The sequence below is a fragment of the Peromyscus maniculatus genome, chromosome 21 (genome assembly GCF_049852395.1).
Source record: "Peromyscus maniculatus bairdii isolate BWxNUB_F1_BW_parent chromosome 21, HU_Pman_BW_mat_3.1, whole genome shotgun sequence".
NCBI lineage: Eukaryota > Metazoa > Chordata > Mammalia > Rodentia > Cricetidae > Peromyscus > Peromyscus maniculatus.
Window position 1 is genome coordinate 38,702,669 of NC_134872.1, and position 121,414 is coordinate 38,824,082.

At 39.1% G+C, this 121,414-nt stretch overlaps 2 protein-coding genes across 21 annotated transcripts; one reads left to right on the plus strand and one right to left on the minus strand.

Annotated features, from left to right (window-relative positions):
* Nucleotides 1–3,033: 3,033 nt before the first annotated feature.
* C21H2orf15 (chromosome 21 C2orf15 homolog) lies at nucleotides 3,034–10,037 on the minus strand. The gene is made up of 2 exons (XM_042265597.2): nucleotides 9,897–10,037; nucleotides 3,034–3,505 (listed from the first exon to the last, which is right to left on the minus strand). Exon 2 carries the CDS (start codon nucleotides 3,428–3,430, stop codon nucleotides 3,173–3,175), a length of 258 nt encoding a protein of 85 aa, XP_042121531.1. The 5' UTR covers nucleotides 3,431–3,505; nucleotides 9,897–10,037; the 3' UTR covers nucleotides 3,034–3,172.
* Nucleotides 9,459–120,875, plus strand: Tsga10 (testis specific 10). Of its 20 annotated transcripts, none has more exons than XM_076557454.1 (21): nucleotides 9,716–10,032; nucleotides 20,718–20,846; nucleotides 39,827–40,042; nucleotides 45,329–45,409; nucleotides 47,206–47,271; nucleotides 48,494–48,661; nucleotides 49,234–49,392; nucleotides 51,216–51,386; nucleotides 51,473–51,550; nucleotides 52,499–52,650; nucleotides 76,514–76,629; nucleotides 80,449–80,603; nucleotides 83,848–83,903; nucleotides 88,103–88,271; nucleotides 91,033–91,143; nucleotides 93,458–93,643; nucleotides 103,600–103,809; nucleotides 112,654–112,856; nucleotides 114,529–114,633; nucleotides 114,970–115,116; nucleotides 120,547–120,875. In XM_076557454.1, exons 6-21 carry the CDS (start codon nucleotides 48,611–48,613, stop codon nucleotides 120,569–120,571), a joined length of 2,094 nt encoding a protein of 697 aa, XP_076413569.1. In that variant the 5' UTR covers nucleotides 9,716–10,032; nucleotides 20,718–20,846; nucleotides 39,827–40,042; nucleotides 45,329–45,409; nucleotides 47,206–47,271; nucleotides 48,494–48,610; the 3' UTR covers nucleotides 120,572–120,875. The 20 variants fall into 20 exon arrangements, with proteins under 20 accessions (XP_076413572.1, XP_076413569.1, XP_076413576.1 ...); XM_076557461.1 differs by lacking the exon at nucleotides 9,716–10,032 and adding an exon at nucleotides 10,090–10,310 and having other exon boundaries at nucleotides 114,970–115,144; XM_076557453.1 differs by lacking the exon at nucleotides 9,716–10,032 and adding an exon at nucleotides 10,096–10,310.
* The last annotated feature ends 539 nt before the right edge of the window (nucleotides 120,876–121,414 follow it).

Sequence of the window (121,414 nt, forward strand, 5' to 3'; positions counted from 1 at the left end):
ACAAAGCAGAGCTGAAGCCCCTGGGAAAGCTGGGAGTTGTCAGATTACCGGTTAGTGGGGCCCTCACAATCCCAGTTATAGGTCTCTGCCTCCTCATGAGGTCCAAGGGAGAGAGCTGATCTATTTTGTATGTGTGTATGCTATGGAGGTCAGAGGAAAACATGCTCTCTTCTTCCACCAAATGGGTTCTGGGGATCAAACTCAAGTTGTCAGGCTTTGGTGGCATGTGCCTTACCTGCTGAGCCAATCTGACAGTCCTGATATGATTTTAATACACCCATGTGCTCATGTAGTACCAATTCACCTTGATACACTTATGGAGTAGCTCCCTGTCTATGCCCAAGAATAAGTCATGTATTAGTCTGTGCTTCGTGAGGGTGCGAGGCAGATGGTGATAATTATATGTTCACCCAAGTACACAGTCACCCTCCATCTTCAAAATGGAGTCAAAGCTGCTTGTAAAATGGACTCTCTCAGGACAAATCAGTCTTGAGGAAAAAACCAACAACACAGTTTTACATAACATGGTGTAATGCAGGGCATAAGAGCATCTAAATAAAAAAAAATAGCTCCATTTTATAGTTCCATACTTTGAAAGCTTGATCTATCCAGAATCTGCAGTCCCGAGTTCCCTCATTCCTCCACGAAACCTCACTGCATCTGCCCCCACCTCTCTTCCTTGGTCACATCTCACTCCACCCCATAACTATATCCTGCTACACTTTACCTGGATTACCACTGCCATCATCCATTTGGATAACCACTTAACTCTAAGTTACGTTGCCTTCAGAGAGGTCTTCCTAGTTGCTACAATCAAGTTTATGTTATAGCTGTTGTTGTGGCTTTCTGAATGCTTTGCTTTTTTCATGGCAAAACACACTTTGTACTTAATATAATTGCGGTATAACAAGTCTTCTCTGGCATCACTATGAAGGCAGTAGCTATTTTGCTCTATCTCCAGCACCAAGAATGATCTTAGATAAGATGAATTCATTATTTGTTGCTTTGACAAAATATCTGACGAAAGCAACGTAATTCAAAAGGAACTGTTTATTGGGGGTTATAGTTTGAGGGCATAAGGTACAGCAGAGTACGAGGCAGCTGGTCATGTTGCATTAGCAGTCAGGAAGCAGAAAACAATGAGTGCTAGCTCTTACAGTCTTGTTCATTCAGTCTAGGATCCCAGCACATGGGATGATGCCACATTCAGAATGGATCTTCCCACCTCAAGTCAATTAGCCCTCTCTAGAAGCTTCCTTATAGACATACTCAGAATTTGTCTCCTTGGTGATCCTAGATCCTGCCCAGTGACCTATTTCTGCAATTTTTTTCTTTCTTAAAGAATTATATATTCTGGGGGCTGGAGAGATGGATTAGCGGTTAAGAGCAACTCTTCCAGAGGAACCAAGTTCAATTTCCAACACTCACGTGGAAGTTCACAACTGTAACTCCACTCTGAGAGTATCTGATGCACTCTTCTGGCACATAGGCCAAAGGTATAAATACAGGCAAAACAGAATCCACACACATAATAAAATTAAAAATAAGAGAAGAAAAAAGAGAATTATGCTTTGTGAAGAATAAAAAGAAGTATGTTCCATTTAACTATGTTTTTAACATTAAGCTTGATTCCTATTTTTTTTTTGAGACAGGGTTTCTCTGTGTAGCTTTGCGCCTTTCCTGGAACTCACTTGATAGTCCAGGCTGGCCTCGAATTCACAGAGATCAGCCTGCCTCTGCCTCCCCAGTGCTGGGATTAAAGGCGTCAATTCATTTCTTTAGAATTGGCCTGCCTCATAAAATACTGTTCTCCTCCCATCCCAAGATGCCTTCTATCTTTTAATAATATTAAAGAGATAATGCAATTAAACAATAGATAGTTATTAAGTATTAGCATACAAGAACATGTTCAAAACATGGGGTAGAACTCAGTAGCAGAGTTGCATGTTTACCATGTTCAACACCTTAAATTCAATACCCAGCATCAAACCAAAACCAAAGCCAAAACCAAACAACAAACCAATAAACCAACAAAACAATAAACCAACCAAGCAAACAAACAAAAAACCCCATATACAATATAAATAACTACAATTCACCATATATCTAGATACAAAATAGTTTTCATTTCATCTACCATTACTTGGGACAGTACTATTGTTTCAGAGTACATATATCTTAACAACAGATATAAAAGAAGTTTTTGCTTTTATTATATGACATATTGTTATAAAATGGTAGTTACTGCAAGACAAACACATTTAATTTGGAAAGAAGTAAGTCCTAACGCTGAAATGAAGACAGCATGGCAGAAACAGACAGAAGAGTGTGAACTGCTTCTGAAGAGAGATGGGTCACTGTTCTTTTCTAAGGGGCCATCAACCATGCTATCTCACAGAGCAGAAAGACTCCCTGATTTGTAGCTAGAGTTTTCCTGCCTTGCCCACAGTCAGGACAAATCTTTGTCACCCGCCAGTCCCACAGCCGCTCAGACCCAACCAAGTAAACACAGACTTATATTGCATACAAACTGTATGGCCATGGCAGGCTTCTTGCTAACTGTTCTTATAGCTTAAATTAATCCATTTCCATAAATCTATACCTTGCCATGTGGCTGGTGGCTAACCGGCGTCTTCACATGCTGCTGGTCATGGAGTGGCTGGCAGTGTCTCTCTGCCTCAGCTTTCCGCTTCCCAGAATTCTCCTCTCTCCTTGTCCCACCTACTTCCTGCCTGGCCACTGGCCAATCAGTGTTTTATTTATTGACCAATCAGAGCAATTTGACATACAGACCATCCCACAGCACCCTGAACATTTAAAAAGGTAAAGGACTCCAAAGCAAACCCTTGAACTGGAAGTGCAGCATATAAAAGTAACTTCACCAGAACAGATGTGAAATAGTCATGTTTTGCTTAGATCCACTTTTTATACTACTTGCTATAATGTTTATTATAATTACAGTAAAGTGCATTAGTACCAAATACTCTTAGTAAAAATAAGTGTGGTGTTTGACAGAGATAGGATATACCCTGCAGACATCTGCCTTGGATTTAGGAGGATCTTTTAGCCATTTCTTCATTTTGTTACACTTCCTAATGGACTTCAGCTACATTGAATACATCTTCTAATCAAAAGCAATTTTTGATTTCTTTGGCAATATGTCCAGGTGTCTTCATTCCAAATCTGTTATTACTAGGCCATCGTTTTCCTTCACGTAGCCCATGCCATTCCATCCTCTGTCAATCCCTTCCTTCCTCGTGAAGTTTTCTTGGTTTGTGTCTTCTAACTTTATTTTCTTGGTGTTTTGAAATAACCGAGTTACTGGTTCCAATCCACGCTTCTCAGCTCCTTGCATTAAGTGATGGTTCACTTCTGAATCCGCCAGCAGAGCAGATGGATGAGTGGCAGCTTTACTTAGCAAAAATCCCATTGGGACAGCTGGTCAACCATCAAGGGAGTGTGAGGGCCCCTTGTAAGTGGTGGAAACGTTTCTTCAGTTTGATGACTGAAAAGAAAACCAGGTAGTAAGTGAATGCAATAGGAACATCAACCACTTCATGGCAATCTTTCTGTAAGTGGAATGCTCTACTGGTGATGAAAACACAAAACCACCTTCTCCTTCCAGTTCTTATTTATTTATTTATTTATTTTTAGGAAAAGATTTTATTTTTAATTATGTGCCTATGTGTGGGTTTATGCATGCAGGTGCAGTGCCTAGGGAGACCAGAAGGGGTGCTAGATCCCCCTAAAGATAGTTACAGATTGTAAACCATCCTATGTGGATCCTCTGCAAGGGCAGTACTTACAAGATGAGTCATCTCTTCAGCCTCCATTTATATTTATTTACATTTTCTTTTGGGGAAGATATGTAGGGCCTATTGATTTTCTTGAAGGTCTTCTAAAAATTACATTTATTTGTGTGTGTGTGTGTGTGTGTGTGTGTGTGTGTGTGTGTGTGTGTAAGTCAGAGAACAATGTAGAACAACTTGTGAATGTCAGTTCTCACCTTCCACCATGTGGGTCCTGGGATTGAACTCAGATTCCCAGGCTTAGTGACAAGTGCCTTTACCTGCTCTGCCATCTTGTCCGCCTTCTTTAAAGTGTTACTTTAAGTTAATTAATTTGTTTTATTTGGTGTATATGTGATGCTTTTCCTACATGTATATATGTATACAATGTGCATATCTAGTGCCCGTGGAGACCAGAAGAGGGCATTGGTTCCCCTGGAACTGGAGTTACAGATGTTTGTGGACCACCATGTTGGTGCTAGAAACCAAAGCCAGGTCCTCTTAAAAGAGCAACAAGTGCTCTTAACTGCTGAACTCAGTCCCTGAAGGGTTTTAAAAAAAAAGATTTTTTTGATTTTATGTTTATTCCTTTTCAAAAAAAGTAATAGAACTTCTCAATTTCTCTCAGTCCTATCTATCATTCTTGCTAATAAAAACTTTTAATTCATTACTAATGTGTTACATATATAATCACCAAACATCCTTAGCTATGAGGAAAATTCAAATTCAAATTGCATTGTGATCTATCTTGCCCCAGTCTATTGTCAAGAAAACAAATAGCAACAAATGAGGTAGAAGAGGAGAGGACAGGAAGAATCCTTATTCACTGCTGGTTGTAATGAAAACTGGAGCAGACACTATGGAAAGCAGTATAGACGGTCCTCAAAAAACCAAAGATCGAAACACAACAGGATCCAGTTACATCACTTTTGTGTATATTTCCAAAGGAATATACATCATCACTCTAGAGAGATACTTGCACATCTCTACACCATTCATAACAACCAAGGTAGAGATCCAGCTTGGATGCCTAACAACAGTTGAATGTATACAGGAAAAGTGGTATATGTCCACAACTGGGTTTTCTTCAGACATAAAAAATGGAGTTCTGTCACTTTCAGGAAAATGGATGGAACTGTAGAACATTATGTTAAGCAAAATAAGCGAGGCTCAGAAAGAGAGACACAACACTTTCTTTCATATGCATGACATAGATTTAAAAAAATACACATATGACTTATGGAGATGGTTCAGTGTATAAAGCACTTGTCATCAAGTATGAGGACCAGAATTTAAATTCACAGAAAAGTCAGGCAGACATGACGGCTGTCAGCAATTCCAGCGTCTGGGAGACAGAGACAGAGCATCCTTGAGGCAGGCTGGCTAGTTAGACTAGCTAGAATTAGACAGCTCCAGGACCTTGGAGAGATCCTGCCTCACTAAAAGTTAGTTATCAAGGACACCATCAATTTCAGGACACCCATGCCTACACACATATGTGAATGTGATCCCATACCCATGTAGACACATGCACACATAAACCACACATACAAGCAAAAAATAATAATAAAAAACCCCTATATGACATGAAAGTAGAAGGGGGAGTCTTGGGGAGAGAGGGAAAGGAACAAGTGGGGTAGTGTGGGGGCAAATGTGAGGAAAAATGCAAAATAGGATTTTGCAATTTTATCTATCTAAATATATATGTGTGTAAATGTCATATAAACCTATTATTTTGCATGCTAACTAAATTAATCTGAAAACTGAAAATGAACTTTTTAGGCATGAAAACAAGCAGGAAAAATTATAACCTATAACCAAGAGCCCAAAGAAGCTAATAGAAACAAACCTAGAAATGTCATGAATTAAAGAATTTAGTATGCAAGCACTTTAACACAGTTATTTAAACTATTTTTAGATTCCCAAGACATTGGTAGAGCAAAGTACACACAGGATATGTTTTTCTTAATTTTTGGTTTGTTTGCTTGTTTTTCAAGACAGGGCTGTCCTGGAACTCGCTTTGTAGACTAGGCTGGCTTCGAACTCACAGAGATCTGCCTGCCTCTTCCTCCCTAGCCCTGGGATGAAAGGCGTGTGACACCACATCTGTCTCCTTTTGGTTTTTTGAGACAGGGTTTTTCTGTGTAGCTCTAGATGTCTTGGAGCTTGCTCTGTAGACCAGGCTGGGCTTGAATTCAAAGATCTGTTTGCCTCTGCCTCCTGAGTGCTGAGATTAAAGGCGTGCACCACCAAAGTCCAACTGAGATAGGGTGTGTCTAATAATGAAAGATTTCTTTAAAAAAAAAATCAGCCGGGCGGTGGTGGCGCACGCCTTTAATCCCAGCACTTGGGAGGCAGAGCCAGGCGGATCTCTGTGAGTTCGAGGCCAGCCTGGTCTACCAAGTGAGCTCCAGGAAAGGTGCAAAGCTACACAGAGAAACCCTGTCTCGAAAAACCAAAAAAAAAAAAAAAAAAAAAAATGTAAAAAAAAAAATCAAACTTTCAGCCGGGCGGTGGTGGTGGTGCACGCCTTTTATCCCAGCACTCGGGAGGCAGAGTCAGGCGGATCTCTGTGAGTTCGAGGCCAGCCTGGACTACCAAGTGAGTTCCGGGAAAAGGTGCAAAGCTACACAGAGAAACCCTGTCTCGGAAAAAAAAAAAAAAAAAAAAAAGAAATCAAACTTTCAACAATGAAAATATAACTTTATTGTAGAAATTTGTTTTTATGTGTATGGGTGTTGTGCCTGCATTTATGTGTGCACCATGTGCCTATAGTGCCTGTGGGGACCAAAAGAGGACATCACATCCTGGAACTGGAGTTACAGATGGTTATGAGTCACCTTGTGGATGGTGGGAATTGAACCTGGGTCCTCTAGAAGCAGCCAGTGTTCTTAACCACTGGTCCACCCTTTCCAGCTCCATACATTTTTATTTTTTGAAACTGGATCTCATGTAGCCCAGGCTGGCCTTGAACTCACTGGAGGTAATACTGGCTTTAATTCCTTACCCATCTGCTTCTACCTCCCAAGTGCCAGGATCACAAACATGCACACAAATCTTGGCACCAGAAAACAGTTTTCAGTTGAAAAGAGTTGTGGCTGAGGTTAGCATGACCAATGGAAAGAATGGAAACTCTCTGGAAGGAAGGGAATCTTGATTGTGGAACTGCCTGTAACAGACGAGCCTGTAGGTGAGCCTGTGGGGGCATTTCCTCGATTAAAGATGAATGTGGGAGGGCCCAGTCTGCTGTGGCGGTGCCATTTCTGGGCAGATAGTTCTGAGTTGTATAAGAAAGTGGGCTGAGCAAGCCAGTAGGTGGCTAAGGTTCCTGCCTCTGCTCCTGTTTGAGTTCCTGCCTTGACTTCCCCTCATGCTTGACTGTGATCAGGATGTATAAGCCAAAGAAGCCCTTTCCTTTCCAGGTTGCTTTTGGTCACAGTGTTTATCATAGCAATAGAATGCAAACTGTGGCACCTGGGGAATTATGCTTCTACCTCTGTCTACTATTAATAATCTTCATTCTTGTCCTCAAATCTTCAGCTCCGAACAAGAGTTGTATGAGAGGATCGAAGCAGGCTCTCCTTAAGTGTGTGTTCTATCACTGAGATGCACTCCCAGCTCAACTGGTAAGTTTTGAAATTGGTACATTCTTTCTTATTTGTTTTCAATAATCCTATTCCAGATTCTTGAATTCAATTTACAGATTACATATTATCCCCCCCCCCCAACTTTTCAGGATGGTCTTTGAGAGCCCATGCTTCTACATTACTTTTATTTATTTTTTAACCAATTACTATTATTTCAGAAAAAAACATGCTCCCTAGGGTCTTCTGTCCATTTTATCTAAAATAATTAGGACACTAAAATTAATTTTATAACATCTATTATGCTTACAAAGAATAAATAATAATTTATAAAAATAAATGGTATAAATATATTAAGTAAAGACAAAAATACTTTATGAAAAATATAGATACTGAAAAATAAGACAGTTATATTTAAGTGCACTTCCCTGAAAAAAATTAACAAATTTGCTTGCTTGTGATTCCTGAGTACTCATGTAGGAGAAACAATTTTTTTTTTTTTTAAGACAGGGTTTCTCTGTGTAGCTTTGGAGCCTGTCCTGGAACTCACTCTGTAGACCAGGCTGGCCTTGAACTCACAGAGATCCGCCTGGCTCTGTCTCCTGAGTGCTGGGATTAAAGGTGTCACCACCACCACCTGGCAAAATAATTCTTATGTCTCCTCCAACATGACTTTACTTTCCAAAAGCACAAGTTTAAACTATAGCATCAGAAGACAGATGCAAAAATCTTATACAGTTATTTGTAGAAAAAGACAGGAAGATGGGATCACAGATACTCTCAGATTCATCATGTAAATTTTAAAAGTTTCTGAACAGTAAAGAAAGGAAATTAGCAGCCTAGTGAATAGGCATGGTCACTACAGTGTGTGTGTATGTGTGTGTGCAATATTTGCTAGCTGTACTTCAGACAGCAGGCTAAAAGCTAAAATTTACAGCCTGGAGAGATGGCTCAGTGGTAAAGATCAGTAGCTGCTCTTCCAGAGAACACTGATTCAATTCCTAGTATCCACACGGTGGTTCACAACCACCTGTAACTCCAGTTCCAGGAGATCCAACTCCCTCTTCTGGCCTCTGTACGCACTAGGCATGTATGTGGTGCACAGACATACATGCAGACAAAACACCAGTACACATAAAATAATAATTAAAAAAATTAAACCTAAACTTTACAAAGACCTGAAAAAAATTAAACCCCCAAAAGATAAAGATGTCCATCAATAAACGGGCTAATGAAATGGGCCATTCTCAAAAGAAAAAAACATACATGACTAACAGATGTTTTAAAAAGTGTTCAACAGCGTCAGAGAAATGCAAATTAAAACTACTTTGAGAGTCTACCTCACCCCAATCAGAATAGCTAGCTATTATCGAGGAAACAATGTATGGCAAGGATGTGGAGAAGGGGAGTTCCCATAGAGTGTTGGTGGGAGTGCAAACTCAACACCCTGGAAATCAGTGTGAAGACTTCTCAAAAAACCTAAAACCAGAGTCTTAGGACTCAGCTACACTGCTTCCGGCACATGCCCAAAGGTCTCCATATCCAACCACAGGGACACCTGCACATCCATGTTTCCGGCTGTTCTATTCACAATAGCCAGGGAATGGATCCACCCTAGATGTCCCGAAGAGATAAGTCAATATGGGAAACACGATACATATACAATAGAATTTCACTTAATTATAAAGAAAAATGAAGTCATGCAATTGGCAGGAAAATAGATGGATTTGGAAGTTATTTTAAATGAGATAACCCAGACTTGCAAAGTCGGATACCACATGCTCTTTCTTGCATGCAGAGGCCAGCTTTAGATACATAAGTAGGGGGTATTGAAGGGTGTGAGTGCGGGTATAAGTCATGAAACTGCAAGGTGAGGAACAAGAAAGTGGTTTAGGGAGTCAGAGAACACTTGCGACGTGAGGGCAGATGGGCAAGGGACCACTGGGGTAGAAAGGCAAAAAAAGTCGGGGAGGGGATGGGGAGAAAAAGGGCAGAAGGATCAGCAGGAACACATGCCGCAATGAAACCCATTTCCTTTGTATTCTAATACATGTAAGTAAAAACAGAGGGAGTAAAGCAAGCTTCTGAGTTAGCAGGATAGACGCTAAACTTTAAAAATCGGCAGCATACACCAGCGCTCATTTCTTCCCACTTTTTGATTTCAAGATGCAATTTTAACGCAGCTGGACAGCCACAATTACCACACCGGTAAAGCCAAAAGAAGGCCGAAGTCTGCCCACTGATAGAAGCCAAACTTGGGGTGAAAACTTAAGGGACAGTATTTAACATCTCGCGAGGTTTTATATATCCTTTCTTGTCTTCCTAAAGAGGGAAACTTGGAGGAGGGCTGGCAGAAGAAGAAGAAGAAACGCCAGCCTGGAGTGTGAGTTTTATTGCTGGGTCTGGCACTTCCCAGTTCCATCTTGACTGGGTGGGCAGACGCCAGGCCGAGGGGTGGCCCTGAGCTGCCACGCTCACCAGGACAGACCAGCGCCCTCCGGGAGGCTGCCACAGGGAACCCCACCTGAAGGCTAACACGGAACAGCCTCCTGACCGTGTGGCAGGAGCTGCGCACCGGAGCAGCTGCTAGGAAGTAACCGTTTCCCTCTGCCAGGAACACCTCGGGCTCCAGGGACCGGCTGGGAGCCTCGAAGCATCAGGTGTGTTCTAGCGCGGAGGGGGCGGCGGCCACCGCGCATGCGCCGTCTGGCGGCTTCGGTGAAGGCGCCGGCTGGAGGATGGTTACTAGGAGACAGGACGCTCGGGTCGGCCATCTAGGCGCTGCGTGGGCGTGCGCCTGCGCGGCGCGGATGGGCCAGGAAAAGGCCTCTCTGGTCGCAGCCCGGACAGGCGGGCCGGCGGCTGGCCACGTCGCTACGTGCTCGGGTGCGCGCGCACGATTGGTGGTAGTCCCCCGCGAGAGGGCGTGTCGAGCCAGGTACGCGTGCGCACGGGGGCTGGGGGCGCGCCGGACGGAAGTGGAGCGGAGGCGCCGGGGAGGTGGAAGGAGAGCCCCCTTCAGGTACAGAGCGTGCGGGCGGGGCGTCGGCCAGCCGGGGAGCTAACCGCTCCCGCCCTCTTCCCGCTGCGACCTACCGAGTCTCCGCCTCCGCCGGGGCGGGGCCCACGGGATGGGAAGGAGGAGACAGGGGCGGGGGATGGAGGCCGGGGGGCCGGGCCTGGATCTCCCGCACGGCGGGAGGCCCGTCAGTAGCCGGGATGAGCTCCGGGGAGGACGATGGCCCGGGAGGCCGGGGGAGGGCTCCAGAGCTCCAGGTAGAAGGCACGGAGGTGCGCCGGGCTCGAGGAGAGCCACTCCGGGGCGGCTGCAAGAGGGTGGGGAGAGGTGTTGGGGTCTGACGGCGGCCCCCGGGGTGGGCATGCCGGGTGGGACGGCTTCCAGGAGCAAACCTTACTCCAGTTTCTGGGGAGCTGAGGATCGGAGCCCAGTTCCTATGGTGACCGCTTCGCTTCCTGCCTCAGCTGGGTTGTTGGGAGACTGTTTGGCTTGGAGACACTGTGGAGGGAAGCCGAGGCACTTGGAAGCTCGACCTGGCTTTTCCTGACCCTCTGGTTTCCTCAGTCTCTTTATAGCCTGGGAGGCAGGGGAAGGCAGAGATGGAGGTTTTTGCATGGAAATCTCAGAATTTCTTTTAGAGCTTTGTTTAGAGGAAAGGCAGGGCCTTTGTTTGAACAGCTTTTTAAGTCTCAAATAGGCGGCTGTTGTGCACTTGATACCTAAGAACGCCGAAGTATATGTAAATAAATATGTATTTGTAAATATCCTGCAGTCAAGGATTTAGACTTTAAGAAAAGTTTGCACAAGTGACAGTGTTCTGTGTTTTCTTACTACCCCCCCCCATCGCAGTTCTGCGTGTCACGATATTCGTCGTTTTAAATTTATTCTAGTTTTCAGGATTTCGAGTACATTTTGTTCACTTTCAGGAAATAAAGTCACAGTAATTTCAAAGTAGAAGAGGTTATTTGCTAGTATAAAGGGAAGTTATCGCATTTAACTCTGCTTCAGGAACAAAACATAATTGTTTGATTTTAGTTGAGCAATGAATTAAATCCTTCCATCTTAATTATTGAGAAAGAGATACGGAGATAAATATTACATCAATCAATATTCCTTTCAACCCTAAACCTTGATATTATTTAATGGCAGTTTCAAAAACTGGTTTGTTTGTTGTTTTTTTTTTTAACTTTCCAAAGAAGAATCACTGTTGTAGTCCAGAATATAACCAGGCAAAGAAAGTCTCTGGATTCTGTTTTCTGTCTTCTGCCTTAGTTTGTTTGAAAATAATTTGATTTTAAGGTCCTCCACAAGTAGAGGCCATTAGAACAGGTGTTATTTAGTCCCTCACGGATCACATGCTCTTCATTTTCCAGTTTGACAATGTTAGCCATTCCCTTGCTTTTCCTAATAGTTTCATCATCGTCTTATGCAAACACACGCCTTACAGTCTGCTTGTTATGGGACTTTATATAAAGGGAATTGGAACAGGTATTCTTTACTCAACACTTAAAAATTTATCCTTATTGCTTCTGGTTAGTTTGCTGGTTAGTAACCAGTTGTAAAAGTATACCACAATTTACTGTTGGTGGATAGTAGAGTTTTAAAATTGTTTCTGGCAATACTCTTTGATGGGGTTATGGTTACTAAAATATATGCATCTCATGTTTTGAAGGGAGGCAGTTTGAAAGGTAGTTCTTTTTGTTTTAGTTACACTGTTAGTCTAAGTCTTATATTACTAAACCCCTTTGGTCCAGAAAGGCCTTCAGAAAACAACCAACCCCTTTCTTGTGTTTCTAAGAGGTCTGATAAACACTCCCTCTCCTAAGGCCATTGTTTCATGCTCATTGAAGAGATAAGTTGTTTCTTTACTTTAGAGACTGCATTGTAGAAAGGAGATGAGCTTAGAGGTTCGATTGGAATGACTGAAAAGTTTTGTTTTTCTTTTTCTTTTTTTTAACCTTAAGAAAAGTTTGTGGCTTTAATATTTTGTTTGAAGTAAATTCTTGAAACATACTCATTTATTTTTGTCATAAATAGAAACACAACATTCATAATATTTTTGTACAGTTACCACATCTTCTGCTAGGTAATTCAAGCCTACCTTGAAGAGTGTGTAAATCTAAACTTCTGGAGAGAATCGTAATAAAAGAAAGCAAAAACTTAACTCTAGCTTAGCTTTTGCAGAAGCAGTTTTCAGAATTGAATAGAAAACATTCCAGTATTTTCAATTATTGTATACTTATAATAAATAGACATTTGCAAAATGCATAGTATGTACCTCAGTTTGCTTAAGAGTATTGATACTTTGTGTGTTATGTGTGTGCTTGTGTGTTTGTAATATGCATGTATATACATGTGTGTGGAGGTCACAGTTGACAAGGGTTTTTTTCCCTAATCCCTCTCTACCCAGTTGTTGAGGTAATGCCTTTCACTGCGCCTGGAGCTGGTCAATTTAGTGGTCTGGCTGAACAGCAAGTCCCAGTGAGCCTCTTGTCCATTGCTTCTCCAGTACTAGGATTGCAGACACTGCTGTGCCTAGTCTTTTTTATATGACTTCTATGATCTGAACTCTGGCCCTCATACTTGTAAGTACTTTTTTGACCCTGATGAATCATTTTTAACTAATTTTTTAAAGTTAGATACAAAATAGTCTGTCTCATGATGACATTTCACACACATACCTTGTTGTGTCTTGATCCTATATGTCTCCTTTTCCTTGCCAACCATTTGATGATACATTTTTTCTAAAGGTTTATTTGTTTATTATGTATACAGTGTTCTGCTTGCATGTATGCCTGCATGCCAGAAGAGGGCCAGATCTCATTAGAGATGGTTGTGAGCCACCATGTGGTTGCTGGGACTTGAACTCGGGACCTCTGGAAGATCAGCCAGTGTTCTTAACCTCTGAGCCATCTCTCCAGCCCCCATTTGATGATATTTTTAAACATAATGTTAACTTCTATTTCACTGAAAAAAATTCAAGTCCCACTAGATATGAAATTTCTCAGATTTTTTTACCCCTTGTTTAAAATTTCACTTATTTTTGCTTTCCTTACTCTTGTGTCAGAGTATAGAACATATTCTTTACCTGGATCTCATGTTCTTCACCCTTTTCCCCCTTCACTAGTCAACATTAATTTACATCTTAATTTTTTCTTTTTCTATAAGGCATCATCACTTGCAAAGACTTTAGGGAATTCCTTTTCTTAAAAAAAAAATCATTTTGTGTGTGTGTGTGTGTGTGTGTGTGTGTGTGCGTGTGCGTGTGCGTGTGCATGTGCGCGCGCCCGCCTGTCTACTTGCTTGCTAGGGCATGCACATGCCACAGTGCACATGTGGGAGCCAGAGGACAACTTGTGAGAGCTGGTTCTGTCCTTTCACTATATGAGTTCTGGGGATCAAACTCAGTCATCAGGCTCAGGCACACATGCCTTTATCAGTTAAGTCTTCTTACTGGCCCTGGCTTTTAGGCAAATATTGAAGTGGTTTGTGTATGCAGGTTAGGCATCACTCATCAGGAATGCTTAAGATCAGAAGTGTTGCCATTTCAGAGTTTGAGGACTTAGGATATTGCATGTACATGATACACCCCAGGGATGGGAGACAAATATAAACAGGAAATGCGTTTGTGTTTCATATGAACCTTAAGTACAAAGCTTGAAGGTCATTTTATGTAACTTTTGGGGCACTGGGTTTTTACTTTGGCCACTCTAGTGAGGTCAGGAATGGAATTTTCCATTTGGATCATCGTGTTGTTTCTCAGAAAATTTTGGAATCGGGAGGATTTCAATTTTGAATTTTTAGATTAAGGATGCTCAGCTATTACTTGCATTTCTTGAGAGACCCAGTATTTGTTTGATTCTGAAAGGAGTCTCTTCAAAAGAATGAAGTATGCTTTTTTCCTTTTGGCAGTGTACTGGCTACAACCTTAGTCTTCCTCTTTTATTCTGCCTCTTTGACTCTTGCAATTATGATGACTAAAAGCTTACATTTTATATTTTGATTTTTAATACTTATTCATTTTTTTAGTTCTCTTCAGAATTGCTTTCACCTCACTACAGAAACAGCTTTGTTTAATCAAAATTCATTATTTTGAAAGTGTTTTATTAACTAAATATTTTATTGGGTAAATACAAATGTTTCATAAAGCAACTTTGTGGCAGACATTTTTCAAACATAGCAACCAGACACCAGCCTAGACATGTTGGAATTTATATTCCCATGGAAGGAAATAGACAGTAGACAGATGAACAAATAAAGAATATGATTTCAAGAAGTGACAAGTGCAGCTAGCCTAAGTGGAGAGTGACCAAGAGAGAAGTAATTAAGAGAGAAAGTAGTTAAGGAAGTTGGGGAAGGAAAGACTTTCGTCATCCAAAACAAAGAGCTGAGGTTGAGAAGATGTCAGCCAGGTTTTTAAAAAGCTGAGGAGAGAATGTGCCTGGTAGGGAAAATGGGAAGAAAGCATGAAGTCAAATGGGAATGGAACACACTTTAGTTCATTTGCTTTGCTGTAACAAAACGCTGTATGCTGGGTAGATTGTGAACAACAAATATTTAATCCTAATAGCTCTGGAGGCTGGGAATTCTAAGATCATGGCAATAAAAGATTTCATATCTGGTGGGGTTAATAGCTAATAGATGAAGAAGCCATCTCCAGAGAAATAGTGTGCTTAAGGTTATACAATTAAGATGTAATGGGCTGGGAGGTGGTGGTGCACCCCTTTAATCCCAGCACTTAGGCAGAGGCGGGTGGATCTCTATGAGTTCAAGTCCAGCCTGGTCTACAGATCAAGGTCCAGGACAGACAAGGCTACTCTTAGAAACCCTCTCTTGAAAAACCATAAATAAATAAATAAAAAATAAATGTGGAACTAGGAGGAAGTCTCATATTAAAATGCTCTTACTGTGTGTGTTGTGTTACTTCCCAATTGAGAATGAAAATTTCATGTGTATTCTCTGAGGTCTGTACAAACATCAAATGCCATTCTGATGGATATTGATATTAGAGATCACTGGAATGTGGAAAGTACTCATATGGTATTGGAGTGGAAGCTAGCAGGCCAGAAACTGAAGTTTTGGATATACAGCTCTCTTCACTACCCACAGTGTTGCCTTGAAAGCTAGGGGAGGGACGGTAGCAACTCTGGCATGAAGTGCCAGACAGGCTTTTCCTAGTTATTTAGACTAGCCTAATATCTAATTTCGTAGAATCCACACTTGACTAGTCGTTTTACTAAGAAGAATAAAGAAAAGTTTAGTTTGTTTAGCACACTGCTCTAAGACACCTTCCTGTTATATAAAGAACTCTAGAGGCTGGAGAGATGGCTCAGTGGATATGATAAGGACTTGAATTTTGATCCTCAGAACTCATGTTTTCTATTGCTGTGATAAAATACCATGACCAAAAGGAACTTGGGGAGAAAAGGGCTTATTTCTGCTTACAGCTTGTATTAGTTACTTTTCTGTTGCTGTGGTAAAATACCACAAGATCATGATGGGGAACAAGAGACAGCTGACCCGAGCTAGTGGGAGCTCATGAGCTCTGGACTGACAGCTGAGAAGCCGGTATGGGACTGAACTAGGCCCTCTGAACGTGGGTGACAAAGTCTGTTTGTGGGTCCCCTGGCAGTGGGATCAGGATTTATCCCTGGTGCATGAACTGGCTTTTTGGAGCCCATTCCCTATGGCGGGATACATTGCTCAGCTCTGATGCAGGAGGGAATGGCTTGGTTGTGCCTCAATTTGATATGCCAGGCTTTGTTGACTCCCCACAGGAGGCCTTACCCTCTTTGAGGGGATGGTTTGGTGGGGAGGTGCGAGGGAGCGGGAGGAGGGAAGGGAGAACTGTACTTGGCATGTAAAGTGAAAAAAAAAAATTAAAAAGGAGACTTCCAAATCAACTCCTGCTGTACATCTTTCTTAATATTAATTCTATATTCCAAACTGTTTCCTAAATATTTTCTCTTTTCTCCTTGTAAATAAAAACCACAATGTACAAATAAATTAATTATGCCCCCCCCCCAAAAAAAACCCACAACCAAGGCAACTTATAGAAAAAAGGGTGTATTTGGGGCTTGAAGTTCCAGAGGGTTAGAGTGGATGACCACCATGGTGGGAAGCATGGCTGCAGACAAGCATGAAGCATCTGATAGCTCATATCCTGATCCATAAGCAGGAAACAGAGAGTGCATGGCAGAGGCCTGGAAACCTTAAGCCCACCCCCAGTGACACATCTCCTTTAACAAGGCCACCCTTCCTAATGTCAAATAGCTACCAACTGGGAACCTAGTATTCAAATGCCTGAGACTTATGGGGGACATCTCATTCAAACCACCACACAGTTGTAGTCTTGAAGAGAAATTGGGGTAGGAACTCAGAGCAGCAACCTGGAGGCAGAAACTGATGCAGAGACCATGGAGCATGTTGCTTACTGGCTTGCTCCTCAGGGCTTACTCAGGCCACTTTCTTATACCACCTAAGATTTCCTGCCCAAGGGTAGTACCACCCACATGGTCTGGGTCCTCCCATGTCAACCATTAATCCAGAAAATGCTCTACAGACTTGCCTACAAGCCAGTCTGATGGAAGCATTTTCTCAATTGAAGTCCCCTCTTCTCAGTATGACCTTGGTTTGCGTCAAGTTGGACAAAAACTAACCAGCATGCCATGTAAAGCCAGATGGTAGCAAGCATCTGTAATTGCAGAGGTCCTGTGCAAGGATGGGTGGTGGAGACAGGAGAACCCCGGAAGCTTATGGGCCAGCTAGCCTGGCATATGCAGCAACAGACAATAGACCTAGTCTAAAGATGAAAATGAAAAGGCTAGTGCTGACACTTGAGATTGTCCTCTGCCCTACACACACACACACACACACACACACACACACACACACACACACACACACACACACACGGTGGTGGCAGGGAGGAGACTGACTCTCGGAAGACTGGTGGAGACAGCTTTTAGATATTGCTTATTTTTAAGGTTGAAGTAAATGTGTAAGGAAGACATCTAGAAAACATGACTACTTACCTAAATTGTGTATAATCAGTATATGTACATGTATATATATATATATCTCGTTGATGACATCATCCTTATAGCATAAAAAACAGAATTGATCTTGAGAATATGGAGTTCAAACTGAGCCTTAAAATGTTTGTGAAGAAGAGTGTTTCTAGGTGTATGTATTAAGAATTTGTAGAATAGTTCTTGGAGGTGTTAATTAGGTGATAAAGTTGTCAAAGTGGAAGGGACCAAATTATGAAGAACTTTGCATGTTGGGCAAAAATAGATCTTGGCAATCTGAAGTGTGGTGGGAAGCCAATAAGGACTGCAGGGAAGCTTTTTCGAATTGCAGGATCTCAGGTGTACTGCAAATGAGATTCTGCATGTAAACAACACTCCTTTGTGATTCATATGTTCACCAAAATTTAAAAATTAATTGCCCAAATGAGAAGTTATTTATTCTGCTTTCCTGAGTCAAATGTTTGTAACTAGGAGCACACTTCTCAATAGAAACTGTGTGAGAAGTGGTAGGATTTTTATATAGCTCCTAAAGTTTTAAGTAGTCTGTGAGATTTATGCTGACATTCCAGGTGGGCATAGAAATGCACTCTCTATCTTATTTAGGGAAGGAAAAGGAATTAGATTCACCAACCTACTTCGATGCCAGGCTGCACAGGGTATACTCAAGCTAGTCAGTGGGGATATCTTGATTTTATAATTTCCTGAGAGTGATGTTGGAGAACAGCAGCTGTGTTGAAGGAAAGGTCTAGGATGTTCTTAGAAAATTCTCACTTATAACACGATGATTGACTTGATTCAGGAAGAGAATACTACTTTTCTAAATGACATAATTTCTTAGATATATTGATTGCTAAGTAAAAACACAGTGGAGTAGTGGGGCTACTATGCTAACCTGGAAAACTTAGAACATTGGTTCTAAGTTAGATGTACATTAGATGTACACTAATTAATATACACTTGTACATTAGATGTACAAGTACATCTGTATGATAAATTCCTAGAAATGAAACTATTTGGATAGAAGCTATATGTATATTTTAGTGTTAATACATTTTGCATAATTGCTTTCCATAAATAATCATCTTATACTACCACAAATGATGTATAGGTATAATAAGTTAGATATTTAACATTTGAGTCTGGGGAGATGGATCAGTGGATAAGAGTACTTGCTGTGCATGCATGAGGGCTAGAGTTTGAATCCCTAGTGCAATGCCAGAAACCAGGCATGAATGCACATGCCGGAACCCTGCCATAGGAGAATGGAGACAAGTGATCTCAGTGGTTCTCTGACCAGACCAATCTAGCTGAAATGTTGGCTTCCAGTTCAGCGAGAGACCCCTGTCTCAAGATAATAAGGTGGAGAGTGATCTCAATATCTTGCTCTGGTCTCTGCATTTATACACTTATGTATATAACACACACACACACACACACACACACACACACACACATATCCAACTTATTGGCTTTTGTCAAGGTGGTGGTTAAAAGTGGGTCCTCAGTATTATTTTAATTCATGTCACATTTCACTAAAGCAGTGGTTTTCAACCTTCCTAATGCTGCAACCATTTAATCCTCTTCCACATGTTGTGGTGATCCCCAAGCACAAAATTGTTTTGTTACTGCTTCATAACCATAATTTTGCTACTGTTATGAATCATAATGTAAATGTCTGATATGCAGGTTGAGAACCACTGCTCTAAAAGGTATTGTTGAATGTTTCTGTAAATATTCATATTCTTTTTCTAATTTTTCTGTTAGAATATTTCTTTTGCCTTTTTACTTATAGAAATTGTAAATGTTTTAGAGAAAGTATCCCCTTATGGATGGCTAGCAAACTGTGTTACGATACCATGGCAATAGCTAACATGTGACTAACGGCCACCATATTTGACAGAGGTTTGGAGGTAGACTCTCATGCATCTTTAAAAAGCATACTCACTATCATCGTTTTATTTGGAAAACATAGATAAATTTCTTTTCTTTTCCTTTTTTAATTTTTGGGATTGTATTTAAATCACGATCCTTACCTTTCCTCCCTCCAAAATCTCCCTATTTCCTGCCCAGCTCTCCTTCAAATTCATAGTCTCTTTTTTCATCAATTGCTATTATATATGTATATATATATGTATATATATGTATATTCCTAACTATAACCTGTTGAGTCCATATAATGTTACTTGTATATATTTCTTCAGGGCTGACAGTTTGGCACTGGACAACTATTGTTGGCACTTCTCTAGGGAATACCACCTCTCCTGCTCCCAGCTTTACTCAGTTGCCTATAGTCCTGTGTAGGGTTGAGACCGCATGGGCTTTTCCCTGTCCAATTTGACATGTTTGTTGGTGTCATCCTTGTTCAGCTCACACTTGGGTGGTCATGTTGGTGAGACTTTATGGGTGTGACTTCTGATGTTACTAGGAGACACAATCTCAGCAAACTGCTGATCCTCTGGCTCTTACAGTCTTTCTGTCCCTCTGCAATGTGTGGGAGTGTTTTGAAGATGTATCCATTGGGACTGGGCTCCACAACTCTGCATATTGATTGGTTGTGGTTTTCTGTAGTATCTCCATCTGCTGTAAAGAGAAGTTTCCCTGATGAGGGGTAAGGACTACACATATCTGTAGCTATAGGGAGAAATATTTACAGATTGTTGTGAGGGTTTATGTTGGTTTAGTAAATTAGTAGTAGATTAGTAGAATGAACAGATTCTCCTCCAATAAACATGATTTCACTAGCATAGATTAGTTATCTAGGTTTCCAGTATCAGGGATGTAGGGATGGTATCTCTCTTGTTGACCAGGTTTTTTGTTTTGTTTTTAAAGGTGTGTGTGTGTGTGTGTGTGTGTGTGTGTGTGTGTGTGTGTGTGTGTGTGTGAGAGAGAGAGAGAGAGAGAGAGAGAGAGAGAGAGAGAGAGAGAGAGAGAGAGAGAGAGCATGAGTACATGTATGCATGGGTACACACAGAAGCTAGAAGGAGACATCAGATCAGATCCCTTGGAGCTGGAGGCATCTGTGAGCTTCTCCCCTCAATGTGAATGCTGGGATCTGAGCTCCAGTCCTCTGATTAAGCACTCTTAACTGCTGAACATCTCACTAGCCCTAGGCTTTATACTATAGATTCTTAAGAAACATAGCTTGGTATCCTCTGCTTTACTGATGGGAAGTTAAAAACAATAGAAAATGTGAATGAAATAGAATGTCAGTAAATTTCAAAGCTTACTGATGTAAAAAGTCACAGCTCTGTTTTAAATGGAATGCCTCTCCATTATTTTTCATACTTCCTACTAGGTTACCACCAAAGAACATCAGTTTGGTCTCGGGGCTCCAGTTTCTGAAGCTGGAAAAAACCAGAATACTCTCCAACTAGAACAAGAAGTGAGAACCCAAGATAGATTCATCTCTACACTGAAATTACAGGTTAGTCCTAGTTTATGTATTAATAAATACTTCTATTAATTAATTTTGGATGTGGATGTATTTTAAAATAAGAAAATTGAGGGCAAATAATTACTAATTCAGAGCTTGCTTAAATCTAAAGATTCTAAAATTCAGTTTTTATTACCACTTTGATATAATAGATTCAGAGTTAGTGAGAAAACTATGTGGTATTGTTTTTTTGTTGTTTGTTTATTTTTTATTTTTTTGTTTTTCGAGACAGGGTTTCTCTGTGTAGCTTTGTGCCTTTCCTGGAACTCACTCTGTAGTCCAGGCTGGCCTCGAACTCAGAGAGATCCGCCTGCCTCTGCCTCCCGAATGCTGGGATTAAAGGCGTGTGCCACCACCGCCAGGCTTGTTTGTTTATTTTAAGACAGGCTCTTGCTATGGAGACCAGATTGGCTTCCAACTCAGCAATACTTTTGTGTCAGCCCTGCAAATTCTGGGGTTACAGGTATGAGGCCATGCCAGGCAGATCAGCTATTTTTTAATGCAAAATCTTACTTAGCTATTTCCAACCATGTGAAATAGCATTTCCATTGCTGTTAAAATAACAAGTGGTTAAATAATTATGACACTTAGCTAGCACATGACAATTAGGATTTCTCTGAACTTCAAGTTAGCAGGGATTTGAATATAGTACTCTGCACTGCAGGTTTGAGATCATCTGTTCTCATGGTACCTGGCACATGGTTCAATAAAGGCTCTTAAAACAGACCTTCTAGGGGCTGGAGATGTAGTCCAGTTGGTAGAGTACTTGCCTAACATGCACAAAGCTCTGGATTTGATCCCCAGCATGACATAAACTGGGCACAGAGAACATATCTGTTATCTTAGCACTCAGGAGGTAGAGGCAGGAGGATCAGACATTCAAGGTAATCCTCAGGCTTCACAGTGAGTTTGAGGCCAGCCAGGGCTACATGAGAATCTGTCTGGGGTTAGGAAAGCAGGGACTTTAGGGGAAGATAAAGTAGACTTAACATTTCGTTTCCTTTTTCCTTCTATTAGATACAGTTTCAAACTGTGAACATTAGATATAAAACAGTATAACATTTTTTTCTTTTATTAAACATAGATTCTTTTCTCATACAATATAATCTACATATAGTTTCCCCTCCCTCTACTCATCCCAGTACCTCCCCACCTCCTCTCCCATCCAGATCTACCCCCTTTCTGTCTCATTAGAAAAGAACAAACTTCTAAGAGGTAACAACAAAACATAACAAAATAAAATATAATAAGATAAAACAAAAACCATCTTTATCTTGTTGGATAAGACAAACTAACAGAAAAATAAAAGAGCTCCAAGAGCAGGTACAAGAATCAGAGACCTATTCATTCACACATACAGGAATCCCCTAGAAGTGCTAACCTGAAAGCTACAGTATATGTGCAGGGGACCTGGTGAAGACCCATGCAGGCAGGCCCTGTGACTGCTGCTTCAGTCTCTGTGAGCTCATAGGAGCTTTACTCAGTTTTTTTTTGTTTTGTTTTTTGTTTTTTGTTTTTTTTAAGAGGGCCTTTTTCTCCTGGTGTCCTCCATCCCCGTTGTCTTCCCTACTTATTCTGCCTCCTCCTCTTCTTTGGGGTTCCTGAGTTCTGAGGGGAGGGATTTGATGGAGACATCTTGTTTAGAGCTGTGTGTTTCAAGGTCTCTCTCTGTGTGTGTAATGTCTGGCTATGGGTCTATGTATTTGTTCCCATCTGCTACAGGAACCATAGGAAGCCTCTCTGATGATAGTTGAATAAGATACCAATCTGAGTATAGCAGAATATCATTTGAAGTCATTTTATTGTGACTTTCCACTGTACTAGGTTTCCATACCACCCCTCAAATGCCCTTCAGTTCTAGCTATCTCTCCCCTCATTCACTCCCTCAATCTCGTCTCTCCTCTTCCTCCTCACCAGATCCTCCTGTTCTCATGCTCTTCTCCCATATCCCCCTTTCCTGCTTCCATTCCACCCATAAAATCTGTTCTATTTCTCCTTCCCAGGGAGATCCATGTGTCCCCCCAGTCCCTTCCTTTATGCCTATCCTTTCTGGTTCTGTGGATTATAGCTTAATTATTATTTGTTTAATGGCTAATATTTAGATATAAGCAAATATGTAAAGTATAGAGACAAGAATAAAGACTGGTAAAAGAACCTCAACATACAAAGAACATCATGTTGTAGTTCTTATATTTTCTCTTCCTCAGTATAGTCCAGAAAGACTTGTAGGCTAGCAACTTGAAGTGACAGTAGGAACATGCAAAAAAGGATCCCAGAAAAGCACAAGGCAGACGACTTTAAGATAGTGACTGCCTGCTCCAAAACAAGCAGATTAAAAGAAAACTACAGACCTTCCCTGCGAGCATAAACCAGAAATAGTCTAGACTATAATCCTTGCCAGGCTGTGACAGGGAGCCTCAGTTCTGCCTCTTCTTGACCTCATTTCCTACCTCTGCCCCTAACAAGAGTAGTATCGAAGAAAACTGAGTAGGGAACCAAGACTTTACTCCCCATCAGGTAGTAGGGAGGTACATAGTCTTCTGATGTCAATAGAGACCACAATGGGCACACAGACATCTGCTCTTACCCTACAGTAAGAAGCACCCTTAATGCTAGTGGAGTATCAGAGGAGACAGAGCAGAGTCAGGACTTTACTTCTGCTAACAAGGCCTCTCTTCTGATTTGAGTCTGAATTGTTCCCCACGGGCTCTTTTTTTAGTGGTCAGTCTTCAGCTTGTGGTGCTGTTTTAGGAGGTGGAGACTTTAGGAGGTGGGGCTTGGCTAGTGGAAGTAGCTCACTGGGGACTGGCCTTTGAAGGATCTGCCGGCCCATGGTTCCAGTCTGCACGCTGCTTCCTGGTCCACCAATATGTGAACCAGCCCATTCTGCTTGTGTCAGAACAATTGAGTAAGACTGAATTAAAAGGTAATGAACTAATCTATTTGGTGGAGGAGATTCCAAAGGTTCTTGTTTTTGTGGTGGTGGGAATCAAACCAGGGCCTTGCACAGGTAGGCAAGCACTCTGTTCCTTAAGCCATAGTTCCAGATCTTAGAAGAGGAAATTTCAAGACTGCATAATAACCAGGCTATGGTATTACTATGCTCAGATAGCTTTTTTGTTTTTTCTCTTCAGTTTTAGTTTTTTGAGACAGGGTTTCTTTCTTCTCTATGTAACTGCCCTGGCTGTCCTGGAATTCCCTCTGTAGACCAGCTAGCCTCAACTCACAGAGATCTGCCTGCCTCTACCTCACGAGTTTTGGGGTTAAAGGCGTGCACTACCACCACCAGGCTGCACTCAGGCTGCTTTGTAGAGATGCCCAGGAAGTAGAACAGAAAGATGTAGAAAACATGCCGTTTGGGGGCATGCAATGTGATTAAAGCTGCAGCAAGAGCAAGGGTGGACCATGTGGCTGTGATTGTGAAAGAGAGTAGCATGATTGAGGAGAACCCTTCCACATTGCCCTGGGACAATGGGAAAGGTGCCTTGAGGGCGAGACCCAACTCATGAAAGGCTGCGGGACGTCAGACTGAGAGAATTTTCTTGAACAGAGTCTCAGGGTGCCCTTTTAAACGAGGCAACCTGGGGAGGGTTTTCAGTGCACAAGCACTCAAAGGCTACTCAAGCTGTGGTCCATTGGGTGCCAGTTCTTGAGCTTTCGACAGAACATGACATCATCTACATAATACTAATTTTGCAGGCATGCAGAATGAAGGAGTTCTAGTTAACTTGGAGGCTTGCACCAATATTTTTAACAAAAGCCTAGGAAGCCAGGCAGTGTAGAGCAGGATCAGATTCCCCACAGGGAGTCCTTCAGTGGACTTTGCACAAAGCTTTAAGGATAAAACCAAGCTGTGGTAGAGAACTCAGGATGTTGGAGATGTGAAGACATGTGATACCTGCTGAGGAAAGCTGCAGCACCAAGTAGATTTTGCCCAAAGAGAGTCCTTGTGCACTACAGGCAGCAGGGCATAGGAGCAGAGCTACCTAAGCCCATTGGAGCTTGCAGCGTGTTACACATATACCAGATTCCAGGCATGGAGGACCCTAACCTTCCTCTTCTAAAGTACTTATATCATGAATTGAGTAAAAGCAGAGTTTCCTATTGGGCAAGCAGGGTATTCACGTATTTATTGGTGATCCATTCGTTTTACTTCCACTTAACAATAAATTGAACACTATGTACAGAATACACAATTCATGATGCATAAAGGAGTTCTTTATGTTGCTTAGAAATCAATGGAAAGGACAAGTAAATAAATTATTTTTGTGCATTTTATAAAATACTAAGATAGGGCTGAGAAGTTAACTCAGTCAATGAATTGCTTATACAAAAAACTGATTTTAAACCACAGGACCTGTGTTAAAAAAAAAGCCAGGTATGGTAAGGTTTGCTTGTAATTCCAGCTCTAAGGAGGTGGGCACAGGCATATCCTTGGGTTTCTCTGGCCATTGAGAGACCCTGTCTTTAAAAAGCTAAAGTGTCAGGGCCCTGGTGGTGCACACCTTTAATCCCATCACTCAGGAGGCATAGGCAGATGAATCTCTGAGTTTGAGGCCAGCCTGGTCTATGATTGAGTTCCAGGAAGGCCAGGGCTACACAGAGAAACCCTGTCCTGAAAAACCTAAAAAGAAAAAAGCCAAAGGGTATAGTGCCTAAGGAATGACACTTGAGGTTGTCTTCAGCCTGCACACACGTGAACACATGCACAGCACACATACTCACAGCCTGAAGGGGGATTGCTGAGGAGATAGCTTGGTAGGCAGAGGGTTTGCTGTTCAAGTGTGAGAAATGAAATTCAGATTCCCAGCACTCATGTAAATCCTGGGTAGGCTGGCTGCTTTCCAGCAGCTGTGGTACTCAGGAGGGACAGACAGGATCTCAGGAGTCAGCTAACTAGCTAGATGAGGCAGATCTGGGAGCACTGAGTTAAATTGAAGGACCCAGCCTCAATATATAAGGTGGGGAGCGATCAAAGAAAACACTCTTTATTAACGCCTGTCCTGTCCTTCACAGGCATACACATGTGCACATTTACCCTTCCACTCCTGTCAGTCTATACACGTGAACATGTACACACACACACACACACACACACACACACACACACACACACACACACACGCCAGAAAACCCACACAACACAACTGTGAAGACAGACGAATCCTCTGGTTTATTTCAAAATGGCATACTGTTGATCAAAGTAGCTGAGAGAAGAAAGGTAGGGAAAATAAAGAAATTTGGTATGGCAATTTGAATGTGAAATGTCTTCCACAGGCTGGAAGTATTTGGGCACCTGGTCCCTAGCTGGTGGCCTTGTTTGGGAAGTTGTGAAACCTTTGAGAGATGGGATTGGGTTTTGAAAGTGAGTGACTAGGGTTAAACCCACCTGAGTGCTCTGCTTCTTGGGATGGCCTTAATGTGAAGAACTCTGCCACACCCTTCCTAGATCCTCAGAAACTGTGGTCCAAATCTTCGTTTCCACCCTTAAGTTGCTTCTCTCAGGTATTTTGTCAGTGACCGGAAAACCTGGTATGAGAATGATGAACAACAGATAGTTTAGCACAAGATTTATGTTCAGGTTGCTGCAAGGTGGACTGCACATTTGCTTTAAAGAAAGCAGAAAGAAAGTGTTAACTACTCTTTGGCTAGTGGGCCAAGAACAAACCAGCTTACCAAAGGAAAAGTATGTTTTCCTACAGTTGAGGCCTAAGGAATCTTTCTGAGGAGGATTTTGTGACACACAAAATATAACACTGCAACAGTTCCCCTAAAATGTTCTAAAGCAGTCCTGGAAGAGTCTTCTAGTGTGTCTGCAGCAGGGGTGCATACACTGGTGATGTGGAAACCAGGCGGGACAGAGAGAAGGGCTGGCATCACAAATGACACCTTGGCATCACATTCTCAGTGACATGAGTGACTTTCACTTTACATTTTCAGAGAATTTCTTTTGAAATTAAAATAACTCAATTTTTATAGCTATAAGCACTATTTTAAAGCAACTTAATATATTCTAATTTCATATGTACACTCAGACATTCAGAGAACTTTCTTTAATTGGTGTATGGTAGTAGGCAAAAGAAAAGAATAGGAGATACTTCTGAAATTCAGGCCAGTCATGATAAAAGATTGAACTAGGGAAATATTTTGTACATTTATAGATTCCTTTCCTTTTTGTTAAAAAATTCATTGTTGTTTGTTTCCTGCTTTTGTTTTGTTTTGTTTTTGTTTTTTTGATACAGGGTTTCTCTGTGTAGCTTTGAGCCTTTCCTGGAACTCGCTTTGGAGACCAGGCTGGCCTGGAACTCACAGAGATCTGCCTGCCTGTGCCTCCTGAATGCTGGGATTAAAGGCATGTGCCACCACTGCCCGGCTGTTTCCTGGTTTTGATAATTCAGATTTTATTTTATTTATTTATTTTTTTAGATTTATTTATTTATTATGTATACAGAAGAGGGTGCCAGATCTCATTACAGATGGTTGTAAGCCACCATGTGGGTGCTGGGAATTGAACTCAGGACCTCTGGAAGAGCAGTTGGTGCTCTTAACCTCTGAGCCATCTCTCCAGCCCGATAATTCAGATTTTAAATCTTACAAGTTAGTATGCTTTACAAAGTGCCACAGCAAAAGTTGGATTACTATAACCATAATGACTTCTTATGCTTCTTAATGTGATCTATTAAAAATAATAAATGGCATTGTAACATATTTAGTTAAAATAATTCATTGTTGGCTGGGCAGTGATGGTGAACACCTTTAACCCCAGCATTTGGGAGGCAGAGGTAGGCAGATCTATGTGAGTTTGAGGCCAGTCTGGTCTACAGAGCGAGTTATAGGACAGCCAGGGCTACAAGGAGAAACCCTGTCTCAAAAATAATAATAATAATAATAATAAATAAAAACAAAAACAAATTGTTCGGTATGGTGATGCATACCTTTAATCCCAGCATTCAGGAGATAGGGCAGATGATCTCTGAGTTTGAGGCTAGCCAAAGTTATCTAGTTAGACTGTGTCTCAAAAACAACAAAACAAAACAAATAACAACAGAAAAAAAAAAACCAGAAAAAAATCAACTCATGACTTATAGGATATTCTTCAAAGAGGGACACACACAATTTATATTTTTAAAGTAAACTGTCAATTTTGAAAGAAGTTACCTCTGTAGTTACTTGACCAAGATTAAGACAGGACTGACTAAGAATTATGATTAGGCATTTAGCAATTTTAGCTACTTCTTTTTTTTTTTTTTTTTTTTTTTTTTTTTTTTTTTTTTGGTTTTTCGAGACAGGGTTTCTCTGTGTAGCTTTGCGCCTTTCCTGGAGCTCACTTGGTAGCCCAGGCTGGCCTCGAACTCACAGAGATCCGCCTGGCTCTGCCTCCCGAGTGCTGGGATTAAAGGCATGCGCCACCACCGCCCGGCAATTTTAGCTACTTCTTAAAGGCTTAGACTGGGTTTGGGAAGGTTGGGGGAGGTAAGGGTTGATTGTATTTTTTTTAAAGGTGACTTAATTGTCTGAAGAAGACCAGTGTAATATCTTGAATATAGTATGTACTCTATAGATAATTAGTTAAATATGTTTAACTCACAAGTATCCTTATTATTGCACTTAACATGATGTGCCTCTTCAAGTGAACAAAAATTCCCTGAAAGTAGATACCTAGTATGTTCTTGGGATTTAATGTACTTTCTGATATTATTGTTGTTTAGTTGAGTCAGTCTCTCTCTCTCTCTCTCTCTCTCTCTCTCTCTCTCTCTCTCTCTCTCTCTCTCTCTCGTGTGTGTGTGTGTGTGTGTGTGTGTGTGTGTGTGTGTGTGTGTGTGTCTTTTAAAGCACAGATACAGCAGGGCTGTGGTGGCGCACGCCTTTAATCCCAGCACTCTGGAGGCAGAACCAGGTGGATCTCTGTGAGTTTGAGGCCAGCCTGGGCTACAGAGTGAGTTCCAGCACAGGCACCAAAACTACACAGGAAACCCTGTCTCTAAAAACAAACAAACAAACAAACATAAATAAATAAATAAACAAACAAATAAATAAAGCATAGATACAGACTTTTACACCCATTGATAGCTTGATGCTGGGTTGGCAAGGAAAGGTATTGTCCTCCATATTATTAGTCAGCAGACACTTGATTGATGTGACATTTGGTTTAGGCAAGTAAGTTATTGTATTCAAAAGGCTTTTCTAAAGAGCTGGCAGATTTTTTTAAACAGCAAGTAGAAATTTAATTCGTGCAAAGTAAATGTCATTAATTATTCAAATTAATTTTAATTTCTTTATTGCAGGTAAATATTTGGCTTTCTTCCTCCTCCTCCTTTTCCTTCTTTGAGACAAGGTCTCACCATGTAGTTCAGGTTCAGGTAGTCCTTGAACTCATCCTCTTACCTTAGCCTTCTGCGTGCTAAGATTATGTGCATATGCCACCATGCCCGGCTGTTTGGCTTTTTAAAAAATGGTTTGATTTTACAGTAGTAGTGTAGATGTAACCAATCGTATTATTAAAATAAGAAACACAGAGCCAAGGTAAAAGAGAAAAGCCGAGAGGTCAGAGCTCAGAGATAAAATCTTACCTCCTGCAGTGCTCCTAGCTTCCCCGAGAGAGGGAGGTACTTCCTGTGTCCCTGTTTAAATAATCTTTCTGTTCTGCCTTCTCATTGGTTGTAAACCCAACCACATGACTGCCTCATCACTGCCTGTAAGTACTGCCCTCCAGGTCTTAAAGGCGTATGTCTCCAATACTGGCTGTATCCCTGAACACACAGAAATCTACCTAGCTTATCTAACCACCACGCTCTTACTATGGCTCTAATAGCTCTGACCCCAGGGCAACTTTATTTATTAACATAAAATTAAAATAACATTTCAGTACAAATAAAATATCACCACATTTCCCCTTTTCTATTTTAATAAAAAGAAAAAAGGCAAAAGGTTATAACTAACAAAAGAAAAACTATATACAAAAGTACAATAACTATATACAATATATACAAGTAACAAATACCTAAACGATGTCTAGTCCATTTGTATTTGACAAATCAGAGAAAATAATTCCCTTATCTATCCTATTTTAGTAAGTCCAAAATGTATCTAATTCACTTTCTATCCTAATTAATCTTCAACTATAACTAACTAATCTTCAACTCCCTCAGAGACCCAAGAAGGAAATAATATTAGCTAACAAAAATAAAAACAGGAAGTGCACAAAAGCAACTTCCAAAAATTTTGTGAGTTGACAGAAACAGCCAGCTGCCTGGACAGTCACCTGAGGTTTCTCCACAGTGTTGGGGCATCATCTTCAGCCTATAGGCTTATGGTATCTGACAGACTCATTTGTGAAGTAGGTTGTACACAAGGTCAACAGTTCAACCTCACATTGGGTGAGAGCAGTCCATGTACCAGAAACACCTGAATTCCACTAGTGTCATGTCATGATTCAGGATTTTAAATTCTGGAAATTTTTGATGGTTTTTTAATTCAGCTGTCCATTCTTCTTGGCTGTGTATATATGGCTTCATCTAAGCATCCCCTTCTCCACATCCCTCTATTAAATGCCAGTCTACTATTGAGAGGCGTGAGCTTTCAGTTGCTGTTCCATTGCACAACAGAAGCCATCGGCCCACTGCCTGTTCAGCTGCCTTCAAAGAAAAGGGCACTGTACCTTTTCCAGATTGTGAAGGCCACTTCAGGGATGGTGCCATATTGTCCTGGCCTCAGAAGATGCCTTTTGATAAAGCCATAACCACACTTGTTTTGGCAGGAATTGGTAGTCCTTTGTTTCATGTTCTGTCTGTCCATTTTTTCTGTTGATTTGAGGATACTTTGTTGTCCAGTGGCTAACTTTTGCCACAATGAAAATTAACTCCATATGCAGTTTCTTCAATGCCCATATTTTCTCTGAAGTAGATTGGTACTGCCAGGAGCCGACATGTCTCAAAAAAGAAAAATTTCTAAGTTATTAAAACATTTTAAATGCCATATTCTGTAGATCTCTGAAGGGTTTGAAGATGACCTGTCTAAAATATATCTGCTCAATTTTTTAAAACATATCTAATATGACTACAATTTCTATTGTAATGTCTAACTACTTTCATTTCTTTATATCCTAATAGTTGGTAATAATGTAAAGTATTTAAAACTAGTAATTGTCTTTTTCTTTTCTTTTCTTTCTTTTTTTTTTTTTTTTTTGGTTTTATTATTATTATTATTATTTTATAACACCATTCAGTTCAACATAATAGCCACAGAATCCCCTGTTCTCCCCCTCTCGCCCACCCCTCCCCCCAGCCCACCCCCCATTCCCACCTCCTCCAGATCAAGGTCTCCCCCGAGGACCGGGGTTGACCTGGTAGACTCAGTCCAGGCAGGTCCATTCCCCCCTCCCAGACCGAGCCAAGTGTCCCTGCATAAGTCCCAGGATTCAAACAGCCAACTCATGCAACGAGCCCAGGACCTGGCACCAATGCACAGCTGCCTCCCAAACAGATCAAGCCAAATGACTGTCTCACCCGTTCAGGTGGCCTGATCCAGTTGGGGGCCCCTCAGCCTTTGGTTCATAGATCCTGTGCTTCCATTCATTTGGTTATTTGTCCTGGTGCTTTATCCAACCTTGGCTTCAACAATTCTCGCTCATATAAATCCTCTTCTTACTCACTAATTAGACTCCCAGTGCTCCACCAGGGGACCAGCCGTGGATGTCTGCCTTCAGATTCCTCAGTCCTTGGATGGGGTTTATGGCACCACTATTTGGGTGTCTGGCCATCCCATCACCAGAGTAGGTCAGTTCCTGCCGTCTCGCGACCATTGCCAGCAGTCTTTTGAGGGGGTATCTTTGTGGATCTTCGTGGGCCTCCCTAGCTCTCTGCTTCCTCCCCTTCTCACCTTCTCATGTGGTCTTCATTTACCATGGTCTCCTATTCCTTGTTCTCCCTCTCTTTTCTTGATCCAGCTAGGATCTCCCACTCTTTCCCTCGACTGTCGCCCTTCATTGTTCCCACTCATGACCAGGCTATTCATGTAGATCTTGTCCATTTCTCCGTGTCTTTTTTTGGGGTCCCGTTTTCCAGGTAGCCTCACTGGTGATGTGAGTAGCAGTCTAGTCATCCTTGTTCCACATCTAGCATCTTCCTATGAGTGAGTACATACCATATTTTTTTTTTTTTTTAACAAGAACCTTAAATCTAATCTCCTTTGCTTAGCCTTTTTCCTAACCCTTGACAACAACTTGTAACCAACCCCCCTAAACGATTGAAAATTATCCCAGACCCAAAACCCATTAAAAGAACCAAAAAAAAAAAAAAAACCACCCGCCCCACACCACCTCTTTGGGAATGTGGGCGTCATTCTTAAAATTGCTTCCTGCTGGGTATGGGCGAAGTTATCTTTATCCTGAAAGAAAAATTTAGGTTACTTGTCAAATTCTAGGAAAGGTAACTATATCCTTCATTATTATCCAGTCTGTGTATAAAGCCAAAGTTCAGGGTTTATCTCAAGTCCTTATTTAAGTAGTCTTTGAGACTGGATCATCTCAGCTAGTCATCTCAAAATTACTCTGAGCACCTTGTAGTTCAAAGCTGATCTGTAGATGATGTTTGTCAGTTCAGTGATATTATTATTGTCCACGTGGAATTGTTGTTGTTGTTGTTGTTGTGGGGCCCCATCTTCTTTCCGGAGACTTCAGTTGATGTTAGGCCTGGCCGTGATTTCCTGCAGAAAACTGATAAGAGACTCGAACACAAAGACATATATATGCAGCTAATTGAAGCCTTTTTTCTAGAATTAGTTAGTACTCTATATGACCATTCATATCTTAACAAAGTTTAAAATGTATCAGAATAGAATCAAAGAGTTGAGATTAGTAATAGAATAGTCCCTTAATTAATTTGGCTTTTGTCCTGTCCCATAGCAGAAAATGGCTCTTTCTGGCATGATACAGGGAGTTTGCATTTTCCTTTTAACAACATGCTTGAGTTTGAAGAAGGAGAGAGCCATTCTCCAACTCCAAAGTCAGCTTTAAATTTTAATTGAACTGGGACTATTAGAAAACCAATAGTGTTAAATCTTTAGAGAAAAGCAGAAACAAACATTTAAGAAGACATAAAATTTTTTAGATAATATATACCCATATGCCATATACTCCCATATACTCTGTTTCCTGGGATAGATGATTTGTCCCTTTTCTTCAGTTGTCTCATTTGTCTTGTGTTCTTCAGATTCCTTAACCTTCATCCTCCTAAAAGACAAAAACAAAAACCTTTCCCCAAGACTAATTTTGGGGATGTTCCTTTTTGGCAAGTTATTATCTGATTAAATGAAAAGGCATGTGTTACTGTACAAGTTAGTTTAAATTGGATGTTCATGCTGGTTGATGAACTATCATCTCCTCTAATTAAGAGGTTTCTCTTGTTCAAATCGAACCTTTATCAATTTTGATGGTATCCACAGCTTATCTTCTCCTGTAGAAACAAAAGCAAAACCTCGTCCCCAACGTAATACATACCCTGGTTTCCATTCTGAGGTCAGCACATCCTTAAAGTATATAGGCTGATTTAATTCTGTAGTTTTTTCTATTACCCAATGTCTCTCTGCAGCTGTTGTTCCTTTCTCATTGGCATTCAGAAAATTCAAAGTTAATAGAGCATTATGCAGTCTATTTCTGGGGGTTTTTGTTACTCCTTTCTGTTTATTTAGCATATCCTTTAGAGTTCTGTTTGACCTTTCTATAACTGCTTGACCTGTAGGATTATGTGGTATACCTGTAATATGCTTTATATTGTAATAAGCAAAAAACTGTTTCATTTTAACAGAGACATATGATGGAGCATTGTCAGTTTTAATTTGTGCAGGTATACCCATGATGGCCATAACTTCTAGCAAATGAGTGATTACAGAATCAGCTTTTTCAGAACTCAAAGCAGTTGCCCATTGAAATCCTGAATAAGTATCAATGGTGTGGTGTACATATTTCAATTTTCCAAATTCTGCAAAGTGAAACACATCCATCTGCCAAATTTCATTCCTCTGAGTACCCTTTGGGTTACATCCTGCTGGTAATGGCGTTTGATTATAGAAAGAACAAGTAGGACATTTCTTTACTATTTCTTTGGCTTGTTGCCAGGTTATGGAAAAATCCTTTTTTAAACCTTTACTATTGACATGATGTTTTTTATGAAAGTCTGAGGCCTCCAGCACATTTCCTATCAATAATTTATCAATCTCGTCATTGCCTTGTGCTAAAGGGCCTGGCAGACCAGTATGAGATCGGATGTGAGTTATATATAAAGGATGACTCCTTTTCCTGATTGTATCTTGTAATTGAATAAATAGTGAAGTTAATTCTGAAGCATCAGGGATAAATTCTGCAGTCTCAATATGTAACACCACTCTTTCAGCATACTGAGAGTCAGTTACTATGTTGAGAGGTTCTGAAAAATCCATTAATACCAACAGAATAGCATACAATTCTGATTTTTGCACTGAATTATAAGGACTTTGTACCACTTTACTTAAATTTTCTGATTTGTAACCTGCCTTTCCTTGTTTGTTGGCATCTGTATAAAATGTACGAACTCCAGATATGGGTTTTTGCCGTACAATTCGAGGCAAGATCCAATCAGCTCTCTTTATAAAATCAATTCTGTTGCTTTTGGGATATTTGCTGTTAATTTCTCCCAAAAAATTACTGCAAGCTCTTTGCCAAGGTTCACTTTCTGTCCATAATTTTTCAATGTCCTCCTTAGTTAAAGGTACGACAATTTCTGCTGGGTCTATTCCTGCTAATTGACGAAGTCTCAATTTTCCTTTCCAAATCAAGTCAGAGATTTTTTCCCCATAAGTTTTTAATTTTTTATTTGGTTTATTTGGTAAAAATATCCATTCCAATATAATATCTTCCCTCTGCATTAATATTCCAGTAGGGGAATGCCTAGAAGGTAAAATAACCAAAATGCAATCCAGCTTTGGATCAATACGATCCACGTGCCCTTCATGTACTTTCTTTTCTACCAAGGCCAATTCTTTCTCAGCTTCAGGTGATAATTCTCTTGGACTATTTAAGTCCTTGTCACCTTCTAAGGTTTTGAACAAATTAGTCAGTTCATCATTTTTTACCCCAACAATAGTTCGTAGATGAGAAATATCTCCAAATAATCTTTGAAAGTCATTAAGAGTCTGTAGTCTATTTCTCCGAATTTGCACCTTTTGGGGTCTAATTTTTTGTAGCTCTATTTTATATCCTAAATAATTAATAGAATCCCCTCTTTGTATTTTTTCAGGAGCAATTTGTAATCCCCAGCAAGGCAAAATTTTCTTTACTTCTTCAAACATTCTTTCTAAAGTATCTGCATTTGAGTCAGCTAATAAAATATCATCCATATAATGATAAATTATAGATTTAGGAAATTTTTTACGTATCACTTCCAATGGCTGTTGTACAAAATATTGGCACAGAGTTGGGCTATTTAACATTCCCTGTGGGAGGACCCTCCATTGAAATCTTTTAACGGGTTGAGAATTATTATAAGTAGGCACTGTGAAAGCAAATCTTTCTTTGTCTTTTTCTTGTAAGGGTATTGAAAAGAAACAGTCTTTTAAATCAATAACTATGAGAGGCCATCCTTTTGGTAACAGAGTAGGCAAAGGAATTCCAGATTGTAGAGAGCCCATCGGCTGAATTACTTTGTTAATTGCTCTAAGGTCTGTTACCATTCTCCATTTACCAGATTTCTTTTTAATAACAAATACAGGAGAATTCCAAGGGCTGGTTGACTGTTCAATATGCTGAGCATTTAGCTGTTCTTCTACCAGCTCTTCTAAAGCCTGGAGTTTCTCTGTTGTTAAAGGCCATTGCTGAACCCACACAGGCTTGTCTGTTAACCATTTTAAAGGTAGAGCTGTTGGTATTTTTGGAGGATTATCAGTTGTTGTGCCCTGTTACTGTATAATATGGATGGCTGGTGACCACTCAAAATAATGCCTTCTAATATTTCTCTCAGAAACATGTGCTAGTTTATGATTTGTTTCTGAGATTGGAGGGATTTTAATCTGAGTATTCCATTGTTGCAACAAGTCTCGACCCCACAGGTTCATAGCTATGTTAGCGACATATGGTTTTAATTTTCCTCTCTGTCCTTCTGGACCTATACATTCCAGCCATCTTGCACTCTGTTTCACTCCAGATAATGTCCCAATTCCTAACAGTTGAACGTTTACCTCTTGAAGAGGCCAAGCTGGATGCCAAAATTCTGGTGCAATTATGGTAATGTCCGCACCTGTGTCTACCAGACCAGACAACAAAACACCATTTATTTTTATCGTTAATTTTGGTCTCTGTTCATTAATAGAAGTTTGCCAAAAAATTTTCTTTATGTTTTCTCCTGAATTTTCTATTCTCTCTTTTTCATTATCCTGACCAGCATGATTTATTCCAATAGTCATTTGGTTACTTAATCGCTCAGAGCAGGGATTTCCTCTACAGCTGCAGGAAAGGTTTGAACTGGTTTTGCTATTGGGGCCTGCATGAGGCCCCTCCGGGAGTTTCCCGAAAACTGAGGCAAAGGATTACCCTGTCTGTCCTTTGTTGATCTACATTCGTTGGTCCAGTGTTTTCCCTTACCACACCTTCTGCATACTCCAGAAGGAAGGGGCCTTCTGTTGCCATTGTTCCTTGAAGAAACATCGCTTCTAGGAATGACCTGTTTACAGTCCCTTTTAAAATGTCCTTGCTTTCCACACCCAAAACATCTAACACTCCTCAAACCTTTTGAAATTACTTCTCCTACCCACGTATCATTATGCTCATCAACCTCAACATTAATTGTTTCTCTAATCCAATCTTCCAAAGGTGCAGATCTTGCCCTTAACGGCCTGATTATTCTTTTGCATGCTGCATTCGCATTCTCAAATGCCAAAGCTTCAATTATTGCCTTACTAGCTTCTGATCTTGAGACCATTCTGTTTACTGCTGAAGCCAGTCTTTCTAAAAAATCTGTGAAAGATTCTTTAGGGCCTTGCATAACCTTTGTGAATGACTCATGTTTTTTTCCTGGTTCATCAACTCTGTCCCATGCATTCAAGGCTGCCATTCGACATAAAATTACGGTTTGAACATCATATAAACATTGTGTTTGTATTGAAGCATATTGGCCTTCTCCAATAAGCTGATCCTGACAAACTTGTATTCCTTTATCCCTCCATTGTGTTTCTACGTTTCTAGCTTCCTCCTTAAACCAAGTCAGAAATTGAATTCTCTGGCTGGGTTCCAGAACAGCTTGTGCAAGGTCCCGCCAGTCCTGTGGTATAATCCTATTATATGTTGACCAAGAGTTTAACATTTGCTTTACATATGGGGAATGCATGCCATAAGATACTATTGCCTCCTTAAACCTTTTAAAATCCATCAGTTCAATTGGAGCCCAGATATTTTGTGTAGCCATTTGATCAGGCATCTGCTGTACGGTTACAGGATAAATTAAGGATGATTGTGTGAAAACAGGCTTTCTTTCTGTAACCTTATGATCCAAACTTGAACCAACTTCACTGTTAAAATTAACAGGTTTTTCTAAAGCTGTTATCCTGGCACTTAAATCGACTATCTTTTTAAATAGTAAAATGAGAATAAGCATGGTGATAAACTGCATAATTCCCATAATACTAATCTTTTCATATAGTTGTTCCATCGTCAGACTGCCTAAAATTTCAAAAACCCAATTTTCTTCCAATGTACACAGGAAACCCATTTTTTTTAAATGTGGAAAAAATTTGTCTTTTAAATAGTTTCCTTTATGACTTACCAAATCTGCGTAGAACAGTAGAAATCCGAGCGAATTTCAAAACAGCCACCTAGAGTCCTAGGTGTAAATCCAGAGAGAGAGAGAGAGAGAGAGAGAGAGAGAGAGAGAGAGAGAGAGAGAGAGAGAGAGAGAAACAGAGAGAAAGCAAGAGAGAAAGCGAAAGCGAAAGTGAAAGTGAAAGTGAAAGCGAAGGGGTAGCCGGCTAAAGCTTAAAGCCAGCCACTTGTTCCCTCTGAGCCCAGTCAAGGCTTGGCTTTACAGCCAGGGGCCCTGTTTAGCAGGGCAGGCCTGAGCTGTTTGTAGCACTGGCTTTAAGCAAGCAGCTCACAGTCCAGCCTGAGCCCAAGCAGACCTGGGCCGGGGCTAGGGAGCTGGCTGCTCCGGCTAGGGAGCCGGCTGCTCGGGCTAGGGAGCCGGCCCCAAGCAGTTTTTAATGGATTCTTGTCACGTTGGGCGCCAGATGTAGATGTAACCAATCGTATTATTAAAATAAGAAACACAGAGCCAAGGTAAAAGAGAAAAGCCGAGAGGTCAGAGCTCAGAGATAAAATCTTACCTCCTGCAGTGCTCCTAGCTTCCCCGAGAGAGGGAGGTACTTCCTGTGTCCCTGTTTAAATAATCTTTCTGTTCTGCCTTCTCATTGGTTGTAAACCCAACCACATGACTGCCTCATCACTGCCTGTAAGTACCGCCCTCCAGGTCTTAAAGGCGTATGTCTCCAATACTGGCTGTATCCCTGAACACACAGAAATCTACCTAGCTTATCTAACCACCACGCTCTTACTATGGCTCTAATAGCTCTGACCCCAGGGCAACTTTATTTATTAACATAAAATTAAAATAACATTTCAGTACAAATAAAATATCACCACATAGTAGTAAGGGTTAAATGTGGGAATAGAGTCCAGGAGGAGCTGGGAGAAGGTGAGTATGCTTGGAATGTATTGTGTGCTTGTATGAAATTCTCAAAGAATAAATTACAAATTTAAAAAAAGCAGTAGCATTTTTATTTTTAAAAAATCCTGAAATTTGACATGAAAGATGCAGTTATAAAAAAATTAATTTGGTGCCTGGGAATGTGGCTTAGAAGTAGGCTGCTTAAGCTGGGTGGTGGTGGTGCACGCCTTTAGTCCTACCACTTGGGGAGGCAGAGACCATTGGATCTCTATGAGTTCAAGGCCAGCCTAGTCTACAGAGTGAGTTTTAGGACATCCAGGGCTGTAACACAGAGAAACCCTGTTTCAAACCATCCTCCCCTCCACCCCAAAAAGTAGGCTTTTTAACTGGCATGCATAGTAGCCACATTGTTATTTTAATTAATATTTTCATTTAGGGTTCTTTTCCAGATTGGTAGCACTCACATGTTACAAAATGAAGAAGACACAGAAAGTTGTACAATTAGGTGTTTTTGCCAATGAAGCAAATGTGCCTTTCTTATTCCAACACCTAGTTGCTTTTCTCAGAAGGAAGCTAAGGGACGCTTATTTATTTATTTATTTATTTATTTATTTATTTATTTATTTATTTATTTATTGTTTTTGCATCCCAATCAAAAGTTTCCCCTCCTTCCCTTCTTCACAGTCCCCTGCTCCCACTTCTCCTCCACTATTTCTCTTCAGATGGAGGCAGGCCTCCCAAGGCTCTCAGCCAGCCATGGTATATCAAGTTGTAGTGAGCTAGGTGCCTCCTCCTCTATTAAGGCTGATGAGGCAATCTGGTAGGAGGAATGGGTCCCAAAAGCTGGCAACTCAGTCAGAGACAGCCTCTGTTCTCACTGTTAGGAGTCTCACATGAAGACTATTAAGTTATACAACTGGAACATATATGTGGAGGACCTAAGTCAGCCCTGGTTGTCAGTTCAGGCTCCCTGGTTGTCAGTTCAGTCTCTGTGAGCCTCTGTGAGCCCAGGTCAGTTGATTCTGTGTGTTTGCTTGTGTTCTTGATACCAAAGGTCCTACAGTCCTTTCAACCCCTCTTGTGTAGGAATCCCCTAGATCTGCCTAATGTTTGGCTGTGGGTCTGCATCTGTTTCCATCAGTTGCTGGATGAAGCCTCTCTGATGACAGTTGGGCTAGGCACAGTTTCTCTGGGTTTGTGAGTTGTAGTATGTTTCTTCTTATAGCTGATATTCACTTATGAGCTAAGAGACCCTTTTAATGTTATTTTTTTTTCTGATTAAAACAGATTGAAGATCTCAAACAGACAAATCATGACTTGGAAGAATATGTTAGGAAACTCTTGGATAGTAAGGAGGTGGTAAGCAGTCAAGTAGACGATTTAACCAACCACAATGAGCATCTTTGTAAAGAATTGATAAAAATTGATCAACTAGCAGAGCAATTAGAAAAAGAGAAAAATTTTGTGGTGGACACTGCCGACAAGGAACTTGAAGAAGCAAAGGTACTAAATTTACCATTGATAGTATTTCAATTGTACTTTTAAGCATGTGATTATGAAATTAAGTTGGAAAAGTGAAATTTTCATATCATTTGGAAGCTTTTTAGTTTGGCATATTTTAAGTCTGTTGTAAGGATTAAATTGTATTTTTCTCACACTTCATTTCATTACAATTTTTTGTTCATATTTTCCCCTAAGTTTTATCAGCCTATTATGAAAATTTCAAAGCAACACAAATAGTCTGTGGATACAAAATTGCTCTGCTTCCCCCATTCTTCTCTGTATATATCTGTAAACAAATAAAATCCCTACCCTTTTTAGAAAGGGTCTTGCTCTCCAGCCCAGGCTTATCTTGAATTGTGGTTCTTCTTGCTCAGTGTTCTGAGTACAGAATTACAGGTGTCATGCCTGACTCTATAGTTTTACAAACAATGGTTTATCTTCTACTTTGTACCAAAATGAGAAACTTTTTATGTTGTTAAATTTGTTCATCCTGGTTGACATGAGAGTTTTGGTTCTTGTTTAGGAAGATGTTCTTACATCAAGAGCTATAAACATATCTTCTGAAGTTTGCCTTTATATTTTTCAACACATACAGTTTATTACTTTCATTTGAGGACACTTATCTGTAAGTAATTTCCTGGAGAAGGCCCTTAGAACTTCCTGTGAAAGTAGATAGAGTGGCTTGTTTTCAGCTTGTAATAATTTACCTTCACATGGTTGCTACAAAAGTATTTAAAGGGCACTTCAAAGTAGCTTGTATGTCTTCAGTATTTCTCAATAAATGTGTCAGTTCACTTTAACCTTTCATGCATGGTTTAGTGGTTAGTTGAGTACAGTCTTCATCTTGGCTATGAAAACTGTCAAATTGAAGAGTTTTACTGTCCTTCTCTCTTCATATTAAAAATTAACTCTCTCCTTCCCAGACTGAAGAGGAAACATGATTGGCTGAATTCCAGCTCTTGAGTGTGTCCTTTGTAGACAGTATCTATTTTCAAGATTTGTTTAAGGGCCTATTGACCAGATTGGAATAGGGAGTAGGTAGGTGTCAGGGTGAATTCTCTGGTATTAAAAGGAAGAACTCCAGGGATGGAAAGCATCTGAATTATATGAGCTAGGTTTTACCTAAAAACAAAAATACTAAATTCATAGGTTGAAATTTTGCTTGGCTCAGAAAAGCATATTTCTAGAAAAAATGATATTCATATATGATGTGGAATGTCTGCTACACTGGAGAATTGGAAAGCTATTTGAGCTTTTGAGGATGAGGTTGGCAGCATCTTTGGGATACCATTGTTGGAAAGGAAACCTGGGAACCATCGTAAATCAAGGACAAAAGAGGAATGGTTGCTTAGGATTGGTGCCTTGAAATAAGGAAAGCAGCAACTTTAGTGATGTTGTAGGGCAGAAAGGGCAAGACCAATTTGGAGATGTGGACACCAACTCGTGTTTTCAAAATCCTTTGCATTAGGTGTGCATTGTAGGTTTATAATTATCAGTGATACATTTCTTGTATAACTTTTGGGATAGAACTTGAAATAGTTTCTAATTTGATTGCTGAAAAAGAATGCTTGTGAGCTGGGTAATGGGGGCACACGCCTTTAATCCCAGCACTCGGAGGCAGAGATAGGCAGATCTCTGTATGTTTGAGGCCAGCCTGGTCTACAGAGAGAGTTCCAGAATAGGCCCCCAAAACTACAGAGAAGCCCTGTTAAAAAACAAACAAAACAAAACAAAGCAAAACAAAAATGATTGTGTTCTTACAGTATTTTGACATATTCTAAATATGTAGAAGTAGAGTCTGAGGCTAAAGATAGTATTAAATTTATTTACTGAGAAGAATTTACTTTTGGTTAGTCATTTTTAATATTCATAAAGTAACATCTTTTATTAAACTGTTTTTGAGTATTTACTATTGTGTTTTTTTATTTTTTTATTTTTTTTAATTTTTTTTATTTTTTTTTTTTTTGGTTTTTCGAGACAGGGTTTCTCTGTGTAGCTTTGCGCCTTTCCTGGAACTCACTTGGTAGCCCAGGCTGGCCTCGAACTCACAGAGATCCGCCTGCCTCTGCCTCCCGAGTGCTGGGATTAAAGGCGTGCGCCACCGCCGCCCGGCTGTTTTTTTATTTTTTTAAAGATTTATTTATTTATTTATTATACAGTGTAATGTCTGCATGTATTCTTGCAGGCCAGAAGAGGGCACCAGATCTCACATGGTTGTGAGCCACCATGTGGTTGCTGGGAATTGAACTCAGATCCTCTGGAAGAACAGCCAGTGTTCTTAACCGCTGAGCCATCTCTCCAGTGTTTTTTTATTTTTATGTAACAAGTTACTCTTGAAGCCGAGTGATTTCAAACAACAAACTCTGACTTACATTTCAGATTAGGGAGTGGTTCTGGTTCAGTTTCTCAGGAAAATGAAATAAAAGTGATAGTCAGATTGCAGTCATACCTTGATACTAGAACAATTGCTTCTAAGATGGCTTCCTACAGATAGAGACTGACTGTCAGCAGAAGTCTTCAGTGCAATGCCAGGTTGACCACATTCTAGATGACAGTTGCCCTCTACTCTCTGAGCCAGTGATTTGGGAGTCGTAACAAATTAGAATCTTGCAATGTGTATTATAAGCTAATCCAAGCTATATTCCAGCATTTCCACCATCTCTGCTTTTTAAAATGACTCACTAAGCCAGGCATGGTGGCACATACCTGTCATTTTAGCTCTGGAGGGGCTAAGACAAGAAGATTGTGAGTTCATGGCAGGACAGGATTGCATAGAAAGACTGTCTGGAGGAAAAACAAAGGGACTATTATATAGAACTCACACTCAAGGAGTGGTCTGCATCTTCTAAAGCAGGCAGTATTAGAGTTGGAGCACATATTAAATTGGCAACTTTTGCCTTTGTTTGTCTTCACATCTCCAGTTACCATTTGTGCTTTAATACAGTATTTTCCAGACAGTTGGATATGATTTTCTGTAATGTGAAGAGCAGAATTGCAATTTTACTATTGTTAGTTTCTTAGACCATATATGTTAGTTTATATATATCTTTTTGAAACACAACTCATCAGTAGTAATGTTAAGGAAAAGTAACCTAAACCATAACTCACTAGCTATTATGCTAAGTGATATTTGCAATTAAATACAACTAAATTATGACTTTAATTAAAAGACATTTTCTAAGATGGCACCCGCATGTTTAAAATTTAATACATTCTATATGAGATATTGGAGTTATTTAACATAGGAGCTCCTTTCTGCAGCATGTGCACTCTTAATTTTATTTTACAATTATTTATTTTATAAGTATTTTGCCTGCGTATATGTATGTACCACATATGTACCACCCAGTGCCTGCTGAGTACAGAAGAGGGTATCAAATCTCCAGGAATTGGAATTAAGTATGGCTGTGAACCACTATGGAGGTGCTGAGACCTGAATCCAGGTCATTTGCAAGAGCAGTGGATGCTGTTAACCCCTGACCCATCATCTCTCAAGCCTCAGCATGTGTACTTTAAAATTTTTTAGTTTATTTTAGAATACCATATATGTGTACTATATTTATATCATTTCCCCCTTCCTTTTCCTCCCTCCAACTCTTTTCATATGTCTGTCTCTCCATCCGACTCCCTTTCAAACTCATGTCCTCTTTTTATTTAATTAGTAGTCTTACATATACACATACACACATACAGGAATAAATATATAACTTACTGAGTCCATTTAGTGTTGCTTGTTTATGTATATCAGGGCTGAACATTTGGTATTAGATAACCAATTAGGAGGCTCCTCTCTGGGGGAAACTGATTTTCCCTAATTGACATGAGACCATTATTGAACTAGATCTCTGATATCCCTTTCATTATTATTACCTTTGTATATGATTCAATCAGCCAAGATAGTTGAATCTACTATATAGAAAACATGTAAAACTTAATATTAAGTTTGTAAAATCCTTTTGGATATATGGATATCCTTATTCTGCTTTTTAAGAAATATATTTTAAAACTATTTATTTTATTTCATGTATATGAGTGTTTTGCCTGAATGTATGTCTGTGTATCATGTGTGTTCCTTATACATATGGAGGCTAGAACAAGGCATCAGATCCCCTGGAACTGGAGTTACTGATGGTTATGAGCCATCATGTGGGTGCAGGAAATTGAAACCCTATAAGAGCAAAACATGCTCTTAACTGCTGAGCAATCTCTCCAGCCCCTTGCCTTATTTTTTGAGGTAGCTCTTTTCACACTGTCCTTCCTCCTCTCCTCTGCCTCAGCAACACTGGCCACCTTACCGGTCCTGGGAACTAGCTAGTTATTCTTTTGAGCTTGGACATTTGCTGTAACAGTACTTTCTTCCTGGATATTCACACAGATTTTCCTGGGCCCTCTTCAAACCTTGCTCAAAGGATGCCTTTCCATGGAGATTCCCTGATAGCTCTGTTTCAAATTTCAGTCTTGTTTTCCATAAATGCAGTACGCTTAGCTCTGCTTTTCTTTGTCAGTATAGTATACAACTTGTTATTTAACTAACTTATTTTAACTTAAGAAAAAAGCATCTGTCGTAGCCACTTTTGCCTGTCTTAGTTCTATTGCTGCGAAAAGACACCATGACCAAGGCAACTGTTAGAAAACAAAGTGTTTAACTGGGTTCTTGCTTACAGTTTCAGTGGCTTAGTCCATTATCGTCATGATGGGGAGCATTTGAGAGCTACATTTTGATGTGCAGAAGGAGGGGAGAGGGGAGACTGACTGGGTATGGAATGGGCTTTTGAAACCTCAAAGCTCTCCCTCAGTGACACACTTGTTCCAACAAGGCCGCATCTCCTAATGTTTTCCAACAGTTCCTCTCCCTGGTGACTGAGCATTCAAATATATGAGCCTGTAGGATCCATTCTTACTCCACCATGATCGTCTCTCCTAGCTGCAATGTTATGCCCCTAAAGACAAAAATCTTAGCTGGGCAATGGTGGCGCACGCCTTTAATCCCAGCACTCGGGAGGCAGAGCCAGGTGGATCTCTGTGAGTTCGAGGCCAGCCTGGGCTACCAAGTGAATTCCAGGAAAGGCGCAAAGCTACACAGAGAAACCCTGTCTCGAAAAAACCAAAAAAACCAAAAAACAAAAAACAAAAACAAAAACAAAAAAACAGAAATCTTTACCTGTTATGTTCACTTAAAGAAAAAAATCTCAAGGGCCTTAGAATTCGAGTGGTTATTGTGTATTTTTTGAGTGTCATATTTGATATATATTTTGACTATTTTCTTTTCTTTCTCTTTTTGACTAGATTGTAAACTCTCCAGGGCAGAAATTTGTGTTTTGTTGTATTCATTGTGTTTTCCAGCATGAATAGTTATTACATTGTCAGGTACGCAATAAGCATCAATTAACCAGTTGTTAGGAAGGTGAAAAACACTGGATTAACACTTGTTCCTTTGGGATGGGTACAATTATTTTCTGGGTAGGATTATCACTTTTGTCACCATAAAGGTTATATATGTTTATTGTAAAAATTTCAAATTCATGGTTATATATCAGTGGTAGAGTGCTTTCCTAGAAAGGTTCAATCTCCAACACCCCTACCCTGTCCCCACAAACAACAAGAGTTCAGTTCACTTAGAAAACTATAGTGAAGGAAATAATATTCACCACTATTATATCTGGACTCACTCTTCAGTTTATATGCTATTGGTTATGTTTCATCTGTTATCTATGATATATACATACACTTTTTTTGAGGAAGTATCATACTGGGTATCCTGTTTTTCTGAGATTTTATACTTAACAAAGAACAAAAATCTTTACACATCTTTATACGAGGCTTATATCTGTTTAGTGTCTGCATAGTAGCTGCATTAGTCAGGGTTCTCTAGAGGAACAGACCCGATAGGATGGACCTATATATAGAAAGGGAGTTTATTAGAGTCGTTTATAGGTTGTGGTCCAGTTAGTCCATCAGTGGCTGTCTTTCAGTGCAAAGTCCAAGAATCCAGTAGCTGTTCAGTCCACCATGCTGGATGCCTCTGCTGGTCTTCAGTATATGCCAGAATCCTGAAGAAGTAGGGATGAACTCTCCAGTGAGAGTGGGGGCAAGCAGGCAGAGAGCAAACACTGTTTCTTCCGTGTCCTTTATACAGGCTGCCTCTTGAAGGTATGGACCAGATTAAAGGTGTATCTTCCCATCTCCAAAGATCTGGATCTAGGGCTGGTTTCCCACTTCAAATGATTTAATTAAGAAAGATCCTTCACAGGTGTGCCCATCTGCTTGGGTTTTAGTTAATTCCAGAGGTAGTTAAGTTGACAACCAGGGATAGCCATCACAGTAACATAAAATAAAACAATGAAAATTAATGATTCAGAGTTGTACATAAGTTTATATACAACTATAAGTTATGTCCCAAACATTAAGACCCCTTAATATTTTATAAATTTCAGTATGACTTCTAGAGGAATCTTAGAAGGATAATTAAGAAAAATGGGACTGGGATTGTATTGAATTTTACTCGTAACTAGTATTTTATGAGACCCTGGGCTTGATTCCTAGCAAAAGTAATTGTTCCAGAAAATTCAAATTTAAAATGTAGCACATGTATTTTAGTTTAGGATAATGAGAGGATGTTAATGAATTATAAGTGTATTCTTTGAACTTATTTACTGACTTTTAGCAGAGCTTTATCTGTCATAAAAACAGTCACTTGTTTTGAAACATATGACATGGATGTGTTACATTTATAGCTACAGATGACAACTGTACGGTAAAACTGAGTAAATGTTCAGTGTCATAAAATTGATGCAAAGTGTTTTGGGGGTTGGGTGGAATGAAGGCATAAAATAGTTGAGAAGAGAAAGGAGCCTGAATGGGCAATTTGAGAACATGTTACTCCAGTCTTATTGCTTTCCTGTTATAATCTTCAGGATTGTAATTAATGCCAACATCTTGACCCAGTTAATGGAGAATAATTTGGTACAATATAGTAAGTTAATATTTTATGAAAAATATTGGGTCAAGGAACCACTTTTTTCATCTGGGTTCTTTTACCATTGAAGGTCCTTAAAATATTGTCTGTATGCCTTTATTTTTAAATGGCTTCGTTTTTAATACTCTTTCCAATTAAATCAGTTTAGCCATCTTCAGTATAAATAATAGAATTTCTAATTTTTCAGATTGAACTCATTTGCCAGCAAAATAATATAACAGTACTGGAAGATACAATTAAAAGGCTTAAATCTGTGAGTATGTTTTTCATAAATACATGGTAAGCAGTCATTTTTTACTTAGTAAGCTACTAAAAGAATTAAATATACTCTTTACTCATGCCTTTGTGGAAAATTAAGGCATTTTTGTTTTCTAACGTTAACATCCACTGGCAGGTTTATAGGCAGCCTCACCGTAAGAGCGTGCCTTTTTGCCTCCCTTTCATCAGCGTTCCATTCTCCTAGAGCAGTGCTTCTCAGCCTTCCCAGTGCTGCGACCCTGTATCGCAGTTAATCATGCTGTGCTGACCCCCAACCATAACAGTATTTTCGTTGCTACTCCATAACTGTACTTTTACTATTCCTATGAATCATAATGTAAATATCTGTGTTTTTTGATGGTCTTAAGCGACCCTGTGAAAGAGTCATTCAACCTCAAAGAGATCATCACTACCCACAGGTTGAGAACTGCTGTCCTAGAGGTTGAGAATAACTTTTGGTTCATTTTAGCTGTTACTAGGTTTACAATGGTGCCTCCCTAATTTTTAATTTTCAATATATAACGTACAGTTTTCTATACTTTAAAATTTATGCCTTTCATAATATTTTTAAGTTTTAAATTGTTACCTAGTACCTTTGATGTTTTATTTCTCTAACTAACTCTATGAAATGAAAAGTTTTCTGTTCAAACATTTTAATCTTCCATTTAAAATACATAAAACACTATCTGGAACATGTCAACTTTTTCTCAGTATTCATAAACCAAATATAAAAACACATTTTAAAAGAAGCGTTTCTAAATATATCCATGTGAATGGGAGTTCATGGGAAGCATCTGAGTGCCCAGGACTCATTAGCATATCCATTCATTGAATGAGCGTTGCACAAGTGCAGACACTGGAGTGTGCTTTAAAAGTAGCATGTAAAGATTTCCAAACTCAGGCATTCTGTTTATAAGATTTGCTTCAGGTCTGGATGTTCAGGTCTGAAATTCCTAGTATATATACACACATCTCTATTTTCTTCTCAAAATGTTTAAGTAAATGTAATATTTTATTCAAATAAAGCGCACCAAAATGGTGAAATTGCTTTTAAAATGGTATATTGCTTTTTAAAAATAATTAATGAATAAGTTTTTAGATGTTCTATTTTTTTGATGCCAAATTTAATATTTTGAAGACTCCTTTGTATTTTTATTTAGAAAATTGTGCTATAATTTAGCTTGAAATAATTGCTTAATTTTTCCCTCCTTGACAAGATAATTTTAGAGACTGAAAAAGCACAAAATAAATCTCCTTCTAGACTTGATTCCTTTGTCAAGACTTTAGAAGCAGACAGAGATTATTATAAAACTGAAGCTCAGAATTTGAGAAAAATGATCAGAAATAGATCTAAGAGTCCAAGACGCCCATCTCCAACTTCTCGGGTAGGTTTGGAGGAAATTTTTTAATCCTTTAGTTTGTTTCTCAAGTACTGAATTTTATTCTTTGATTTATCTTATTTGGAAATAATTAATTTGATTTTTGTATAAATTACAGTATCAGAGAGGTTGGGAGACAGATCTCTTTGATGGTACAGTGAACAATAAAGTTAGTTCCTTATTCCCAGAATAAGTTGTGGTTGGGAGATAATTAGACCAATTTAGTGCAATTTGAGATAAAGCTGTAAAAGAGGTAATTTTGTTGTTGATATTATTTTCTCTTATTCTGTAGTCAGGCTTCCTTAAGTAGAGATTGTGCACTGCCACTACCGTAGTGTTTCACTAGGAGCATAAGTGAAAGGGGTCCAAGCCAGGAGTGCTGATGCACACCTTTATTCTCAGCGCTTGGGAGGCAGAGGCAGGAGGATCAGGAATTTAAGGCTAGTCCTGGCTTCATAGTGAGTTCAAGGCCAGCTTCGACCACATTAGACTGTCTTAAAAAAAAAAAAAAAGAAAAAGAAAAAGAAAGAAAGAAATAAAACAAGAAGAAATTCAGATATCTTAAATAATAATTCTAGGGTGCAAACTGTGATGTAGAGCTTTTGAAGTCAACAACAAGAGACCGTGAAGAACTGAAATGTATGCTGGAAAAATATGAACGTCATTTGGCAGAAATCCAGGGCAATGTCAAGGTTCTTACATCTGAGAGAGACAAGACCTTCCTTCTTTATGAGCAGGTAAGCGTGTAAGTACAAAGATTGTATAAGTAATAGTAGTCACTTTTAGAGCTTTGCAATTCTTCTGTAAGTTTTATGACCCTAATTAAACATGTCAATCAAATTAATCTAACACTTGGAAATTACCTTTTTTCCTAAGAAACTCTTTTTTCCTTTTCTTTCATTATGGTACTGGGACTTGTACATTCTAGGCAAGTACTCTACCACTAAGCTATATCCACAGCTCTGTTCTCAAGATATTCATAATGAAAGGTATCATATTTCTAGTAAAAAAAAAGTACGAGCACACCTATATGTCATCCTTATATCTCATAAAAGAGTATATACATGCATAAAAAGTTTAATTTTTGGAATAAGAAATGAGGTCAGGGCTGAAGTTGTAGCTCACTGATGGAGTGCTTGCTAGCATGCACAGACCCTAGGTTTTGATCCTTAACATGTCACAAAACAATAAAAGTGAAACATATTAATGACAAAAACCATATCATTTGAGACTCTCATTTCTCTTTATTTATGTTCAAGATAAAAGCCTGTAGAATCTGGTGGGGGGAAGGTTCAGGAAGGTGGAATAAGATGGTATACATTCAGATAGTAGCTGCTACCTGGCAGCAAGACATTTGGAACTGGATTAGGGAGAGAGGCAGGTACTGAATATGCAGCTTTAGAAGTCATCTACTTAGAGGTGAGTCTTGAGCCTTCAGAATGAATGAGTTCTGTAAATGAGAAGGCATTTACAGAGCAGAGAAGTCAAGATATAATCTTCAAGAGGCAGGGAAGAACCTTTGAAAGATAGAGAACAAGGACACAAAGGGAGAACAGGGGCCTAAGAAGAAAGGTCCTGGACCAGTGTGGATGCTGCCAGAAAATTATGGGGAACAGGAACTAAGAAAAGTTCGTTCCAGTTGGTGAGCTCCTCAGCTCAGGTTTTGCAGTGTTGGTGGCTAAAGGGAGAGGGGCGGGTTACCCTGGGGCGACTGTGTGAATGTAATTGGCAGTGTGTAGAGATTGCCCTTAAAAAAAAAAAGCCTGACAAAGGAGAGAAGACAGCATGGTAGATGGGCGTAGTAGGGCGAGATGACAGATGGTCAAGCTAAGGGAAAACTATACATGATGAAGGTGAGGGGGGCTTGCTGGGAACGAGAGTAGAAAGAGCCGGGGAAGGGACACTACACAGCATGAGAGACTATAGTTATCATTGAGTTAGGAAGATTTTAGAAAACACTGAGAAATGTGGTGAAGGCTAAGCTGTAGGTATTGAGAAACTGTATCTTTTTCTGAACCTGGCAGACCCCTGAGTAGATAATGATCAAAACTGTGAGTCAGGAAGCAAAGTGGGATATGAAATCATTTGTAGATGTGCAACAGGTCTGGGGCCTCAGTACTGTTTAACAAGTGTTCAGAGACTATGTTGGGCTGTGAGTAAGGACTGTTGGAACTTTCTGTCAGAGTAAATGTAGCCAAGACAATAGCATATATAGAGATATAGCAAATATAGAGAAAGATAAGCACTGTGGAATTTTCATTAGACAAGTATTCCACCTGAGCTGTGCTGAATTCAAATTTATATCTCAAAGTGGGCAAGTGGAATATATCAAATCTATTTCTTAGCTAGACACACACACACACACACACACAAATGCATACATACATATAGATTTGCTTGCACTTATTTGTGAACTCTTGAAAATAAAAGCTCTGCCATTTCTTTGTTTTATTGCTGCTTACATATTATTTCAGGTTTCTATTTTACCTGACTGGATATAAGATACTGCACGTGTCATTTAAAGTATTCTTTTTTAAATTCTGTGTATTTTTTATCATAGGCACAGGAAGAAATTGCTCGACTTCGAAGAGAAATGATGAAAAGCTGTAAGTCTCCTAAATCAACTACAGCACATGCTATTCTTCGTCGGGTAGAGACGGAAAGAGATGTAGCCTTCACTGACTTACGAAGAATGACCACAGAGCGAGACAGTCTGAGAGAAAGGCTAAAGGTGTGCAATGAGTTTGTCTGTTTCACAGGCACAGCACAAGTGCGGTGACACTGAAAGTCCTTTGTTGTGCTTTGTGTTTTATACAGATTGCTCAGGAGACAGCATTTAATGAGAAGGCTCACTTGGAACAAAGGATAGAGGAGCTGGAGTGTACAGTTCATAACGTAAAACAAAACCTCTTTGGCTCTACTCCCCATAGTTTCCCCTTTTCTCTTTTGCTGTCTTAGCAAGAATTCTCTTATTTTTCTAAGGTTGTGTTTGTAGTCCTAAAATACTTACAGTGGTGTGTATGATGTGTTATTTTCATAATCCTATGTTACCTTTTCATTTAGTTATTTCCCTCTAGAAACATGAGTGAGGCTTTTTATTTTTGTTGTGTTTGGTTGCAAAGCATTTTTTGTTTTTATTGCTAGAATGTAGTCTCAGGATTTTTAATTCATTAATTGCCTCTTATTTTGGGAGGGTGGGGGGTACAAGGTCTCACTGTGTAGCCCAGGTTGGCTCTGAATCCGTGATTCTGCTGCTCCAGCCTCCTAAGTGTTGGCATTATGTACCACTACACTTGTCTAAAATTTCAGTTTTTCTCATCTCCCTGTTCTGTTAAAGATAATCTTGCCAAATATGAGTATATCAAGCATTCGAGATGCTCCAGATACATGTTAGCAGTGTTCCAGGTACATAAACAGTTAAGGTTTGAGTGTACAGATAAATACTTCATTTGAGGTATTTTGTTATAATAAGTAAAAAACAGACAAGAGAAAAAGGATTTTATTTTCATAATCCTACTCTATATGTAATGTATTAATCTTGGATAACAAAATATTTTTGCAAATTTAGTATGTAAATAGTCCAATTGAACCAGATTGAGAAAGGTAGACTGATAATACTGAGATAGACGGGCCTTGTAGAAAAGCTATGCAGTGACTTGCTGTTATTCCTGTTCTATAATACTTTATCTAGAAAGCCTTCTACAGTGTTCCAGTCTGCCCTGCTTGATTGTCTAGTTGTGCAGATTCTGCCATAAGCTGCAGTTTGTAGGAGTCTGTCTCCGCTGCTAAGACCAATGAGGCTACTTAGTGATCCTAGTTAACTTTGCCATTCTGCTTGTGTAGCTTGATGATGAACGCATGGAACAAATGTCAAATATGACTTTGATGAAGGAAACCATAACCACTGTGGAAAAAGAAATGAAATCATTAGCAAGAAAGGCAATGGATACCGAAAGTGAACTTGGCAGACAAAAAGCAGAGAATAATTCCTTGAGGTAAAAACTACATTGCCGTTAGACAACCAACAGTTTGCTGTACTTAATTGCTCTGCTTTATAGTACATTTAATAATGAAAATTTAATTATCTGTTATCTTCAGTTTATGAAAAGAACTCATAGGAAGCAGTTGTAGAAACCTCAGCAGCATGTAATGGTGCCCCCCAAATCACTCAGCCAGGAAACAAGCTTATACTCATTTTAACCTTAAGTTTGCAACACGTCAAGTTTAATCAAGCAGTTTTTATACAGCCCTCTGAGAACTGAGGCATTGAACCTCAGTATTTTATTGTTTAATTTACTTTTATAACTTTGAGTTCTATTCTGAGGTCTGAACAATTTAACAAAGCCCATACTTGAAAACTTAGGGAAAGGAGGGTTTCCAGCATAGGAGTAAATTGATTGGCTCTTCCATTTCAATGGTATAGTGGCAGAGGCCACTAAAGCAGTGTGTGGGCAGGAAGAAACCTCTGCATTTGAGGTTCTCCATTACTGTTTGTTGATGTGAAACAAAGCTACTCAAGTTTTAGTAGAGTTGAATTTCTCTTTATCTATAAACATGAAAAATGTTAGTTGGTGTGAATGTGAAACATTATTATCTAATCTACAGATGATAATTGGGCCACATATGGGTTCCCAGACTCTCCCCTTCATCTTCCTAGGACTAGTGGTGCAGAGTTGGAATCACTTGTCAGGACAGATAATTACTCAAACTCCCTTCTTTTCCTTAGAAAACTTTCTTCCTTATAAGATTACTATAAACGCACACACACACACACACACACACACACACACACACACACACACACACAAATGAAAGTAATACCAAAACAAAAAAACAAGAAAGCAAACCTGGGGAGGTAAAAATAGGTAATAAAAGGTTAAAATCACCTATAACTCTATGACCCATGGAAAAAGATTAGTGTAGAACTGCTTCCAGCAAGAAATCAGTCCATGTGTAGCATGGAAGTGTCCTGTGTAACTGAGTTCAGCCTGTGGCCTTTCTATCTGGCCTTTTCAATTTTGTCACATAGAATTTCTGTGTTGTTAGAAAACATTTGTCTTAGAAAACGTTTTAGTGTCTTATAATATTCTAGTGGAGAGATGTATAATAATCTGGAGTAGAGTGGGTGTGTTTTGTTCCTTTTGATGTAGGATCTTGCTGTGTGGTTCTGCTTTGCAGTACCCTCCTTCTGTAGGGTAGCATTGTGCACCCTCCCAGCAGTTTTAGGGGATTTTTTTTCTGATGTATGCTGATTTGGAAACTTTTATTGATGTATAAGTGAAACATCTACACTAAAATGTCAATATTTTATATATTAAGGTTGGAAAATTTTGACCTTTAAAACCATTACCACAGTCAAGATTCTGGCCTTATTCTGCATTTCTAAGTCTCCTCTTGCCCCTCTGTAATTTCCCACACATGCTGCTGATTCCTAGTTGACCATTGATTTTTATTTCAGGCATAGAGGTATTTGGATTGTCTAAACATTTAAACCAATGAAATTGTATTGTATATGTTGTTAATCAGGCTCCTTTCCTTCAGCGTAGTTACTTTGAGGTTTGGTCTTCATGTATTCATGTTGTGTGTAATTTATACTCTTTGACTGCTGACTTGTATTCTTTGTGTGGGTGTGCACATTGATAGTTGCACTGTTTCCACTTTGGGGCTATCATAAATAAAGCCACTAAGCTCTTCCCTATATAAGTCTTTGTGTGGACATATGTTTTTATTTCTTGGATCAATATCTAGGAATAAATGCCTGAGTCATATGATGCATTTTCCTTTCTGGGAAACCATTAAAGTCTTTTTTCAGTGTGGCTGTAGTACTGTGCATGTACTCCAGCAGTGTTGAGTTTTTCAGTATTTACATATCCTCACTGACATTTGGTATGCAGCTCATTTTTAACACCAGCTATTATTTTGTTGTATAGTTCTATTTTAAAGTTTTACAAAGACTTTTTAAGCTTTATTGTAGAATAATTGTTGACTAAAATTATACTTAAAGAATACAGTATAATGTTTTTGATACATAGACATTGTGAAACGATACTTTGGTGAACTTAGCTGATGTATTATATCACTGCTTCACAGTTCCTGTTTATGCAGGTAAGTACTTAATGTTGGCGTTTTGGCAATTCTCTTCTGGCTCTTTGTTCCTTGTTGTCTTTGTGAGTTAGTGGTTTTCTATATTGAGGCTACAATTCCATTATCTTTTGTGTATTACGTTTGGTTCTTTGTGGTTATCATGAGGTTTACTACCACATTTTATAGTTCTGGCAGTCTTTTAAACTGATAACAATATCATTGACATGGAAGTGCAGATATCTATTGGAGATAAATATACTTCAGGTGCATATGCATGTAAGTGGCTTTGTTATATCATTTTGGTAGCTGTATCTTTCAGTGTTTGAAGCACTTAACAAAAATAGTATACTCATAGATCAGTGCCTTGCTCAGCCATCTTCAGAGAAACTTCCTCCTGCAGCAGATGGGAACAAATACAGAAACCCACAGCCAGACATTATGTAGAAAGTGAGAGAGACCTTGGAGCACTCAGCCCTAAATGGATGTCTCCATCAAACTTCCCCTCAGAGCTCAGGGAACCCCAAGAAGAGGAGGTGGAGAGAATTTAAGAGCCAGAGGGGATGGAGGACACCAAAGAAAACAAGGCCCTCTAAACCAACATAAGCAAAGCTCATATGAACGCAACAGAGACTGAAGCAGCATGCACAGGGCCTGCATGGATCTGTACCAGGTCCTCTGTGTGTATATTATGGCTTCTGGTTTAGTCTTTTTATGGGATTCCTGAGTGTGTGAATCAGTGGGTCTCTGATTCTTGTGCCTTCTCTTGGGCTTTTTTCCTTCTGTTGGTTTGCCTTGTCCAACTTTGATGTGATAGTTTTTGTTTTATCTTATATTTTATTTTGTCATATTTTTAATATTATCTCTTAGAAGCCTGTTATTTTCTAATGAGAGACAAAAAGAGAGTGGGTCTGGATGGGGAGGGAAGGGGGGAACTGGGAAAAGTAGAGGGAAGAGTTCAAAAACAAGAAATAAAAAAATACAAAATTAATACATACATAAAATAAAATGGTAGCTCTTCTTATCAGGGTGAAGTGGTATTGCAGTTTTGATCTGCAGAGTTCCTATCTCGATGTTTATATTCTCCCCAGAAGTGGGGAGTTTTAGTCAGTGTTTCTTGAGTGTTTGCCTCTTCTCTCACCCCTGCAGAGTGAATGTTAGTTCTCCGGAGGGGCCTGCAGCCCTCCATTCCTCCTCACTTTTTTCTTCTCTAACAGTAGTTCTAAATGCCTGTCTTTGAGTTCACTGTTAATTTCTTCTGACTTGTCACATTGGCTGCTAGTGCTGTTTCATTTTTAATCTTGATTATTTCTATTTTTAAGCCCAGAATTTCTGTTGGGTTCCTGTTAATAATTTTTTTTTTTTTGGTTTTTCGAGACAGGGTTTCTCTGTGTAGCTTTGCGCTTTTCCTGGAGCTCACTTGGTAGCCCAGGCTGGCCTCAAACTCACAGAGATCCACCTGCCTCTGCCTCCCGAGTGCTGGGATTAAAGTCGTGCGCCACCAACGCCCGGCTTCCTGTTAATAATTTTAATCCATCTGTTGAATATTTTATTTGTACATTATTTTCCTAATTTCATTAACATGTCTATTTATGTTCTCTTATAACTTGATTAACTGCCTTAATCATTTATTTTAAAATTTTGGTCATACACCTAGATTTATATTTTCTGAGGGATTGTATCAAGTTTCTGTGGCTTTTCATGGTTCTTGCTTTATGTTGATGGCTGTATATCTGACAGCCAAGGTTCAATAGGGAAGCATCTTCATATAGTGATGGGTCCAGTATCCAGTTCACACTCTGGTGAAGGCTCAGCAGCTCAATCTCCATGCAGTGTGTCAGTTGGGGTCGGTGTCAGCACAGCCTGTGAGTGTCCTCAGCAGCCATGGCTGTGGGTGTCTGAGGGATGGTGAGGGCTGTTTCAGTTCTGTTTGGTTTCCTTTTTCTCCAAGGAGAGAATATGAATGAGAGCATCTGTCTTGACTCTAGTGCAGTATATGAGGACACTCATGGACTAGCCCCAGAGCCCAGGTCTAGAGCATCACTGTGCTTGGGCGCTTTCGCTCCAGGAATGGATTCACGGATGTTTGCTGCAGCAATGGTAGTGATCTTTGTGGGGTGGCTGGGGGACCTGGTGTAGACGTCAGACATGTGGAGTGACAGTGACTCTAGAACTCAGGGCATCAGCTAGCTCACTTTGGTGGTATACAAGATGTCTGGGCTGGGGGTTTGTGGAGCAGTGGTAGAGCTGTAGCACACAGTGTAGGCATGTGCACAGCACATGGTGACAGGCCCAGGGCAGTGTTAGCCTGTGCAAGTGCTGTTTCTAGTGCCAGAGCTGCAAGCATGCCCAGATCACTTACGGCTCTGTGATTTGGAGCACATGTGGATTTTGGAGGAGTGGTCACAGTCCAAGAGCAGCAGCACAACAGTGGCTCCTTTTCGAGGGTAAGGCCAAAGCAGCTTCTCCCCAGTTAGCTGGCCTGTGGTGGGATTGATGGTGGTTACCTTCATGGGGAAAGTTGCCAGTGTCTCATGCAGAGTAGGTCACAGGGCACCAAGGTAGCAGCCACCAGAAGGCCAATACTTGTTCTTGTTACCTCCAGATGTCCTAGGCATGCTGTTCTTCCCCAGAAACCCTTCCAAACAGTCACTTTCGTGTGTGTGTGTGTGTGTGTGTGTGTGTGTGTGTGTGTGTGTCTGTTAGAAAGATGAAGAAGGTTGGGATCTTCTCTGCCATGTTGCCTTTGTTTTTGTTTTTGTTTTGTTTTCTGCCTCCTTCTGAATTCTGGGATCATAGACCTAGGCCATCACCCTGACCTGCCATGTTGTTAAAAGTAAATTTTTTTTTTATTTTGAGAATGAAACTCTATACTGGTTACCTTAGTTTGCTTTCTATTGCTGTAATAAACACCATGACCAAAAGTGACTTGGAAAAGAAAGGGTCTATTTGGCTTACATATCCTGGGTCACAGTCTATTGAGGGAACTAAAGTCAGGGACTTAAGCAGAGTACATGGGAAAAGCTGTTTACTGGTTTGTTCCTTGTGACCCATTCAGTTTTCTTTCTTATACATCCCATAACCACTTGGCTAGGAATGGCACCACCTACAGTGGTGTGGGTCCTCCCACATCAGTTATTTATCAAGAAAATGGCATGTAGATTTGCCTACAGGCCAATCTTATGGAGGCATTTTTTACAATGAGGATTCCCTCTTCTGAGCTAGGCGGTGGTGGTGCATGCCTTTAAATCCAAGCACTTGGGAGGCAGAGGCAGGCGGATCTTTGTGAGTTCAAGGCCAGCCTGGTCTACAGAGTGAGTTCCAGGACAACTGGGGCTACATAGAGGAACCCTGTCTTGAAAAAACAGAACAAAACAAAAATTCTCTCTTCCAAGCTATGTCTAGGTTTGTATCAAGTTAACAAAACCCAACGAACACACTGGTTTTCAGAGGGGCTCTGTCTTACTTTCACTCTAGTAGTGTTCAAGAGGTTCAATATTTATGTATTCATGCCAACATCTGTTATTGTGTCATGTTTGATGGTCATTCTCAGGGGTGTGAGACATCACATTGTGGTTTGGATTTATATTTCCTTAATGAGTAATGATAATGAGCATCATTTCTTTGTATCTTGATTATTTGTATGGCTTCTGGAGAATTATCTTATTAAGTCCATTGCCTTCCTTCTCTTTATTGACATTTATTCATTGCACATAATATTAGTTTCATAAGGGTATTTGTTTGAATATACATAATATACTTTAACTATGTTCCTTCCCCCACATACGACCCTACTTTTCCTTTTCCTCCCTCTGCTCAGTAGCCCCCAATGTTCCTCTAGAAAGTTGTGCTTCTACTTTTATGTCATGTATACAGACAAATATAAAATCCAGGGGCTACAGATGACAGAGAATATGGTATTTGTCTTCCTGGGTCTAACAATTCACTTAATGTAATGACCCCCAGTTGATTCTATTTTTCTATAGATAACATAGTTTCATTCTTTTTTATGAATGCATAAAATTCCATTGTGTATATATACCATATTTTCTTTATCCATTCCTCTGTTGATGGGTGCTTGGTTGGCTCTATACTTTTTCCCATAACTATTGTGAATAGTGCTGCAATAAACATCAATAACAAGTATCTCTGTGATATGTTGACTTTGAGTCTTTTTGTTAAATACACAAAAATTGTGTAACTGGAGAATGTGGTAGACTTATCTTTAATTTCCTTTGAGAAACTTCTACTACTGATTTCCATGATGGCTAGACTAATTTTTGTTTCTGTTAGCTATGTATAGGGATTCCTTTTTCTTATGTGACTGTGTTGGACTGTTGACTGGTTTCATCTTGTGTAGCTTGAGCAGGCAACCACAGCTGTTGGTTGAGTTCATGAGTGCAACACCCTGCCATGTCCTAAAGACACTATTTCTTAGAAGTCCTTCTCAACCTCTGGCTCTTAATAGTTTTTCTGCCTTGTGTTCTGTGATGTTCCATGAGACTTGAGGAAGAGGCATGATATCAATGTTCTTGTTAGATCTGAGCATTTACAGTAACTAAGCCTCTCTTTGATTTTATGGCGGCTCACAGTTGTGTTTGCCTTGAGTCTCAGAAGAGACTTTGGCCTTTTGCAGTGTTGATACTGTTAAAAATTATGGTGACTTGAAATTGGACAGAATGAATTAGCATTATGAGATGTTCATGAGCATGAAGGTGCTGAAGGCAGAATGGTTAGCATGCTTTAACACTTGATTTGAGTGTTTGTGGAACCTTCAGGAATTGGGGCCTCACTGTAGGAAGTAGATTGCTATTGGAGTAAGACTTGAGGGTTATAACCTGGTCTCTGAATGGAGTTGTCTTGTTTTCACTGGTGCCATGAAACTGAAGCAGTTGGTGGAGATCATCTCTTGTCCCCAGTTGGTTTCCTGTCCCATTCTCCTCTAAGAATGGAGTGGGCAGTGAAGAGTACAAACAGGAAGTATTTAATGCTAATTTGGGATTAACAACCTTAAGCAGTATAAAACATAGGATGGAAACAAAGCAGGTTTAACCCTTAATAACAGTAGGTGCTGGCAGAAAGTCATTACAGCTCTAGGTCTCCAGAGCAGCTTCTAAAGCTTCAAGTGGGAAGTTTGGAGCCACTGGCCTTGGAGGTTGGAAGCAACTTACGGAACAAGTTTCCCTTGGCACCCAGGTGAGTTCAGAGTCTTGGAGGCAGAGGCAGGTACAATGGCCCTTCAACTGGTCAAGTCCCAGGGGCTGGCTTGAGCAAGCTTTGTGGTAGAGACCTCTGGTTGCAGGGAGCCTCCAATGAGTCTGTCTACAGCAAGTCTTGAAGGAAGGCAGTCTGTTCCTTTTCCTTGGTTGTTTCCTGTAGTCCAAGAGCATCCAAATTTAAGACATACCTCCTGGGCTCAGATTGGCTGAATATGAGTATGCAAATAAGGTAGAATATGATCAATCAAGGGAGAACTTTCAAATCTGGGGGCTGAGGAAGAACCTTGAGAATGCCAAAAGTTGCTAAAAGTTTACAGTTAGGTCATCAGGTCTCCCTCTGAAGAGTTAGGAAACTTGTTAAAAAGAAAGAAAGAAAGGTTTCCTTGGTTGCCACAAAGCAGTCTTTACAGGCAGCCAGCTTGCCCCCCCCCCCCACTTTGGTTCTCAATTTAGTTCTGCCGAGGGAATTTTTACTGGGGTTTTTGTTTATTTTGGGCTAAGAAATACCTTTAAAATGTTAAATACCTTTAACAACAGAGAAATGTGAATTAAAACTATTTTGAGGTTTCATCTTAGTTCAGTCAGAATGGGTAACATCAAGAAAACAACTGACAACAAATGCTGATGGATGTGCAGGGAAAGGGCGAACTCTGTTCACTGTTGGCGGACTGCATGTTGATGCAGCCATGAAATCAGTGTGCAGAATTCTCAAACAGCTAAAATAGATCAGCTGTATGACTGATAAAACATATCAGCTATATGTATATATATATGGAATTCTGTTCAGCTATGAAGAAAAATGACATGAACTTTGTGGGTAAATTGATGGAACTAGAAAATAAACTGAGTGAAATAACCCAGACCCAGAAAGACAGGCCATATATATCGCTTATTTTTGAATCTTAGCTCTGAATCTTTAGATTTGAGGATATACCCTGAAGTAACTGCAGAAGTCAGGAAAATAAAAAAGGCCCATTTGGGGAAGGGGAAAGGAATTCCTGATAGGGATATAGTAGGACACAGCTATGAAAGGGAAAAACAATGGGGGACTTAAATAGGGAGGGAGGATATTACAGAAAAAGAAGGAGAAAGAACCCTAAAGATGTTTTTAAGAGACATAAGGAAATAATATTTTATAAGCTTACTTAAAAAATATGTATCGTGTGTGTGTGTGTGTGTGTGTGTGTGTGTGTGTGTGTGTGTGTGTGTGTGTTTAAATGAAGTCATACCATATGAGGTGACAATATTCCCCCAAGAGCCATAGACTCTTAATAACCCCAGTGCCAGGCAAGAGAAACCTTTTGAGTTACACATATTAGTCCTTAATGTATCTGATGTTTTAAAATGTAACATATTCATTATGCTTGCTTAATGTTTTAATTCTTTGTTTATGACTAATAATAAGAAAGTTACATTTTGTCAAAACTTTTAAAGACCATGGAAATTTTTTTTATTGATTATTAAGATTTCTCTTCATGAAATTTTTGGGGGGTTTGGTTTTGGTATTAGTATTTCAAAACATAGTTTCTTTGTGCAACAGCCTAGCTGTTCTGGAACTCACCTTGTAGACCAGGCTGGCCTCAAACTCACAGAGATTCACCTGCCTCTGCCTCCTGAGTGCTGGGATTAAAGGCATGTGCCACCATGCCCAGCAACCTTGTTATGCCATCACTTTGTGGTCCTATATCGCACTTTTAAAAATGTCTTATTTTTGCAACATAATGATGTTCAGAGTTGTCCGTGTCACTGCTTATGTAAGTGATTTAATCTTTTTTTGGTTGTTAAGTACTTCCCTGTGGAATTCAAACTACATATGTTCATTTTGCTGATGAATGTTTAGGTTTATTACTTTTTTAACTTTAAGGAATAAGGCAGATATAAATTTTTGTGTAATCTTTTGTTTCTATATTTATCTTATTTTGTTTTATGTATGTGGGTATTTTGCCAGCATGCATGTCTGTGCATCCTATTTGTGCAGTGACAGTGGAGGCCAGACAAAGGCATCAGAGCCTCTGGAATTAAACTTAGAGACAGTTGCTAGCTGCCATGTCGGGTGCTGAACCAGTTGAATCTGACTCCTCTGTATGAGCATCAAGTACTCTTAATCTGAGCTCTATAGTCAGAAGTTTTCCTGTGTCTGGCCTGGCCAGTGGTCAGGACAAATCTCTCCCACTTGTGTCCCCCAAGTAAACACACAGAGGCTTATATTAATTATAAATGCTTGGCCATTATTAGCTCAGGCTTCTTGCTCTTATAACTAAACTCAGCCCATTTCTATTAATCTGTATATCGCCACGTGTTCCATGGCTTTACCTGTGTGCCATTACATGCTGCTCCCTGGATGGTGGGATGGCATCTCCCCTGCCTCTCTTTTCTCCTTTCACTGTCTCCCTTGGATTTTCCCACCTGGCTCCATCCTGCCCTGCCACAGGCCAATTCTCTCTCAGCTTCAGTTGAGAATTCTCTTGGACTATTTAAGTCCTTGTTACCCTCTAAGGTTTTGAACCAATTACTCAGTTTATCATTTTTTACCCCAACAATAGTCCGTAGAGGGGAAATGTCTCTGAATAATCTTTGAAAGTCATTAAGAGCCCGTAATTGATCCCTCCTAATTTGCACCTTTTGGGTCTAATTTTTTGTAGACTTATTTTATATCCTAAATAATTAATAGAATCTCCTCTTTGTATCTTTTAGGAGCAATTTGTAATCTTCAACAAGGCAAAATTTTCTTTACTTATTCAAACATTCTTTCTAAAGTATCTGCATTTGAATCAGCTAGTAAAATATTAATGTAATTATAAATTATAGATTTAGGAAATTGTTTACATATTACTTCCAATGGCTGTCATACAAAATATTGGCACAGGAATGGGCTATTTAACATTCCCTGTGGGAGAACCCCTGATTGATATCTCTTAACCAGCTGAGAATTATTATAAGTAAGCACTGTGAAGGCAAATCTTTCTCTGTTTTTTTTCTTGTAAGGGTATTGAGAAGAAACAGTCTTTTAAATCAATAACTTTAAGAGGCCATCCTTTAGGTAACAGAGTAGGCAAAGGAATCCCAGATTGTAGAGAGCCCCTTGGCTGAATTACCTTGTTAATTGCTCTTAGGTCTGTTACTTTTCTCCATTTGCGAGATTTCTTTTTAATAACAAATACAGGAGAATTCCAAGGGCTGGTTGACTCTTAATATGCTGAGAATTTAACTGCTCTTGTACCAGCTCTTCTGAAGCCTGCAGTTTCTCTGTTGTTAAAGGCCATTGCTGAACCCGTACAGGCTTGTCTGTTAACCATTTTAAAGGTAGAGTTGTTGGTGTCTTTGAAAGATCAGCAACTGTTATGCTCTGTTCTTGTACAATCTGGATGGCCAGTGACTGTTCTTTATAATGCCTCCTAATATTTCTCCCAGAAACATGCGTTAGTTTATGGTTTGTTTCTGAGGTTGGAGGAATGTTAATCTAGGTACTCCATTTTGTAATAGATCACGGCCTCATAAATTTATTTGAGCCATCTTGCACTCTGTTTCACCTATGATAATGTTCCAATCACTAACAGCTGAACATTTACCTCCTGACGAGTCCAATTTGGATGCTAAGATTCTGGTGCAATTATTGTGACATCCACACCTGTATCTACAAGACCCTCCATGAGAATGCCATTTTTTTTGTATTTTTTTTTTTTTTTTTTTTTTTTTTGGTTTTTTCGAGACAGGGTTTCTCTGCGTAGCTTTGTGCCTTTCCTGGAGCTCACTTGGTAGCCCAGGCTGGCCTCGAACTCACAAAGATCCGCCTGGCTCTGCCTCCCGAGTGCTGGGATTAAAGGCGTGCGCCACCACGCCCGGCTTTTTTTGTATTTTTAATTTTGGTCTTTGTTCATTTATAGAAGTTTGCCAAAAAATTCACATTATGGTTACTCCTGAATTTCTTGTTCTCTCTGCTATAGCTGTTCTATTACCCCGAGCAGTATGGTTTATTACAATAGGCATTTGACTATTTAGTTGCTTTGAGAAGGGGTTTCTTCAGCCAGGCGGTGGTGGCGCACGCCTTTAATCCCAGCACTCAGGAGGCAGAGCCAGGTGGATCTCTGTGAGTTCGAGGCCAGCCTGGGCTACCAAGTGAGTCCCAGGTAAGTCGCAAAGCTACACAGAGAAACCCTGTCTCGAAAAACAAAACAAAAAAAAAAAAAAAAAAAAAAAAAAGAGAAGGGGTTTCTTCTATGATGGCAGGAAAGGATTGAACTGAATTTGCCGTGGGTGCCTCAGGGAGTTTCCCTATGATAAAGGCAAAAGATTACCTTGTCTGTCCCTTGTTGATCTACATTTGTTAGTCCAATGTTTACCTTTACCACACTTTCTGCATAATCCAGAATTCTGTTTGGATTACTTCCTGTTGTCATTGTTCCTTGAAGAAACATTGTTTCTAGGAATACCCTGTTTACATTCCCTTTTTAGGTGGCCTTGTTTACTGCAATTAAAGCATCTGATGTTATTATTTTTCTTTAAACCCCTTAAAATAACCTTTCCTATCCACATATTATCGTGGTCATGAGATTCAATATTAATTGTGTCCCTGACCCAGTCCTCCAAGGGTGCTTGCTGATCTTGCCTTTATGGGCATCAAATGTAAGACGAATTGCTAAACAATCTTACTAATAAAAAAAAAAAACTGGAGCCAGATATTGGGGTTAAAAAACTGAGATATCAGAAAAGCAGAAAGAAGCCAGCCACGTTCTTACCACTTGGAGATCCTCCGCCAGAGACCTACTTCCTGTATACCCATGCCTATATCCTTTTTGTTCTGCCATCTCATTTCCTCTTTCTGCCCAGATATATCACTTCCTCTTCTGCCCAGCTTTGTCATTTCCTGTCTGTCTGTATAGATCTCCAGACATTTATGGTTATTGCTGGGATTAACGGTATGTACCTCTACACCTGGTTCTGTGCCCTGTGTGGCCTCGAACTCACAGATCCTCCTCTGATCCTCAGATAAACTTTATTAGGGTACACAGATAAAATATCACCACAGAGCTCCCTCTCCAGCCCTTGTACATGTTGTTGTTTTATAGCCATATTTTTTTCTTTTGGGCCAATAGTGGAATTTTTGGGTTGTGTGATAAGTATGTCTTTAACTTGACAGGAAATGACCAAATAGTTTTCTGCAGTGCTCTTTGATTCAATAATGTAACTAATAATTTATGATGCTTGTCTTCTTATGGCTCGCAAAGAGAATTAAGCCCTTTACCACTAAGGTAACTATTAGAGGTAGTAAGCTAGCATCTTCTGAGTATAGATTCCTTTAAATCTAATAAGGTTCTAGTTTGTACTATGCTTGAGACATATCACTCTTGTAATTTTACCTAATTCTTAATTTTCTTCTAGAACCCTACTTGAGAGGGTTGTATGAGTGTTTTATTATTGTTGTTCTGCTTCCTTGTTATCTTAGGGTTTCTATTGCTATGAAGAGACATCATGACCATGGCACCTCCTATAAAGAAAACAGTCAGGGTGGCTTGCTTACAGTTTCAGAGGTTCAGTCCATTATCATCATGATGGGGAACATGGTGGCATGCAGGCAGATGTGGTGCTAGAGCTGAGAGTTCTACATCTTGCAGACAACAGGAAGTCAACTGATAGTCACAATGAGGGAAGTTTGAGCAAAAGAGGCCTCAAAGCCCACCCCCACAGTGACACACTTCCTCCAACAAGGCCACTTTTAATAGTACTTTTTCTTTCAAACTACCACACTTGTCAACATTTACTATTGTCAGTCTCTGACTTCCTAGTGATGTTTAGTACCTTTTTGTGCCATATCTGTAGCATCTTTGTGGAATGTCTACTTATTTCCTTTGTAGATATTTTATTTGGTTATTTAACTTTATAATTAATTAATACATGGCCCAAGAAATTAGAATTTCTCATACAATTGAAAACTAGATAGAACTATCTGTAAGGAAAAAGTTAGCTGGTTCCTTTTGAGTTAGGCTACTTGAGAGTAGAAAGATTTCAATATCAAAATCTATTTTAAGCCAGGCAGTGGTGGCGCACGCCTTTAATCCCAGCACTCGGGAGGCAGAGACAGGCGGATCTCTGTGAGTTCGAGGCCAGCCTGGTCTACCAAGTGAGTTCCAGGAAAGGCGCAAAGCTACACAAAGAAACCCTGTCTCGAAAAAAACAAACAAACAAACAAAAATCTATTTTAGAACTCTGGGTAGACCATATGATAACTGTGTCAAATGGAGGAACCTTCTTGTCTGATTTCTTACCACAAATACCTCGTAGTATACTTTTCAGTATTACTTTACAAATCTATCACATGGGTCTGAATATGTGCTGCTTTGTAAAGGAAGCATACTCTCCTATGCACTGAAGCTCATCTTCAATTTAAAACTTTAGACTAATTCTTAAGTAACATGCCATCAATTTCAGTCTCTTCTAGTAATTGTTTCTGGCATTTTAAAAAATATTGATGAGCCAGGTGGTGGTGGCACATGTCTTTAATCCTAGCACTTGGGAGGCAGAGGCAAGTGGATCTCTGTGAGTTCGAGGCCAGCCTGGACTACAGAGTGAGTTCCAGTATAGGCTCCAAAGCTACACAGAGAAACCCTGTCTCGAAAAACTAAAAAAACAAAACAAGTACAAAAACAAATAAACAAACAAACAAAAACCTGAATGATTAGTAGAAACTATTAAAAATAATTACATATTATAGGTTGGCTATTAGTTCCCTGTTATTCTAGAATTTTCTGTTTTCCTAGTTGGATTTCTCTGGAGATACCACCTGTATGTAAGTATAAAAAAAGCATCAATTCAGTGGGTTTGAGTGAAGTTCTCTTAGAATTGAGTAAAAATATTTGCATCTGAGCAGTAATGGAAAATACTTCTGAACTAAATACTAAATGATTTTGAAAATAAGACTATATAAAGAAAATAAGGAAAACCCATGAAGTAGAAAGTTTAAAGTTCTAGAAACTGTCAGAAATATCTACATAAACAATGAATTAAAAAATGCTTTTCCTTTGATTAATTTCTCTAAGTCTCACAAAATATTAAATTGATGTTTACATATGTTCACTTGTATACCTATACTAACTGGTTTAATTAATTGATTATTTGAGACAGGGTCTCACTACATACCCCTGGCTGCTCTAGGATGAAGAAATCTGCCTGCCATTGCCTCTCAGGTGTTGAAATTAAAGGCATATCTTACCTGAACTATCCCTGCATCCCTGGAATGAAGCCAATTTGATTATAGTATATGATTGCTGTTCAGGCAGACCAGTCTCTTGTTTTCAGACAAAACTCAAAATTAAGTCCCTTGCTGGAGAGATAAGGCTGTGGAAGCCAAATACACCAATGGAGCTTCAAAATTCTCAGCTTTACCGCAGTGATAGATGGCTCTAGAGATTGATCCACTTTCTGACCTCAGGCTGGAGACTGTCAGATTCCACAGTTATCCTCCTATAGGCTCAGCTCCTAGCCACAGAGTTAAAGCTACTAACCACCCCTCCCCCGATACTATTCACTGCCCCAGCTGACCTCCTGCTGTCTGAAATATTTGATAGATCAACAATCCCAGCTCTTCCCTCTCCATGACTACCCCCATAGGCCTACCCCTCCACATGACTGCCTCCTCTGGTTGTCTTCACTATGAGGCTGTAGCAAGTTGCCCTCAAGTTCTTTGATTTGTGATCGCTCCTTGTAGGACCCTCAAAGTCAGGAGGTTCTGTGATCCACTTAAGGCCATTAAGCTTGTGCAGCAAGTGCTTTTATCTGCTGAGCCAGCTAGCTATCTAAGTATGCACATTTTCTTCATCACTGGGCAGTTGTTTTCCACCTCTTGGTAGCTGTACATAAACCGGGTGTGTGGATATATCTGAGATCCTTTCAGTCTTCTGGAAAGGCCTTGGTATTGAAGTCTTCTGTCCAGGTGCACATAGATGAGGGTTTTTAAAAATTATATTTGACATTGATTATGATGATTGGTTTGTGTGTGTGTGTGTGTGTGTGTGTGTGTCTGTACATGTGTGTACATGTGCCACAGTGTATGTTTAGAGGTCAAATATAGGTCATGAGCCTAGGTGGTAAGTGCCTTTATCTACTGAGCAATTTTGCCAGTTCAGTAGTTGTTTTTCATATGCAAATATGAGCAGATGAGAAAACAACATATTACGTAGCTTAGCCAAATATCTTGGGGGGATTTTTTTCTGGAGTATTTTCTGACACTTGAATCATAAGATTCTGGAATAGTTAGATTTATTTTTGAGAGTATCTCATGTACTTGCTGTGTAGCAGAGGATGATCTTGAACTCCTGATGCTCCTGCCTATAGACTCCCAAGGGCTGGTCTTATAGTTTACTACCTCCATATCTTTAAGTGCCTACGTCAAAGTTTGGTTTAGTTATTAGTGGTTTATTAAATTGACTATTTTGATAACTACATATAGTTTCCTGTTTTCTACTCCTTTTCTTATGTAGGTCCCAAGTGATAGTTTTAAAAAGAAAATACATGGTTGTAGTATAGCTTTAATAATTCCAGGATAGCTGATGCACATAGTAATGTTCTACATATGCTTAAGTGTGGGAAATGCACACCTTTTTCTTTTTATAACATCTATTTTGTCAGATTTTCACCTTTGTGTTTCTTGGTGAAGTAAATGAAACTTTTCAGAACTTTAAAATATATTTGTTTTATGCTTATGTGTTTTGCCTGCATGTATGTATGTGCACATCTGGTGCCTGTAGATGTCAGAAGAGGGTATCAGATCTCTGAATGTAACTCTCTAGAAATGGAGTTACAGATGGTTGTGTACTACCGTATGGGTGCTGGGAACCAAACCTAGGTCCTCTGAAAGATCAACAAGTGCTTTTAACCACTGAGTCATACGTCATAGTTAGGGTTTCTTTTTTTTTTTTTTTTTTTTTTTTTGGTTTTTCGAGACAGGGTTTCTCTGTGTAGCTTTGCGCCTTTCCTGGAGCTCACTTGGTAGCCCAGGCTGGCCTCGAACTCACAGAGATCCGCCTGGCTCTGCCTCCCGAGTGCTGGGATTAAAGGCGTGCGCCACCACCGCCCGGCCATAGTTAGGGTTTCTATTGCTGTGATGAAACACCATAACCAAACAAGTTGGGGAGGAAAGGATTTATTTGGCTTACACTTCCACATTGTAGTCCATCATTGAAGAAAAGTCAGGAAAAGAACTCAACAGGGCAGGAATCTGGGGGCAGGAGCTGATGTAGAGACCATGGAGGGGTGCTGCTTACTAGCTTGCTCAGCTTGCTTTCTTATAGAACACAGGACCACCACCCTAGGGGTGGCCTTATCCACAATGGACTGAAAACTCCCACATCAATTGTTAATCAAGAAAGTGTCCTACGGGCTTACCTGCAGCCGATCTTGTGGAAGCATTTTCTCAACTGAAGCTTCTTTCTCTCAGATGACTCTAGTTTGTGTCAAGTTAACATAAAATTAGCCAGAACACCATCTCTCCAGCCAAACTTTATAAAGAATTTGCAGAACTTTATAAAGTTATCTGCTTTCTGCTCCCAAAGATTCTTATTTAATAATTTACTTGTGTGGCCTAGATCTCAGAATTTATTATATTATCTTAAAATAAAATTTGTAAGTAGTTGCAAAATTTCCAGGTGGTGGTGGCACATGACTTTAATCCCAGCACTTGGGAGGCAGAGGCGGGTGGATCTCTGTGAGTCTGAGGCCAGCCTGGTTTACAAAGTGAGTTTCAGAACAGCTAAGGCTACACAGAGAAACCCTGTCTCAAAAATAAAAAACAAAACACAATTTGCAAAAATATAGAAAAGGCCATTTATCCTTTGTTCATTTTTAAAGCAATATCCCATTTTACATAATTACACTACAGTGTCAAAATCAGAAAATCTACATTGGCACAGTTGTGTATAGTTCTATGTCATTGTATAATATAAATAGTTGATGTCAGTCACTATATTTGAGATAAGGAATTATTACATTCCTACAAAGTTCCTCTCTATGGTACTTCTTTGTAGTCACACCTCACTTCCTTGCCTCCAAATACCTTACATCTGGCACTCATTAGTCTATTTTATAATAATAAATTTTTTTTTTTTTTTTTTTTTTGGTTTTTCCGAGACAGGGTTTCTCTGTGTAGCTTTGCGCCTTTCCTGGAACTCACTTGGTAGCCCAGGCTGGCCTTGAACTCACAGAGATCCGCCTGCCTCTGCCTCCCGAGTGCTGGGATTAAAGGCGTGCGCCACCACCGCCCGGCCTATAATAATAAATTTATAAGCTAAATAAATTTTTGAAATGGAATAAATTTATACCATCTCAAGAATGGTATCAATCTAATCATATGGATACAGTTTCTGAGACAAATTTAAAAATTCAGAATACTGTGTAAACCCATCTAAAAGACTTTATTGGGACACATATGTGCTGTTCAGAGAGACTCTGGGTGGTTCTGTCTCTGTTGTGTTGTGGCCTGCATAGGCTTTCAGAGCCTTGGGAGAACCTGGGACACCAGAAAGTGGAAATAGAGTTACTGACCTTTGAAGCTATGGTTGTGAACTTCATCCTGGGGTGTGTGCTTTTCTGGATTTTTCCCAGAAGATCCTCTATAGAAATATGATGTGGGAACCCTTCTAGAGCATGGCCTCTGTAGGAAAAAAATGTGAAGACCAGAATATTGAAGATGGCTACAGAAGTCCCAGGTGATGTGTAAGAAGTCAAGTGGTAGAAGAAACCTTATGAAGTATATCCTCTATGATACAAAAATGGGTAACCAGAACATTGAAGATGGCTACCAAAGTCCCAGCAGAAGTCAAGTAGTAGAGATACTGTGAACGTAAGTGAAGAAACCATCTGTGAAGACTAGATTGTGTTTTGAACAAGAAAACTTCTGCATGTGAAATCATACCCCCAGCCTCACCCTGTGTGTGTGTGTGTGTGTGTGTGTGTGTGTGTGTGTGTGTGTGCACGTGCGTGTGCGCCCTCATTTGTCATTCATTCCCTTCAGAACTCATGCAACAAAGAATATGATTACAAGGAAAATGGAGCAAAATGCTATGATGGCAAATCTTGGTTGTCAACTTGAGACGCCTGGGAAGAGTGTCTCACCTCAATTGAATTACTTTCATTGGTCTGTGAGCATGTCTGTGGGGCATTGTCAGGATTGCTGGTTGGTAAGGGAGGGCTCAGCCCATAGTGGGTGGCACTATCTCTGACAGGTTAGCCTGGGTTATATAGAAAAGCTTGCTGACTAGACCACAAGAAGCAAGCCAGTAGACAAGTGTTCTCCTGGTTTCTGCTTAAAGTTCCTCCTTTGAATTCTTGCCCTGACTTCCCTTAATGATGGATTGTAACCTGGAAATAAAGCCAATTAAACCTTTTCCGCCCCAAGTTGCTTTTGGTCCTGATGTTTAGTATAGCAACAAAACCGAACTAGAATTCTGGAAAACTAACTTACTTCCAGTGCTTCCAGAAGCAAAGAAAAAGTACACACTGGAGATACTGTGTAAAGGTAAGCCATGTGATGAAGTCTTCAGTTTTCTCAATTCTCTTAGAAGTCATACAAGGGCCCATGCTGGGGAGAATCCTTATGAATATAAGCCATATAGGGAAGACTTTAGCCACTCAAGTACTCTTCAGTTCCATGAAAGTGCTCACACTGGAATGAAACCTCCATGTAAGCATGTAAGTGGGAGAAATTTCAGTTATTCAATTTTCTATCAAAAACATGCATGAATGTACATGGCAGAGAAACTTCATGAATGAAAAAACAAAAATAAAACAAGCAAACAAAAAACCCAACCCACCATTAATAACAAAAACTGCAGGAAAACCTTCCAGTGTTCTATTTCTTTCAGATACACAAAAGAATTCTCAAAGAAGAGAAACATACATATAAGCACTGTGGGGATAGCCTTCAATCATTCTAGTACTATTTAAATGCACACAAAAAAAGCTCACATTGAAGAGAAACCATATGTGTGTAGGAAAGCCTCAAGGACTTCAGTTATCTTGGAATAAGAGGACTCATACCTACAGCATGTGGGACAGCTACACAGTCTCGACAATTCTAGCACACACAAGAATGGAATGGAAAGGACTTGTTTCCATTCAGATTATATGGAAGCCTCAAATAATGTTAGTTTAGCTGAGATACGATAGTACAGTATGGAGAGAATGTTCTTGAAAACATGAAGTCTTAATTAGCACACATGTAAAAATACAGTGGATCAAAATTTTGTGAATGCAAAATATCACAAATGTTTATAGATTATTAGTGATTATGTTGACTTAGTAAATTAGTGGTTGTAGATTCTCCTCCAATAACCATGACTTCACTAGCACTGGTAGTTATTCAGATTTCTAGCACCAGACATGGCCTCCCTCTTGTTGAGTGGGTCTTAAGTTCAATTAGAGAGTTGATGGTTACCACCAAATTCTGTGTGCCACTCCTGGACCCTTAGGATTATTGTGCCATAGTAGTTGCGGTTCATATGCATCATAGATGGGTCGGACTATTGGTTGCTTCCCTCCTTTGGAAGCTTGCTTGATGCCTTCTGGTACCATGAAAGCTAGGAGGGACATTTTGTTTGCTTTCAGTTTGGTGCTATAAAAGTAAAGGCAGAACATACACATTTACTGTAATTATGGATATAGTTCGACCTCTTATTTTTATTTCTTCCCTCTGTTTTCATTTCTTCTGAATAAGTTACTTGACATCTTAAAAATTTCATTTTGGTGTGTGTGTGTGTGTGTGTGTGTGTGTGTGTGTGTGTGTGTGTGTGTGTGTGGTGTGTGTATACGCTTTTTTTTACTGTTTGTATATCATTTTCAGTGATTTCTCTAGGTATTACTTGTCACATTTAATACTTTGAATAAAGTGTAGAAATCTGGCTCCCTGTGAATCCTTTTTTTTCTTGAAAATTTCATAGATGTATATAATACATATTAATCTTATCCAATCCCCACTCCCTTCTGCTAACTCTTCTGTTCCCTCCTCATTACATCTCCCTTAAGTTTCAAGTCCTCCACATATATAGATAAAGGTATAGGTATAGGTATAGGTATAGGTATAGGTATAGGTATAGATATCCACTAAACCAAGAGCTGTCTATTTGCACATGGCTATGGGGTTATCCACTGAGAGCATGGACATCCTGCTCATGGCTACCCTTTGAAAAAGAGTGCCTCTCCCTCTCATAACAGCAAGCATCTGCTAGTAGATTTTTGGCTAGGAGTAAGGCCTTGGGAGTTCCTCTCACCTCCATGTTGGAATTTCTAACTAGCTTGGTCTTGTGCAGGTAACCCTAGTTGTTGAGTTCATGTGTTCAACACTTATATCCTGAGGATAGCATTTTTCAGTACTCCTCTTCACCCTCTGACTCATACATTCTTGCCTTCTCCTTTATGATGTTCCCTGAGCACTCAAAGTCACTTATTTTCAGCACTTTGAACAGATATTGAGTCTTTTCATAACCACTACCTACTGTGGTAAGAAGTTTCTCTACTCAAGGTTGAGAACAGTGCAAATCTATGGATACAAACAAATATTTAGAAGGAAGTTTGACAACATGACCATTTAGAATACTTTCCTAGCCATGGGTTTTGACTATGTTTATAGTTCCAAACATGAAATTGCCTTCTGTGAAGCAGATCTCAAATCCAATCGAGACAACAGTTGGTTACCCCACTAAACAGCCTTGCCACTACTGTGCCATTGTGTACATCTTGCCTCGTAGGTCCCATTTGTAGCATGTAGAGTCCAGGATTGGGTAAGACCATTGATGTCATTTCTCCTCCAGAAGCCTGTGTAGGTCCTTTCAGCACTGTGAAAGTTAACCAGCAGGGAGACGAGTTGACTCCTCTGTGTCCTGCAAAGTACTTGGTGTCTTGAACAGTCGAGTCTTACTGCCTAGTTATGGTGGGCAACTGAAAGTGGTGGCAATAGCCTGTATTGTTTTGGGTGTCTTTGGGTATCCCATGCCTAACACAGACTTTTCATTTAATAACCTATGTTTTCTGGAACATGTCTGTTCATACAGGATACCTCTGTTCAAGTTTCTTTTTTTGTTGTTGTTGTGATATTCTTTTTAAAAAATTAAGATTCTTTTATGTTTATGAGTGTTTTGGCTGCATGTATGCATATATACCACATGTGTGTCTGGTTCCCATGGAACTCAAAAGAAGGCATCAGATTAATGGAACTGGAATTATGGATTCATTTGAACCATTTCTGGATTCTGTGAACTGAACTTGAGTCCTATGCAAGAGCAACAAGTGTCTCTACCTCTATGGCCCCTGTTGTTATTCTTAATTAGCTCACATTGCAGTGGGATTTCATAATTGTCCTTCACTAGTTTGAGTTCATCTACCCTGTCCCTCCTTCCAATCCTTTGAAGTTCTTTTACTTTTACCCACTTACAATTGCCATAGTAGATGCCTATTAGTGCTTCCTTAGTCTAAGATTTCGTCTTTGATTAGCCATCATTCCTTTGAGTATTGCCTTTATTCTTACCCTTTGATTTTGATTAGGTAAATAACAGACCTTCTCACTTCCATCTTATGCTGCTTCCTCTTTCGGTTTCCACCTCCTTATCTGTGCTCTTGATAAAGATGATTTCTTTTCTGATCTGTTTGTTCCATTTTGCTAGTTCTCTCTTTAGTTTTATCTTAACTTGTACATTGAGTTTTGTTGTTTTTAAATATTAATATTATAATATTAATTTAATTTTGTGATTATATTTTTAAAGCTGTTGTTTTTCTTTTGATTTTATGTTTTATTTTATGTCTGCATTTAAATATATCTGTTTTAAAGCTTCTGTTCAATAGTGCTGTACTCGGAAATTTGGGGGTATCTCATTTAGTTTTTATACTTTTAACCTCTTATTAAATTAGTATTGCTTTTAATATAATTTGTGATTTGAAATGGGGGATCATTTTCAAAGGGACTGTTCCTGAGATTTAGTTCTCGCCTGGGTTGAGAGTGTTGTCTCCAGAAAAGTTTTGCCAGTATCACACGTTTATGTGTCCATCCTGGAATCAACTTTTGACTTTTATTTTCTTTTAATAATACTAAGAATTCCACAAGGAAGAATTCCATGAGCCTTTTAACAACTGACAATTTCTCTAGGCTGACCTTCCAACAGTGGCTCAGTGGCCTTAGGTGGGCTATTTTAGTCTATTCTTCATGATAAAGACGAGGCATCCTTTTCTTTTTTAAGCTACTGAGACAGACACAACATGACTAGTGTAAGTCTCAAGGCTTTGATTATATACTAGGAGACATTCCTTACAAATTATTGCACATTTTGTCTTACATTTAAAGTGGCTTTACCAGGTGATAGTGGTGTACACCTTTTATCTCAACACTCGAGAGGTAGAAGCAGGTGGATCTCTTAGTTTGAGGCCAGCCTGGTCTACAAGAGTGAGTTCTAATACAGCCCAGACTACACTGAGAAACCCTGCCTTGTAAAAACAAAATAAATAAATAAATAAATAAATAAATAAATAAATAAATAAATAAATAGTGACTTCACACATTATGTTCAGTATGCCTAAGTGTGATTTTGGTGAAAGGACTGTCGTATTTCTAGAAATGGAAGTCTGTGTACTTACTTGTGGACTGTGAACTTCCTGAGGGCATGAACAGTGCAACTTAATTCACCATTGCTTCCTCAGCACCTAGTGCTCATACATACCAAACAATAAATGCTTGTGGAGTGAAGAAAATGCTGTTCACTAGAGATTTAATTGTAAAAGTGAAAACTGGAATAAACTTAAAAGTCTAATAACAAGGAATCGGTGTATCTGCTTAAAAGTAAGTGATTATTACTCATGTAATAATTTTTTAGCCAGAAAATCATGATCTAGAGAGCTGCATTATAAGATTTAAAGATACTAAATATTAAGTATTGGTAAAATGCGATTCAGTTTAACTTTAAAGCATGATAATTCTAAAATGTGCATTGCACAATAAAACAAGCCTGAGTGAGTGAGTGAGTGAGTGAGTGAGAGAGAGAGAGAGAGAGAGAGAGAGAGAGAGAGAGAGAGAGAGAGGAGAGAATGGATGGATGGATGAATGAATGAATGAATGAATGAATGAATGAATGAATGAATGAATATGTGTGAAGGTCAACACTGGGAGTGTTCTGTTGCTCTGCATCAATTTTGAGATCCAGTCTTTCTCTTTCTGAATCTTGGGTTCGCTGATTGGGTAGGCTGTCTGACCAGTGAGCTCCAGGAATCTGCCTTTCCCTGCCCTCTCCAGCCCCAGTTCTGGGATAAAAAACACACGCGGGGCTCTGGGCCAGCCTTTTACTTGGGTACTGGGGATCTGAACTCAGGTCCTCATGTGTGCATTGTAGGCATTTTCCCAACTCAGCTAGCTGTCTGTCTAGCCCTACTCCTTATTTTGTAAACTTTCTACAGTGCGGTTTTTAGAATAATGGCAATATTAAAAGGGAAAACACATTAGTGTCCTTAAAAGCTTTTAGATTTAAATATACTAAAAGTTGACAAAACATAAAAATTCCAGAATTAGTTTTTATTATTAAAATATTTTCAGACTTTTATATGAAAACACAGAAAAAGATCTTTCTGATACTCAGCGACACCTTGCTAAGAAAAAATATGAACTACAGCTTACTCAGGAGAAAATTATGTGCTTGGATGAAAAAATTGGTAAGTTTTTTTCTGTTATTGCCTTTTATTTTCCTTAAGTCTGGTAGAAAAATACAGTTTTCTTTCCTTTAGTTATAATATATATAAATTTAGGAAGAGGCCATTAGCCTTAAGTTTATGAATATGATTAATGGGAAATGCATTTTTATTTGACTGCAACATTTTTAAGCTTAGATTTAGAACCCCAAATACTTAGTTACGACTTGAATTTGTCAGTGAAGAGATAAAGCAGCAGCCCCCTTTTCTTTATTATAATTACTTGTAATCTGGTACTATTTATATAATATGGCAGCTTACTCAGAGTTATTGAAAGGAATTGTAATGTGTATGTATTTCCACTTTGGGTAGAAAACATTCACACATTTAGTTATATCTATAATAGTGTCTGAGTTTACAAAAAAGTTCACTTTGGCTGGGCGGTGGTGGCGCACGCCTTTAATCCCAGCACTCGGGAGGCAGAGTCAGGCGGATCTCTGTGAGTTCGAGGCCAGCCTGGACTACCAAGTGAGTCCCAGGAAAGGCACAAAGCTACACAGAGAAACCCTGTCTCAAAAAGTCAAAAAAAAAAAAAAAAAGTTCACTTTGATAAAAAATTTCCATTTATGTTGATGTGAACATATCTCATTCTTCTTCAAAGCAACAGACAAATTTTTGTTAGGATTATGGAAGACTAAAGATAAGGAAATTTTTTAGTATTTGTAATTCTCAGGAAAAATAGTCTTTTCCAGAGAATAGCACACTAATTGGTTATCCAGTACTACAGCCCTGAAAACATATATACAAGTAACACTATATGGTCTGAGCCGGTTGTATTTAAATATTTATACACATGCATGTATGTAACAACAATTAAAGAAAAAGAAGCCATGAATTTGAAACAGAGCAAAGAGCTACATGGGAGGGGTTGAGAGGAAGAAAGGAAAAGGGGGCATGATGTAATTATATTATAATTTCAAAAATAAAAAATTACTTACCCCCCCCCATTGTTCAGTAAATGTTAGTATGAGTAACTAGGTAGATGAAATTGCTACTGATTGAGACAGGAAATATTCAAAGAGAAATATGAAAGGTAATATAATAAGATACCATATATAAATGGTATTTTAAAACCATGAAGTCACCTGGGGGGGGGGCAGAGAATAAGGAGAAGAGAATTCAAGACAGCAAGAAGAAACCAAAGAAGTAGGAAGAAAACCCAGAAGTTAATCTATTTGGAAGGCAGGAAAGAAAGGTGTTTTAAGGAAAGGGTATAATCTCTTGTCAGGTATTATTGGAAAATAAAATAATATGGGGCTAAAAATTATCAATAAACTGTAGCACACTGGCAGTTTGGCTAACAGTGACCCTCAAAAGCTTGAAGTATTATTTGTGGATGGGGCAGTGAGTTTAGGAATGAATGAGAAGTCAAGTAGAAGTGGGAAAGAACAGAAATGTCTCACGAGATTTTTGTATATGGTACATTATATGTATGTATTTTATATATACATTATATATTTATTTACTTATTTATCACGTTTGTACCAAGAGGTAGATTCAGAATCCCTGAAGCAAGGCCAGGCAAGCAGGGAGACCCACTTGTATTGGAGATGCCAGCACTGTGGGATGACAACCAGTGGTAATGGCCATTGTGAAAGTGAAACCAATTTGAGCCTTTATGATGGGCTGGGGAGTGCGTATGCTTATGCATATGAACATACATGCACTTATATATGCATATGCCTATATATGTTTTATTTTTAATATTTTCATTAGTATAAACTCATACTAGAGAATTTACAAAATAAAGAGTTGGGCTAGACTCTTGAGACATTTGGTATTGGATAACCAATTGGTGTGCTCTTCCCTGGAGAAGGCTATTTTTTCTAGGAATTTCACATGTTAGAAATAAGTTCTTCTTCTACAAGCCTAACCAAAAGAAAAATTTACCTGGTACTTCTAAGAAGAGGAAGATATGATCACATCAACTTACATAGGAAATTTTATCCAAGTGATTTTCTTTGTAATCCCAAACAATTAAAAGATAGCAAGAATCCAGCATGGTAATCCATACCTGAAATCCCAGCACTTAGGAGACTGAAGTAGGAGGAACATGAGTTTCAGGCCAGTCTGGGCTATATAGCAAGTCCCAAGCCTGTCAGGGCTATATCATGAGACCCTGTCCCAAAACTGAACAAAATAAAAAATCCAAACAAACAGAATACTGTACTTATTAGAATTGTAAAGAAGCAGATATTTGTACTTTCTTTTCTTGTTGCTGTGCTAAAGTACTCTGTCAAAAAAAACTTAAGGGAGGAAGGATTTATTTCAGTTTATGGTTCAAAGTACAGTTCTTCCTAATGGTAGGAAAGTCAAGACTAGGAGCTTAAAGTAACTGGTCACATTATGTCTGCAACAGAAGAAAGCAACAGACACATGCATGGTGCTCAGCTTCTTTCTCTACCTTCTATATAAGCCTAGGACCTACTGCCTGGAGGATGTTCCCACCTCCAATTAAGAAATGTCTCTCACATCAATTAATGTAATCAAGATAATCCCATATAGGCATGCCAAGAGACCCTTCTCCTAAGTGGTACTGGATTCTGTTAGGTTGACAGCACCATGATAGCTAGATAATGGATTGATTGGTTTTCAGTGGAAATATACACAGATATAAAAACACCAAAACGTGTGTGTTGCCTGAGAGGCATTACTGCCTCTGAGAAAGACCATGACATTGTTAAGTACCGTATGATGTGATAGGCTGGTATCACCACTTAAGCGCTGCACTGGAATGGGTCTTGACAGGGATTAACTCTAGGCATTATCCTAGAAGTCTGGTCTGCAGAGCTCTCCTTGCAGAGCACGAGAAGAGTGGTTCTTAAACTCTGGCATGTGACATAGTCTCCTAGAAGCTAACAAAGCTCATTGGAGCCAGACTTGTTGAAGGTTTATGCCAGGTAATTCTGTGATCCTAGAGCATCTACCTCTAGACCAAAGTTCTATCACTGTGGGGTGTGGGGCACAGTGTGCTTGTCAAAATACAAGTTGCTATGCCCATTATCAAAAATTTTGATTCAGTAGGACCGTGGAAAGCCTAAAAGTTGGTGTTTCCTAGGTGGTTCAGACAGAGTTGGGTGACAAACCACAGTTTAAAAAATCCTGCTTTTGGGGTTGAGGATTTAGCTCAGTGGTAGAACGCTTGCCTAGCAAGCACAAGGCCCTGGGTTCGGTCCTCAGCTCCGAGAAAAAACAAAAACAAACAAAACAAAACAAACAAACAAACAAACAAAACCCCTGCTTTGAAAGAAATTATTCATGCCTTCAGTACTGACATTGGCTTGTCAGAGTTTCGACAAATAGGATACCATAAATGATTCTCCTACTTAGGAATTTTAGAAAAATAAAAAATCAAAATTGGGAGACAATTAACTCTAAAGCTGATTTAATTGAATATTTTATTAAAATGTATTGTCAACTTTACATTCAACAGTCATGCTAGGCTAGATAGGAGAGGAATTTAATGGAGAAAATCCATTGGTGGTTTTGATATTCCACCTGTCTCATTCATTCCCTTTCTGTGCTCCCTACCACATAGATCAGTCTGATTAGATATTGACATAGAACTTTCTTTTGCTATAATTCAAATTGTGCTTTTACATTTATGGGCATTTAGAACTTTGTGGTTCACTATCATTTATAATCACAAACAAAATATTTTTATTTGGGTTATGTTACTCTTAAGTGATTGGGTAACAAACAACTAGTTGGAAAATATTTCAGTCTGATGAACTGGAAAAAAGATTTTATCTTGATTAAAACAATGCCTTTATGATTATTTAGATAATTTTACGAGGCAAAGTATTGCACAGCGAGAAGAAATCAGCATTCTTGGTGCAACCCTCAATGATCTGGCTAAAGAAAAGGAATGTCTGCAAGCATGTTTGGATAAAAAGTCTGAGAATATTGCATCACTTGGAGAGAGTTTGGCAATGAAAGTATGTTCTGAGAACTAGTAGACAAGATATGCCTAAATGAAATGTTTAAATATTAAACTGTGGGTTCCTTGACTCTGAATAAAGGAATAGGATTTTCCTAGAAAACCAAAAACTTTAAATCTGATGTTGAAATGTCTTAACCACATTTTAGGAAGTATGCATGCAAATCTAGCTAATGTTTAAAACTTATTTTTCTATCATGAATTAGTGATTCAGGTTTACTGATAATAACTAAATCAAAATAAGGTAGTAAGAATTTTTTTAATTTTGAACATTTTAAGTCTATTACCTTGGAAAGTCACATGCTCATTCCATTAAAACTGCCTTTGTGGTTGTTAACTAGGAACACACTTTTTCTGTCTTTTGAGCCAGGTCTCACTGGGTAGCCCTGGCTGGCCTGAAACTCAGTATGTAGACCAGACTGGCTTCAAACTCCTAGAGACCTGTTTGCCTCTGCCTCTCAAGTGCTGGGATTAAAGGTGTGCACCAGCAAGCCCAGCTTATTTAAGGTATTTTTGAGGGCACATGTTTTTATGCCATTGTCAGTCTCTAGGAAAAGGCTGTGTGCTTCTTGTTCATAAAGCTGGGTGATAATGCCACACATGTATTTTTTTCTTGTTAAACAACAACAAAAGATTTTACAAGGAAGACAGATTTAAAGAAGTCCCCTTTAGCTGATAAACTGTGAAGGCAAGCTAGTCTGGTTTTTTTTTTTTTTTTTTTTTTTTAACCAATGTTTTAATCAAAATTATATCATTGGAGTAAGGTTTTTTCTATTCTAAGGGAACTAATTGATTTATATATCCATCTGTCCATCCAGTCTTTCAACCAGTATTTATTGACATGCACTAGTGTTACAGTAAAAACTGAGGGTGCATGAGGCCGTAGAGGGATAGAGGAATATCCTCCTCTGAAAGGACAGGTAAGCACCATAAGGACACATCAGAAGCACAACTGATTCAGCCTGGAGTTAGTTCTTCCAGGGGAGGAGGAAGATCTAGGAAGCCTTCCAGGGAGTGGCATGTCCTAGTTTTCCTAAAAAATGACTATGAATAAGCCAGACTTAGGGGAAGAGGACAGTGGGAACGTGATAGGCAGAGCAACTGACACTAGAGTCCACAGACTCATGGGAGAATTTCAGGACCATTCCAGAGAGTTTATGGCCAGAGAATAGGTTGCAAAGAGCTGTGTATAGAAACACCCAGTCACAAAGATACATTTGATGTTGATTGTGGACTCTTTTGTTACAGAGGTTACAACTGGATCTTCATTTTAAAATGAATATTCTAGCAATTATAAATCTGTAAGAAAGATGGACTGTAAGGAACTGAGACTAGGGACAGAGACTGGTAAAAAGTAAAGTGGTGAGACCTTCCTGAAGATGCCGCAGTGCTGTGAGGGAAAAATGTCTATTAAGGAAGTGAGACCTCATCAGTAGTTACTGTGCATGAGGAAGAAACACGAAAAACCAGAACATGCTTAGGAAGGGTGATTATTCACCTGTTGAGTTGGAGTTATCCTTTGGATATGTAAATGTAATATTCATTGGCTTCTGGAATTTTAGGTTTGAAGAGAAAATTGAAGTTAGATTTGGATTCCTGAGCATAATTGAAGTCATGGAAGAAAATTGTATGTGTGTGTGTGTGTGTGTGTGTGTGTGTGTGTGTGTGTGTGTGTGTGTGTGTGTTTGCTGAAAAAGGATCTTTTTAAAAATTTATGATTTTTAGTCAAGATTTTGATTTTCCTTATAATTCAAAACAATAAGCATGATTTCCTTTTAAAACACTAACATTTAGAAATATTTTGCCTCTTTCAGAATTTCATTTTTTTATGTGCCGTATGCACTATTTCAGATACCTCTTACTTGGTGAACTGCACCATGTCTCCTTTACAAGGACAACTGAGATGCAGGTCCATTTCAAATGACGACATTGAAGGTTTTCTGAAATGGCCATCATCTGAAGGGAGATAATTTGTAAGGCAGCCTTAGAGGGCTAAAAGTGGTTGCCAAGCATGGTGACCCATGCCTGTAAACCTAGAGAGGCAGGAAGAGCTCAGTAATCCTAAGGCCAGCCCGGTCTACATAGCAAGTTTCAAGCTAGTCAGAGATACATGGATTCTGTCTCCAAAAAACCCCCCAAACAAACAAAAGGATAATGTTTTCTGTGGTGACATTTTAGAACTTAACTAACAAATGCTGGTAAGTAGAAAGCAAGGCACTCCTTAGATTAATATGGAGATACAGAAATAAGCTCATCTGGAGGACTCTGTATTAGAGTGAGTAGGTGATTTTTTTCCCTGGTTATCTTAGCTTTTATTTTAAAACTTTTATTTTTATTTATGTGTATGTGTCTGTGTTTGTGTTTGAGTATGTGCAAGTATGTATGGGTGCCTGAGGAAGCAATATATTCAAATCCATTTCAGTCTTGACTGATTCTACTGTTTCTATTTTTTCACAACAGCTCTAAAATATATTGGGACAGATGTTTAAAGTTAATATTGCTAATACAAATAATATACTCAGTTGTTTTTTCTAAGAAATAAACTATAGTTGCCTATAGTTCTATAAGTAAGGTTGAGGCTAAGGAAGAGCACACCAATTGGTTATCCAATACCAAATGTCCGCCGTGAAAACATACGTGCACATAACATTATATAGACTTAGCAATTAGTATTTATGTGTTTAGGAATATATGTGCATATATACATACATACATACATACATGTATGTGACAATAAATAAAGGAGTCCATGAATTTGAAAGAGAGCCATGGGAGAGTTTGGAGTGAGAAAAGGGACACAATTATATTGTATTATATTACAATCTCAAAAAAATGAATAATTAAAAAAGAAATAAATTTAGCTATATATTCACTTTCCCAAGTTTTATAACATGAGGAACATATGGAAGTAAATTAGTACTATTTATATATAATATTTTATTGCCAAACTATGGTGGTTATGGGAGCCTTATATAGCTGGATGATTACACAAACTTTTTGACACTGTATTAGTTACATGATCTCATATCTACACCAAAGAGTATTGTTTCCTTTAATAAATATATTAACTTTACCCAGCACAAATGTACACATTGATTATGGGCTTTAAAGTATAGAGAAGAATATGACATAAATTTTTAATACCAAATGAAAATCACAGGGGAACAATTTCTTTTTATTCATCAGCTTTGGTAGAAATGATTTTTAAATGATTTTAACTTAATATTTGTATTAATTTTAAGGAAAAGACCATTTCAGGCATGAAGAATATCATTGCTGAGATGGAACAGGCATCAAGGTAAATCATTCGAAAATACTTGAGCACTTACTGGAGGCAAAATACTATTTATGTGTAATACAAGGAGACTGAAAATCAAGGGGCCTGTGTTATGTATCAGTAACTCTGATGTTCAGCAGAGGCTTAGGTTGACTTGGGGAGTAAAGGAGAGGATTAGGTTCACCGAATGAAATTAGGGGAAGGGCTTCTAAAGCAGAACTAACAGTAAAGAACCATAGTCTGTGTTCCAAAGCTTGTTGAACTAGGAGTAGGTGAGTGTTGTTGTTCTCAGGGACTGAAGGAATGGCACAGCTGTTAGAAGCAACTCTGCTCTTGCAGAGGACCCAGTTCAGTTCCCAGCACCATATGGTGGCCCAGGCAATCCTATACTCTTCTGACCTGCAGCAGGCATGCATGTGCTACATACACACACAGGCAAAACACTCATACACAGGAAACTAAATCAATCTTGGGGGGAAAAAGAAGTGAAGGAGGGAGAAACCAAACATGTGAAAAGGCCTGTACAATATACAGATGAGTCTTGATTTTCATCCTTTGGGTAGTAAAGACTATTACAATTTTTAAATGTTTTAAGGTATTTTTTGTTGATTTATCCAGGAAGAAGAGGCAATAAATTGGGCTTTAGAAAAGATAAGGAGGACAGAAGGAATGAATTCTTTATGATGAGGAGCTTTATGGAAATGTCAGGGTTCCAGATCCTCATTGCATAGGATAGGAGGAGTGTTCTGGAAAAGACGACTTTGCCTCTGAATTTCAAGAGCCTGTGAGACCTGGTAGATGTGTCTAGGAAACATGAGTCTGAGATGTTAACTAGGGGACTAATTCTGGAGACAGTTATTCTGTGGTTTACATGGTGCTGGGAATGACAGAGTTCTCTATAGGAAAAGAACAAAATAGAGGCTAAATATTCCTTCAATGGCTATCTGCATGCTACAGGGACAGAGAACTCAGTAGCTGCCTAGTCAACAAAGCTGGCTGCTGAGTGTTGGAGGCTCTTGGAAAGGCTGCTGGTGTTCATTTTATATTGAATGTCCAAAGAAGTTGGAGTCTATGACAGCAGCAGCAGCTGTAGCTGCCCACATTTAGAAAGAAGTTCAGGGGGCCAGACAATACTTTTTTCCTGGGAGAGCCATTTAGAGGGTGCTGCCCACTTTGAGGATGGGTCTTCCCCAGTCAGTTAAGCTTCTCTGGAAACAGCACCACAGACATGCCCAGAGGTACATTTCCTAGGGTGTTTAAGTGTCACCAAGTTGATAAGATGAGCTGTTACAACTCCACCCCTTACCAACTTGACATACAATCACATCTAATGTCTTTCCTAATTTTTAAATGAAGACTGTAACAAGGTCATAAGTCCAGGTGATGTGAAATAACTATCCCATGTCCAACTGAAAATGTATTAATTCTTCCTCCAGAAAAATGGTAAAGTCCCTTGAAGGATGCTTATTTTTTAAAATAACTCATGATTTGAGTTTGGTAATATAGATATAATGGCACTTATGTTCTGAAAGCAACTCAATGTTGTATTACATGCTAAATCTATAAGGCAGGAAAGAAAAACAGAGATCTGTTTAATATATATGTACCCACCACCACCACCTCCACCACCACCACCAAAAGACATCCAGGAAATAAGTGTGATAATTACAGTCCTGATTTCTATAACTGGTCATGTGTCTGAAGCTAAAAACTGATAATGTATTACTCATTCTGCCTTAAAAAAAAAACCCTCAGTAAATCTGTTTTTTTATATAGGGGTCATGACACACACTTTCACTCCTGAAGGGTCTAGAATTTTTATCATCCTTCCTAGGTTGATTTGCAGTTTCCCATTGGTCCTAATCACAGGGAATTGAAACACTAAGAGATAGCCAAAAATATTTGCATATCAGACATGCTGTTACTTTGCTTCATTGTGGGGTGTTAGTAAGTTTCTCCCTGGTAGTCTGAGTCAACCATTCTTAATACTTTAACTCCTTTCTTAGCCTCTTGACTGAGGAATCCAAAGTGGCCAGGGGCTGCCTTAGTTTTTAGATCTGTGGAATGGCTTGTGTACCCCCTGATTGAAACACTCTCCCCTCTCTGGAGCCAATGCTTGTTAGGCCAACAGAACATAAGGTTGTGGGAATAGGAAGCAGACATTCTTTTAGTGGATCAGTAGGGATGATTTCCATTTCTTAATTCTCGGACAAGAATCCTGACTAGAGGGAAAATAGTACCATGTAGCTTGAGTTTTTCTGCCTGGCCCACAGTCAGGACAAATCTATGTCACCACAAATCTCTGTCACCTGCCAGTCCCACAGCCACTCAGACCCAACCAAGTAAACACAGAGACTTATATTGCTTACAAACTGTATGGCCATGGCAGGCTTCTTGCTAACTGTTCTTATAGCTTAAATTAATCCATTTCCATAAATCTATACCTTGCCACGTGGCTCGTGGCTTACCGCCATCTTCACATGCTGCTTGTCATGGCGGCGGCTGGCAGTGTCTCCTTCCACCTTCCTGTTCTCTCAATTCTCCTCTCTGTTAGTTCTACCTATACTTCCTGCCTGGCCACTGGCCAATCAGTGTTTTATTTATTGACCAATCAGAGCAACAGATCTGATATACAGACCATCCCACAGCAGTACCATATAATGGACACTAATCCAGAACATTGATAGCCTTCTGGAAAACCCTACCCTTAGGCCTCTGGGCTATTGCCGCACATTTGGTGCTATAACCCCATATTTAAAAGGCTGTTTCACTGTTCTGTCAAGCCAGCTGCTTCAGGATGGTTGGGAACAAGGTAAGACCAGTGTATTCCATGAACATAAGCCAACTATTGTATTTCTTTGGCTGTGAAATGAGTTTCCTGGTCAGAAGTATTGCTGTGTAGAATACCACAAAAGAGGATAAGGCATTTTGTAAACATTATATGTGGGGAAAAGTAAACCCATAACCAAAATAAATATCTTTTCCAATAGGACAAAGTGCTGCTCTTTCCCTGATGTAAGTAATCCAACATAGTAAGAGCTAGCTCCAGTTATCACCAAACCCATTATGGAAATTCATACTTATAGTTCTTTTCTTTATAACCACTCCTGGTACCAAAAAGTTGTTATTAGGCAGGGCTCTCTAGAGCAGTGGTTTTCAACCTGTGGGTCATGACCCACACAAGGGTTTCATATCAGATATCCTGCATATCATATATTTACATTATGATTCATAACAGTAGCAAAATTACATTTATGAAATGACAATATAATAATTCTATGTTTGAGGGTCACCACAACACGAGGAACTGTATTAAAGGATCACAACATTAGGAAAGCTAAGAACCATTGCTCTAGAGGATGTAACCAATAGAATGTATATATGTATATTAAAGGAAAATAGCCTCACATGCTAGGAGCTAGGTATTCCAGCAGTGGCAGTCGATGTACCAGAAGGGCATAGAACTTAGTACTTACCCACCCCAAGAAACTGGATGCCTCACCAGATTGGTGCCGGGGGCCTGGAACTCCCCGTTGAGCACCACTGTTCAGGTTGTATTGGCAGGAAGGAAGGCAGGGCAGAGAAACAAGGGTGGCAGCAGCAGCGGAGGGAGGCATGACGCACACTCAGAAGGGCAGGTAGTGGGTGTGCTGACCTTCCTCCAGGTGACATCACTGACCCCTTGGAAAGACAGTTGGAAGGCGTTGCCCATTTTGAGCGTGGGTCTTACCCAATCACTTAACCCTCTCTGGAGCCACTCTACAGACAGGGGTGTGTGTCTCCTATATTTTAAATCCTTGTTGAGTTGAAAATTGAGAATCATACAGGAGTCATGGACATGACAGGGATTTCTCTGAAAAGTAGGGCTAGAAGGAGAAGAGTGGGGTATGGGTATGCACTCTGAAAAACAACTTTTAAGGGCACAGAGGAAGAAGACTCTGCAGGGGAGAGTCAGCCATAATAGCTAGAAGTCTAATGAAAGCCTTCCTATTAAGTGTTAGAAAATTTGAGATACAGGCACATCACTGACTTGTGTTTGTTTAGTACACTTTTCATAGTGAAACTGTAAATGTGGCCTTCACAGTGGCTCCTTTAAATTTAAATGTTTTAAGCCTCTTCAGTTGTTTTCATTCTAACTGTCCATCTTCTGTCTTGTGAGAATTTATTATTCTATTTCAGTAAAATCTCTCTTCTTATGTACTATTTGATTTGTGGAATAGACAGTCTACTGAAGCCCTAATTATGTGTGAACAAGATATTTCCAGAATGCGCCGGCAATTGGATGAAACAAATGATGAACTGGCTCAGATTGCCAGGGAAAGAGATATCTTGGCTCATGAAAACGACAGCCTTCAAGAACAGTTTAGCAAAGCCAAACAAGAAAATCAGGTATGCTTGTTCTCAGTCTCTTCTTCTCAAAGAAAAAGAATGCATTTCTTCTGAGGCACAGCCCTCATTTCATTTTGTAGAAAAGCAGACTCTGCAACCAGCAATTCCTGTTTTTTAACTTTCATATCAGATTATGTCATGTAATTTCTAGATGAAATTCTCAGACATAAAGTATTAGATATTAAAGAGAAAGGAATCGGAATATAATGGATTTGTTTTAAACCTTAGAAAAACTTCCATACCAAAGGGTAAGTATTTGAATTAAAGAAGACAAATGAGGATTGAGAACTATGAGAAAATTTAAAACAGGGGCATGTTTATAGTGGACTACATACTACTGTGCTTAAATATTATGTGTGGACTGTGATACATTTTTTTAGACCTTTTTAGTACTGTGATACTTTTTAGGGAAATTCTATTTTTCACTCTGTAAGCCAATATATATTTCAGTCTGTCTTCATTTCCAATATTATTTTAATTTAAACATTAAAACATTATTTTTTGAAAAAAAAGAAAACCAAATGAAAGAGGCTGGTGATGTATCTCAGTTAGTAGGGTGCTTGTTAAGTAGACATGAATCCCTGAGTTTGATCCCCATAACCATACAAAACCAGGTGTGGTGCTGGCTGCCCCTAGTCCCAGTACTCAGGAGGTGAAAGTGGGAGGACCAGAAGCCCAAGGTCATCCTTGACTACAAATGAATTTGAGGTCAGGCTGGGATACAGTTACTGTTGACATCTAATATACATTCTTCTTACTTCATAGAAATTCAAAATTGTCGCCGGGCGGTGGTGGCGCACGCCTTTAATCCCAGCACTTGGGAGGCAGAGCCAGGAGGATCTCTGTGAGTTCGAGGCCAGCCTGGGCTACCAAGTGAGCTCCAGGAAAGGCGCAAAGCTACACAGAGAAACCCTGTCTCGAAAAACCAAAAAAAAAAAAAAGAAATTCAAAATTGTGATGCTGTTTGTTTTAGTTACTGTTGTATTGCTGTGATGAAACACCATGACCAAAGCAACTTATAAAAGGAAGTGTTTAACTGGGGTCTTTCTTACAGTTTCAGAGGGTTAATCCATGATCATCATGGCAGAGAATGTGGTGGCAGGCAGGCAGGCATGGTTTTGAAGAAGTAGCTAAGAGCTTACATCCTGATCCATAGCCAGCAGGCAGAGAGAGCGAGACTGGACCTGGCAAGGGCTTTTGAAGCCTAAAAGCTCATCCCCACTGACATCTTTTCCAACAAGGTCACACCTACTCCAACAAGACCACACCTCCTAACCCTTTCCAAACAGTTCCACTAACTGGGGACTAAGCATTCAAACACAGGAGCCTATGGGGGTCATTGTCATTCAAAAAACACACTGCTTTTACATATAATTTTTAAATGTTGGTGGAATAAAAACTGTGCTACTTTATATCCTGCCCTTTCTATGTGAGGAGACAATAGAACCAGGTATTTAAGGCTCACATGAGGTTGGCTCTCATTGCTAGATTGTATTATCATGTAGTTTAAATTCTAAGAATCTTATAATCTGTAAAATAAAAAAAAAAAAAAGAATGTTGTGTCCAGAATGCCACTTACTAGCTTTCCACAATATTTCCCTGCTTTGTTACACTGCATACTCATGATTGGCCACCAGAAGAAAACTGGCATCATAAGAGTTTACATGTGTTCCAGTGTAGTTTTCTTCTTCCTTTGGGTCATGTAAGAAAGGTCTTTCTACATACAGGATCAGAAACAACATTGTAGAAAATTTGGAAAATTGAAACCTTAGAAAGTTTTATTCTTAGTATCACATCTTTTAACAGAAATATAAGTTCATTATAGAATGACTTTTTTTTCATAAAGAAGAAAAGGAAAAAGAAATATCTCCTGGTGTTTTTACTATCTAGTTACTGTTATGTTAGCTTTTAACATGTGTTTTTACTGATTTCATAGAAATTTACAATTTTAAACATTGTAAATAGAAGTTTTTGTATTTCAAATATAGAGAATGTCTTTTTTCTCTTTCAATACATCTCTGTGAAAGTGGTTCACAGAATTTCTTGTTAAAAATTTTGTTTACAGTAAACAATACCTGGAAATACTCATTCCTTAGCACAATTGAAGCTTTAACTCTTCACTAATTTGGTAGGCAAAATACTATTCCATTTTCTTTTTCTTTTTCTTTTTTTTTAGAGTTTTTTTTATTTTATTTTACAATACTATTCAGTTCTACATAACAGCCACAGATTCCCTTGTTCTCCCCCTTCCTGCAAAAAAAAAACAAACAAAACAAACAAACAAACAAAAAAAACAGGTTTAAGAGTCTATTCCATTTTCTTATTTAGCATATCTTTGGTTACTAGTGAAGTTTAATTTAGTGTTACCAACTTATGCTCCCTTATGACGACTTCTTTGTCTGGGTCCCTTGCCTGTTTTCTCTTGAGCTTCTGTTTCTTTACCACTTTTTTTTTTTTTTTTTTTTTTTGGTTTTTCAAGACAGGGTTTCTCTGTGTAGCTTTGCGCCTTTCCTGGAGCTCACTTGGTAGCCCAGGCTGGCCTCGAACTCAGAGAGATCCGCCTGACTCTGCCTCCTGAGTGCTGGGATTAAAGGCGTGCGCCACCAATACCCGGCTCTTTACCACTTTCATATAAGTTTTTATACGATTGTTATATTAATTTTATATTATCTGTTTCAAATATTTAAAATTTACTTTAGATGTTTTTACTTATAGGAATTTTTATTTATTATATTCAAATCTAACTATCTTTTTTCCATAGGTACTGTCCAAAAAATTGAATGATACTCATAATGAACTCAATGATATAAAACAGAAGGTCCAGGATACGAATATGGAGGTTAACAAGCTGAAGAATATATTAAAGTCAGAGGTATATATACACATTTTTCCTTGCTCATGATAACTACAAGTTTTCATAAGACTTAACTTAGTGATCTATTATGCTCATCAGAATAATGAATCAAGTCTTTCTGTAATCAAATATTGTAGTTTTGACTGTGACAGAATAACTATATATATTTAGAATCACCTGTCTCAAAAGATGGCTCAAGAACCTGCACCTTTCAGTTTGTTAAATTCAGAGTAAATAACCTAGGCAAGTAGAGTCTTCCTAACTGAAGGACAAGGGGCATAAAATACTACATTTTCTGTTATATACAGACGAAAGTGACTCTTCCTGATTGTTTGGTAGGGCAGAATGATCACACTGTTATTAGACCACCTGTTTCTTAGAGCTGTTTGCACATTTTTATAGGCATTATTTGATTAGTCGTGTGTGTGTGTGTGTGTGTGTGTGTGTGTGTGTGAGAGAGAGAGAGAGAGAGAGAGAGAGAGAGAGAGAGACAGAGACAGAGACAGAGAGAGACAGAGAGAGACAGAGACAGTTCAGAGATTAACAAATGTAGATGTGTGTGTCAGCTCTGTAATAACGCAGCTTGTTTCAGGACAATAGAGATGTACTTAGGTAAAATCTCTAAAATAGTGTAATAGATCATTATCATAGATGTGGTATTACCTACATGAGACTTAAAGTGTGAGTGGGAACTTTACTTCCCTTAGTAGCGTATTTTATTTAACATATAATTTAATGTCTGTATACAAACTTATTTTGAACATTTGTTCGTAGTATATATAAATAACATTTTAAAGGGCTTAGACTCTTAGGTTGTGCCCATCACTTTCAGGAGCGTTGGAATTTCTGAGTCTCGAGAGGCAGTACTTTAGTGCACACTTAATTTAATAGACAGGGTAAATAACTTTTACATCCAAGGCCACAAGATGGCAATAGTAACTGGATCACAATCAGTTTCTTACTAATATGTAATTTTAACTGGGAGAACATACATTTGACTAGAAAGGGTGGGGTGTAAATTTGTTGTACTTTGGTTATTTTATTTAGCTCAGGATTTCTGATAGAGAAACATGGTGTTAACAGGAAGGATAGTGTTCCTGATACTAAGGAAATTATAACTGAAGTTTAAAGAACAAGTTAGGCAAACCACAGTACTAAATCTTTTTTCTTTCTGTGCATGTGTAGTCTGTGTGTGTGTGTGTGTGTGTGTGTGTGTGTGTGTGTGTGTGTGTGTGTGTGTGTGTATACATGAGTGCAGATGCCTGCAGAGGCTAGATCTCCCTGGAGCTGGGGCTACAAGAAGTTGTGAGCTGTCCAACATGGTTGCTGGAAGCCAAACGTGGGTCTTTTACAAAAGCAGTCTAAGCACTTAACCGCCGAGCCATCTCTCCAGCCCCTGAAATATGATTTTGAAGTAGCCAGTAATGGCTATTTAACATAGTATATTATTTATGGAACTGAATTTTCCCTATAGAAAGCAGGGCCTACCTAAACTAATTCATCTATGATATCACTTTGAAGATTAAAAAAATCTGGTTCCCACAAGTGGTGGATACAGCTCAGTGGTAAAACACTTGCCTAGCAAGTTCAATGTCTTAGATTCAATCCCTAGTTCCACCAAAAAATATCTGGTTCTGTATTGTATGTACAACTTATACATAAGTGTATATTATTAGCATATATTTGACATTTTACTTCTGAGTAGTTTCTGACAACTTATAGAAGGAAGCAAAAAAGAGATTATAATTTGTGACCAAGAAAATTAATCCTCAGAGTCTTGAGATATGGCTTAGTGGTGAAGAGCACTCTTACAGAGGACCCAAGTTCAGTGTCCAGAACCCAAGTCACCTCCAGCAGACCCAAAACCTCTGGTCTCCAAGGGCACCAGCACTCAACATGCATATCCACCCCCCACATACAGTTAAAAAAATAAGTCTTATCAGAAATTGACACTTAAGATAGGAAGGAATGCAGAAACTTGATGGCCAGTGCAGCGCAATAAATTTAGAGCAAGGGAGCAATAACTTGAGAGCAAGGGAGTGCTGATGAGAGGGTAGGCAGCTCAGACCAGCAGGGGTCAGTCAACAGTCTGGGGGAGATTCTCTTCAAAGAAGCACAAGGATGTGCAGGTCCTCTCCTGAGTGGGTAACTGTGGGAGCAGGTTGGATCATACTTCTTTATGTTCCTAACAGGATGACCATCTATCTTCCTAGGTTAGGAGGGTAAGTAGGATTTCTTCAAGATTATTTGCAAGTGATTCTCAGTATTTCATATGCACTTTATGTTAGGTACTTTTAAAGTTTTAAAGTAATACTCAACACTTACTTTTTAGGAATCTGAGAACCGGCAAATAATGGAACAACTCCGAAAAGCCAACGAAGATGCTGAAAACTGGGAAAATAAAGCCCGCCAATCAGAGGCAGAAAACAATACCCTCAAATTGGAACTTATCACTGCTGAAGCAGAGGCCAACAGATTGAAAGAAAAAGTTGATGCCCTTAACAGAGAGGTTGAGCAAGTAAGTTTATAGAAATATGCTTACAGTACATCCGTATCATATTTAATTGAGCTTTCCTTGGCTTTTCATAAGTTTAATACATTGACAGTTTAATTATATAAATGCACTGTAAATTATAGCTTGGTTTTCTTAGGTACTCACAACCAGAATAATCATCAGCTTTTTTTTTCTTAAATTGGGAACTGTTTCAAACAAAAAGAACATATTTTTGAAAAATAATAAAACACGTCTATTCCTGTCCTACAGATGTAATGACATTAGCATATTGCCACATTTGCTTCATATATCTTTGTTTAAAGAAATGAAATATCAGAGGCAGGAGCAATAGCTCAGTGGTTAAGAACTCTTGCTGATCTTCCACATGTAGTGGCTCATACCACCTGTAATCATAGTTCCAGTAATTGACTCCCTCTTCTGGCCTCCATGGATACCAGCACTCATGTGGCATGCACACACACACACACACACACACACACACACACACACACACACACACATAAATGAAAAGAAACCAAACATTAAAACTACAACTTTTCACCCCCATAGTGGGTACGTATAGATTTCACGTTATTCTAGTTGCTTTTCATGAATTCACACTCTTTGTATGCACCCCTCATGCACCAATGATATATAATGTTTTCTGTTTTCAGGTCAGTCTTGTATATTTATGTGCACATGTCAGTGTGGTGGCATGTATGTGAAAGCTGAGGTTGACATCTGGCATCTTCCTCAATCATTTTCATTTTGCCCATGACCGTCCTGTCTGCTTTCCCAGTGCTGGGGTTACAGTTGTGCTCCACCATGCCTGACCTTTTTTGAAACACAGTTTCTGAGAGGTCAAACTCAGGTCCCCAGTTTGCATCGCAAGCATTTTGCTGACTGAGCTATCTTCCCAGACCTCCCTCCCTTCCCTCCCTTTTTCCCTCTGTGTGTGTGTTTTAAGATTTTGTTTGTACTTTCAATTATATGTGTGTATGTGTGTGCATGTGTGAGAAAGAGGGAGAAGGAGAACGTTTGTGCATGTTAGTGCAGTGCCCATGGACATGAGAAAAGCATGTTGGATGCCCTGGAGCTGGAGTTACAGGGGATTGTCAGCAGCCTGACGGTGCTGGAGTCAGACTCCTGTCTGACAATGGCAGTGTGCTCTCTTAACTGTGAGTTATCTCTCTGGTTCTCACGCTTCCATTTATTAGGGCTCAGGATTTGGTTCTATATCAGGTGCTTGCCTAGCACAGCTGAAGGCCTGAATTCATCCCTGGCACTACAAATACTTTTATTTAAATGATAAAATCTACTAGATACCTATTTGCAACTAGCCTTTTTAAGGTCAGTAACAATTTTAAAAAGTCATCTGTTTTGTTACACAGATACTTCAAGCAGTGGCATATATTCATTGTATAAATATTTTCATTCCTTAATTATTCTTATATTAAGGGAATTCAATTTCCCCCCTTTTCTGTAGTAAAGTGTTCTGTAACAAATATTCTTTTTATTTCTCCTGGCTCTGTTTCTTTAGGCTTATTATGCCTGGAAGCAAGTACTGGATCTAAGACACACACCATTTCACTTAGTTTATCAAATTGCCTTCTAATAGTTTACTTTTGCCAGGTGGCACATGCCTTTAATCCCAGCACTCAGGAGGCAAAGACAGGCAGATCTCTGTGAGTTCGAGGCCAGCCTGGTCTACAAAGCTTTTTCCAGGACAGGCTCCAAAGCTACAGAAAAACCCTGTCTCAAAAAACAAACAAAAAAGTTTACGCCTGCCAGAAACCATGGGTTATAATTTGCTTAAATACTATTTTTAATCTTTAATTTTTTTTCACAGTTGTGTTTTGTGTTTCCCAGATTATAAGTGAAATTGAGTGTCTTTATGCTTCTTTTTAAAAACTGTAACTGAAACTTTTAATTAAGTTTTAATTAACACAACAAAAATTACACACAACTCTCAGAAGCAACAGTATTCATTAGAAATTAACTTGAAAATTTTCCTTCCATTATTGTTAGTAATGTATTTTTTAAAATAAGCTTCTTCTGTGTTGAAAAGGATTGTGTGTTCTAAAAATATTTTTAATGGACATGTAGGACCTCTCTAATGAACTACTTCCAAATATGGCTAAGATGCTGAGGCTTTTCCTTCAGCGGGAGTAAAGTCAGTTTTAGAAGCACAATGCCAGGAAGCTGGGAGTTCTGGAGAAAGCCGACACTTGGCTGTTTCAACAGCAGGTGGCACATGTCTGGTGGAGAAACAAGTTACAGGGTTTAGTGTTTCTTGACCACTTGAGGGTCTTCTCACATGGTTTTTCTGCTACATTTCCTTTGAATGGATTTTTCTTTTTAATTTTTAAAAAATTTTGTGTGCAAGAGTGTTTGCCTGGATGTATGTGTACATGGGACCCATGCAGGCAGGAAGAGGGCATCAGATTCTCTGGAACAGATTACAGATGATTGTGAACAGCCTTGTGGGTGCTAGGATCCAAACCCTAGTTCTCTGGAAGAGCAGGAAGTACTTTGAATCATTGAGCAATCTCTCCAGCCCATTGAATGAACTTTTCTTAAATCTGTATACATTTTTTCTATTCAGTTGTTAATATTGTTCATATTAAGTCACAGGAGTCCTCTATATATTCTTGATTACATTCTTTTTAAGGTTTAACAGTTAACTTGTCTTTTCATTTACTTGCAAGATAAAAAGATGTTAAACCCAGATGCACTTAGAATTATTACTAATCTTTTTCCATATGGTTTATGATCTTATGTTTTCTAAAGAATTCCGCAGTGTCCTATGACCTGAAAGACATTTTCCTATATTTTTATTTAAACTTATATAGAGGTTGGGACAGATAAGAAAAAGGTGGGTATTGTTACTAAAGTACAGTTAGGGGAGGGGAAATGCTTATAATATTCCTCAGTAGTCTAGGTTACTACAGCTTACAGCAGTGAATAACTAGCGAGTTGATATCAGAAATTAGTATCAAAGGAGACACAAAACTGTTGATACCCTGATTTGGTATATTGTATACCCTGATTGCATATTGTATGCATGTATTATATTCCATCAATACTATGTGTCAATTTCAAAACAAAAGTTATTCTAAAAATATAATTAGGTATGTGGAATATTTTTGTAAGTGTCTATCATCCCCTTCTTCCATGATGTTTCCTGAGCTTAAGGGAAAGGTGTGATATATATGTCCCATTTATGGTTGATCATTCCAGACAGTTATTCTCTGCACTTTGACCAATTGTAAGTTTCTACACTGAGCACCATCCAGTGCACAAAGACACTCCTCTGATGAGAACTGAAAGCTCCACATATCTGTGGGTATAGCGATACATACATATTTAGAAGGCAGTTTGATACTGTGGCCATTTAGCAAAGTAATAGGATCACACCTAGAACCCATGATCTCTCTAGCCATGGGTTCTATCATTCTTTTTCTTTGAGATAGGATCTCAGTGTCTAGCTCAAGCTGACCTTGAACACATGATATTCCTGCTTATGTCTCCCAGGTTATAGTCATCTACTGCGCCACCAGGCTCATAACCTTATGCATTTTCAAGTTACTGCTTTTTGTAATACCTTTATTGAGAATCATGCCTGGGTCATACAGTTCTCCCAAGTATATTCACTGGTATTTGGAATATTGAGAGTTATGACCCTGTAAGAACGAGCACCTTTGAACATTTTCATCACCATTAAAAGATACAAAGTACTCATTAGCTATCACAACCAGCTACTCTAATTTTTTCATGTCTTGATCCATATTGGGTTAGATTTTATACATAGTATCAAATATAATTTTACACCCCCCCTGAGAGAAATCTTACTTGGTTATTACATATAATTATTCTTTTTTGGTGTTATATTTGGTTTTCTAGTAATTTGTGTTGTTTTTTTCTTATAACAACCTGTGTGCTTTTAGTATCCAAGTAATACTAACTTCATATAGTAATGGAAATGTTTCTTTTGCTTCCAGTTTCTGTAAGAGTTTGTATATAGATGGTGCCAATTCTTTAAAGGTTTAGTAGATTCAAAGCTAAAGCCATCTGAATCTGTTCTTTGTAGAAAGTTTTTAAATTTCTAGTCAGACTCTTTTTGTTATGGGCCTGTTCTGTTTCTCTTAGGTTAATTTTAATAGTTCGTGCCTTTTTTTTTTAAAGGAATTTTCCAATATCATAGCAGTTAATTTAATGGCATAGTATATCTTTATACTTCTTTTATTTAATAAGTCACACTTGTGGTTGCTTGGTTTCATCAAATCAAGAATATCTTTGACCATTATTTACTTAAGCATTTTTTCCCTTGTCTTTACCCTGAGACGCTGGAATTTAAAGTATAAGTGTGTGGGTCACTTGATACTATTCCACAGATTATGAAGGCTGTGTATGTTTTTCATGTCTTTTCTTCTCTGTGTTCTGTTTTGCATAGTTGATATTTTTGTGTGTCATGAGTATGTTATGTAGTAAATACAGATGAGCACTGTCTTTATACAATGTCATAATTCGTTGAATAACAATGTGTTCACAGTCTAAGTCAGTTTATTAGTTGTTATTTGCCCAGTAATACAAATTTTGCTTGATGGCTAGTTGTTGGCAACCACAGATTCTTTCATTCTATTCTTACTTACTAATAAGTAATTAGTACTTTACACTTTACATATTTATGTACATGGGTTATAGAATGTCCACAAAGAGTTTGAAACACTGTGGAGTTCAGCAAGCCCGTCCTGAAGATGGAGGCTGAGACCTGACACGGGTGCAAGAAGGGTCTAGAGGGTCAGATAAGACATTGCCTGAGCCAGCTCACAGGTGCACAGCTCCCCCAATATTCAGGTGCAGCTCAGGGACTTTGCTTTGGCAGATTTCCTAGACAAGACTCATTAGAGAAGTCACTGACTAGTTGGAGGAGCTTGGAGGGCTTCTTCTAAAGTCCCAGGTAAGGTTACATGTACTTTGATTGATAAGGACTCTGGTATTTCTAATATGATTTGGTATGTTTTCTGGTATCATTGTTCATTGGTGTGATCCTTGGAGCTCATTAGCCAATCAATTTAGCTGAATTGGTGAGCTCCAGGTTCAGTGAGAGACCTCATCTTAAAATATAACTTGAAAAATGACTGAGGAATATACTTCATGTGGACCTCTTGCCTCCACACCTATGAATGCACACAACCACATAGACACACATACACACACACACACACACACACACACACACACACACACACACACACGGGGGAGGGGAGAGGGAGGGAGGGAGGGAGAGAGAGAGGGAGAGGGAGGGAGGGAGAGAGAGGAATGATTTAGAGTCACTTCTAAATGGGCCTCCAGCTCATAAATAATGACATGGAGACATTATTAATTATAAAAGCTTGGCCTTAGCTTAGGCTTGTTCCTATCTAGTTCTTATAACTTAAATTAACCCATATGTTTAAATCTACATTCTTCCACGTGCTCTTTATCTCATCTCTATTTTGCCCATCCAGCTTTCTCAATATCTGCCTGGAGATTTCTCCTCCTTTTTCTCTCCCAGAGCTCTCTATCCTCAGAAGTCCCACCTAACCTTTTCCTGCCTAGCTAATGGTCATTCAGCTCTTTAATAAACCAATCACAGTGACACATCTTTACACAGTGTAAAGGAATGTTTCACAACAGTCACTTCTTCTTGACACTTAAAATGGAGTAACTCAGATCAAGGCTGTTGCTATGTAAGATGAAGTCATTCAGGGTCAGGTGCACATTGAAAGCTGATATCCGTACAACATAGACTCCCAGAGTAGGCCCTGTATGTTCCACTCATTGTCTCCTAGTACTATCATCTCTGCCATTTTGTGTCTGTTTACAATGACTGATGTTCATTCTGGTTGTGTACCCAGTTTTTCTGAAAATTTACAGGTCTGGCGTGTTATTTTTGTATTCATTTGTCTTATTTCTGAGACAATTTTGATATGCACATGCTTGCCTTGAACTTGCTACATAACCTTGAATTTCCTTGTGTGTGTGTATGTTACCAGTGATTGAGCCTAGACATTCTACCACTGATTCATTTCCTAGTCCTTCTCTTACTTTTCATTTTGAGTCTTGTGAAATTGGCCAGGCAAGCCTTCAGCTTTCAATCTTTCTGCCTCTTGATACCTGAGATTACAGGCCTGAGTCATCAAGCTCAGTTTAACTAATTTTTAAAAATCTGTAATATTTTTTCTGCTAACTAATAAGTTTTTATGTTGCTGGTACATTTAGCTTCACTATTGCTTGTTTCATGCTTTCTGTTTTTCCATCTTACATACTTGGTTTTTTATGCATTTCTGGCTGCCACTGCTCATCAGTATAGAAGTTACACATTCAATATTTTTTCCTTTAGATGTTAAAGTTATAATTGCTAATATAACCAACTCCCTAAGACTGTTTGACTAATGAGTACCACACCTACCACTCACTAGCACACACCTCTGCTTTCTTTGTCAATCTCCCCATTTTCATAATCTTGTCATGCACTATTTTAATTTCACATTGTCTTTATATGTTCCAATATGTAATTATTGTTGTTCTTGTGATCAGTACTGTTTGTATCTACCTATAGCCTTATAAGACCCATGTTCACTTGCTTCTTGTCCTATTTCTTCCTTAGTTCCTTTTCTGTCCTTCCTTCCTGCAGAAACCAGTGTGTTCATTATTTCCATCTCATTGAAAATGACTAGTGTACCATTAGTCTTGAGAATTAATTTAGCTGAACATTGAATTCTAGACTGAGAATATTTCCCTTTATAATTTAAAAAATAACCTGGTAGGGGTTGGAGAGATGACTCAGTGGTTAAGAAGGCATACTGATTTTGCAGAGGACCCAAGCTCAGTTACCATATTCACATTGGGCAGCTCACAACTGCCTGTAATACTATCTCCAAGGGATTTGATGCTTTTTTCTGGCTTCCAGGGGGTACTTACATGCCTGTAGTGTACACATACATAGACATACACACATACACATAAATAAGAATAGAAAGAAATCTTTGACATAGTAACCCCTGTCTTTTTTATTTTTATTTTTTTGGTTTTTCGAGACAGGGTTTCTCTGTGTAGCTTTGCACCTTAACTGGATCTTGCTCTGTAGACCAGGCTGGCCTCAAACTCAAAAAATCCGCCTGCCTCTGCCTCCTGAGTGCTGGGATTAAAGGCATGCACCACCACTGCCTGGCAACCCCTGACTTTTTTGTTAGTAGGTCTGTTTTTTTATTCTAGCTGTCACTCCTCAGATGTTTGCCTTTGCCATTGGTTTTCTCATAGTTTGAAATCTACTGTCACATGCCTAGGTTTGTTTTCTCTGGCCTTGGTAGTTTGGATTTTTCTTTTTCTGTTTCATTCAGAGTACTTGTAGCTCTTACTAGTTCTGGAAAATTTTCAGATATTACTTCTTGAACATTACTGCTTTCTAATTCACTCTATTGTCCCCTCAACTCTTACTTATCTTGAATCATTCCCTTTGTTGATTGGTCTTTGTCATAGTTTCTGCATGTTTGTGTTCTATACCTTGTCTTCCAGTTCACGCTTCCCTTTTCATTTGTTTAAGTTTGCTCTTGATATTTTTGTTACGGCTTTTATTACAGGTACTGCCTTCCTTTCTAGATGTTTTATTCGATTATTTTTCAAATGTGCCTATTTTTCCATGTGCTACTTTTTTCTTTTCAGATTCATTCCTTAATGTCTTTAGTACTTTCCAGCGTATTTTGCCATGCCAATGAAAATATTTTGCTCAGGAATGTAGATTTCTGGAAGTGAGGTCTTGTTCTGTTGTTCCAGCCGTCCTTTGACCTCCTGTATCACAGGCTTTCCTCCAGAGAATCATCCACCCCATGGAATCTTGTGTGGTCTCAGTGTGGTGCTGCTCCTCCAGGAGGGTACATTTGCTTTTGTAAAGTGGCTGTAGGTTATCACTGATGGGACAAACCTTATGCTAACATTTAGAACTAGAGATGAGTAAAGTACCATTCCAAAAGTAAGTCAGAATTAAAAGTTTATATTTATCACAGAAAAAATTGTGTTCTTATCCAGAGATAAACTTTTAGTGGTTTCTGTATGGCTGAGTAGATTTCCCTCTAAAGCCTTCTTTCATTTATAGTACATTATTCAAGAGTCCCAGATTATTATGTAGAAGTCACAGTCATGGTTCTTTTTATTTGGGGTGTGTGTGTGTGTGTGTGTGTGTGTGTGTGTGTGTGTGTGTGTTTTACTGGCAATTAAACCCATAGTCTTACGTTTGCTAAGCAAGGTGCTATATCCCTAAGCTGAAAACCCTTCTATTGCTTTGCTTCTTTTGGGTAAATGGAAATTTCTTCCTTTTTTGTAAGCTCAGATGTGGAAATAATAAAATGTTTTGTTGCGGAGTGTGGTGGCACTTGGAAAGCAGAGGCAGGTGGAACTCTCTGAGTTCAAGGCCAGCCTGATCTATGTCTACATAGTGAGTTCCAAGCCAGCCAGAACTGCATAGTGAGACCCTGTTTCAAAACAAAATGTTTTGTTGCTCAGTTTTATCTTGAGACTTTTCTCCTTAGCTTAATCAATCCTTTTAGTAGAGCCTACAACATCCAGAGTGATCTTTTAAAACTCTGAAAGCCTGGTTATATCACCTCACCATTTGAAGATCACAGCTTACTAAACCTTGCCTTACTGTGTTTTGTAAGTTTCACCTATTTTCTCTGTGAGCTCTAAGTTCCAGTCACACCAGCCTTCTCTCAGTTCTTGGAGCATATTATTCTTCTTGCATTCAAACAGAGCTATGGCACTTTGCATTTTTTTCCAGCTTGAAATGCCTCTTCTCGCTATTTGCCTACTCCCTGTTCAGTCATTTACTTAGGGAAGTCTTTCCTGACTCTCTGATTCTTTCAGTGTAGGTCAGGTTTTTTTGTTGCCTACTATTTTCAGAAATATTTTCTTAAAATGTTTATACATTCATCTGTAACATATTTGAATAATACAGAACCCCCTCAGTAGTAAAGGTTTGTGGGAGCAGAGGTAATTTTGCTTCCCATTGAATTTGTCTCTAGGCACAGTGACTGACTATAGCATACAAAGTAGTCTGTAAAGATATGAGGGATGGGTAGACACATGGTTGGCTAGAAGGTTGATGTGAAGAATGAATAAGAATGACTACAGAAGGAAGGGAGATCAAGAGGGTAAAAGGGACCTTGAATTATGGCAAAATAACATGTGCCAGGAGCAATTTTGGTGCTTTATACTTGTAAAAGCACTTGTTAAAGAACACACAGTCTTTGCCTCCCAGCTCTGTTATCTTCACATTATAGCAAACAAATACTTCTCTGTAGGTGGCAGTGCACTTACGTAAGCATCACGCTAGGGGGAGGGGGAAGGTGTGGGGAGTGGAATTATTTTGAACATTTGAAAGCATTTATGTAACTTGAATCTCATATTATGGCTTTTAAAATGTGCTTTTCCCCATAATTGGTTATGCTTAATTTGTACTTGCTCAGAAGCTTTTTCTCTCAGAAGTATTAGAGTTAGAAAATTATCAGTCCTCATTTTATGATAGTATGACTGATATAAACATGTCAGTGAAGAATTGAAAAAAGCTCTCTGAATGTGGCAGTGGCTATCATTTTGTCTTTGGCAGCAGCAACATTTGTATTGTAGACCATGAAAACTGTGCAAATACAGATACAACTATAGGCCAAACTGTATGTATTGTACAGGCATTGAACCTGCAGGTGTTTTAATAGGAAATAGTTTTTCCTAATTGCATCTTTTAAACTACTCATAGGATTTATTAAAGAAACCTGAAGCCTCAATTTATCTCTCATAGAACACTTTGTGTATCCCATCAGCATCTATATCACCTAAGGTCTTTTATTCTAGTGCTGAAAGATTTGCCCCATTTTGTTGTTCATGTTGACTTTCTTACATCTAAAATACTTACATCTGTGTATACAATCATCTTGTCTTTGCAGCACTTAAATGCAGAGCGCTCTTACAAATCCCAGATTTCAACTTTACACAAGTCTCTTGTAAAGATGGAAGAAGAGCTTCAGAAGGTTCAGTTTGAAAAGGTGTCTGCACTTGCAGACCTGTCTTCTACGAGGGAACTCTGTATTAAACTTGACTCAAGCAAAGAACTTCTTAATCGACAGCTGGTTGCCAAAGATCAAGAAATAGAAATGGTATGTAATACATTGAGAATTGCTGTTACTTTAACATTAGTACAATTTTGAAAAAGGGATTTGTTTTTTTATAAAATACTGTATCAAATGTTTGTGCCTTTAGCTTTAAATTTTGTTTTTATTATGCTTTTTAAATTTTATTTTTAAAGTTTAAAAGGTTAATTTATGACAGCTGTGTTCTACAGAATTCAAGAACATAAAAGACCCAACATCTTTCTTTGAACTTGTAGTTTGCAATTGTGTTTAGTCAGAATTATAAAACACATTGACAGAGCTGTGAGCAAAGAATCACGAGTCTTATTCAGCTAAATTATAACCTTAATGGTATTCTTTTCAGCTAAATTTATCTAATAATTAGATGAGTCCTTTTAAGTTGTAATGCAGTTGATTGTATCTACTTTGCACTTACACTTGGATATTCAAACCATGCAAGCTCATGCTCTCTAGAACCTCTGAATATTGGCATATAAACAGTTTGAGGTGAGTAGAGAAATAGAAGAGTCCATAAGGAATTGCTGCTGAACTTGGGTGGATGGGGGCATTCCACATAGGCAATTGTAGAGAGGTCCATGTAGATTCTTGAATGAAAAGAAGTATTTTTAGTGACCAATGTGATGTGTTTGAGAAGTAAATCTGGAGGGACAGAATCCAGCTCTTAGTGTATAGATACTGTACAGTGTAACTGAAATATCAGCAAATCTTGGGCACCTTGGTTATTGGTTATTACTAAACCTTATTGAATTTCTTATTTTGTTAATCCACCCTTTATGATATATTTGAGAATCATGTGTCTAGTTTATAAGAATCTATTAATCTTTAATGAAGTACCATCTGCCCAAATCTTCACTCATTCTTAATTATTTTTTATTTCACCATGAACTTTTTTAATGATTAATTTGCTATGTAAAAACTTAAAAAATAATAACCTTTTATTTAAAAATTTACTTGATGTTTTCTAATTGGAAAAGCCTTAGCTTGTTACTATAACAACTGAAATGATATAAAAATCAAAGTATCAGTAGTTATAAGCCCGTAGCTTATAAAAAACAGCCACATGCCATGCCAGGCAGTGGTGGAGCACACCTTTAATCTCAGCACTCAAGAGGCAGAGGCAGGCGGATCACTGTGAGTTCGAGGCCAGCCTGGTCTACCGAGTGAGATCCAGAACAGGCACCAAAACTCAAAACTACATGGAGAAACCCTGTCTCGAAAAACCAAAAAAAAACAAAACAAAAAAAAAAAAAAAAAAAAAAAAAGCATGCCACTTGCAAGTAGAGTACAGTCCTATAGTAATCTTCCTTAAACTTTTAAATCATAACCCTCTTAGCAGAACCCTGGATAAAACTTGCTAACAACTTAATTTAGGAAACATTTTCTGTAAGTTTTATAGCTTCTTCTTCCCACGGCACTTCAAAAGTACTTCTGGCATTAACTGCTGTGACACTGAACTGTTTATGTATGCGTCTTTATCTCTTTAGTAAGCTATGTTGTCAAATGCCAGGATCATCTTTTTATTTTTATACTTCTTCAGTTATCGAAAACATTGGGATTAAAAAAAATTCTGTGGTAGTTTGAATGAGAGTGGTCACTATAGGCTCAGATGTTTGAATGCTTTCAAGAACTGTTTGGAAAGGTTTAGGAGATGTCACCATTTTGGAGAAAGTGTCTCATTTGGGGTGGGCTTTGACATGTCAAACATCCATGCCATTCCCAGTTAGCAGTCTTTCTACCTCCTACTTGTGAATAAGGATGTAAGCTCTCTGTTCAGCACCATGCCTGTCTGCGTGCTGCCCTGTTCCCTACCATGATTGATGGTCATGAATTCTAACCTCTGAACTGTAAGCCCCCAATAAATATTTTTTTCTATAAGATGCCTTGGTCATGGTATCTTATCACAGCAACAGAAGGTAACTAAGACAATTTGTGATTTTTTTAAGGGGACAGGTTTGCATCTAATTTAATTATACAAAGAGTACCTGTTACCTAGTTTCCCTTAATGACTACATCTTACAAAACTATAGCCTGATATAATATTGTATTAACTTCCAGGCAAAAGCAAGAAACCGTCCATTGTAGAATCTATCATGTTTCCTTTTTGCATAGTTCTCTACTATATTCTGTCTGCATGCTTCTTAACCTCTGCCAGCTGTTAACCTCTTGCTCATTTCAGGAATTTTGTCATTTCAAGAACCAGTAAGAATGGGGGAAGGACAATGAAGGAAGGAAGGGACTTAAATAAGAACAAAGTAATATATATTTATAGATAGAATGAAGTGTTCTACTTTGTATGCTAAGTAAAATTAATTTAAGAGGATGTTAATATACATGAAATCACATGATACAGATTTTTGAGGATTGGCTTCTCTTCCTCAGCCTGAATCTCTGGAGACTCATTCAGGTTGTTGCATCTGTCATAGTTCACCTTTTACTGCTGAAAAATATTCTGTGCTGTTGGTATAACTAATTAGCCATTCACTCACTGAACATCATGTGGGTTGTTTTCAGTTTGGAACTTCTGAAAATAAAGCTACCATAAACATATATGAGCACTTTCTGTTGTTTTATTTGCTTTTTGAGACAGGGGTTTGATGTAGGATGTCCTTCTGTACACCACAAATACATGTTGCTTTTATTGGTTGATGAATAAAGCTGCTTTGGCCTATGGCAGGACAGAATATAGCTAGGTGGGAAAGCCAAACTGAATACAGGAAGAAAGAAGGGCAGAGTCAAGAGAGACACTAGCAGCCACCAGAACAGTAAGATACCAGAGCATTAGTGGTAAGCCACAGACCAGTGGCAATACACAGATTAATAGAAATGGATTAATTTAAGTTGTAAGAGCTAGTTAGTAATAAGCCTGAGCCATTGGCCAAACATTTATAATTAATATAAGCCTCTGAGTGATTATTTTATAAGCGGCTGTGGGACCGGATGGGATGCAGAAAAGCCTCCAGCTATAGGGTTTCACTATATAGCTTGGTTGTATGAGTGTAAGTCTTCATTTCTCTGCAAGTGGTCACAAATGATATTTTTAGGTGATATGTTAATTGTATGATTACTTTTCAGAAAAGTTCCAAGCAATTTTCCTAAATATTTGTATCATTTTTCTTGTCTATTAATGATAATGAGTGATCTAGTTTTCCCACATCCTTGTTCAAAGTTATCACTTAAAATTTTTTCTTTAGCATTCTATGTATGTACAGTGCTGAATGAGGGTTATTTAAATATTCATTTAACCACTGAATGGCAAAGGTGAACTTTTCTTCATGTTGTTGTTTGCCATATACATGTCTTTGTTTGTTGTGACATGTCTCCTGTTATTGTCCATATTCTCATTGGATTGTTTTTCTGATGTTGAAACTGACTTAAGGAAAAGCAGAAAACCTGGTTGTCTTAGGGTTCCTATTGCTGTGAAGAGACACCATGACCATGGCAACTCTTATAAAGGAAAACATTTAGTTAGGGCTAGTTTACAGTTTCAGATGTTTAGTCCATTGTCACCACTGTGGGAAGAATGGGGGCATTCAGGCAGACATAGTGCATAGAGCTAAGAGTTCTACATCCAAATCAGCAGTCAGCAAGAAGAGAAACTGAGACACGCTGGTCACACTTCCTCCAACAAGGCCATACTTCCTAATAGTGCCACTCCCTATGAACCTATGGGGGCCATTTTCTTTCAAATCACCACACTCACACTAGATACACCTCTAAATGAATATAAAACTTGAAATGGTAACTTGAGAACTTCCAGAAAGCAAATTGAGGTCTAGATTGCTTTAGTTGTGAATTCCCTTAAGTGTTGAAAGATGTTCGGATACAAAAATGTTTAACTCTTCTGAAGATAAGGGAGAACATTTCTCAACATATTCTAGACTCCAATATGATGCCCAATCCTGGCTAGAGCCCCCACTAGGGTGCTGGACTGAAATGACATGCTAGGTGTTTCTGTGTCATTATGTGGAAAGTATTTAGGTGTTCATCATTAAGTATAGTGGTTGCTGTAGGTTTTTGTAGATGCTTTTTATGAGATTGAGAATGTTTCTTTGTATTCCCAGTTTATAGTTTATTTTTACTAACGTAGTCAGCTCAAGAAAACAAAACACCAGTATTTTTTTATTATTTTTTTTTTTTTGGTTTTTCGGGACAAAGTTTCTTTGTGTAGTTTTGGTGTTTCTCTGAACTCACAGAGATCCACCTGGCTCTGCCTCCCAAGTGCTGGGATTAAAGGCGTGCGCCACCGCCGCCAGGCAAGACCAGTATTTCTTATGACTATAATTTCTTTTGAAAGTCTTAATGTGATAACTACAAAACCAGATCCAAAGCTGGGGAGATGCCGTGTCAAATGCTTCCAGTTTGCTTCTTTTCCACCTAACCCCCAAACCCTAGTTACAAGATTAGGTTAGTGATTTGAGATCTTCTGGGAAGGTCACAGAACAGAAGCTCAACACTAGGACTAACATTTGGATCCCCAGCGCCCATGTAAACGCTGAGTGCTTGGTGGTGCCTGAAGAAGTCCTGAAGAAGCACAGACAGGTGGGTACCTGCAGCTCACTGGCAAGCCATTCTAGCCAATCAGTGAGCACCAGGTTCAGTGAGGGACCCTGTCTCCAAAAATTAAGGTAGAAAAGCAATTGTAGAAGACATCTGAGTTGACCTATGACCTCTACCACACATGTGCACACACACTCCCGGGCATGTGCACATTCAACACACACACACACACACACACACACACACACACACACACACACAACCCAACAGCCCATGAAATGAATTTATAGGCTACTCAAATGGGAGTTATCCCATGAATGTAGGATTGGTTTGTACCTGAAACCAATCAATGTAGTACATATTGAATAATCAAGAACAAAACCTGAAAGATTTTCTCAAATAGATGAAGAAAAAGAATTTGGCAAAATCCAATACCTTTATGTAAGAAAGAATGATTATAATCTGGGAATACAAGGAGCCTTTTTCAGTCTCATAAAAAATATCTATGAAAAACCTACAGCAGCCAGGCAGTGGTGGCACACCTTTAATCCCAGCATTCGGGAAGCAGAGGCAGGCAGATCTCTGTGAGTTCAAGGCCAGCCTGGTCTACAGAGCAAGATCCAGGACAGGTACCAAAACTACACAGAGAAACCCTGTCTTGAAAAACCAAAAAAGAGAAAAAGAAAAAAGAAAGAAAGAAAGGAAAAACCTACAGCAGCCACTGTAGTTGATGATGAAAACAACTGACTGTTTTTCCACGATGACAGAAGCATCGTGACACATGCTAGGTGTTTCTGTCATTAGCTGAAAAGCATTTAGTAGTATCTAGACACATTTGGGGTTGTTATGAGCAGAGTGGGGATGCTGTTGGTATCTGGTGAGTGGAGGTCAGGGATAGTGCTAAACATCCTATAATCCTTGGGAGAAGCTCCATAAGCAAAATTACCCAAATTAAAGTGTGAGTGTCAGGGTACATAGAGTATCAGGACAAGAAACTCTGCACTAGAAATAGCATCTTGTTTCATTTTATATCTGTTTGAGTACTAGCAAGGCATCCGAGTTTGCTTTCCTGTTGCTGCCATAAATACCACGACCAAAACCAATTTAGAGAGGGAAAGAGGTTTCTTTCTCTTATGTTTCCAAGTCACAGGCTATTATGGAGGAAAGTCAGGAAAGGAACTCAAGGCAGGAACCTAGACCAGAAACCATGGAGGAACACTGCCTACTGGATTGTTTGGATTGTTCTTTTCTGCCTGCCTTCCTTCCTTCCTTCCTTCCTTCCTTCCTTCCTTCCTTCCTTCCTTCCTTCCTTCCTTCCTTCCTTCCTTCCTCCCTCCCTCCCTCCCTCCCTCCCTCCCTCCCTCCCTTCTTTTCTTCCTTCTTTTTTCTTTTTCCTTCCTTCTTTCTTTCTCTTTCTTCCCTTCTTTCTTTATTTTCTTTTTCTTTCTTCCTTCCCTCCTTCTCTCTTTCCCTTTCTCTTTCTCTAAATTGTTTTTATTTTGTGTGTATGGGTGTTGTGGTTTGAATGAGAATGGCCCCCATAGGCCTATATATTTTGAATATTTGTTTCCTAGTTGATGGATTGTTTAGGAAGGATTGGGAAACGTTACCTTATTGGAGGAGGTGTGTCACCAGAGTTGGGCTTTCAGATCAGAATAAGTTCTCAGTTTCTGCTTCGGTGCCTGCCTACCTGCCACCATTCTACCCACCATGACGATCTTAGACTAATCCTCTGAAGCTGTAAGCAAGTCTCCAATTAAGTGCTTTCTTTTATAAATTGTCTTGGTCATAGTGTCTCTTCACAGCAGTAGAACAGTAACTAAGACAGGTGTTTTGTCTGCATGTATGTCTGTATACCACTTTCATGCCTGATGCCTGTGGGGGACAGAAGAAGGTGTTGGATGTCCTAGAACTGGAGTTACAGACAGTTGTGAGCTGCCATGTGCATGATGGGAACCAATCTCAGGTCCTCTGGGAGAACAGCCCTTGCTATTAACTGCTGAGGCATCTCTCCAGTCCCTCATCTAATATAGCCCATGCTCACCTGCCTAGGGATGATACTGCTTACATTGAGATGGGTCAATCATCCATCAATATGATTAGTTGTAGATCAATCCAATTGAGACAATTCTTCAAATGAAGTTCCTTTTTTCCCAGTAGTTTCTAGTTTGTGTAAAGTTGACAATAAAAACAAACCAGCACAATCCAGCCCTTGTCAACTTAAGCACAAACACATCACTACTTAACTCTAACTTTTCCTTGCTTTGTTGCCAAGATTGCATGTTAGTGTTAGTAGCATAAGATAAAACACAGTCCAATTTTTAGAAGTCCCACAGTCTTTAAATTTTTCAGTACTTTTAAAGCCTAAGGTTTCTTTAAGAATCCAAAAATATTTTGTCTATAGACTCCTATAAAATTAAAAACAGGTTAAATACTTCTTGTTCCAAAAGAGAAGAATTAGGGCATAGGAGTAATCAGATTAAAGTGAAGCCCCAAGTCACCAATGTAATCAAATCCTGTAGCCCCCTTTTCTGCATCTGGGGCTTACACACACTTTTCTGGGCTCCAGAAAATTTGGACAGCCAATGTCTCCAGCTTGGCCGCACTCAAGAAAATTGTTTGTTTGCAAGGCTCAGGATAGCTCTACTACACATTTGACACTGTCCTTAGCAGATGTCTCATGGTCTTAGGGTTTCCATTGTGACTTTGGCTTCACCTTCAGTAGTGGCCTCTCTCTGGGGACTCTGATGCTAACATACTGTTCCAAGCTTTAGTTTCTCTCTCTGACCCCTTCAGTCCTGGGGTCTTCATTGGAAGTGAAACTACAAGACCTTCACCAATGGCCTCTTTTAGCCTCCCTGAGGGAAACTCCAGCCCTTTGAGACACGCCAAGCCCCAGCTCCTCTCCATGGCACCTTCATGCCTTCAAAACCACTACCATGTGAATGACTCTCACACATTGTCAAGTTCAGCTGCCAGCTTGCGATGTTTTCCTTGGTCTCCTTTGACTGTAGCTTCTGTGTGCTGACTCAGAAGAAATAAGTTCCTGTTCACAGGAGATGCCACTTTCATGATGCTGGTCTGTTGTTAATCATAGATAATATTCATCCCCTGATCATCAGCATCTATTGTCCCAGTAAAGCACAGAAGGTTTCACTTGCACAGATTCTTAGTCCAAAATACCACATAAATGGCCCACATAGTCTTTGCTTCCTGCTCAAACTTGTGATTAGGATTTATTGTCACCTTGGAACAACCTTGAGTCACCTGGGAAGAGAACACTTCAACTGAAGAATTGCCTAGATCAGATTTGCCTGTGGACTTACCTGTGGGAGGTTGTCAACTGAAGAATTGCCTAGATCATATTTGCCTGTGGACTTACCTGTGGGAGGTTGTCTTGACTAATTATTGGTGTGGGAGGACCCAGCCCACTGTGGGTGGTGACACTCCTGGGTAGGTGGTCCTGAATTGTATAGAAAGCTGGCTGAGCATGAGCAGGAGAGAACCAGTAAGCAGTGTTTCTCCATGGTTTCTGCTCTGACTTCCCTTGGTAACACTATCAGCTGGACGTATCAGCCAAATGAATCCGCCCCAGGTTGCTTTTGGTCTTGGTGTTTATCACAGCAACAGAAAGAAAACTAGAACAGTTTCTTTTTTTCCCCATGTGTTTGCTATTTAATTGTGTTTCTTCTTTTGAAAATTTTCTATTATTATTTTTTATTTCTCCTCAATTTATGTGAGTTCATTTATCTAACTCAGAAAGTTCTTTCCCTCTCTATCCACTGAGGTATCTGCCCCTACCCTAGTAATTTCATTATTATTCATTTTTATTAGCTTTTAAAGTTTATCTTTTATAACTAGCTTTTTAAATGCATATAAAGTTTATCATAACCTAAGATAAGAAATCATATTGAGAATATTTTGAGCTCATGATACTTTCCAAGGGGCAAGTTTTCCCCATGTGTATGTGAGAGATGGAATGTATGTCTACTCCTCATTCTCCTTCTCTCCAGAGTCCAAGGATATGTCAAAGGCGTTTAGATAGACTCATCTGGTTCAAGACAATGCAGGAGTGACAGGCACCACCTTGTCAGGCATGCAGAGCTATGTAAGAAGTATCAAACCTGGAGATGGAAATTGGTTGCAGTTTGAGAGTGATAGAACTTTTGAAAGTCGTGAGTTTTCTGATAGGGCCTGAGGTGGGAGAAGCAGCACTACATGTGTGTTGTGATGTGTGCGACTGGTAAGGAGAAACAGCTTCACAGTGAGAGGTTTAACGATGCACGTGTTCCTAATAACACGTCAGCCGAGTGAGAGGCCGGGAGTAAGTAAGCCTGTCTTCCTGTCGCACAGATGGAGAATGAGCTGGATTCTGCGCGCTCTGAAATAGAGCTGCTCAGGAGTCAGATGACAAACGAGAGGATCTCCATGCAGAACCTCGAGGCTTTGCTGGTGGCCAACCGAGACAAAGAGTACCAGTCCCAGATAGCATTGCAAGAAAAGGAGTCTGAGATCCAGCTTCTGAAGGAGCACCTTTGTCTGGCAGAGAACAAAATGTGAGTTGGCTGCAGTGGAGCAGCACAGAGCACTCTGCCCTTGTTCTCGGTTCCTCATAACTGAGAATGTTAAAGCTGGCATCTGGAGGTTGGAGCCCACAATTTGCCATTAATTAGACTGAGAATCAGGAGTATTGTGATTTGCTGAAGATTTAATACCACAGTCTAGTTTTTCTAATCTAAGGTTTTTAAATGTAACAATGTCTGCTGATTGTTTTGAACCCACAGTTTTGAATAGAATAGATAGTCTGATCTAAAATATTGTCATTAGGAAATGTAAAATAAAGCAAGCGCTCTGAAACCTCAAGGAATTTTGCATGTATGGGCTGTCTGGTATTGTTTTCTGTCTCTCCATTTGTTGCGTTATAGTTCCCAATGTCTGTAAGAGTATATACTAGATGCCCAGAAGAACTGAACCCAGGAAACACTGAGCACTCCCTCGGAATTTTTTTTGATCTTAGCCTGTTTTTTTTTTTTTTAAATAAACTACCAATAATACTAGCCTTTAATTTGAAGACCTTTAGCTTGACATTCAAGTGGAAATATCTGCCTGGGGAGTGAAAGTTTATTAAGATTGGTCACCTCTAATGAAAGTTAATGGGGGTCCTCAGCCTCTGTGACCCACCTGTAACACTGCCCATCCTCAGACCTGAGCCTGGCACCTGGGGAAGCATGGTGATCATTTTCTCAGCAGTCAGCCACTCCTAGGAGCCCTTGGTGATCAAGGACCCCCCAGCCAGGGGTAGTTTCCTTGACAGTACTGTTGGGTCCTCTTGGATGTGACTGAGTGAGTCATTCTAGTCAGTTCTAGTTAGTGAGGCTGTTGTGATACCTTCAGCAGGTCCCTCAGGGTCCCTTTCTCAGACTGGTGGGAGGAAATCCACCTTAGGAAAGAAACAGAACTCCCACGAGGATGTATTCCATTTCAGACTGCTGCTAAGTACTGTGACATGGAGCTGGCCAACGTGGGAAACTGATATTTATGAAGAATATTTGCATAAATGAATAATCTAGATGATACATAATATTGTCCCATTTGTGTACACAGAAACAGAGACAAGAAGGTTTGATTAACTGAACAGGACTGGGATTGCTGAGGCTTTTCAAGTAATCAAGACTGTACATTGAATCTTCTAAAACATGCCCTTAAAATTGTCCATAAAAATCACAGTGTAGGGCTGAGGACATAGCTTGGTCAGTAAGACGCCTGCTATGCAAGCATAGGATCTGGGTTCAGATCCTCAGCATCCATGTAAAAGCCAGGAGCAGCAGTATGCAGCTGTAACCCCAGCACCGGGGAGTGGAAACAGACAGAGCCCTGAAGCACACTGGCCAAACTGCATAGCCAGATGGGTGGACTCCAGGTTCAGTTGGGAGACCCTCTAAAACAAATACAGTGGGGAGTGACTGGACAAAATACCCCAAGTCAGCCTCTGCCCTCCCTGAACATGTGCAATACACACACAGACAGGAGCAAGGCCAACATGTACACACACACACACACACACACACACACACACACACACACACACACCACACCATGAAATAACTTGCCAAACTCACATTGTGACTTGGATCCAGCTAAGATGCCGTTACCAGTATGGTTTAATATACTCATGGAGTCACAGGTGTATTTGAGTTTAATCAACCATTGCTCTTATCTTTTGCACAGGGCCATCCAGAGTAGAGACGTGGCTCAGTTCAGAAATGTCGTAACACAGTTGGAAGCAGATTTGGACATTACTAAAAGACAGCTAGGGACAGAACGATTTGAAAGGTAAGTTGATCTCTGTGCAACACTCTGCCTACACATGTTGTTTCTTAGTTAACAATAGGTTTTATTTTTGTAGGTCTGTGTGCATACAAGTGGAGTTTTTTGTTTGTTTTTTGAGACAAAGTCTCACTCTAGTTCAGGCTAGCCTCAAACTGCTGATCCTCCTGTGTCAGCCTCCAGAATGCTGGTGTTACAGGTGTTCTCCTGGCTCAGTAAGGGGTTTATTATTTCATGATGGGTAGAATTTAATGTTTTAGTGTTTGAGTGAAGCTACAGTTTCATGATAGGTTTATAACACCACTGAATGTAAAGTTCAAAAGCATCACTCTTTTGCTATAGGGAAAGGGCTGTCCAAGAACTTCGCCGCCAGAATTACTCAAGTAATGCTTATCATTTGAGTTCAATGAAGCCAAATACAAAATGTCACTCACCAGAACGTGCTCACCATCGATCTCCTGACCGAGGCCTCGACCGATCACTAGAAGAGTAAGTGTGCACAGGACCCTGGACACAGGTAGTAGTGTTCACAGTGAAATTTGAGGGAGCAAGGGGATTGATATTAAACTTGATTACTAAGATGCAGTGATCCAGAAGAAAGGGTTTCATCTATAAATAGGAGGTTTATATGAATATTGTACTAAAATGAAATAACTCTTAAGGCTTATCTAATATCTGTAATGTGTAATACTGTGAATCAAAGCTAAGACCTCGTGCATGCTAGGCAACCACTGTACACTGAACTGTGCCACCAGCCAGTATGCTCTATTGTCAAAGTGTGAATTCCTTTTTACGTCTGTATTATTTTTCATGTACATTTATTACAAAATGTGGGTTAATTACTATCGCACCATAGAATAAATAAGAAGGTGTTTACTATTTTTCATTTTAGATTTATTGTTATATTTCACAAATGTTTAAAATTTTATTTGTGAATAACTTAAAATTTGTATGAAGTTACAAAAGTAAAAATACCTCTCAATTCACTATTGTTGAATTTTTGTCCTATTTGTTTTATTTTAAATAGAAATGTCTCATTTACCTACACTACTATATTTTCCACACCGCACTGCTTTCTCTCTCTCTCTCTCTGTTTGAAAAAGCAGCCAGTACTTTTAATTCCAAAGCATCATCACAGACTTCTGCCTTGTCTTACCCCATTTTGTATATTCCCTATGTCATTGTGAGAACTGAGGCTCAACACCAACAGTGTTCTCAACATTCCTGACTCACTTGCTCAGCCCAGAACATGTCTGAAACTGTCTCTGGATTTCTGCAGCATCCATCAGTTCAGTAAATAGACGGATTAAAAAGTTCAAGATCTGTTTGCAGGCCATCGTTTCTGCCTTTGTATCCCACTTTTCCCATGTACTGAGGGCGTTTAACCAAATACTAAGTTCATGAATAACTTAAGTTTGTTCTTTTATTCCCCCATGATCCACTGGTACCTGCTTTATGACCAGTTGTGGTCATAACATGCTTTCTGTAATAGTCTAAAAATACTAAAAAGGAAATATTAAAAATTCCTTCCTGATTAAAAAATTATTTTATGTATATGGGTGTTTTGCCTGAATGTATGTATATGTACCAGTAATGTGCCTGGGGCCTGCAGAGGCCAGAGGGGGCATCAGGTCCCCTGGAACTGGAGATACAGAAGGTTGTGAGCCACCATGTGGAGTCAAAGCCCAGTCCTCTGGAAGAATACCCAGCACTCGTATTAACCCCCGAGTTTTCTCCAGCCCCCTTCAAACCCCAGAGCTTTAATGTACTACTTATGATCTATTTTCCCTCTTATTAATTCCTGTTCTTTTTATTATTTCCTTCCTGTGTTATTTCTGACCTTGTTGGAGTTTTCTGCTAGCTTTTTGGGTTGAGAATTCATTCATTTACCTCTGTTCTTTTGTTTAATTGGTAGAGATATTTAGGATTCTTCCTTTGTCTCTGCTGCTGTTTCAAATGATCTCATGTAGTCTTAACTGTTTTGCTTTTCTTTTGGTTAGTTTGTGAAATTCTGTGGTTTCCACTTGTACCAATGTACTGATGGAAAATCTTGTAATTTTCAGTTGAAAGAATGTTTTGTGTTTCAGTTTTTGTGTTTATTTCTTCTATTTTTGCATCATGACTAGGAAATATTCTTTATCACTTCTGTTTCATGAGCTTTGTGGTCTGCATGTCTTATACATGACCAGTTTTTTTTGTTCTTGTTTTTGTTTGTTTGTTTGTTTTTCGAGACAGGGTTTTTCTGTGTAGCTTTGGAGCCTGTCCTGGAACTCACTCTGTACCCCAGGCTGGCCTCGAACTCACAGAGATCCACCTGGCTCTGCTGGGATTAAAGGTGTGCACCACCAAAGCCTGGCACATGACCAGGTTTTACAAATATGTGCACTTAAGCAGGTATGTTTCTTTTTACAGCACAGTATTATTAGAAACCCTGACTTTTGTGGTGTTACATACATCTTTTAAGTAGGTTTGATTACTTTTTGTCCACTTGGCCTTTTGTAAATTGTGAGTGATATTTTAAAGTCTGCCATGTATTTTAATTTCTTGTATTTCCTATACGTTTTAAGGACAGAATTTTTTATTTATTTTCAGAAATAGAACAATTCCCATTAACATCCATGTAGCATGAATCTTAAAAGTTCTTATTAATAAAATCAAACCCGAGGCCAGTTATTGGGGTGAATACTGGAAGGTCAGAGAGACAGAACAAGCTACAGCTATCTCACCTCGCCAATTCCTCAGCTGGTCCTGTTTCCTCAGACTGGAAGCTTCTGTGTCCTCATCCCAATGGCTCTCAGCTGAACTGCTGCTTAAAAGCCTGAATGCTTAACCAGCCAAATGCTTCTAGTTTCTGGTCCTCATGCCTTATATACCTTTCTGCTTTCTACCATCACTCCCTAGGATTAAAGACTTGCTTCCTGGGATTAAGTCACCATGCCTGGCTGTTTCCAATGTGGCCTTGAACTCACAGAGATCCCAGATGGATTTCTGCCTCTGGAATGCTAGGATTAAAGGCGTGTGCTATCACTGCCTAACTAGTGGCTTTTCTGTTCTCTGACCCCAGATAAGTTTATTAAGGTACACAATATTTTGGGGAACACAATACCACCACACATCCATTCTCTTAAGTCTATAGGGATATAATAAAGGAGTACTGCTTATAGAAACAGAAACAGAGCTAGTGTTTTCAAAGATGATGGGATTGTACGTGCTGATAAGAAGGAATCTAGAAATAAAATTTTGGAATTGATAAGTATATTAGCATATATTAACAAGCTTTAGGAATAAATACTATCAATATCAATGTCTAATTAGTCCACATGCCACACCAAACAAAACACAGTTTCAAATGGCAGAGTTTTCAGTAACATCAGATACTAGGGATTTTAATCTAAGAGATGCTTTATAGCTAATCATAAAACATTAATGTGAGAAGTTCAGCAATGGTGGTCTCCAGGAGCTAGCAACACATGGCCAGAACTTGCTTTCTTTAGAAGCTATACTCCTTCACGCCTTGCTTCTGGGTTAAGAAGAGACTGAGTTTCAAGGAATACTTTTCTGTGTGTTAGGGGTGGGCATGTGCATGTTTGTGTGAATGCATACAGAGGTTAGAGGTCAGTCTTTGCTGTTGTTCTCTGGCATTGTCCACATTTTTTTTTTTTTGAGACAAGGTTTCTCTGTGCAACAGTCCTGGCTGTCCTGGAACTCACTCTGTAGACCATCCTGGCCTTGAACTCACAGAGATCCACCTACCTCTGCCTCCTGAGTGCTGGAATTAGAGGGGTGTGCCACCACCGCCTGGCCACCTTTTCTGTTTCTTTGTTTTGAGACATGTTCTTTCACTGGCCTGAAACTCTCCAGTGTTTTAGACTGGCTGTCCAGTCAGCCCTAGAGATTCCTGTCTCTGTCTCCACAGCACTGAGATTACAAATGCAAACCACCATGCCCAGCTTTTTCTGAGTTCTAGGGATCAAACTAGAGTGTTCATAATTACAAGGCAAGCATTTCCCCGATGGAGCCATCTCCCCAGCTTCATCTTCTTGACCAGGACCACCCTGGAGCTCAGCATCACTTGTGAACAGCAGTTCCTGTTGGTCACCTTCCAGGCCAGGCCCTTGAACTGAGCTGAAAACTGAGAGATGCTCTCATCTTTCTTCTGGACACATAGAACATCTGTCTGCTGGGCAGCCACAGGTCCAGCTGCTGATCAGTCATTGGTGACCTCTTTCCTCTCTGCTTTTGGTTCCCGTTCCAGCACCAGTGTTCAGATCTCACCTTGGCCAGCTCTGACGTAAGATTATTTTATATGTGGTTTGCTGATGATGTTCGCTACACCAGCACTCAGAACTGCCATCCTTCCTGTGGCATGTAACTTTTATGGAGTGTTCTTGTCGGAAACATTTACATTCTCTCTTTGGCCTGCTGTCTAAAGCTGTGTATTCAGGTTGCTGATCCTGCTCTCTTATTGTCTCCGTTTTCCTGGTAAATAACTTTACTTAGCTGTTTTTGAATCTTTCTGTCTTACTATATCTCTCTTATAAAGTATTGATTTGAGTTTTGCTTCATAAGCCACTTAAAAAAATTTTGCTGAAGTTAAAAAAGTTTAATAGAGATAAAAATTTTTATACTGTTGCTGTAACTGTTACATTTGGTCTGAAATCCATCACAGTATCCTACGTTTGCTGTTTGTATTATGCCGTTTCCTGTATTTCTCCATTTGATTGGTTCTTGTAATATTAGAAAGTTTTGTATTTTATCTGTTACTTTGGTTAATAATATACCCTTAGCCCCCCTTTAAAATCATCTTTCAATGTCAACTTAAAATGTTATCCCTGAGGCTGGAGAGATGGCTAGGTAGTTAAGAGTGCTTGCTGCTCTTCCAGAGGACCCAAGATCAATCCTGTTTCCTCTGCCACTAGTTTTATCTCTTCCAGGCTGTCAAGTAACTGCTGTCATACATTATATAGCCTCTGGTGCTGACTTAGTCTCAGCATAATATATTTTGAGTCTTATCCAAAGTCTTACATGTCTCTTAACTGCTGAGCAATATTTAATACCCATCGTATGGATGAACCACAAGTAATGGCTATTGTTTGAGAGGAAGCTGTAAAGTAGGGCAGAGAATCTCACAGTTTTTCCAGTTCCTACAGCATCAGCACCTTGCCAACAGGAAATCATCTCTGGTATAATTCAGTGCATAGGCTTTATTAATATTTCCCTAGTATATTCATTTGTGTGTGTGCACGCATGCATATACAGTCTTTGTATATACCACTTGCTAATAACTAAATACTGTCCCACCAGCACCCAATACCTTACTTAGGAGGGGATCTGAAGAAAGGAACACGTGTGACATGAAAGCAGAAGGGGCTCCTATTAGAGGACAAAGGGACCAGCAGACGGGAGGGGTGGTGAGGGGGACACTGAGGCAGGGTACAAATAGAAAAGGCATAATAACATGTATGTATGAAAACACCCATTATTAACTTAAAAATTAATTATAAAAGAAAATCTTCCCTTGTGGTACCCATCCCTTTAGAGTTAGAATCTGTATCTCCTGTTTGCCTACCAGGTGGCCAACTAACTTCTTATCCATACTATAATTCTGTCAGTTTGAGGATCCTATGCAAATCCGGTCATGCACAGAACACAACCTTTGAAACTGACTTTTTTCATTCAGCACAATGGTCATGACAACCATCCAAGTTGTCCATCTCAGTATTTCTTTCCTTTTATGTTACAGTAGTATTCCACAGCATGAATATGCCATGGTTTATGAACAAATTCACTATATCCATTTCCCTTCACAGAAGCTGAGGGGAAACCCCAAGCACTGCTAAAGTAATCATAATATATCCTTTTTACACATGCTGAAGTTATTTCATTTAAAACCTTAATCTCTTTTTTTTTCTATTATAGGAATCTTTGCTATAGAGATTTCTGACATGTGAAAAGATTCTCCACAGCCTTGGAAAGGTCAAAGATACAAACGGAATTTTTTTTTGCTATTTGATTGCATTTATCTTTTGAATGCTTGACAGTGTTAAATGTATTTATTAACTTTGTGCCTCTGAGTCTGTTCTCGAGTGCCATAACACAGTGATCTGAGATGATGTATACAAACAAAAATGCACATGGCTCTTTCTATCCATACAGTAATAGTGAGTGTAAAATCTGCTTACTTCACTATTGAGCACTGTTTTGTTAACTATCCGGAGTAAATAAAGAAGCTTAAAAAAGAGGGAAAAGTGTTTTTACAAAACTGATTTCCTTTCCTTTCTTGCTATCTCAAATGAATGGTTGGTTACATTTTTTTCTTTGTGATTTATATTCTCACGGCTGGAAAAGCTGGGCCAAAATGGGCACAGCCCAGCAGCTCTGGCCTGGGACCCAGTATTGCATTTTGGAACCAACCTGACATAACTTCCATGCCACAATCTACCTTCAAAGTAGGAGTGTGCCAGGGCATTCAGTCCATGCTGTTGTAGTGCACAGCCCAAGTACCATGCGTTTTTTCAATTGTGTTTGCTCCTACTGTTGTTAGAAAGGTAGGTGATGATCTATCTATCTATCCAAAATGTAAGATTTTTAAAAATCTGTATTTTTCATAAGTTTTCTTCAAAACATTAAAGTACTGCAATGAAATTAATTGCCATTTTTATTATTATTTTTTTTTGCCTGTGGCAGCTCTCTGTAATCTAGAGTGACAAGCTATTTCCTTCCCCTCACCTGCATCTCTTAAGTCTCTTTTCTGTCCATAGGCTTTGATTTAATGTTGATATTAGAG

Excerpts from the sequence above, each read along its gene's own strand:
- Tsga10 (XM_076557446.1), top strand. The coding sequence starts at position 10,592 with ATGAGCTCCGGGGAGGACGATGGCCCGGGAGGCCGGGGGAGGGCTCCA. Across the intron at positions 88,272-91,032 it reads AAGCCAAACAAGAAAATCAG|GTACTGTCCAAAAAATTGAA; the intron begins GTATGCTTGTTC and ends TTTTTTCCATAG. Across the intron at positions 103,810-112,653 it reads AAGATCAAGAAATAGAAATG|ATGGAGAATGAGCTGGATTC; the intron begins GTATGTAATACA and ends CCTGTCGCACAG.
- C21H2orf15 (XM_042265597.2), bottom strand. The coding sequence starts at position 3,430 with ATGGGATTTTTGCTAAGTAAAGCTGCCACTCATCCATCTGCTCTGCTG.